General features: G+C 42.8%; 2 protein-coding genes, 1 long non-coding RNA gene and 1 other non-coding gene across 4 annotated transcripts; 3 read left to right on the top strand and 1 right to left on the bottom strand.

The window, feature by feature from the left end:
• Positions 1 to 15857: 15857 nt before the first annotated feature.
• On the bottom strand, positions 15858 to 23147 carry GLRX5 (glutaredoxin 5). The gene is made up of 2 exons (XM_050897294.1): positions 22838 to 23147; positions 15858 to 17262 (listed from the first exon to the last, which is right to left on the bottom strand). Exons 1-2 carry the CDS (start codon positions 23145 to 23147, stop codon positions 17084 to 17086), a joined length of 489 nt encoding a protein of 162 aa, XP_050753251.1. The 3' UTR covers positions 15858 to 17083.
• Positions 23148 to 24015: 868 nt separating this feature from the next.
• On the top strand, positions 24016 to 28889 carry LOC127017334 (uncharacterized). Its single transcript, XR_007766568.1, has 2 exons — positions 24016 to 24647; positions 26367 to 28889. It is a non-coding gene; the product is annotated as an uncharacterized LOC127017334 (long non-coding RNA).
• Positions 25779 to 26051, top strand: LOC127017466 (small Cajal body-specific RNA 13). Its single transcript, XR_007766600.1, has one exon. It is a non-coding gene; the product is annotated as a small Cajal body-specific RNA 13 (non-coding RNA).
• A 10641-nt stretch (positions 28890 to 39530) lies between the features above and the next one.
• SYNE3 (spectrin repeat containing nuclear envelope family member 3) lies at positions 39531 to 98314 on the top strand. Its single transcript, XM_050897573.1, has 18 exons — positions 39531 to 39584; positions 62979 to 63136; positions 66079 to 66251; positions 66694 to 67003; positions 72079 to 72240; positions 72989 to 73333; positions 74504 to 74640; positions 76595 to 76742; positions 77516 to 77698; positions 77962 to 78105; positions 79094 to 79228; positions 80185 to 80346; positions 81085 to 81248; positions 82824 to 82947; positions 83122 to 83277; positions 83955 to 84104; positions 85460 to 85498; positions 98104 to 98314. Exons 2-18 carry the CDS (start codon positions 62993 to 62995, stop codon positions 98299 to 98301), a joined length of 2874 nt encoding a protein of 957 aa, XP_050753530.1. The 5' UTR covers positions 39531 to 39584; positions 62979 to 62992; the 3' UTR covers positions 98302 to 98314.
• Positions 98315 to 121896: the final 23582 nt, after the last annotated feature.

Here is a 121896-nt window from a genome sequence, read left to right as displayed (position 1 = left end):
TATCATTACTGGGTCTCCCATATGGCCTTTCCTGCGGGTAACTGAAGAAAGCTCTTTCTGGGTCAGTGGAGTTAAAAGGATTACATCTGAACTAAAAGTGGGATGCTTCTCACTTTCTTAACCTCAAAGTTAAACAACTAATATGCCTAGTGTCTCTCTGTAGTCAGTTTGATGAAAGGCACTTTCAGAGGGCAATTCATTTCATCCTATAATAGGTATCAAAATTAGGCTGAATATATTGCCCTCTCTAGCTGCTTACCTAGATATTTAACTCTAAATGTCTCCAGGAGCCAGACCTAGATCTTTAGCCATAAGGGACTGGATTCAGTTGGAGGTGAAGATGCCTCCATTCAGGTGTCTACATGCGAGTAATGTGTCCAGGTTGCAATCGCTAGGAGATTTTGCCAATACAGTAAGCAGATCCTTGAGAGCAATTCAGCCTACCCTGAAGCAGAAAGCTAGGTCTGATTGTGTAAATTGACAGCTGGAGGTGTCTGGTGTGGCCTGCAGCTGCCACTCCAGAACAGCAAAAGTCCTATGCCAAATCTTCAACTCTCCGTGGATGTCCCACTTTCTCCGGAGCATCTCAAATGGCACCAGACACCTAAGTTTAAGCAACAGAACTGAGCCCCTGGTGCTTGCACACCTCTCTGGACCCCTCTGGCAGTACTAATTGACCGTCATTGACTATGATCAGAGCACAGACATCCGTTTCACATGTAGACACCTCCATGCAGATGCCAATGTTTGCCTAACTCTCATGTTAATACCTACCCAGGTTTTACACACCAGCTGTGACACAGCAGCACCACAGCAAAGTGCTTTTTAGCCTGTATATCCCACCACATACAGCCCATTTTCCCGAGGAGGACACAGAGACAGCACAAACAAACCTAGCATCACTGGTCACTTGTCACTGGCGCTACAGAAACAGGCTCCAGGACAAACCCTACTCAGTGGGTTAATCAGTGTTAGTTCATTGATTAAAAAAATTAGGTCAAGTCATTGATGTAACGGGAAACAGAACGTGAGCCCTGAAGGAAGCATCTCCAGCAGAGTCAGTAACGAAGCCTAGAAAGTCTTACGATTCCTGCTCTGGCGTCATGACCACGGCCCCCGTACAAACTGCTGTAAGAGGTTAGGGTCTCCTCCTGAACTGTTTGCTCTGCCTAATTACAAGCAGAAGAGAACACAAGTGCCTCTCTGAATTTCATCAGAAAGCGTACAGGCTTGTATTATCACGGTAATAAAAGTAATACACATTTGTTGAGCTCCTGTGAGGCATATCAACAAAAGCAGCAGTATGTTTTGAAAACAGTAAATCACTTTCTTAACAGCTACACCAAACTTTGGATGCTTTCAGCTACACTTCAATGTGGTAAAGAAAATAGGTACTTTGGGTTCAAACTTATTATCATTCAACTGCCTGTTTATAAAGGAATGGCAGGAGACGTCTAAAATATGAGTACAAGTAAGGGCTCTTCAATCTCATGAGCCAATCTAAAGTTAAGTGAGTGAATCGCTCATCTGCAGTCAACTAATAGGAGGAGAAAATCAACTCTGAGAAACCAATTATAGTTCTATACCTCCATCCTCCAGGATGTGATCTCAAAGTCAAGTAAGTAAGTCCCCAGAAACCAGTCTCCAGGACTCGCTGGGAATGTTCTGCATGCCAGAATAGGGTAAACTTGTTTTCAGAAGATCTAAATGGAGACTTCTAGACTGAAAAAGCAAGATGGCAACATAGCATGGTCAACTGGAAGCAGAAGTATAAAAACCAGAAGGTAAAATTACAGTGATCAGATTGGCTTCAGCATTTGAAATTCCAATCAAAGCAGGACAGTGAACAGAATGAAGTATTAACCCTACTACTGATACAGTGAAACAAGGATTTGCCTACCTAATAAAATTCAAGCTGATAGGTTCCTGTCATCCTCAGGACACCAGTTCCCAGTACTCTTTAGAGGAGATGTTGTAGAGCTCCATCATGCACTCTTTATGATCTCCACAAGAAAAATGAAGTGTCAAATAATAATCTAGAGGGGGCTCAGATGCAGTGTCCTATTTGGGGCTGCATCATTTTGTGCTGAACTTGGGGACTGCACTTCCTGGTGGAATTCAGCTTACCTCAAAGTGGAAAGGACTTTAAACAGCAAGGTTTCAGTACTTATAATCCCTGAAGTCCTCTGAAAGGAGGAGCCTCTATTTCATCCTCAGTGTCAGAATTACTACATAAACCATCATGGCCCTTTGGCTGGATTTGGAAACCCTGGGCATGATTATCAAAGCAACCAAGCACCTAAAGTTCCAGCTGAACTCAGCAGTTCTGGAAAACAAACTCACAATAACTGACCAAACAAAATAATACATCTCCTCTGAGAAAAATTGGCTTTTTCTTTTAACTTTGGCTTCTTCAAGTAGAAAACTATATAGCAATTTCTCCTAGACACAGGATCTGAAGTTTCATTCTCCCACTCCATTTTTTTCGGAGGTAAAAAACAACTTTTCCACCAACTCAAAGACCCTACCTTAAGCCATGGGGAGGGGGGGGGGAGTGGGGAGAGGTGGAGAAAAAAGTCACAAACTACATAGTTACAATTTGCCTTATTCTGGCAGAATGATCAGAAAACATATCTATATTTTTCTGCTAGCTGGAGCCCAGCCAAACATTCACAACTTGGACATCTTAGAAGAGTTCACAAGATGTTATTGATAATTAACACAAAGCTTTTCCCCAAGACTGCGCCTATAATCTCTATTTCCCACTCCATAGTCCTGCTACTGAGGAGGAAAATTTTCTTTGTCTTAATGATGAATAAAATGGTTTTGAGAATTGCTCTAGGCAACCATCACAAACATCTTATTGTGTTATCCAGCCTAAAGTAGTTTTGGGTATGGGAAGAGATGTCAGAGCTGTCTGCTATTCTGCTGGTGTAGAAGTAACAAGATCACTGCGTGTTAGTCTGAGACTCAGACATGGAAACCAGTTCTAAAGAAACATTTAATGATGGCATTGATGTACAAGTGGTTCAGGTTTTTTTTGTAGGGTCTTAGTTCTCTTGAGCTTTGACAGTTATGGATGTTTTCCTAAATGGAAAGGAAGGACCCAAACCTACTGACCCTGAAGTGTTAGCGATTCAACTCTACTGTGGATCTTGCCTCTGGAAAAGCCCACAAGCCTGCATATCATCAAACTGTCACGTCAAGCAGCTGAATTACTGTGTGATGACATGAGCCACAGCATCCCATGGCATTAGAGAGGGGAGACTTTTCTTGTAGAAAAGAGCACTGAAAAAGCTGAGCAGTAGGACCCTCGGGACTGTTGGGGAGCTGAGTGAATCAGCCATGCTGCTCTGCTCCATGCTGCCATGGCTAAACTGATTTCGCATCTAAATTAGCTAATTTAAAAGTGTCCTGGGCACCTCTGCACCATCCTTTCCTCTCTTCTGTGACAGCATAGACAATTTAAAGGAAAAGGTGAAACACAGTCTTTCTAAAATCTACAGTCTAGTTTATCACCCATAAATATAGTGCTTCTCCAGGCATCTTGTGGCTGATGCTGTTTCCTACCAAATACCCAGTGAAACACTAGAAGTGCTGTATACTGGAGCTTACTAATATGAAAATAATTGCACAGAACAGAGCAGAGAGAAAACCAGCAGGGTTATTTCAGAAGCCTTTAAATATTTTTTTTTCTTTAGTTTGTATCATTTAATATTACTATAAATCAGTATTTCCTAATCAGCAGAACACACTGTGATGTTGAGATGGACAGATCTCAAGAGTGAGGCACAGCATCCTATGCCTTCTAATTAGCTTTGCTGGCATAATTGACTCTGGCTGGGCACCAGAGTCAGTACAGTTGTGAGCTGACAACGCTATGAGGAGGCAGGAACAGGTATACAGGAAGATGAGCAACAGCAACATCACACACCTGGAAGAGCGAGGCAAGGAAGGGGAGATCCTAGGAACGAGGGAAAAATACATGGAAGCAGAGATCAGAAGAAATGGAGGAGAAGGACTGACAAGCAAAAACAAAAGATAACAGAGAAGTGGAAACAAGGAGGTAGTAGTTCTGTTGTCGATCTAAAAGAGCAAAGAACCACTGGTTGAAGTTGATGAAAACTGCTAATTTCTACTAACAAAGGGTCTGGGCATGAAATATTTGTTAAAGGTTTTTTTGTTTGTTTGTTTGTTTTTAAACTGTTCCACAGAGTCCTACTGAGATTTTTTTTTCCAGATAACATGGGCAGTTTGTCAGCCTTCGCTGGCAGCATGGAAGCAGGTGGGTACCTTTGAAGCAGCACGTGGGAACAAAGAACACAATGAGGCAAAAATAATCCCAATTTGCGTAAAATTAAGATGAAAGAAACCCACATTGTTAAGGGTAAAGGTATGGATTCTGATGACATTTTCCTCTCAGCTCATCCAGAGTATTCACTATAAACACACAGGGAAGTTGTTAAATGATGTTGACATTGAAATTGTACCTAATTAATTCATGCATGGCACTGGGGGGAGGGGAATTAATACATTCCCTCCTTTTTCTTATTCTGAAGTTAGATTCTTTGCCATGTTCATTTTCCATTTCCCTAGTACCAAATTCCTCCTGTTACATAGCTAATTCATGATATCTTTTTCAAAAAAATAGTACTATATATACTCTAGTAAGTGACACTGACAGTGGTAAAGAGGATTCAGCCAGCCAGCCCCTGGCTTTACCTAATAAGTTAGAGAGTCTTAACATTTTTGTTAATATTTTCTTTCCCCGTGTATGCATCCACCACAAAGCTGCTATCTTGGTGCTACCTGCAGGAAGAGCTCCCCACCACAGCTGCCACTGATGCTCCTCAACTCCTAGTTTCTGCCCTCCTGCAGTTCCCCAGAATAGCCTTTACATCCTCTGTAGGACTTTTAAAATTGAAAAGCAGTGCGTCACCTTTCTCAACAATATTCACCTTTTCAGACTTGTAAGCCTAACAGACACACACAAACCACTTGTGGCTAACCTCTCTCAGAGGCTGGAAACAGATCACTCGTCCTCTTTCTTGGTTTCTTACCTGCCAGGGCAGCTGAAAGCAGGGCTTGGTGTCACGTAGGTGGGATAACACCGTCACAGAGCAGGAACAAATCATGAGACTGATGCAGCATGGAGATGCCAAGGATGGTCAGGGCTTTTTGGACATGCAGTCTGGCACGGTCACATCAGCCAAGAGATATGCAGCAAGCTCCCCTCTCTTTGATTCACTGTATCCTGCATAGGCCAAAAGTCCTTTGAGGTTTATCTAAATTACAGTGATTGCTTCTTCTTTGTCCGTGACAAGACTGGCCCAGTTGGAGTTACAACAGATTAATGATGAGACACGATTTTTCTTTGCAGAAACCTTGCTCTTTAGATCCTATCATGACACCATCTTCCCTTTTTTTTTTGAGGGGGGGGGGGGGGGATGTTCCTACTTTATGTTCTGTTTTCAACCAGTTTATAGAACAGAAATGTATGTCTGGGTAAAGAGAGCGTGTGCTTCCTCAAATTATCTCAGTCCTGTTTTTGACTTTGGGTATAATTGTTACCCTCCACTTCTCCAATGAAATAGCTGTTTTTAATTAGGGAAGGCATACTTTTGCTGCAGATGAGCTATTTCATGCTAAGCTCCTTCAGAACTTTTCAATGTACCATCTGGAGCTGATGATTTGCTGCTTTTTAAATTATCGATTTGTTCCAGCTCTTCTTCTGACACATCTTGATTACCAGAAAAGAGCAAGTCCCAGTAGGTATTGCTCTGATATTCTCTGTGCTGAAGAGTGATGCAAAGAAATAATTTAGATTCTCAGCAATGCCTTTATCTTCTTTAATTTCTGCTTTTAATCTTCAGTGATCCAGTATCTGAACTACTAATTAATTATTCCTACTCTTCTGACTGACAAACCTGAAGCATTCTTGTTTTATACCTTTAGCTGTTTGCAGTCCACCATATTTCCTTTTAATTTCCCTTTCATCTAGACTTTACGCTAATTAATAAACCAATGTATTGGAAAGCTAAGGTTAGATTTTCAAATTTAGAAGGATTCTCATTTGACTCAAAAAACTCTCCAGTCCTGCCATTCAGTTGTACTAGTTTCCTCTTTACTTGCCTAGTATTACTTTTGTTAGCAACATACATGCCCTCCAGACTCTATTATTGTTCTTAAGTGGAATTCATGGCATCCTTAAGGGCTTTTCTTTCTGTACTCTTCCCTCGGGAGCTTTCCTGACTAGCCCTCTCAACGTAACCAAAATCCAGATGTTCTGAAGTTCAAATTTCAGTCGCTTTTCTGTACTTTATTTCCAACTAAGCTACTGGACCATATTACATTAATATGTCTGTTAGCAGCTTCTGATGCAATCTTGTCTTGAATTCCTTCCCGCATATTGCTTAAGATTAAGAACTAAAAATCAGGATTTAGGCACCTAAAAAAGTGGGAATTTTGATCTGAAATTCCATACCTACTTATGGCTCTGGCCCATGCTGAAAAAAAAGACACCTACCTTCTGTTTTACACCTGCCAAAGGCAGAACCTAGACAGTAGTTGGCAAACCTGGAGTGTGTAATCCATATCAGTAACAACCTGGTGGTGGAAGCTGCTTTTCTGCAACAGCGTAATGATTATAGTACTTGCTTCTGGACGTGGAAAGCCTGCACGCGAGGGAGATCAACCCAGCATTGCCCATCTCAAATGAAGCACCCAGCCACAAGGCAGGGCACCAGGCACCAGGAGAGAAGAGAGCACACGCTCTCCCACTTGTCGGGGCAGAGTTCCTGGCTCAGAAAGAACCGCAAAGCTTCTGGGGTGAAAGGAAGCCTGACATTACAGCTTGGTGGTTTGGGGTTTCAGAGGAGAGAGGTCTCCTAAGTTTGAGTCATTGTGCTGATCCTTAGCACTTTATTTTATCCAAGAGTTCAGTGCAAAATGGTCCCTAAAACAAAATATGTAACTTACTGTCTGGTGCCTGCTGAGACTCCCCTTTCATACAGAGGAAGAGCTTATCTTTCCGAAACAGAGATGTGCAGGACCACGTTGATCAACTTAAAGTTGTGGCCTGAGCCCTAAACCATCTCTTGCTCACAGCACTCACTCCTGAGGCCTGGGCTTTAGCAACATCCAGCCCCAGCCCTAAAACTTGACAGTTCTTCAGCAGAGTGAGCTGAACTGTACCTCAAGTTCACATGAAAAGCAAAGGTATTTGAACAGGCTTGCTTCGGGCTACTTTATTTATGTTATCCTCCTTCCTAAATTGTTAGGAGCTTCTTCAGTATTTTCTTCTGGTTTCCTGCTGCTGACACACCTAATTACCACTGTACAACAGAGTTCCTCAACCCCTTCCCTACCCAGCTCCCTTCTCATGCACTGCCAAATGATTACTCATGCAGTAAAAGCCCCCACAAAGTGTCAGCTGAAGTTTAAATCATTTATTGTTTGCAAGTAGTTGGGGGAAAAAAAAAAATTTAAAAAAATCACCCTACCTCTGGCCATTGAATTGCTGTTAATGATTTAGGAAGAGAGGAGATTAAATGCAGCACAACAGACATAATCCTCAAATCCTTATACCACTGGCCTCTCTGGTGGGTCCACACCACGTGTGGGTTGGCCATCCTCCCCGCGGATGGCTCTCTCCTCACCGACCACTTTGCCGCTGCCGGCTACGCTCTCTTCGACCACAGAGCACTGCGTGCAACAAATTCAAAATGGCTTCATAGCAGAACAGTGGCTGCACTTGGCGAGGCCTTGTAAACCATCCAAATACCTGCAGTAGGCTTGCTTTCTGCCTCTGTGCCTGAATGAAGAAAGACCTAATTTTGGTGATACCCACTCAGATAGATAGAAAACAGCTCAGACAGAAGACTTGGGGAATTAGAGCTGCTGATTTATATCACATATAAACCCCGGTCACTGTCTGGTTACGCATGCAGAAACACTCGGAGACATAAGCGCTCCTGCAACTGGGGAAAAGGCCTTTACTGAACTCTTCCACTAAATGTTCTGCAAATATCCAGTCTGGTGACTTCGTGCTGCTACAGCCACTGCCAGGGCATCTGCTGACCTGTTCCAGCTCCTGCCGTTCTTTTCTGGCCAGATTTGAAGCCTCTGAACCCAGCCAGAGGATGCTAATAAAACAGCAAATCAAGAGGAAACGTCACCACAACCATCTGATCTCTTGCTCTGCTGAGACACTCTGGACTGAAAGAAACCCAAATTCCCCCTTGTCACCTCAAATTTTCCCGTCCTGAAACAGCTGCAGACCCACTTGATTGCTGTGGCCCACCAGCACAGGTGGGAGTTGGGTGCCTCATGCCCCGAGACACGGGGTGAGGGTGCCCCGGAGCTGCACACCCCATCGGGTGCCTGCGGCACCTCTGCTCTGCACATCCCGCACCCGCTGTACACCAGAGGCGAAATGGCATTGCACCCCGCGCTCGGCCCCGCTCGAGTCCTCGCCGTGGAGCAACAGAGCCGCCCTTGCACTTACCTCTCCCAGACACGTGTACGCGGGGACAGGCCGCCTCAGGATGGCGGAGAGAAGTTGGCAGGCGGTGGGTCCCCGACGAGCCCCTGCGGGCGGGCGCGCTGCTCCCCACCCCTCGCAGCGACGCAGCGGGCACCCGGCAAACGCTTGGCTTTGGCACGGTGCTTCTCAGGCGGTTGCTCCGATGAGGGCAATGAGCTGTGAAGCTGCTCCCTGCCTCGGCGTTACCATCTCACCAGCCACGCAGTCCAAGGAAAAAACATCGCCTTCAAGCACTAGCGTCATCTCCATCGGGGGCATAGGGTTGTCTGTCTGGGAACGGCATTACATACCAGACCGGGATATGCTCCGGGTTCAACACTGACACCTTCTTCTCCCAAAAGAAAACGAGGACCCCAAAGAATAACATGCAACACAGATGGAAAACAGGGAGGACCGCATTGAAAGATGCTTCTGGGTCAGGGCTGTGCCGCTTCCCCGGTTCAACAGCACCATCTCCTGGGTGGCCTCGGCCATGCCGCCCGGCTGCCGGCAGCTCACAGCCCCCCCCCCGCCCCGAGAGCATCTCCCCAGGGAGACCCTCCGCAACCTTCCTCTGGAGCCACCTAACTTTTTTTATTTATTTATTTGTTTTTATTTGCTTTCCTTTCAGGCAGTATCAGTCTTCTTGCACCTGTTTCCTTTCACATATTATTGCTTGTCTCTCATGGAGCATCACAGACAGATGAGTAAATACATGAAATACTGAAGAATCCTAGATTCTGTATATTTTTAAAATCAGCAGTAGCAGACATTCTTGAATAGCAGCCCTAAAACTGATCTCTTCCGAGCTGGGAAGGTTTGAATATGTACCCAGTCTGCATGGAGCACATCCTCTTTGAAGTAATCAAAAAGCACTGCTTCTCAGAGAATACCTAAATTTTCTTTAAGCAAAAAAACCCCAAACGAAAACAAAACCCCAAACCAAAACTAAAAAAAAAAACCCCAACCTAAATCTACTTGAAGAGCTGTTTAGATTTTAGACAAGAAATGGTGGATAAGGACAGAAACATTAGGTTTCATAGTATTACCATTCAATGGGGAAATCTTGTTTGACAAATAGTATTTCAAAGATACTCATTGTAGGGTGTATTAGAAAGCTCTAAAATGCTTGTTGAGATACCCCTGTAAAAGCGTGTGTTTTTCACTCGCTACATCATAGGTTTAAGACTAAAGGCTCCAAAACTTTATACTCTCTATAGCTGTTATAGTACAAGTAGCAAATAATTTCTCTGTATTTCAGTTTATATTAGTCTGAAAAATGAAGATTTGAGTGCCCTACTTCACTATTTTGAGGCTAAATTGTACCTAAAATCCTTCAGGCTTTGAAGAATGTGCTTATATAACAAGCGAAAAAAGTGTAATTCAATTTTTTTTTTTCTAATTCAACACTTCTCCAAAGCCCCTTTTGACTCAATTCACTGTTAAATGCCAAGTAAAATTTCACAGAAGCTCATCTTTAAAAGATGCTAAGTAAGCCCCCTGTGCAAGCTTTATGTTAGAAGGGACAACATATAACTACAAAAACACAGACACACATGCCAGCATCTCAGTGTATGTGTAGGAGCAGTCTCATGGCTTTTATGTAGAACAGCTACAACAATTTAAAAAAAAAAAAAAAAATCATTATCCCTCTGTTGTTTGTTAGAACTAACTTCTTTAATTGGCAAAGCTGTTTGAAAATTAATATTGAACTTGGCCCTTGGATTCTTCTTAGGTCCTTACAAACCATCACCACCTGCACATATTTAAGGTAAACAAGGTACTTTGGAAATTACAGCATGTATTTCAACAGCTAGAGAAAAGTTTCTAGTGATTCCTTCCATCTTTAAGGAAGTCTAGTTTGTTTATTTACTCTGATTCAAAAGGTCTTAAAACATTAAAATAATTTGAGAATAAAAGTCACCCTTAAAAGGTTTTCTTTCTTCTTGAGAAGAGAGCACAAGCCAGCAGCCTGCTGTCTTGCAAGTGTTTCTGCTGTCTGATTAAGAAGTGATCTTCGAACTGTGAAGATATGTATGCTTGTTGATTATATACAGCACTGTACATTCCTCTCAGCCACACCCTACGACTACCATGAATTTTATATGGTACAAGGGTCTTTCTAACTAAAACCGCCTTTGCTCCTGGCCTACTGCCTTACTTCCAGGGAAACAAGGCATGTGCAAGAAGCTGGATGACAAATTTATAAATCAGAATCTCTTCCCTCACTCCTAAATCAATCAGGATATATAAGATTATAATTCTGCTTTTGATACTTTTAGTACAAGAACACAGAGAAGCTTCTCAAGAAGAACCATTAAAGAAAAAAAAAAAAGCAGCTACACATGACCTGGAAACTACTCTGGTTTTCCCCTATCTGTGAAACAGCACAAATTCTGTGCCAACAATACTGAGGTTCTTGTTTTTGCTTTAGATTAAATCAGTTAAAGCCTGAACATAAAATAGGAGTTTGGGCATATACCTTTAAAAAAAAAAAAAATTGTTGAAAATAAAACCTGAATCCACTTAGCTACTTCAGTAGTATTTTCTGTGTAACTAAAACCTGTTTTCCCTAAGAGATCTGTCAGGATAGGCCTCAACTAGTTAAATCAGTCAGGAGTTTCTATAGCCATGATCAGGCCACGTAAGAGACAGCAGTGCTTTAAGACTGAACTATTCAACGAAACAAGCAGTATCCCAACAAAAAAGTCAAAACCAAATAATGAACAACAGCCTCCTCCAGAGCAGTGTTTTCATCTCAACCCTTTCAGCCAAAAAGCAAGCTCAACCCACCACCCAGCGCAATTAAGAACCCAAAACCTTCCAACTCTCTTTACCTTTCCTCATTGTCTTTCCACTTTTGCTCACAGAGACTCTCTAACAGGTAATGCATATCTTGTAACTAAGGGGCATTTTTTTCTTACACAATCGTGTAGTACGGATGTTGAAAAACCCCGTGTAAGAAGATCTGGTTTCTGCAAAAGGGACATGCAAACCAGATTAGACAGGGATTTATTGCTCAGGCTGCCAGCTCTGCTTTTTAATATTGCCCTTCTCAGATGCAGGAACTGACAGGGCCTTGATGGGATTCTTGGTGCCAGCTCAGGAGAGATTTTCCTTGGTACTATTCTTCAATTTCACATTCCCACACTTGATTGTTTTCTGTGCACTTTGTTAGCATTGACAGACTCCTGGAAAAATACTGCCAAAGATTTCTAGCCCACTTTTTAAAGAGAATCACAGAACTCAGTCAGAACATGAAAATAAGCCTCCATGTCATCAGACCCAAATAAAGGCACTTCAAATATTTCAGGGCATTTACACTGTTTAAACTTCTTTTTTCAAAGTAGACAAGCAATGGAGAATATGGATGTATGGGGTTTGTGTGGCAAGGTTTTGGTAGCGGGGGGGGCTATAGGGGTGGCTTCTGTGAGAAGCTGCTAGAAGCTTCCCCTATGTCCGATAAAGTTAATGCTAGCAAGTTCCAAGACGGACCCGCCGCTGGCCAAGGCCGAGCCCATCAGCAACAGTGGTAGCGCCTCTGGGATAACATATTTAAGAAAAGCAAAAGAAGTTACAGGGGAGTGGCAGTTGCAGCCAGAGAGAGCGGAGTGAGAAGATGTGAGAGAAACAACTCTGCAGACACCAAGGTCAGTGGAGAAGGGGGGGGAGGAGGTGCTCCAGGCGCCAGAGCAGAGAGATTCCCCTGCAGCCTGTGGTGAAGACCATGGTGAGGCAGGCTGTCCCCCTGCAGCCCATGGAGGTCCATGGTGGAGCAGATATCCACCTGCAGCCCGTGGAGGACCCCACGCCGGAGCAGGCGGATGCCCAAAGGAGGCTGTGACCCCGTGGGAAGCCCACGCTGGAGCAGGCTCCTGGCAGGACCTGTGGACCCGTGGCCCTGTGGAGGGAGGAGCCCACACTGGAGCAGGTTTGCTGGCAGGACTTGTGACCCCACAGGGGACCCACGCCAGAGCAGTCTGTTCCTGAAGGACTGCACCCCATGGAAGGGACCCATGCTGGAGCAGTTTGTGAAGAACTGTAGCCCATGGGAAGGACTCACGTTGGAGAAGTTCGTGAAGGACTGTCTCCCGTGGAGGGACCCCACGCTGGAGCAGGGGAAGAGTGTGAGGAGTCCTCCCCCTGAGGAGGAAGGAGCGGCAGAAACAACGTGTGATGAACTGACCCAAACCCCCATTCCCCGTCCCCCTGCGCCGCTCGGGGTGGGAGGAGGTAGAGAAAATAAGGAGTAAAGTTAAGCCCGGGAAGAAGGGAGGGGTGGGGGGAAGGTGTTTTAAGATTTGGTTTTATTTCTCATTATCCTGCTCTAATTTGACTAGCAATAAATTAAACTAATTTTTCCCCAAGTCGAGTCTGTTTTGCCCGTGACGGTAATTGGTGAGTGATCTCCCTGTCCTTATCTCGACCCACGAGCCTTTCATTTTATTTTCTCCCCCTGTCCAGTTGAGGAGGGGGAGTGATAGAGCGGCTTTGGTGGGCACCTGGCATTTAGCCAGGGTCAACCCACTACAATGGACCACATCCAAACATTTGCTAGCAACATTAAGGCAAGGAAAAGGTCATTAGGGCTGAGAAACACACTTACCACGTAACCCACTAGTATGTCCTGAGCTGTTAACAGCTCATTTTCTCAGGGAAACAACTTCTGGTTTAACTGAGTTGAGTTCTCCCAAATCAAAACTAGCAGCACAGTAACAAGTGTTTGTAACCTGCTTCCTTCTGCTCCCCACCAGGACCAGTTCAAGAAGAGCAAAGAAACCCTACCTCCTCTTTGGTGAAGGTTTAGGACAGCAGATTGGTTCTGGACAATGAACAATCTCATTTGCTTAAATCAAACCACTTTGCTTTATATGTGAGAGGCGGGAAGTGTAAGATGCAAAGGATTAGCTTATGATCTGGTGAATATGTTGGTCTGCTCAGCTCAGCCTTTTACCACAGCAGCAGCACCAAGGGCATCCTCAGAATAAAATGTAAATAATTATGATAATGGTTTCCAGTTTGGCAAGCATTCGTACTACAATCCTATAACAGAGTAACAATCATAGATAATAGTTTACATGCGTTCATCTCATTGTAAGCCCTCAGCAGTGAAATACAGCTAAAATGAGTCCAGAAGCATCTCACCAGAGGAGCAGCCAGCCAGAACGCCTGCCCAGTACAACACACTAAGACACAAATAGCAGGAATGGGACCATGCGGTATTTTGGAGCTGGCAGCTCCATATACAACCAACCTTGATCTGTAGAAGCCCTGCAGGTGGCAATGCTCATGCACAGCCCTGATGCCTGCCTTATGCTTACCTCAGCAGACCAAACTCAAGACCAGGCAGCTTTGCTTCTTTCTTCACCAAAGATGGCAAGGGCAGCCCTCCTTTGCTTTTGGCTGTCCTTCTCAGCAACTTCAGCCAGCTTTCTGAAGCCACGTTCCTGAGCACTATTACCTCTTCGGTCTCCATTTTATTGCAGAGTAATCGCAGAAGAACAAGCAGCAATGCCAGTGTTTTTTCTCCATCATTCCCCTCACCTCCTGTGACAAGCCGCTCCTCCTGGGGGGAAAAAAGTCACCCTTTCCTCTGCAGAACCCTTTGCATCCTTCCGACCAGGGACTCCTCATGGATTTCCAGCTAGCACCAGCCCCCCAGTATTAGCTCAGCACATCCACTGATTGTCACCCCAGACTCCAATGCTATCAGTTGCCTTCTCTCATGGCCAAAGAGCACGAGAAAAGCAGGTGCAAATCTCTCATCGATGAGAGGCATGATTTTTTCTCAAAAAAATCAGCTCATTTGCAGTGGCATCCTTTTTGGATTGGAAGCACGTGCTCCCTTGTGCCTCTAGTTTGAGGGACTGCAAAAGTTGATGAGCAGAGCGCAGAATAGTGCCCATCTTCTAAGATGATCAACATGAGAACTAGTTTCTTGGGGAAAATACTCTCAGTCAACTCCCAAAATAAGCCTCTTTGTGAGCATCTGAAGTTTTATAGTTTAAGTAGATGGTGATCTTTTTATTGCAGTTGGATTAACATGAGCATGTATATAGACATAATATGTAAAACAACTGCTCACGCACACATAGCCTGGAAAGATATGGCTTGTACGGGAACGCAGGCAGAAGTCGCATTTTATATTCCCACTCTTGTGGCTTTGTCACACACAACTTTATGGTCACTGTTGCTTTTACTTGCTCAATCACAACACATTCCAATCAGGCAAAGGATTGATATAAACACTACTATATATGTTATGCAAAATTTTAACCAAATAATTAAAAACTAAAAAGTCTAAGGGGAAGTAAGTAGAGAAAGTAGAAAAACTTCCATAGTTTCAGTAAAAGCAGGAACTCATGCTGGGAGAAAAAATTTGCTGCTTAGAGGAGAAAGACGACCTGACAATGTTAAAGTTACCTTTATGTTAAGCTACTTAGCAGATAGTACTGAAAAATATTCAACTTTCGCAGAAGAATAAAGAATAGAGCTCTGTGAAACAGCAGATTTGGGGTTTTGGGTTTTTAATAGATTTATTTAGTAGCCAGACTAAGAGTTAACCATTGAAGCAGAAAATTAAATTATTTTCTTCATTACCTTATTCTTTGTTTACTGTGTACATCCATTTCAATAGGTCTTTTGACATGAATAACCAAAGACTTTCGAAATTCACTTATTTTTCTAAACTTTGTTTTACATTCAGAATGGCAAAAACTATTTGTGAAAGATTAGCCATAAGAAAGCTTATTTAATTTGAATTCAAAGAGAGGTAATGCTGAAATGCTCAGAACTAACCTTCACCTATACCTAAAGCTTTGCATTTCATGAATGTGAAGTGGTATATGAACAAAAAAATCTTGCTCTCATATCTCCATGCCTAACAGCCACAAGTGACTGCCTCCAAGTGTAACTGATTCATACTCAGTGGTCATTCAGTCACCTCTACCAGTACTGGGCAGCTGTCATGAACAAGTGAATACATAGAGAACATACACATTGTATTTAATCCTGGTGATACTGATTGCATTAAAACTATACAGTAAGCTTACTGTAACTACTTTGGCAAATTCTGTGAAGAACGTACCAGTATAGTTTCTCCATTGAAAAGCTTGCTCAAGTGGACAGGAGATTTAGAACTGGAACTTGCATCAAATCTCTCTTGTCTACAAGTTCCAGTCCTGACTTCCTCTTCCACTGACCAGTCATAATTTTTCCTTTCTCTAAAACACATTTTCTATCCTATGCAGTGGAAAACGTTTTAGGTTTCAAATCAAAAGTAGCATCAGTTTCCTTAGTCATTTAAAATAAAGAGGAACTATTGTAGACAATCAACATAAAATACAGTTTATTTCCAATCATTTGCCTAATTCACATGCAAACTGTTTTTTATTAATAAAAGTAAACTGCATTTAGAAAACCTTAGCAGTATTGTTGTACAGCTGAAGTTACACTGGTTAATATAATTTGTTTTCACTTAGGGAAACGTGGTTAGATAGGTATTGAAGACCTCAGAGACTTTCCACAAAGAAATATTTATCTATTCAGTAGCCTCTCTGCTACACTCATCTTATCTACATGAAACATTTCATCTGTTAATCTCATATTTGATGACCATATTCGACGACCATATTCTTCAGAGCACAGCAGTCAGGAGAAAATACTTGGAAATACAACAAATACAAAAAGATAACTTAGTAACTAGCAAATAATACAAGATTACAGTAGTAAGAGAAGTATTCTCCCGTACTATGTCAAGCTAGAATACTGAAGCCTTAAACAATTCCCACATTTTAGCACTGACACAGAACTGCAATACACAAAGTACATAAGCAGGGGGAAAAGCTGCTTTGCAAGAGGTAGAAAAGGTTTTATAAAATCTTTAGGCACAATTCTTAGCAATCTGTTAAAAGCCATCAGAAAGTTACAAAGTAATAACGACCACTATACATGTACTTGTACAAGTCTGTTTATTTTTACCCTTTGGAATAAAAGTATATTTCATGCACTCTCATATAATCTTTTTCTCCTATATTGTTTGAAGACTATTTTTCTCCTATATCATATGTGATTACAGAAGTTTTACAGGCTCTCAGGAAGTCTTATCACCAGAGTTATACAGCAAAACTGATGCACTATTACTTAATGCTTTTTCAAGAGGAGAAAGGGAATGCAAATGCTGTTTGTGTAGGTTCACGTATCAAAGAACAGAGAAACAGACACTCAAAATTCATAAAAATATTGTTAGTTCTTTTGGTTTACTCCCACCTCAATCAAGAAGAGAATGCTTTTAGAAGTGAACTTTTTCTTTTTTTAAACACAAATTTCCACAAATGTATGCTTTACAGTGCAGTGGTTATACTCAAATTTTCACAATATCCATAAATCAAAATACCAAAATCACTACATTTACCATGAGCTAACAGACATTCACAGATACATCTTAGTGTCAGTTCAAAAAGATGCCTTCTTTGAGCTAAAGTATGTAAGGCTTTACTGGTAACAAGTTCTTATCGAAGATCTGCTTTATTCCTGTCACAGCATCTTTTTTTGCTCATTTTACTTTTTGTCTTGGTCTTTCTCTGCATCCAGAAGCGCTGAACGGATTCCTAGCTTCTTCAGCTCTTCTACGAGATCTCCATTCTGATGCATCTGGAGGAGTATATCACAGCCACCAACAAATTCACCATTGAGGTATACTTGTGGGATGGTAGGCCAGTTGGAGTAGTTTTTTATTCCTGCATAAGAAAAAAAAAATAAAACTATTAAAGGTTTTCCCCCTCCTCCAAATAGAATGGTATTTTAAACAGAATACATTGCTTCCACCTGACAGTACTACTGGTATTTTCCATTTCTTTCCCATTGAGGCAAAAATTTCTCTACATAACAGGAGCACTATCAGAAAAACTAGTTAAAGTTAGGTTTGGTTCTCACTCCAACTCAAATATGTGGGTTGAAAGATATGGAGTCAGCTCCTACACTGACTTCAAACAGGAGCTGGGAAAATGTAGCATCTCTTTCCCCCCCAGGAAACAAGCAAATATGATTTTCCAATCAATTAAAGAAATAAGAAATATTGAAAAATATTGAGAACTGTTTACATTCGGTTATCCTTTATATTTCCCAAAGGGATGTTAAAATATTTTATGTTCTTACTGAATTCATACAGTTATACTTACTACTGCAATTTCAACTGCAAGATACATTCGCCCCTCTAGAAGCCTTATGAATTTCAAATTGCTTTATCTTTCATTGCCAGACCTTACAGCCCATGGGAGGGGCACAAAGGCTGAAGTCTCTTTAAAAGTACTCATTGAACAAAAAGCTTGAGTCACAATTATGAAGTACAGAATTAAAGTTTAAAACTATACTTCATAGAAGACAAATGTAAGACCATCCAAAAATATTAACTGATCAGCTGGTATAAATTGAATCCCAACTTGCACTTAAAGACATCCCACAAAAAATTATACAGAAGTATCTTTATATCTAATTTGCCACTTCTTAAATGACCCTTCACACAAAGCCATTATTTCTGTAGCAGAGGAAATATTTAAATTCTACATCTGCATGCTCCTATACCAAGTCCACCAGCACTTGCTTAGATACCAAGTTTTGAATTCAACATTTTTATACATTTGCAATATGCAATGCCTGAATTTTTCTACCAAAGGCACAAAAGCCCATATAGCAAATTTAAGCCTACAGACAATAGAGGTGCCTTTTCAGATCATCAGAGCCCATTCACCTTGTAAGTCAACCCTCTAAAGAGGCACGTGTATGCTTTAGCATACGCTGTCAAAGTACTAACAGCAAATATTAGACCTGTATAGCAGAAAACACAAGGAAATTTGCTTTCCCCTTAGAAAACATTTTAACCTCTATAAAGACTGTAAAGGTAAAACTCAAAATATTTGAGGTAAAAAAATAACCATACAAGCAAATTATGCTTACTTTATTGGAACTTAAAACTTTTTCTTTTTTAATAAATATGCATAAGTATACAATGGGATTATGATTTTAATGCATAAAAGATGAAATAGAGCTAATAATTCCCCTTAGTCAAATACCAGTGTGTTTGAAAAAAATCCACTAAAATAATGGTAATCTAGAAAAAAAAATTGTTGTGACATCAGCTAGATTTTATTTTGACTTCCAATTTTGTCCATGGACAACCAGTGCTTCAAAAGTCCAAAACAGCAAATTTAGCATATAAATCAAGGCCAAAGGGAACCCATAACCATCTAACCTAATCTCCAGCACAACCACCTGTAACTTCTTCCTTAGTATTTCATTATAACCTCTCTCAGTTGTTTAGATACAGTTTGCAGAAATTATAAGCTTTGATGTCAACTTGTGTTTCACAGTACTTTTCTTAAACGCTCCTTGGCCTTTGAGCACTCAGAACAGCTCAAACTGTCCTAAAAATCTTTTAACTCATAATAGTTGCAATGAAAAACTGAGTCCCAATGCTAAGGCACGCTTAAGGATAACCCTACTCAAAGGAGCCACTGCAGATACGAAATAGGGTTTGTTATTGTTAAGATATTGTAATGCTAAACATGAATTGAGAACGAAGGGCTCTGCATAATAAACCTACTGCTAATAAGCATTCCAGGGTAATATTTACACCAATTATTCTTTCACAGAAATATTTTCTTCAAGGACCCAACTGCACATACATACAAGCGCTGATAGTACTTTCAAGGATCTATCCAGCTTCAGATAAAAATATGAATGCAATCGAGCTTAGTTGCTCTCTATGCTGCATTTCATGTATTGGACAAGCTGCTTTAAATGCCTTCGTGCCAGGGCTCAACTAGATTACAAACTGAAGACCTCCTGAACTGGCTAACCAACTCCTAGCTTAGTAGAGCAGTTACTGATACTATTTCAGCAGTGTTAAAGCAAGTTAGCCTGGTCTACGCTTGCTGCACTGGGGACATGCTTTTGTGATGGACCCTTCGGCAGCACACACACCCCAAGGGATTTCCTTCCTGCTCCCTGCAGGTTAACACTTCCTGCTGCGCTTCAGAAGCTGCAGCTTCTGCTTTGAAGCACTGTTTGCTTTGTAAAACCACACTCCACAGATCAGGTTTACAGTCTGACAGCTGACCTAGCACACTTTAAGGTGACTGTGAAACCAGAATCGGTGCAAACTGCTACTGAAAGGGGTACGTAGCACACTCCCACCCCATTTCCCCAACTCCAGTTACCAGTTCTCAGCCTCTCTCTTGCCAGCATTAGCACTAATGAATGATGGGCCACATCAAAGAACTGACTCAAACAACCACTCTCACTCTTACCACACTTTCTCCAGAAAAGCAACACGTTTTCATGGAGATCATTAGTACTACTGCAAGCATGATTGAGGGAAGGCTAGCCCAAGGGTGGGAGGAAGGATCAAGACCACCCTTTTGGCAGCATCCCATGCTTAGGTAACCTAAAGCAACAATGAAAACAATCCGAGGGTGAGCTACTGTAACAATTCCAACCAGTTTAAACCACCACTTTTCCAGTATGTAATTCCAAGCTTCTCTGCCACCTTAGTGACCTGAACCAGCCTAATGCTGTCCATCAGCTGAGAGCAGGATCACTTCTGGAAGAGCCAACTTAGAGAAACTTGAATTGCCATGGAGTCCAAGAAAGTGCCAAGGTCTCTTAAACCAGCTTTCGTAAGGAAGGACATGTGTCAGGGAAGCGTATCCTCAGCTCAAGTTCAGATAAATCACATGAAGTACCAATAACTATTTAGTTTCACAGATCTGAGTGTGCTTTTAGGTGCAGAGGCAAGTAGGGGAGTTGTTCTGGTTTTACAGCTTGCCATATTTTAGCACAGGGCAAGTTTCAGCAATCAAACTATAACAACCTGAAAATAAGGTGTTTCAATAGATACAGGAAAGAAACCAACCAGCACTTCAAACATGCCTGAATCACCATCTCTCCAACAACTTGCTCTTACTGCCAATGTATAAGCATACATATATGCAAACATTTAAGTTACGTTCAGGTGAATACAAAGCTGGTGACCAGGTCACATACAGTAATCTCCTTGCAGATCAATCTTTAGTTGATGTATTTGATATTTTCACAGCTAAAGGTTCAGCATCCCCTCATTAACCCCACATGCATGCAGTGCAGATTATGTTCACAGAGAGGGCTTAGGAAAGTGTCACATGTTGCATATTAACTTTTCAGCACCCGAGCCCAGCTCCAGGAGGAGACTAAGCAGGCCTTCAGGCAGTCACTGCTGAATCACATGTGGCAACTCACAGAGCTGCAGCTTCCAGCAGCCCTGCCCTCTCCTCTGTCAGAGACTGCCATCCACAGAAGCAGGCACATACTGGCTTTTTAGGGTGCAGTAGGTAATACAGTTGAAGCAATATGACAGCCTGCTGGCCTTGCAAACAGCAGTGTTGTTCCCCAACTCTTCACTTCAAGGCTCCATCCCTGGTGCTGGCTCTGGCACTCACCTCACAGTACAACAAGCTAGTTCAACTCACACGCCCAGCGATCCAGTTAATAAATCGAGCTGGCTCTCCGTGCAGTCGGACAAGTGCTAAAGCTGGTGCATGGAAGGGAACAGAACAACTTCTTTAAGCACCTGAGAACCAGTAGGATACTGTGCAAGTGTATGCTCTGTTACCGTATTCAGCGCAGCCTAGCCAAACAGTCCGGATCAAACCATTAATTTCAATTTAAAGCTCAGGTAGCCAGGAGGGCAATAACCTCTTGGATCACGAAGCACAAGCCAGAGTTCATGTGGAGGAAACATTTGCTGTGCTCAGAAGGGAGATGTTCCTGTTACATAGGAAGAAAATACTATATATTGACATGGTCAAGTCCCCAGAGATTATAACCAACAAACACATTGCCTGTTCACAGGCTCACAAAAGCCCTCTCAACGAAAAGTGAAATGCTGATGGTTTGATTTCAAGGCTTTGTTTCCTCCTTTTTAGTTTATGAGTTTGTTCTAGTAAACCATAAGTTTAATAAATTGATATGTATAAACTACCATGACTTGCTCACCTGCCAAAGGCAGAAGATTTACTTGAACAAAACCAACATTCATTAACAAAAAATGTCATCACACCCAAATTCCAGTATTTAAGTTTTTATACCGTACCCACTATTATACCTGTGAACTGAAAAGCAAGCAAGGATTGGGAAAATCAGCCTTTCGGCTACAAGCTAATGAAAAACTGAATTAGTCAGATGATACCAAAAACACAGGAGAAGGAAGTCATCTGATACATGCCAGCATGTGGATTTAAAGCACATTTTAGTGTATTCTGGACAAGAACTGTTTATGCCATGCACCTGCAAGACTAATTACTACGTGTTTTTATCTTTTTTGCTGTTTTAAAACTTTCTCAAATAACCACATAAAACCTCAACAGTCAGCTATGCACATTGAAGAGGGAAAGAAGGAAGAAAAGCATTACAAGAACAGAGCACCAGCCTTCTACAATTAGCAAAAAACCTTATATAGAATAGCTCCTACCACTCCAGCAGTAATGGTGAAACTATTACTAAATATTTTTTGTGCAAATGATTAGCATAATTTTGTAGTTTATCAAAAGAACCCTGGCAGGCAGTGCCAGCAGGGAATACTGGTACAAGCCCACGCCATTAATGAAGTTTCACCACACTGTTCACAACGAACAAAGAAATCTGACTAGATAATGAAGTATTTTAGGGGTCTTTTTATGGAGCTTTGTATCTCTTAACTAGGCAAGGGAGCGTGGCATGAAAAGCCTGATCTCCAAGCGTTACCCCGTAAGCATAACTGCATTCTGCAGATAACTAAGACACTGTCATACATAACACAGTATGAGTTACAGAAACCAAATGGGGACGTCCAGGCAAAGCAACCTCAACAGCACATCTCTGTGATACGCTTCAAATTCCACAAACCCCCAGCCCCCGGGACGTAGCCCTGCTTATAAAACAACAAAACCCCCAAGAAAGTGAGCAAAAGCAAGTCACATCTGTGAAAAGCAAGCAGAGGCTGCCACACGGAGCTCGGCGGGGTGCTCCAACAACCCACCGGCGGGCAGAGGCGTTCAGGCAACCCCGACCCCCCAGCAGGGTTACACACGCCGGAGCCTCCCGGGGCCCCTGCGACAGGGAAAGCGGTGCTTCGGGGTTCTGGCTCTGCCCCGTAACAGCGGCGTTGCACAAAAGGAAGCCCGGGACCGGCTCGGGCTGTGTGCAAGCCCCGGCAGCGGGGGAGGCGGCGCCCAAAGGTGACCCCCGGCAGCCGCCGCGCCCGGCCCCGGCCCCGGCCGCCTGCCCCGGCCCGCCGCTGACCTTGGCGGAGGTCGGGGTCCTGTAGAACGTCGTGGGCGCGGTAGTCCTCCACGCCGTGCAGGCGCAGGATCTGCACGACGGCGTTGCTGAAGCCGCAGAGCGGCTGCGCCGGGCTGCCCTTCATGAACACCACCACCGGGTGCGCCCGCACCAGCCGCTCCACCGCCTCCCGCGACCCCGATCCGCCGCCACCCTCGGCCCCGCCGCCCTCGGCGCCCCCGGCAGCCGCCTGGCTCAGCGGCCGCCCGGCCCGGCCCCGCGCGGCGGCGGCGGCACCCAACCGCCAGGCCGCGCGCACCAGCCCGCTCATGCTGCCCCGACCGCCCACCCGCGCTCACTGCCGGCCCCCGCCGCGCTGCGCCAGCCCCGAACCAGCGCCGACCGCCTATTGGCGGAGAGCGGGCAAGGTCACGGGGGAAGCTTCTCCTTCACACAGGCCTAGTCACCCGCTAATCAGCGCCGACAGCCAGTAGCATGACGAGGCAGCGAGCCTTATCCCACCCAGCAACCCTGAGGCTACCTTGCTTTTCTATTTGTGGAGGGAACTGCGCCGCTGCAGTTGCATTGGGAGGAGTGCCTGTCAATCTAATGTGATTTGGTTAATCCCGCCCGCTCCGCGGACGCGATTGGTCAGGCTGCCTCAGTGCGGTGTTTTGCTCGGGAAGCCCCGGAGGTGCGTGATTACCGTGTAGCTCCTTCCGCTTCCGGGTGACGGCCGCCCTCGTGCCGGCGGGGCCCGGCGCGCCTCAGCCGCCTTCTGCCTGGCCGGCGGCGGGGGGATGGATGCGGTGCTCTTCCCCGCTCCGCCCCGACCCCCCTGTACCCACCGCCGGCTCCGCGGGGCGGCCGGGGCGCAGGCCGAGCGACGCGGCGGGGAAGGGAGGGCAGCACGGCAGGGAGGCCCGCTCCCTTCGGGCCTGGCGTGCGAGCAGGGCCTGGGGGCTTCGCGGAGCCGTGAGGGCGGTGCGCTGGGGGTCTGTGGTGGAGCCGGGGGATGTGCCGATGCCGGCTGCCGCCGGGGTGGGATTTGGGTTTTATCCCGGCGGCCCTTTGGCGGTGCACGCTGTGGCAGAGCTCCCGGGGGCTGGGGGGCGGGCTGGGAGTCAGAGCAGTGTTAACGGCTGAATGAAATGCGGGGAGAACGGGGCCGTGGAGGGGCAGGCTGCTCTGGTGTGTCGGCTGCCTGTGCTGAGTGAAACTCTTCGGTGGTGAAGCGTGTTCAGATGTGCGAGTTGCAGCGGTGGAAGTGTGTCCTCAAAAGAGCAGCGCGGTTGAGTCGGCACCTTTTGTCACCGTCGGCAGGCAGAGGAGGCAGCGGAGGCGTTATGTGGGCAGCTGACAAAGTGCTGGATGGGTCTCTTTCCTTGGTAGTTTTGGCTGTGTCTAGTGACCTATTTGCATTCACTTGCTCGTTTTAATTGATTTTTAATGGGATGAACAAGGTGGTTTATATCACTGAGAAACTAGCAGTTCTTTGCATGCTTTGCTTTAGTGCTAGGGGAGGAGACCCGAGTAACCGGTAGCTTTGCACAACTTGGTCTGTCACTGGAACGGCTGGTGGGGGTGGCAGCAAGATGGAGAGATGAGAGCAAGATTGAGCTGGTTGGCTGCGTGTGCAAAAGGGTTGGTTCAGTAGGCACTGGAAGATGCAGAGAACTGCCCAGCATCAGCCAGAGAAGCGCTGAATTTGGAACATGTCCTGCAAACAGCCATGTGTGCAGATGACTTTGAGCTCCTGGGCAGATGCCAGATTCTTTCCAAGAACTTGGAGCAGAGTGTGGCGGTCCTCTACAGCAGCCGAGTCCATCTGGTAAGTAGAACAAAATGTTGAAAAGTTTTCCTCTGTACTAAACCACAGTCTCTCACAGATAACAAATCAAGGTGTATTTCCGAGTGTTAATTTACATTTTAGCTCTAGCATCTGGACTTTTGGTATATTAATGGCCATTTGTATTACTTGCATTTGTAAGGAAAAGAATTTTTTTCCACCCAGTTCCGCTCATGTGACAGCTTTACAAACAAGACCAGCGTGTCTTCAGCATTCAGATGACTGTTTGCTAATTCTTGGTTTTTGTGGAATCCAGCTGATGCTTGAGTGACAACTCGTTTTTCATTTTCTATGAAGCCACCTTCAGGCATCACTTCTGTTGCTTTTTATTTAAATTTAATTAGAACACATTCCAAAGGGAATTGTGGCAGACTTGTCATCCCATGTCAATAGCTTATGAATAAAAAAAGTGTTTCTGCAGTATTTGAAAGTATATTTATGAAGAAATACTTCCTATTATGACTCTAAAGGCAAAGTTCACGTATTGTTGATGAACGTTGTGCATTCTGTGTGTCAGTACGTTTTGTTTTCAGCAGAACATCAGAAGCCAGGCACAGTCATGCTGATCAAGACACAGAAAAGTTATTGCTTTCTGTGGTTTGTATGTTGTGATTAGCATGGTGCAAGGTTGTGCAGCATGGGGGCAGGGGGGAAGGAAGGTAGTGTCCAGTTCACGCTAGATAAAACTTCAGTAAATTCTGCAAAGCAAACATATGTTTTTCTATTTGTTGAACTGGTACAACATACGGAGACAGAGGCTTAACCAGTGTTAAGTGTAACAGGCCAAGTGGTCTACTTTGTTGTTTTAATCTAGCAGAAAGACTCCTGCCACTTTAAGATCCTGGGGAGTCAGAGGGGAATTAAATGAAAACTGAGTAAAAAGAAAGAGATCTTTCTATTCTTAAAGGCAACTAAATGTCTTCTTTCAAGAAAATGTTGGGCTATGAACGGAACTTCATAGCGTTTGCCTTCCTGAACTTCATTCTAGCTATTTCTACAAGGAGATGGTTCATTAGAAATTATAAGTGAAATAAGGACATGAAACTGAAGTGTAATAAACCCTTGTGGGGATATGCTCCTTCCGGAATAACATAACCACGGTTGTAGTTTAATCCTCTGTAGTCCAAGAGATGCCCTTGGTTGTTAGTACTCTGGGCATACCAGGCTTGCAGAGAGAGCACCTGTGTGAGGAAGCCGAGGCATGCCTGTAAGAGTCGCAGCAGCAACATGCGCAATATTCCTCTAACAGTTACGATTCTGTTGGCACGGAGATAATGACTTATCCCATGTCATTATTGATCTATCAACAGTAAGAGCAATTTTGCAGTCTGATATTGTTTAGCAAATAGAGTAACATCTGCTGAACACTGAAAAACTGCTATAAATGTTAGAAAGCTTCTCTGAAGTCTGTGTACTGGATTAAATAAAAGTACTTGAATTTGTAGTTACTCACTGAAGTTTTATCAGATTGGCCTGTGAGATAATATTAAGCTTAACAGAATGCTTTTTAATAAAATATTTAGTATGGTCAAATGCTTTTGGATTATGCAATATGCAGCACTCTATTAGTGGGCAAACACTTTTCCCTACTGATAAGACTTAGAAGAATTATCCCATGTACACTCTAGAAACAAAGAGATAATTATTTGTTACGTGGTCCAGTCTTCTATCAGTCTAAGTGAAACTTCTTGTATTTTCCAGATAATGATTTAAATCATCTGTTCAGAAGAAATATTAATGGGACTCCCATAAGACTCCTGATATTTTGCTGATGTTCCTGTTAGAAGACCTATCACCTCATTTTGAAAACAGTAATAAAAGCACCAGTATTCAAACTGCAGGGCTTAAATGCTCACAATCACATATTAGGCTACTTCCAGGCATTCTGCTGCTGAACAGAATTACTAGTTATGAATTGGTGGTTTGAGGTGCTTATGCAGTGCACAAGAAGGTAGACATCTAAGAATGATACTGTCAGCAGGAAGTTTTTTGTTTGTTTTGTTTTTAAAAAGAGGAGGGCTAAATTAGCTGGTGAGAAACATCAGAAGAAAAGTCTGATTTCAGCTTATCGGAACAGGACACCTCTTCGTGTCCAAGTCGGATACCTGTGTGTCTTTCTGACTTGTGATAGTGCCTGGAAATGAAGTCCCTTATTGTGCCTTAACAATTGAGCTCTACTTAGGCGGTTTTATTGTCTCTTGAAGCTTTTTAGTGGGATGGCTTGAGCTCCAGCTGTTCTGCGTGCCAGGTAAATAATTTCAGCATACCATCAAGGCAACATCTGGCAGCACCAACATATCCTCGGTTTTGAGAGCATTAAGAATGCCTAAAATGTACCTACAGTTCTGGACTGCACAGTTAAAATTTGTGTGGGATGCCTAAATTGTGAACGCTGACGAAACGTCTGTGAAAAGTTCCTGGTTATTTTGAAGATGTGCTAGTTTGAAAAAGTTGTGCAACAAGCAGCAGAAATGTAGAAGTGCTATGGGGGTTTTACTGGCATAGAAACTCAGGTCCCATGGGAAATTGACATTTTGGAATCTGAACTGTATCTAACTTCCTGTTTTGGATCTAACCTGGAGACCTATAACCAAGTTTGTTTCTGAACTAGATGGGTAATTAAATAATATTTATTCCCACGGGGGTGTTTGTGTTAGCTTTAAAATACAACAGTCCATTTCATAAATGACAGAGGTGAAGAATATGTACAAAATGACCTAAGTCAGTTTAACTGATGGGTGATCTACAGGATCTAAGGTAGTTTTTTGACTTAGATCATGTAAGGATGCCTTTGGCAGAGAGGGGTCATGCTCATAATCGAAGGAAAAATGTCTGAGCCCCACATTTAACAAACAGAATGAAAGATCATGTTCAAGCTTGAATGTGGACCTTTAAACGAGACACTCTTTAGACTTCAAGCTTGCTTCTTAATGACACTGATCTCAATACATGCCTCTCTGTAGTAACACTCTGCTTTGTGAATTGTGAAGCCGTCCTGGAACAAGGACATGTAGTATGACCTTTGTAATAGAGGAGTAGAATTATTCTTTGGGATAAGCAAGCTTCTTGCAACTATTCTGCCTGACCAGAGTCTGTTAGACCCTTGTTCCCTATTTGCAGATGGTAGTGGTGCTTGAGTCATTCAGTATTACAGAGGAAGCATAATTTTATATACATCCAACTTAGATGCAGAGCTGAGAAATGTTACCTCTAATGAGAACACCTCTTCCCTTTTTTTCGTCCAGGAGTTGAGTGCCAAAATCTTTCATGGGACTGAAAAAAGACTGGGGAAACTCAAGAAAGTAGAATTGATCTGCTAAATACAAAGATACAATAACATATTGGATCGAGTCTTGAGCCATAGGAAGCTAGGGACTGGCATTATAACTATATGCATGTCCTGTTCTTTGCTTCCTGTGCATTCACTTCTGACCAGTGTTGCAGGAACAGGGTCCTGGGCTCTCAGTTTCTGATTTAACTTGGTATGGTAATTTGTACAAATTGTAATTCACTTAAAATGCTGGAAATGTCTTCTGGTCTTTCATAACTGTGGGAAAACCCCAGGGCACTCTCTGCCTGTAAGACATTTTCTTGTGCCCCAGTTAAGTTCTACTAGCATACTCTGGGTATAGCTACAATGACAGGAGTGCTTTTGTTGGCTTAGCTTGTTTTAAGAACGTGCAGTTGCAGTGAGGCAAGAAAAGCTCCGATTAGCGTGTATTTTGTGTCCACGAGGGGGCTGTGGCAGCTCCGGTCTGGGGGCTGGTGATCCCCCAGTTACGCACTTCACTAAAATGGCAGGCCGTAACTGAATGCTTGGTGCCTTTGAGAGTGATTACATCTGTTCTTGTTCAACACCTTTGAATTCCCTTATCTCTTCTATATAAAGTTTTAAAAAAAAAAATTACAGTAAAGTATTTTTCTGTGTCATTTTGAGAAATGCATCTCATGGTACAAAAACTTGCCTCAACTTTAATAAACAGAACTGGCCATTTGATCTCCTCTCTGGCAGAAGACAGATAGTACCAAGCATGTGTCATCACACATGAGTTTCAACTGTATGAGATATTTCTCCAAGTAAAAATTCAAGAGTTTTGCACACATCAATGTATTTGTAAAGTAGATGCAATTGTTATGGAGAATCCTAGGGTTTTTTTTTTAAATCTTGGTATTTTAAACTTGGTACTACAATATTTCAATAAAGATTTTATTTTTTTCATCATGCACTCTTTAGTCTGTCAGTTTTTTCTAGGAATGTGTGTACATGTTTTAACACATTTTTAAGTTCTCATAACGTTCCTGTGAAAAGGAACTATAGTCTAGCCAATGCTGTGACCCTAAATCACATGAATTGCTGTTGCTTAATCTTTGCTTGACAAATCTGTATTAAAGTAATTCTGGGGAGCCTGGAAGCTTTTTGTTAAAACATTAGTCTTCAGTTGCTAGTGTTATCAATGTAATTTTATATTAGATGTAATATAAATAAGCTGTCATTACTGTAAAAATGTTGAGGGTAATTCTCAGCTTTATAGCGCATGCTTGTGGAAGTGCAGAAGTGATATTTTAAAGCAGGGATGAAGAAGAGCTTAAGCGAGTAGATAAACTAAAATTAGTCATTGCAATCAATGATATTTGTCGTAAAAACATGTTCCTAGTCCCACTATTCTATAAAGTGTTGTGCAGAATAAAGTGACCCTCATCTCGCTTGCTTACATCTTTTTGTATGGATTGAAGCTTTCAAGTTTTTGTGCCAATTGGAGTTGTTTTGACTAAAATTTCCCACAAGAGTTGCGCAATGGTTTATGCTCTGCTACAGAGAACTTGAATTTGGCTGAGGCAGATGTAAAGTGTGATGCCTCTCAGAAGACAGCTGTGGTGTGCAATTTGAGGGCTTGAAACTTTACTGAGAACTGATCTTTGACAGGAATGTGCATGGAAATCTGCCCGTGTTTGGCTGTGGTATGAGGTTCTGCAAACTCTTATTTGTATATGTACAAACTAAATTGAGCTAAAAATCTGTTGGTTTTTTTCCCCCACTGTGTGTGATACTGTCCCTGTATTTCTGAAGTTTTGTGGGCTGGGCTAGAGTCTGTTTCCTAGTAATGAATGTAAGGAGAGGGTGTGCAAAGGTGTGGGAAGCTGGGACTTGGGCAGAGGGGATCTGTACTTCTCATCTGATGCAGGTAGCTGCGCTGATTGCTCCAAGAGATGGATGGGACAGTGTCTTCTTTCCAAGCCTATTCCAGTCATTGTCTCTGTCCCTTCAGAGCAGGGAGATTCTCAGACCAGATGCGTAACCTAACAAGGGACACTGAGACAGGGAGTATGGAGGGGAGAGGGAATCGGACTGACTAGGAACCTGGGTAAGGCTGTAGCAACTAGGTCTGATGGCACAGACAGCAGAAACAGCCTCAGCAGTGCTGGACAAAATTAGGAATAGAAGAGTTTTGGGTAAAAAAAAAAAAAAAAAAAAAAAAAGTCTCTGCCACAAAAAAGATGGAGGGGATAGAACTGAAAGGGCTAAAGTTGAGTGGCGCATGCGAAATAGGCTTTCCCAAGAGCATGGAAATGAAACCTCAAAGCTTTTAGGTGAGAATCTAGTGGCAGCATGTCTCAGCCTTCTGTGCCACTGGTCGCCTTAGTGACCACCATATGGTGATGAGCAACCAGCTTGTGATCTTTCAGTCACTCCCTGTACAAATTACCAGAGTCGCATTCTGATCCAAGGTGATTTGTGCAAGGATCAATGTGAATTTGCATTGTGAAGTTTTTTGTTGATTGACTTCTAAGGAAACAAGCGTGGATGCAGGTTGTGAAGGAATGCTCTTACAGTTGCAAAGTAGGACACTCAAGAAATGTTAGGTTTAGTCTGAACAACTTTCAAAACTATGTGCACAGGAGGTCAAACCAAAGTTTTCATTATGACATGACATCTTTTTCCCCAGAAACCCTACATGTTCAATGCATAGGCATTGATTTTCTTGGTGTGCCCTGAGGTTCGAACAAAGGAAGGCTGCTTGCAGGAGGACAGTATCAGAGCCTTTAATATGCCCTCCTTAGATGGACGTTATTTCAATCTCTACTATGGAAGGAAACCTGGAAAATTGTTTAAAGTACAGTCCTCAACAGTGCTCGCTGCTGGTGTTTCTCTTTGAGTGTTCATGCTGATACAGTTTGAAGGCTGACTTGGAAAAGTTCTTGGCCCTTGCAATTGTAATTAGAATCAATGAAGCAGAGTATGTGAAGTTGGAAAATACGAAGTACTGCAAAAACTATTGTGAAAAGTTGGGTGTCTTAAACTGGGTTTCTGAAATCAATGGGTGCTTTGACTTGCTGTTTTAAATCCCTGCGGGCTAACCACAGATACCGATGTTGCAGGTAAATTGTGAGCTCCTGTATGTTAAGCTCTCTGAAAAAGTGTCCATGAGTACGGTAGGAATATTTTGGATCACTTGGTTTTCGGAGGAGTTGTTATCTGATGTGAAGAAAATTAGACCCAAAGACCTAACAAAAACTTAAAATGAGAGAGGAGGAGTGGATGTGTTGGCATACTTGAGTTTGTAATGTATGGACTAAAAGATCAAGAACAGAGTCAAAGTATCTCTTGTTGGGAGGTGAAAATACAAATTCTTAAAGGGGAGGCCAGAAACTTGAATTTTTAGATCGCTACACTTACTTAAAAACTTGTAAAAACAGAAATATCAATATAAAGACGAGGGAAGTTTGGGGTTTTTTTATATTCTAAAGTGTTTTTTCTCTCCTTTTTTGAAGTATGAAAACTGTATCTCTTGAAAATCTGACTGTTCTAAGAACAGGCAAACTAATTGAGAGAGCACTGCCAAATGCCCCATATAGATATTGTGATTTTCTTGATCCTGACTGTGCACACGCAGTGGTTTTAATGCTCAGAACTGCATGACACAAACATAGAGGTTTGTTTGGTGATGGTTACTAACCATGCACTTTTAGGGGGCAAGCAGTTCTTTCACAGAATAGGCAGCTTCTCCACAAATACAAGCATATGCACCTTTCCTAAATTTGCATTAAAATAATTGCATGGAAGCTCTCTAATTTTAATGCTTACCTTTAAGTTAATTTCTTGCAATTCAGTGATTGAATTTTCAATGCTGCAGTGCGCTAAGCTCTTCCTCTGAAGTTCATAGTAGCCTTCCTCCCTTGCTGATGTCCATGGCAGCTGAGATTGCTCAGCAGCCTCCTTGGACATAGCTAGCAACTCGCAGGATGAAGAACTTGTACTGGAAAGTTGTGTGCCATTTAATTGTAGCACTTGTTGGGCTTGTACAAAGGCCTGTTTTATAATCAGCTTGACTTCATTTAAAAAAAAAAAAAAAAAAAAGCATTTGTACCCTGTGAACAAAAGCCTGGGAAAAAGCTCTGAGTTTTAGAATAAGCACTTTTCTTGTGACAGTGGGGCGCAGATCACTCTGAATCATCCTTAGACTCCCTTCCCCATCAGTAGCCCTTTCGCTCTTTGTCCAGAGATTTGTTTGGATACTAGTTTTCAATCGTTGCCAGTCTTGGGAAACATGAGGAGACAAAGGTACATCCTAGCAGCTGCTTTCTATCACTGTACTTTAGTTTGAGACACTCAATCAGAGGAAGTTGGTCTGTGCTCTGTTGTAGTTTCATGCTAAACTACTGTGGTGAATGATTTAAAGTGCATGTGCCATGGAAGGAGGAAAGTAAAACTAAAGACTTCTCCTAGAACTATAGTCTTTTAAACACTGGCATACAAGAGTTGTTCTGTGTAGCATGTGTTTCCCATCCCTTAGAAGACTAGATGCAAACAAATAAATTGTTTCACAAAGCTGGCATATCTAGAAACAGGGAGACTAGTACAGATGAAAGTGTAGCTCCAGACTACTGAGTCTCAGGGAAATCAAAATAGCAAAACTGCATTTGTGGTGTGAAGGGAAGCAAGGAGAGCCACATGTAATCATGTGTGATTAATTTTTAATAGTAGGAAGTCTATGGAATGTTATATTTCAACAGTTGTCTTCCTATTCATCCAGAAGAGTCCAGAGAATATTTTTTAAACCAGCTTCTGGCATCTCCTTCTGTGAGTTTTTAAAAAAAAAAAAAAAAAAAAAGTATGTGGAGAAGAGCGAGGGAAAAAACCCGATCCACTGGAGTTGGACACAGATTTCACTTCAGATCCTGATTTTCAATGGGCCTTGGCTTTCCCTGGCTTGTCTCCTGCTGAGTGTCAACGGAGGCATTGCTGTTAGTTGCAAAAGTTAGCACTGCATACTCCTAAACATAAAACCTTCCATTTTGTTGCTGCTTCCTTCACACTTTCAAAGCAGAAGTCAACATAACGCTTCCCTCATCTGCTTTCTGGCATGGCTAGATTGTTGCTTCTCCAGAACATCTAGTCTTTGTTTCTAGGCTCATTCAGACTCCCTAGCAAACTGTGTGTCTGCCTGCAGCTGGAGGTCTCTGGGTGCTACTGTAATACAGTCAGTAAACCTTTTTTGGTCCACAGAGAGTTCACAGCATAAATCAATAATTGCATAAAATCTGAGTCTTCTTCAGCTGCTATCTTAAAAAAGATTAAAATGCTGCTTATATGTAGGATTATTCATAAACCTAATTAATTTTCATGCAGTTATTTAAAAAAAAAAAGTGGATTTTTTTTCCTGTTTAAATAGACTATAAACCACATGCAAAACAGAGAGTATCTTTCATTTCAAAATGTGGGGAGACATTTGGACTTGTCTTTATTCCTATACCAGTTTACCATGCATGTCAGGTCTATGTTTTTTAATTTACTTTAATATTAAATTAATCAAATTCTCATAGATTAGTAACATGAAGATTTACAGGTAAGAAATGGTTTCTGGTTTTAATATACCAGCTATAATTCATTTGGTTTTTAGAATATCTTTCTCGTTGTTTGTAGGCTTGCACAGGATTCACAAGTGGTGTGTGCTCTGTAAGCGCAGTGCTCCAAACCACACAAGCCTCAGTAATCCCACTGTCTTATCTCATCTGTAGGGAGACACATTGTATGAGCAAGCTTCTCTAGTTCTGTTTACAAGTGGAGAAACAATTATCTTCTCCCCCACCCCCCCCTTTTATCAAAGATACTTTTACACTCTCCTCTAGTTTGCAGCCTCCTTCTATTTCCATGTTAACTTATCTTCCTAACTTAAATAGGTCACTGAGGACTGTAAAGACACTAGGGAAGAGAGAGCTATGCAGAATAGTGCACTTTAAAATATATTGTGAAGAAGGTAGCTGAAAGCAGGGGAGATTTCTCAAAGAAACAAAGTAAATTCAATATTTTGTTCTAGTTGCAAAATGTAGACAAGGTAGAAACTGTATTTCCTGCATAGCTGCTAACCTTGCTGATACCTAAATGTTACAGACAACTTGCAGAAAAAAAAGTTCAAGTCACCCCAGGGGATGGGGGCACAGAAAGCAAACAGTGTGGGACTTCATAGCCCACTAGTGAAGATGCTCCTTGGGGCAAGGACAGTCGTGGCTTGGGGTTCTGCTCCTACCTCATCTATGCCTACAACTTGGTCTATGTTCAATTGTTCTGTGGTTGACACTTTTGCTTGAAGAATATTTCTTAAAACAAAATAATTATATTGGTACTCAGATACATAGTCTTAAATTTTTTTTCCACATGGAAGCAGTATAAAAAAGTTTCCTTTTAATAAAGCCAACATAAGGACTTCCACTACTGCAGATGCATCAGGAAAACTGCACCAGTGCCGTTAAGTGTACATGACCTTTTCTATTGTTTTTCTGTTCACCAGCTGTGAAGTGATATTGCCTCCAAAGTTCCAGTCTGATCCCTTTATCAGCTTTTAACACCCCTAGCATACTCTTTTGGGCATTGAGTGTTTCTTCTTATATTTAGGGAGAAAATAAAAGCTTTCTGAGTGCTTTCAGACTGTTAAAAGATGTGTAGGCACCAGACTGAAAACAAGAGCAGAGCCTGCGAGAACCTGCAAAGAAAATGGGTAGAAGAAATAATGATACTGGGGAAAGGGAGTTGCTGCTTTGCTCGAGACAAATATTGTTTGATGTCAACATGGAAGGTGAATGTTATTTATAAATGTTTTGATAGTGCTGGAGGACTCCAGTATCATCTGTGACAACTGTTCCTTTAGAGCGTATGTTCCAAATAATATGGTGTGATTCAAGCAAGTGGTGTTTGCAAGAAGAATCCTGATATGTCTAGTGCGTGTGATGCAAACAGTCTGTTTTGCTCATAAATGGAGCAATGCCTCAGCTGGTTTATACTGGCTTAACTCTCTTTGAATTCAGTGGACTTATGTCAGTTTTTGTCCGCTAACCTTGCTTCCACATTCTTTTCACTGTTAGGCTTGCTTCTATCAATCACAGAAGCTGAAGATATCTGAGGCTTCTTCGGCAGTAGCTTGCCCCCAACAGAAAACTTGAAACAAATTTCCTCTGTTCCTAATTGCATATGCTTACTGCAGTTCTGGGAGTGATATTGGGAGTAGTAAGTCAAGATTTAAATATCCTACGTGCTGAAGGCTCCTATTCTCAGAAGAGTATAATATGGGTGTAAAGGGTTTGGTTTACAACAGTTGATTTAATGGATGTCGTTAACATTTTCTGTATTTAACATTGTGCAAACTCCATTTGACTGCAGTCTTCTGTGATATTTGCTAACTTCCAGTTTGAGATGAAATTCCAAATTTAAAAGCTAATGAATAAGGGGCACCAACTATCACTTTTCTTCTGTTTACATGGAAGCATATTGGCACAAAAAATCCAAAAATCAATTAATTTGGAATCTGTCTTGCAGAATCTGTGCTTAAATTTCAAGTGTCCTTGGAGCGTTAAAATATCCAAGTCTGTCCATGAGTTGGAACTCAGGTGAATAGTAAATGCTTAACTATGGGAGAGTATTTGGGCCAGGGGTGTCAGAACTGATACTGTAGCACAAAGTCCCACTTCCCTGCAGAGGCAGTCAGTCTGCGCCCAGGATGTGGAGCCGAATTAGACAAAAAGTAAATTCCAAAATACGCAGCAGGGAGAATGTGAAATGCCAGGTTAAGTCCGGATGATATCTGCAGGAATAGAGGGCAGGAAGTTAGCCTGGTTCACTGGTGCGATCCTTGCCCTACTGCTCCTGAAGATACGCTGTTTTGACATTAGCATTTAGAGTTTATGGCTCTTCATTAGTCACTGGCTGAGAAGAGAGTTCTTCTGTAGCAAGTCCTACCACCACCCATGGAAGCTTTCTGTCAAACAATGTGCAACTTCTAGTAGCTATAAAACAACACAAAAAAAACCCCTGAGAAGCCCCAGTGTTGAAACCTGTCATGCCAAAGACATATGTCACTGGTATGCTGCACACAAATGTTACCCTGCCAAAAAATGCTGTTCCTCCCACCCCAAGACTGCCATGTGACTCATTATTTGAATAACAATTTTACATCGCTGTACCCAAGCAAACATAAAGGGAAACATCTTAATATCTTGTAATACTTGTTTGTCATCAGTTATGAGCATGAATAAATGGGAGTGTTACGCTAATAAGAGAGAGCAGCTACCCTGCAGCATTGTAAGTGCTTCTCTGTTGCCCTGAAGATGTCTTGCAGGTCCTCCTGTGGAGTAAACCATGCCAACACCATTGTTACTTTTGCAGTATTTGGTGCTTTCCACCCACTCTCTTGGGTATTCTGCACATCACAGGAAATGTCTGAAAATGCTGTGTATTCACTGACAAATACTTGTGGTTTGGTTTAGAGGCTGAGCCAACTGCTTCTAAAAATACATTCCTTTCTTCCAAGGGAAGAGAGCTAGAGCTGCTGTTCTTTCCTTTTCAGAAGCTCCTCCACCCTTCCACACTGCTTGCAGTCGTTCTAACCTCTCCTTTGTTGTTTAGGTGTGGTGTGTGGGCAGCTTTACATTGTTTGGGTAATGCACTGAATGCTCATTTACTTAATGCCTGCTAAACAGGCATTTACTGTATATTAGTTTTTCTAACTCAGCATGTACAAAGCTGTTTGATGTAGTAAAATCAGAGCCATGAAAGCCCCCACATAGGGAAATGCAGAAGAGGAACTTAATGCAAGCAATTTTTGGATACAGCAATGCGTTCTCCAACACCAGCAAGCTTTCTGAATACAAGGGGCTGTTTTTATTTTGGACTTAAAAGGTTGTCCTGGTTTCGGCTGGGATAGAGTTAATTTTCTTCTCAGTAGCTGGTACAGTGCTGTGTTTTGGATTTAGTGTGAGAATGATGTTGATAACACTCTGATGTTTTACTTGTTGCTAAGTAGCGCTTATCCCAAGTTAAGGACTTTTCAGTTTCCCATGCTCTGCCAGCAAGCAGGTGTGCAAGAAGCTGGGAGGGAGCATGGCCGGGGCAGCTGACCTGAACTAGCCAAAGGGATATTCCATACCATGGAATGTCATGCCCAGTATATAAACAGGGGGCAGTTGGCCGGGAGGCATGGATAGCTGCTTGGGCATCAGTCAGCGGGCAGTGAGCAATTGCATTGTGCATCACTTGTCTTTTTTTGGGTGTTATTTCTTTTTTTTTTTTGTTATATTAATTTTCATTACAATTATTATTAGTAGTAGTGTATTTTATTTTACTTTAGTTATTAAACTGTTCATATCTCAACCCGCGAGTTTTACTTTTTTTTTTTTTTTCTTCCTTCCCACCCCACTGGGAGCGGGGAGGGGGAAGCGGCTGCGTGGTGCTTAGTTGCTGGCTGGGGTTAAACCACGACAAAGGTCTAGGTATACAAAGTAATTTCCTAGGGGTCATTTCATAAGGAATTAAGTGCTGCCAGTGAGGGCTGCTCATATACTCACTGTGATGACTGAGCCAGTTTTCCCAATGTAAATTCACAGATAAGATTTTCTATTCTTTATCTCTGCCTATTCTAGACACATTCCTTTGGAGTCCAACCCTTTTGGGTTGCATCCAGTTCCTCACACTATTCCAAAGGTCAGTAAGAGATAATCAGCTCTGAATTACTGTGGGGCAAGAGCAGTTGCATAGGCATAGATTCGATTTTACACACTGGTGATATAAACTTTACTCCAAGTAAATAGTCTGTCAAAACCATGCTAGTGAATAAATCTGATTTTTCAAGTTAGATGGTAGGCTTGTCCAGAAACAGAGGGAGATTACAGCATTCAGTTTCCCTCTCAGTGACAACTTAAAAGGTCATAGTCACCCCAAATTGTGCCACTGCAGGACCCACTGTGGGCATTCAGAGCTTCAAGGTCAGAACCAGCTATAAAAGTGCACTCCTCACCATTAAGTTCTGACAAAATTTCCATTTACCTTTTCCACTGCTGGTGAGGGATGGTGATTCCTGATGGTTTGGGAGCAATTTAAATACAGAGCTATTCCAGTTAAGGCTGTGTTGGCACATGGATGGCAGATCACCTTGAATACCTGGCTGTGGGCAGAACTGAGCCCATGAAGGCTCCCCTGGCTGATGCAGCCAGATAACACTATTGATGTGAGCCAGCCTACCCCGCCCTGCGTTAGAGGGTAGAGACCTGTTGTCCCCTGCCTCTCACACGCTCCAGGAGCTCACCCTCTCTTCACTTCTGAACTACACATCTCGAGGCTCTTGGCTGCAGCACTGTTACGTGTGGTCAGAGACTTTTATCGCAAATAGCCCGTTTTTCTGCTCCTTAGGCAGATGAACCGCAGAAGTTCCCAGCAGCAGAGGGCAACAAAACGTACTCTGCCAAAGAGTACGTTTTTGTGCCTTATGAAATACAAACTTCTTCACGTGTTCATTCAGTTTGTTTACATTATATTATTGTGCAAATATGAAGAAGCTGTTCATTCTTTCCTCCTTCCCTCCCTGTGGCTCAACGCGCTGGCTTTCATGTGATTATAACTTACTGATGCCACAGATGGAGCACAAGATGTTGATGACTCTCTGGCTTCTCTCTCTGGACTACAGAACTGACGCTGTGGCTGCCAACACACCACCACTGCTGCTCCTTTTGTTTCTAACTGATTTTTCCATAATAACCTGAGCATTCACTGTAGACTTTTTGCTTGGATAGGTTACAGAGGGAAGAATTGCCTGAATCAGGCTACAGTGGAAACAGGTTTTGTTGCCTAAGTTCTTGGTTGTTTTTTTTTTTCCCAAAATGTCAGTTACAACACTCCGTGCATCCAAATGAAGTCCTGTTTGTACTAACTGCGATGAGCTGGGGTTGTTTAATTTACGTATAACTGCTGAAATGCAGGCCGCCTTATTGCCTTCTGGGCGTTCAAAAGAAACATTAAGAAACTTGCCCACGTGTTGGCATGGATCGCTGGGACTACCGGCACGCGTAGGGCTCGTCCGTGGTTTGTTGCCCATCTCCTGGTGTCTGGTGACTCTCACGGGTCCAAGTCTCCCAGAACACGATACTGTGAGAAGCTCAGCTTCTTCTCTTCCAGTGCATTTTACTCTGCTAAAAGTAGCGGAGTGTGGCTGCTCACCTGGCGCCTGTGGCCACGGCCACCCGCCTGCCGCCGCGCAAGGACAGCCTGCAGCGCGCCCGGACGCCCCCCCGGCCGGGCCAGCCTGGTCCCGGCCCCCGGGCAGGGACGGGGCCTGCCGGGGCGCCTGCCCGCGCCCCCGCTGCCCTCGCAGGGGCTCCTCTCGCAGGGGCTCCTCTCACGGCGGCTCCCGGCAGGGCGGGACGGCGGCGCCGGCCGCGGCCCGAGTTACATAACGCCGCCCGCCGGGCCGGGCCGCAGCGGCGAGGGCGGGCCCTCCGCGCAGCCCCCGGAGCGGCGGGGCCGGTGCCGGTGCCGGGCGGCCCCGCCGAGGGTGGGTGAGCGCTCGAGCGAGTGAGCGGCGGCAGCGCGGGGGGGAAGAGGCACCGCGGCCCCTTGGGCTGCCCGCGGGGGAAACGGCGGCGGCGGGTGCCGCGGCGGTGAGTGGGGCGCCGGCCCGCGGGAAGGGGCCTGCGGCGCTGCCGGGGGCGCTGCTCGAGGCCTGTTACCGGTGCTCGGGGAGCTGGGGGGGGGGGGGGGGAGGAATAACGGTGAGGCGGCGGCGCCCTGGGACTGCGGCGTCCCGTCCCGTCCCGTCCCGCCGGAGGACGGAGGGCGGCACAGCGCAGGGGACGCTCCGCTCGCCTCGGCTGGGCTCACTGACAGCCCGCCCGGCGCCCAGACCCGCCTCCTGTTGCTCGGCGCTGCCCCCCAGCCCCGGCCCGCGCCCCTCCGTCTCCGGGATCGGCGAGGCGGGGTGCAACGCCGCCAAAGCAGCGGGCGCCCGGCCCCCGCTCGGCCCCGCCACCGCCCGCCCGGCCGCCGCCGCGCCTTGGCTCGTCCCCCGCGCTGGCCGCCCCGGTGCCGTCCCCCGCCGCGCAGGTTTGTGGTGCCGCCGCACGGTATAACGGTTGCAACGGGTGCAGCCGGAGCCGCCAAGCAGGAGCGGAGGCAGGGCTTATCCTTGCCGAGGTAGCTCCCTGGGTAGTACGAGAGCTGCCTATGTACTACTAATATAACGTAGCTGCAGTAATTGCAGCATACCTCCCTAAATAATATAAGCTAAACGGGTAAAACCTTTTATTTAAGTTCTTTTTAAAAATCGCATCTGTGAATGAGTACCAGCCTGCTGGAAGCGTTCAACTGCATTCTGCAACTTTCCTTCCCAGATGTCAGGCTCTTGCCAAAGCCGGTTGCTCAGCGTTACTGTCAAATTTCTTCATCTATCGGTCCCCACTGCCAGGACTCTGCTGCAGTTTGCAAGCTCCTTGTTTCTGTTCTCCTTCCCCAGCCTCTCTCCCCTTCCAATCTATTAAATATATCCTAGCTCGGCTCTGATTCCCCTTAAGCAGGTCTGACCTTGTCTCCCTTTTTCTTACTAAACAGTTAGAAAGGTTCCCAGTTTTTCTATGATAAGAGCCGCTACCCTTGTTGCTAGATTCTGTACAACTTCTGTATGTAAACACCTCCACCCCAATGTGTAGTAAGGCTTTGGTTTCTCATATGCTTGTTTCTGCTATCTCTTCTATTCCCAAATCCTTATTGGTTTGACCTGCGTGAATTTAGGTCTTTGTCCAGGAAAACTTTATTCCTAGAAATAGCTCTACTCAAATAGGTTAACAGACTGAAATCTGCAGGATTTATGGATGTATATGATGATTAGTTGTGAAAATGATGGTTGCAAGACACTGCTTTCTTTTGCAAGTTCATCAGAGTGGGATGCCTGCCGCCTTTGCCTCAAATCTAAGCCTGGCCATCTTAAATCATTAATGAAGAAGACTATCACCATGCTACTCTTACCAGCTCCTTGCTGCTACTTTTAAGCCCTTGGCATGCTGCATGCCATTTGAAAATCTTTGTACACAGTGGTTGTTTTCTGGGGAAAGAATTTAAAAAATGCACCAAGAGTTTAAAAGCTGATTGGTGGCCTTCAAGTGTTTTCCTTCTTTTTCTAAAAGTGTCTCAAATCTGTGGGTTGTTGACATGCACATCAGTTTGGCACAGCCTCCATGGTTGCCAAGTGTGTGAGCCAGTTGGATGTAACTTGCTGCAGTCAGTCCCGTGGCGACTTTTATTTCAACAAGAAGCAAACATCTTTTGGTGACTCACGCGGCATTGTTCCCTACAAACTGGCTGTCAGGAAGTGGAGTCTGACAAAGCTGATGGGCTCTCTATAAAAACAGTTTTCCCCTGCACCAAGTGCTGTTTTCACGTTCTTTGTGAATCATCGGATCCGGAGTCCTCTCAAATTCCCAACGAAGGCAGAATTAGCTACCATTCAGGGTGCAGTGCTGTGGTGCTTGCCTCTCTTCTTGTATTCTTTCTAATGATAGTTCCCGTTCTTTCCTTCAGCCATGTATTCACTGCTCCTCCTTTCTCCCCCATCCTGGTCAAGACTTTTACTGTGCTTCCAAGTCTGTTCCTGGTGCGTATGTCCTCTGTGTGGCCTTCATGCACTGACCTCATTGAAAAGAGTGTCTAGCTTTTCCTCTTGTGTAAGCCATTTTTCTGTGCCCCTCCAGTTATCTGTGGCTCCCAAATCATCCTGAAAACCTCTGTGTATACTTGTGGGTGCTCGGCTTCTGGATGTGGCTGTACCTGCATCCACATGACTTTGAAGAGCAATGCCACTGCCTGTGGGGATGCTCCAAACCTAGCACCTGCATTGCAGCTTCAAAAAGATAACTAGCCTTCATCTTTTAGCATAGCTTCTGTTGGAAACAAGGTTTATGCCATCCCTGAATATGTGTATGCACATGCATCTCAGTATTTGTCCCTTAAATAGTATTTTATTGCCATTTCCCAGTTTCAACTGAGTGTGACATAAGGAGAACAGCTCCAAGGTAATTAAGTTCTTGCAAATTTTGTAGAAACAGACCAACAGGGAAAAGCGAGCCTAGAGTCAGACGCTTGCCAATTTTCTCCAGTTTTTAGCTTAGTGATTGAGTGATACATTCATATGTGACTGCCTCCATTTGGCAATAAGATATTTGGTGTAAATGAAGTTGTAAAGAGCAAAGGAGAAGGATTTTCTGGGTGAATGCCCCTGAACTGGCATCTCCCTCAAAACTTCAAAGAGGATAAATAACTCTGACTTAATACGTTGCATTTTGAACATAGAAACAGAAAATCTTAGTACAGTTCAGTGTAAACATTTAATCAAGCCAGGAGCACAGTTCTGTGGGAGATCTGATTTCCTGAGTTGTGCTGGTCACAAAGCGCTTTGTTTTTACGTCTCTGCATCTCCAGGGCACAGCTCCTGTCTTTGTTCTGCCAGGCACACATTTGCGCAAGTACATCAAGTACAAAAGGGCTGTGATTTCAGCTAGTGTCTTTAGATCTATTTTATTTTGACAAAATTGGCCAACAGTTTCAAGACTTATTGAATGTCATCATATAAGCATAATTCACTTCAAACCAAGCAAAAGTGATGATCACTCATCCTGACTCAGAATAATGTATTCCTTGATGCGGCTGGTAGGGCAGATCCCAGATCATTTGTAGCAATGACAAGATACTGGATTTTTGTTTTGTTTTGTTTTGTTTTAACTGTTAGTCCATGTCAACTGTAGATGGGGTTTTGTGGCACAGCTTGGACCTGTCCTGGAAGACTTGTTCAACGATATATACGGGTGCGATGATGTCCTTAGAAAGGGTCCCTTTACAACTGCATTGTACGTGTCCACTTAAGGATTGTGGGCTAAGTGTGAATCCTGGCAGTTCAGGCATGTGAAAGGAAAAAGCCACATGGTAACAGGAAAAATTCTTGAGCTCCAGGGATGTTAACAGAGGGTGTAACTGGCAAGGGAGTTTTTTACTTGGCACAGTTATATGAAGACAAAGGTATTCAGGCACCTGAGATCAACAGGAATAAATACCAGGTTCCTAAATACCTCTTTGAGACTGGCTAAAAACCTCTCTGCTGTCTTTGGAGTGTAGGCAGTGGAATACTTTTATTCTTCAAGGAAAATATCTTTTAAGGTAGTGCTTACTGATGGTCAGTAATGTCTCAGCTTTCTCAGGCTTCATTTGACTGCAATTCTGTGAAATTAAAAAATGCAAAGCAGGTGTTCAGGGTCTTTTTTGATCATGCGGGTCCACTCTGCAAACAACTGAATGGTAGGATTTCTGCCTTTAGTTAATATTGATTAAATAGAAGTACTCTGAAATGACACAAGAAAAACTGAAAAGTGTTTAAAACTCAGTGTTTAAACTTCAAAACTCAGCCTGATACTGATTAGTGATAGGCCCCAAACTACACATCCTTGAATTTAGCTAAAGTTTTGGTCTGAAACGTAATTCCATTGCCTGTAGCTGATATTGGCATATGCATTTAGGAAGGCAGAATTTTCTTACAACAATTCTGTGACTAGCTGCAGTATTGTCAGCATCAACTTAAATACAATTTTGTTATTTTGTTTGAAAATTCACTTTTCTTGTTTGTTCTCTCGTGTTTGACTGTTTGGGACATAACAGTCAGAGTTTTAAAGAAACAGAGTCTTTTGAAATGAAAGTGGAGATCCTTACAGAAGGATCTCTCCTTACACACTCTTCTCCAGAGCTGGAGCTTCAAGTCGGTCCTTGCCTTCCATGAGAATTGATGACTCTGCAACATCCTGACTTGCGACTGGATGAAGGCAGGGCAAGCAGTAAACATGCTGTCTGTTAGACATTGCTGTTGGATTCACTGCTTTGTAGAATCAAAGTAGCGTGAACTGTTGCTTATCATGATATGTCCCTGTATTGCTAATAAATTGAATCACAGGATGGTACTGCCTGTTACAAAAAAAGGACTCATGGAGTTGTGAGCCCTGGGGTACTTAACTTCAGCTATCTGAAGTGGCCCCACCTCAGTGTTGAGATAAAGATGGTAGATGTGACAGGGAGGGGCATTCTCATTGACACCACATGTCAGGTTCATAAGCAATCTTTGATGTCTCTGTCTGTGCACACAGCTTAATTGTATTCCAAGGAAAAATGGATTGATTTTAAAGATGATGTGGACTCATTTGTTTCCCTTTGGCAGAACTGACTTTTCATGTCTCTGTCGGTACAAGCGTCCTTCCTATGTTATGCTTAAACAGAAGACATGGGCTTGATATGAAGTCCTTCATATCCAGGGATTTCAAAGGAATTTCTGCTTTAACTGTAATAGGCTGAGGATTAAGTGCCAGTCTCAGCCTTGGGATCTCACTGAACAGATGCATGAAATAATGTACTGGAAGAAATGGAAGGAGATAGATAGCAAGAAACAAGGAGAACCATGAGATTGTTAATTTGCTTGGAGTTCAGATATCAAACTGTGGCTTGCTTGTTTTGTTCTTGATTAGTGTTTGTTTAGTGGTATTAAAAGGTGAAATAACTGTAGTTACAGTTGTGCTATTCAGAAAGCCTTTTCAGAAATGTGACAGTAATGCTGGGGAGCACAAGATGAACGAGAGGCCCATGTGGGATAGCTTGTGCAGAGGGACTTACTGTTATACTTAGTAGATATGGTGCCTGTCACCAGGGAATCCTAGAAACACTTTACATAAGGCTACATGCTGCTCCACTTGCAGTTGATGATGATGATAATAATAATAATAGAATAGAATATTTGAGTTGGAAGGGACCTACAATGATCATCTAGTCCAACTGCCTGACCACTTCAGGGCTGACCAAAAGTTAGAGCATGTTATTAAGGGCATTGTCCAAATGCCTCTTAAACACTGACAGGCTTGGGGCGTTGACCACCTCTCTAGGAAGCCTGTTGCAGTGTTTGACCACCCTCTCGGTAAAGAAATGCTTCCTAATGTCCACTCTAAACCTCCCCTGGCGCAGCTTTGAACCATTCCCATGCGTCCTGTTGCTGGATCCCAGGAAGATCAGCACCTCCCTCTCCACTTCCCCTCCTCAGGAAGCTGTAGAGAGCAACGAGGTCACCCCTCAGCCTCCTTTTCTCCAAACTAGACAAACCCACAGTCCTCAGCTGCTCCTCATAGGACATTCCTGCCAGCCCTGTCACCAGCTTTGTTGCCCTCCTCTGGACGCATTTGAGTACCTTAACATCCTTCTCAAATTGTGGGGCCCAGAACTGCACACAATACTCAAGGTGAGGCTGCACCAATGCTAAATACAGTGGGATAATAAAAAAAAAGCTAAATACAGTGGGATGATAAAAAACCCCTATTGGCTTTAGTAGCAGAGCAATCAGACCCACAAAAACCTTTGGGTTCCTTTGAGGCAGGTGGATATTACTGTATCTGTGGGATAGCTGAGCAAAGTGAGGCACGTGATACTGTGGCCTTTGCCCAGGTGATGCAGGAATTCATTGGCAGTGTCAGAACCAGCGACAGAAGTCTGACCGGTAGCCCAATTTGCAGGCTTCCTCTAGAGTAACAGCACCTTGTAACCTCTTTCAGTGTTGTGCCTTGTGGGACTAAATAACAGAATATTCAGGAAGTTGTTATCTTTGATGGAGTGAGAGATGTTCTTCAAGGCTCCTTGAAAATACTTGATTTTCAAGAACGAGTGTGCCTGTAAGTATTGTTTTGATCCAGGCTGGCGTATACAACCAGAGTTCTCATTAATTCTCCTGAAACTGTTTGTTTGCATAGTTCTGCTGAGTAAACAGCATAGTCATCAAGGCCTTAATCCACGACTCCCAAACAACATACAAGCTGAGCACATATTGTTGAGCACATGGTCATCCTTCTCTTCATGCATTGGACTGATTCAGAAGAGCTGTGTTTTCTGCCACAGATTTGCTCTATGATGTTGTGTTGAAGGAGCATGTACAATCAGAGGTTTAAAATGGGACCAGTGATGTTGGGTGCTTCATGTGTTGCTGAGTCTGGCACCATCTGTCAGAGGCTTCGTTTGAAAGATAGATGCTGCTGAGAACATCAGTGTCTCCATCTGTGAAATGGGGACACTAACATCTCATCTCATGGGGTACACTTGATGTGTATGGCAACTGTGTTGTAGGTACTAGGTTGGAGGGTGTCACGGGTGAGACAAAGTAAACCACCCATACTGGATCTGGATACTTGGGTTTATTTAAAAACCAACTAGATTGGAGCTTTTACCCTACAAGATTATCTCACACACTGACTCACCTACTCACTCAGCTGGACTGACAAAACAGCAATAAAAAAATTAAGCTGTGAAAAAAGTGTAGAGGTTACTTTTGGCTGTGTTTTCTCTCCACCTTACATAGAAGTGTTATGTGATTTAAAGCACTGCATGCTTGTCTCTTGTTTTCCTGCCATTATAGTGAGGCAATCCTAGCAGAAAAACACGTGTTGCCTCTGACTGAGGAGTAGTTTAAGAGATGTAACAGCTGGTCTTTATCCAGGCTTTGTACCCTGTTGTCGGTACAGCCTGAAGTAGTTCAGGGAAGCTGAAGGTGGAAAGTGTACAGGCGCTGATGCACCCACTGCATTTTCAAGTTGGTTAGATGGAAAGGCAGAGTCATGTGAGGAAATATGCCCCTGCCTTAAAGATTCTGTGAGTAAATAAAAGAAACCAATCTTTGGAGCTGTCAGTTCTTCCCCAGGCTGTGCATTTCCTTTAACTTAGATGACTGATTTTTCTTAACGCAAAAGCCTCTTTGCATGAGTGCTCTTGAGTTTCTGTGGGTAGTGATTATATGAATGGCAGATGACAGCGGTTGACAAATGTAGGTGATGTTTCTTATGTAAGTCAGCAGAAATGGTCTATAGCTGCAGCGGGTTAAGCACAGGCTTTGTGTGAAGTACATAGCTAATAACACTAGCTCAGTAAACACCAGAAAAGCACTGGGGTTAATTTAGATCTCCAGATAAAGAGAGCACCCAAGGAAAAATTTTTCTTGTTACCTTGTCTTTTAAGTCCACAGGAGTCAGGGTAGAAATCTTGGTTCTGTGACAATATTGCCCTGGGCATCACCGGAGCCTGAGATTTTCCCTTGTATTCTCAGATTATAGACCTGCCAACTCCATTAGTTGTTCTGTCAGTGGGTGCATGCTGCTGGTGTGAGATACCAATCTACAGAAAATGTCTTCAATCTAAAAGAAAGGAAAAAATTTCAAGCTTCTCTGTTTTGGGTGGGTTTTTTTTTAATATACAAGCTTCAAATTTCTGTCATGTAGAACTTTTCCCCCGCTCCTCGCATCCTTGTTCCCTAGTTACTACTTAATTTTTTTAAGACACTTTCAGTGTAGAATGAATTTCTTTACTCTCATTTTCTCAAATCTAACCCCAGGTTTGACTGCTTCTCCTCTGAAGCACTTCAGTTGGAAGGCAATGCCATTGGCACCGAGCTCTTGGTCCAGAACTAAAGGTCCTTGTCAGAAAAATGGCCCCGTTGTGGAGATCCCCAAAATGATTGTTCCCTGCCCTGAGAGAAGCTCACGGATAAGTGTCGAATCAATAAATTAATAATTTGGGAGACAAAGAAGAAGGAAGAAAGAGAATGATGGTAAAGCAGTGAGAGGAAGTTACGACAAGGAGGTGAGGGAGCGGGAGCGTGTCCCTGGCATTGCCTGGCAACACAACAGCTGGTTGTGTGAGGCAGTCATAGCTGTGCCACCTCCAGCTGCCCACAGTATGGCTAGCTTTCATCACCGCCCATCAGCCTAGATCTCGCTGCCCATATCCCTGTTTTGCCTGCAATACCATGTACCTTCTCCAGTGCTGCAGAAGACAGGTAGGACATCTTCTGTCCATTTGCAAAATACCCCTTCTTCAGACACTCCCTTAGAGGCATCCCTTGACGTGATGCTTGTACACCATAACCATGTGATGGCAGTTATCTAGGGGGTGTTTGGGACGGGGCTACTAGCAACCCTAACGATATTCTTGCCTTCAGCATTACTTTATTTTTCCCCTCAGCTGTTTGCTTGTCCAGGTGTTGTTGTGTATTGTGAGAATATGTAATGATGGAGGGGGCTGGTACTGTCATTCTGGTCTGCAGAGCGAAGTAGCATTTGCTGTCTGATGAAAGAGCTGAAGGTGTTTAAAAAAAACATTTGTGTAAGTAAGTACATGAACACATTTAATCCCAGTATGTCACAGCCTTTTTTTTTTTTTTTTTTTTGGTAAAGCCCTGCTAGTGTTGAATAGTTGTAGTTAGTCAGTGCTGAGGAATTTACCTGGATGTTAACAGGCTGCTTCAGTGCTCCACATGTAATTGTTTTCTATAGTGCACCCTTCCCATGTTGTCTGTCACTCTGGTATTTGTGAAGCGCTTTTAGGTTATTGCTACTAGCAGGTTACACCTTAGTTTGGGGATTTGCAAATATAGATGTTTTTTTCAGTCAAGCAACTACCAGCAGCTAACCCACATCTTGGTTCTTTTAGTCTTGCTCAGATCAGGTCTGACATTTTTCTGGGTTTGGTTTTGTGTGTGGGTTGGGTTTTTTTGTTTGTTTTTTTAATGCTAACTGGTAAAGTCAAAATACTTTTTTCCTTCTTGAATGGGACAGAGCATAATGACTACCTCAGCCTGATCTTTCAGATGCTCAGCTTGCAGGTGGGACACACATTAGGCTGTGCCTAATGATTAGGTTCTGCGTAATGATTCATTATTTACACAGAGTGAAATTGTACCAGAGAGATCAAGAACTTGACGCCTGTCTGTGCCACCCCTGCCAGTACCTCCAAGCCCAGTACTTAGGACAACCTGAATGCTTGATGTGGGTGTTCCTTCTGAAAAGTCCTCTCACAGCAATTCCAAACCAGATTCTTTGGGGAGTAGCAATTGCATGGACAGTCCCTTTATACCAATGTTATTCTAATTCAGAAATAAAATATAGTTAGAAATACAGTCTTTCCCAGAAGATGGAAATTTTGATTCCCATACATCCCCAAGCTGCATTTCATTTGTTACTGAGAGAGCAGCTTCCGCCTCTGGCCAGCCTATGATACCAACCTCTGCTGACACTTGGTAGACTTTCACCTGAGCACTTTCATGCTTTTTCTCCCAGTCTTGTCCTCACATGTAATTCTTCCCAAATCCAGGTCATGACCATCTCTCAGATTCCTCCTTAAAACTCTTTTGCTGCAATGTCTATGGAGATTTGACTGTGGTTAGGCAGCTGCTGCTCTGCCTGTGGCTTTTCATGCTGACTAATACTGCCTCATTACTCCTGTGTGTGTCCCCTCTGTCTGTATCCATATTCTGCCTCTTCTCTTCTGCCTCAGCAGTAACCTCAGCAAATTGGGGATGCCACCGCTGCTCTACACATGCTACCTGCAGCACAGTGGAGTGCTGGTTCACAGTCAGGACCTGAGCCTCTGCAGGGTAGTAAGAATATATAACACAGTTGTAATGGTCTTAGAAGAAATTTTTTTATACTGCCGCTCTGTTTCCTACCTGAGGGGTTTCATAGCTCTTTGTCAGAGCTCAGACAACGCTTTATAATTTATAATCTTTGTAACCCTACTGGGGTGACAGCTTCTGTCTCCTAAACAGTTAGTGGTCTGGTACATCACTGGCTGTTCAAAGATGCAGCCGGTTAGTGGGCAATGAGGCCAGTCTGTCCAGAGTATCACTTAAGTACAGTAGGTTAATCGGTGGGGCAGTGTAGTCATTTAATTCCATGGGCTGCACTGGGTTTGCAGAAATATGTTCCCTTTGCAGTGCCTACAGACTGTCAGGTAATCTAAGATCATCCAACTGGTTTTCTTACAGATGTAATTGAATCCATATTTGAACATAGAGATGTCAGGCTAAAGAAGAGGCCATTCAAATGCTTTCCACTACCACAACAGAATGATAGTTGGCCTGAAGAGTGGGAAAAACACTGTTCCATCCTTCAGTTCCATCGCTGAAACTGAAAATAGTGGTTTTTGTATGGGAAGGAAGGGAATGGCAGGTCAGATGTTGTGGGAACATCTGGAATATTTTGCTGAAACTGCAGTTTCCTTTTAAAATATGGAAAAATGTAAAATCAAATTTGGTCTAAAGGGAATTATGCTCAAGTGGTAATCTAGGATTTATATATTTAAAATATGTTGTGAAACTAACATACTGAAAGTTTTATGGGGAATGCTGCATTTCTGACTGTTAGTTTGATACTTTCATTGCTGCCTCTAGGTTGTGGCTGTCTGTACTCACCAGGGTAGCAGCTGGGCTCCTTTGCTTTCTAGGTTAGTCATCCAAAGAGACCACTTCTTACCGTGTTTTACAAGCTGCTGTGTATAGCTGCTTCCTCAGTACTAGTAGTTTCAGTCCTTCTTTTTTTTAACAGGACTATGGCAAATTTACAGTGACTATGGGATTTACCACAGGAGAGAGAGAACAGGGAAAAAAGTGTGTGAAGGGGTTCATTTATAGGCATTTTAAACTCCACCATTCAAACAGCAACACAATCCTAAAACAACCCTGATTTGACTTTCAGATAAATGGACCGCTCTCCAGTTTGCGTTCCCCCAGGCATCATATATTTTAGTCTGCAGGCTGATGTGTTTTGAGATGTTCTTATCATTTCTAAGGATTATTCATGTTAGCAAAAGGCTAACAAGACAGTTGGAAAATAGCTGGTATGTCAGTTCTCTCTCTAGAGGTACTGACAGTGTTGCTAATTCCTAAGATGTTCCTCCTCTTCCGTCCCTTGGTTTTTTTCACCTTTGTTGGCAAAATGCTGTGTTCGGTTGGCTGCATTGGGGTCACCATTGCACATGGGGGTCACAGCCTAGCTAAGGCTACTGGTCTTCAGTTAATCCTCTGTATTAGCAACTTCACAGGGTTAACTTGATCAACAGTTTCTATTCCATTGCTGTTCTTCCACCTAGATTTTCATCCCATCTTTGTTCCTCTCTTCAGTTTTTCCCCATGCTGTTTACTTGTGCTGCCTGATTCTGAAATAGGTGGAGAGGTTCATAGTTTTATCCCTGTTTGTATCTAACTTCTAATTTGGAAGTAGAATTTGAACCAACTTTTTTCCCCACATTTTGTTTTCACTGATTTCTCCACCTTTCTTCCTTACTTCTCTTGTAATCCTAGATATGCTGCTCAGTGTAGTACAAATTATGATACACAGCAACTGTAAAACTGGAGAGATTGTTGGCCATATGGACTTGCTTTCGATTTACACTAGCTTGAGTGTAAGTGGGATCTGATTTGGTCCTGGCATATATTAACTAGATTTACACTATTAGGATGATGCAAATAGCAGTGGGTGGGTAGACCAAACCAGTGGGTTTCGTTGAATGTCTAACAGCAAACGTACCCAGCAGGATCATAATTAATTGAGGGAGAATGCTGCTTTATATTTTCCAATAGTTTTGGGGAATCAGGAATGGAGAATTCATCATGTGCTCCATCACGAGAGACAGCTAACGCCTACAAAGTGTATTCCATTCAGCCAAATTGTGCAGCAGTATTGCCCGAAAATATCAGCTAACCTCTTTTTCGCATTGCACGGTTGTAACTGAGAGCAGAATCTGGATTAGTGTGTCAGTCTGTGAAGGGAATCTCCTGCTACGGAGCTGAGAGTAAAAAAGAAGTGGAAGATAAAGTGGGTAGAAAGGAAAATTATAATTATGTTAGAAGCTGAGCTAATGATTTCTAAAAATCTCAGCTCTAACATGTACCTGTCTGCACTTTGACTTCTTGCTGGTTTTCATGATGAGTATTCTGGACTAATTCCTGTTCAGCAAACATCTGTCAGGCATAATAATTTCAAGCATTAATCCTTACAGGAATTAACCAGCTTGTTAGTTGATGACCTGAACTAGATAGTTTCTGGGGATTATTGCTATTTAAATCTTACCTACCTTTCAAACAGTGGCAGCATGCCATGCTGGTTTTCTTCTCTTTTTTTTTTTTTTTCCTGGGCTGATACGTCTTTAGATTATCATCCCCTCTTTCACTCCTACCACACAGTAGGAGGCAGAGAGGAAATCCTGTGCTGCCTCCGACATGAGTAAGGAGGAAGCCGCCGGTTTCTCTTCGTGCCAGACTTGCTCGTGCTGCCAGCCGTGCCGAACCGCTGTTGTAACGCCCAGTGGAGGCCAGACTGGATTGCACTTGCTGTGCTGGAAACCCATTGGGGAACTTTGATGAAATCACCACAGACTTTTACCTGCCCTTTTTCCCAGAATTCCCAGGATTTTGGTAAGGTTTTTGTAAGGTTTGTTACTTTTATTTCATAACGAAGTGAGATGGTCGTGACCATGCAGCGTGTCTGTATCTTTTGCCTCCTAATAACTTTTGAACTCATTTTCCGCTTTCCATTAAATTTGCCAGAGAGATAGAAGCGTCTCTACCTCTAGAGACAGAGTTCCTTGAAATATGAAGTTCCTTGAAATTTCAAGGATTTGAATTCTAATGAAAAGGAGATAGAAATTAGTGGCCTGCTGGGGGAGAGCAATGACTGAGGGCTCCGGCAGCACCCGGCTGGTGACGTGCACAAAGACCAGCCCATTCGCGCGCTTGTCTCCAGAGAAAGCCCACACCTCGCCTCCTGCTTGGTGCCAGCACTGCAGGGCGCTGGCGGAGAGGGTGGGAGGATCCGAGGGTGAGGGCCCTGCGCGACAAAATGAGGCCCGATAAACTGTTTTGTGAGCAGCAGGCCAGGATGGGGGACTCCTTCATGTAAGGCAGGAAAAAGGAAGCGAAAATATCCCTACCATGGTGCTCACCACAAGGGCTGGAGATAAGGGGCAGCCAGTGAAGTTAACAGAGAGAGTGTCTGTTGGAAGTTGGGAGTGTTGCTGGCACTCAAGACATGATATCAGCTTTTACAGCCCCAGAATGTTCACCAGATTGGGACTGCTGAGATCCCTTCCCTGAAGTTTGTTAAATAGTGTGGGTTTAAGGTCCCATATATGACTGTTGAAACATGAACTGGGTGTATGCAGTAAGGTAAAAAGAGATTAAAGAAATTAAATATTTTTTTTTTAAGTAGGCAGTATAGTTTGCACAAGCGTTGTCGCTTGTGTTGTGCTCATTGAGCCCAAACATGGTCATTGGAGGCTCTGTTGTGCTGTGGTTTAGCAGTGGTCCCCTATCACAGAGTCAGATGCATTTTCCTCCAGGAAGGTGATAACCTGCTTCTGTTTTCTGAATCAACCTTTAGCAAGGTACCTGCTGAGCCCTGACCTATGAATTCAAAGGGCAAGTAGCAGGGGAAAATTCCAGTGATGTGAAATGCCTTCAAAATATAACAAGTGTTTGTGGTATCTTTAAAAGATGGCTTTGGAGACTACTGAGGAAAGATTATTATTTCTTTTAGATCAAAGTTAAGTTTGTGCCATGATGTATATTACTCCTTGTAGAAGAATTATATATTACTTGGGTTATAAGAATCTATATCTTTACACTTTTTCCTTCTTTCAAGGGTTTGAGAATTGTTAGGGCTGTGACACATCTGTCAGGAGATGTCAAATATGCCAGCGTGTGCGTGCAAATCCTCAGCTGATATAAACCCCTGTTGCTCTAAATGTATCTCTGTGTTAGCTCTCTGGCAGGCAGCAGCCCCAGAGATCCGTCCCATAATGTTTAGGGTGGGATTTTCAAAGTTGCTGAGAAGAAGTAGGCCCTGAGGTCCCACTGGGGTGTAAATAGAGCTGAGCTGCCTGATCTTTTCAGATGTTCACAGGAAAAAAAGAGCTTTGGTTTCTTATAGTATTCCATTTCTAAAAGGTAATTAAAAGTGGATGATGTAAGAGTGAGAAGAATAAGCTTTAGCTTTACTCTCGCTGCTCAGCGCAGTAATTAATCTGTGATCACAGCTTTAAATAACTCTCTGGTCCTCCTTACTGGAGGTGGACTGCTGACAAGCGCGGCTTACTGCTGGGTCCTGCTGCCACTTTACTCTTTGTTTTAGTTTTGATTAATCTCAGTAGGAGGAGGCTCAAATCCCCTTTAGGTTTGTAAACTATAGGACTTCAGTCCTCAGTCGGGCTAAAAAGACTACTAAAAAGGCAGTGCTGCTTAATTTCGGAGGCGTTCTTCATCCCGGTTGTGAACTTCTGGGCTATCAGAGCGCTGGAGTTGTGGCGATGCTGGTCTCTTTACAGAACCGAAAGCCTGCTCGCGCTCCAGCGGCTGCTAGGAGGGGTCTTTGCAACTGAAAGCAGAGATGCAATCTTGCTCTTTAACCCACAGTGCCTGGCGAGCATGCACAGTGGGCGGATGACTAAGACATGAAAACTGCAATAGTTCAGGCAGAAATGAGTCACGAGAAAGCAGCCTGTTTTATTCAATTCCAGAAATGTTCTCAGCCACTCAAAATTAATTTATATCCACCATTTTGCAGTGGTCTACTTTGTTTCTGAGCTTAGGGATGAGGTTGCTGGCAGTTCCAACAGTGTGTTTTGTTTGGGACACAGGCAGGCCTTGTTCACGTATGGGTTTGTCTGAACGCAGTCCAGTGCCATTTTGCAATATAAAGCCTGGCATTATCAGCTTAATGCAAATATTACTTTAAGTTATGTCCAGAGTGCTGGCTGTTTAGGTCTAGCTTTACTTACCCTGCTGTATGTTTTTGAGAGCATTTCAAGTGTTTAGCTCTTGCAATGGTCATTTTTCTCTTTCTTTATATAAACAGATCTTCCTTTTCCGTACAAATTACAATCTGCTAATTTTTTCATAATCATGTGCTTTGATCCCATGAAAATAACTCTTATTTTAATCAACAACTTCAGTATTTAAAATTAGTATTGTCCTACTTGCTAACTACTTTTTTTTTAATTCCATTGAGTCTCACTTTCACCAGATAAATATCTCATTAGCATCATCCTAGTGATAATGTTTTGAAAGATATATCTGAGAAATCTTATGTTTTGGGGAGTTAGTCCTTCAGCTGTTCTAAAGGGGACAAAAGATACTGTGCCCTTAGGGTATACTCATTAGGTACTTGCAAGTGACTTTATTTCTAACAAATATTTCTAGTAAATACTTGACTTAAAAGGTTTATTAGTTTAAAAGCTGTGCACTTAGTGCTCCCAGGTTGCACACATTTGCTCACTCAGAGGCAGAGGCATTTGACTGATGGTCAAGTAAGATTTTAACACTGATTTTGTAAAGGGAAAAAAAATCGTATGCACAAAAAACCCCTGGATCCAAATGTGGAAACAGTGATGTGGCAGAGGAAATGATGCAGACTTGGGGACAGATTGACATCCTGCAGCCCTGAGCACCCACATTACAATTGTAGGCCTCTTCAGGACATGGAATTCCTGCAGAAGGCAGGTTGTCCCACCTCTGGCATGGATCCTTGCTTGGAAGTGCCCCTCTCTCACACTGACTCCCCAGGGAGTCGCAGGGCTCATAGCTCAAGGTGTCCCACCGACAGCCTGAGGTTCAGTGCAATGAATCCTCTCTCCTGGTGTGAGACACGCTTCTGAGTCCCAGCATGTTTGCAGACCCCATGCTGAGGCCACGTGCTCTAGCAGGGCTTGAGGATCTCTTCCTGAGTATCTCTGGCTGCAAGGGGTGGGCGGATGACGTGCGTGGTGGAACCACCACAGCTTGCACAAAGCACTGGAAATGCAGCTGCAGTCTCTAACGGCCCTTTCTTCTGTCCACCACTCTGTGTCCCTAAGTACACACTGATGCCTTGCTTTCATTGCTGAACCCCTTCCAACATGTCGTCTGTAATCTCTTTGGGACAGACGTATTATCCTTTTAACTGTAGGGCACTTCTGCTCACCACAGAGTGCTGTGAAAGCACGCTCTTCGTACGCAGATTAACACATTGGGGACCTGATTATGAAAATGGCCCTCGGGAGTTACCGTGTGACAAACTGCACACGAACGAGAAGAGGCGCTGCCAGCCAGCCAGGGAAGACGGACAAGTTCTTACTAGGGTTGTGATGCCAAACCAAAATTAAGCAGCGCAGCTGGGATATTAAGAATCGCAAGGAAGAATTACTTGGGAATGATCTACAGAGCAAAACTAATTTACAGAATATATTTGGCAAATAGGAATAACCACACCTTTGAGAAAATGAGATTGTCCGTACACAATATATGACCAGCAAAAGACGAACAATTTATCAGATGTGTTATTCATTCTGAATTGTTCACTGATCTCTAGCCAAGAGGCAGATACCACAGAGCTTTATTGGTCAGTATATCAGTGCTGTGACTGGCACCCAGTACTGAGGGATTGTACAGTCTGTGAGGACAAGTGGGAGATAATTAAATACATAAATTCTAGCCTCCAGAGACCGTGAGACTAATGCTATTGGCTTGCAGTGCTTTTTTGTTGGCTGACTGATGGTAAAACTCTTAGGGAGCTGAGCAAAGCTGAAACCTAGCCTACTTCAGCAGCTGGGGACAAGTTCACAAGATGTAGATTGCTGGTAAGCCTGCAGGTACCTTTCAGGGGCAATTTCCAAAACAGATTCCCTGGATCTGAAAAATCTCTGCTAAGTTGTAGAGCAGAGGTTTTTAACCTGTGATTTCCCAGACTAAAGACTCTGTGAATGGTCTGAATGAATAAATGCTCTAAAGTTTGTTTAATACCTCAATAATATGGGGATAGAAGATCAAAATCTAAACCAGACAGATATCTAATACAGATACTCTGTCTCCTTGGTGGTAAAAAGGAATTCTAGACCAGTACTAAAATCTGCATTTTACTTATCTAATTGAATCATGGTAGACCAGCCTGTCTCCTAGAGTGACCTGGAAATGCAGAAGTGTGTGTGTGGAGTCTATGGAGTGGGGAGAGATTTGTAATTATGAGTCCTCACCTATAATTTTTACTTCCAAATGAATTGAAGATTGAAATATAAAAAATAAAAATGCTGTGGTCAGATCTACTGATTGTCATTCCTGATACTAAAAGGGAAGATAGCCCCAGGACCGAACTCTGCCTTATTTGCATATGATGATTCCATTCAGATATAGAACTATTTTAAAATTTCAATCCCTTTTTTTAGGAAATGACTTTTTAGACCTGGGGATTATATGTTTTCCACAGCAGTCTTAGAAAGCAAAAAGATATCCCATTTGCACTGGCTGTCACCAAAGTCTGAAATTAATCTTTAAACAAATGGTTGAAAAAAATCAGGCTTTTTTGAGAGTTAGCCTGTGCAGAACATGTCTCTGCTTTTCAGTTTTTTCTATCAAATAGATAGAAAATTATCAGGTGTGATCATGTTGTGGCAAAATGTCTTGCATTAGCCTAGGCTAGCCTAGCCTAGCATAGGCTTCCTATGGATTTTTTTGTAAGGGAAAGGAAATGATTATGATATGCATGAGTGCCGTATGTACTCATGATGTTAGCGTTCCTTGGTTGAAGGGGATGCTTGTAACTAGGATATGGATGTGTTTATTCTAAAAAACTATTTATTCTCTAGCTCATTAATTAGGGCAAACAATCGCTGACTGTCATAAGCATTTACTGCAAATAACACAGGCTGTGTTGGAAGATGGCCAAGGTGATAGGCTTAATGCTTTGAGCCTCTAAAATATTATGCTGGAAATAACTACACCTTTTATTTGAAACCTTGAGGGCTTCTGCACCTACTCAGGCAGTTTAACTCAGCTCTACGTGGGTGCGGCTACCCCGGAGGCTTTCAGTCCCTCGGATGGTAAAGCATCAGCTATTAGTAAAGTGATTCAAAACAGCTCCTCCTGGAGTAGACCAAGAATATTCAGCTTTGGAAAGACAACGGTCAGTGCTTCGCCTCTCTGTGATCTGTGCCAACGACTGACCCTCTGCTCTAGTCTGAAGCAGATGGGTCAGAGCTCCCAGCTCTGCTCCTTCTCAGAGTTCTCTTTACAGTATCCAGGGAAGCTGCAAAGTTATTAAATTATCCCAGATACAATTCCCAGAACCAAAATTGCTTCAACACTCATGCATTTGTATAAAATTTGACACAGTCCAGTGGGGTTTTTTTAATCTTTTTTTCCACGTTCAATCCCAGAACCAAATGAGTTTGAAGTATTTCAATAATTGGAAAACGGTCTCCCTAATGGTGAGTGATTTGAATTTCCTGGAGCATTTTTGTACTTTTATTTTTGTAAGAACTGGGTTCTGGAAACTAGTCAAGTAGTACATGAATATAGGAATCCAAGACATAATGAAACCATTTAAAAGCCTGTGTTCTATAAATGTAGGGTTTAAAAGAATGCGTAAAATGGGAGCGGTTGTGAGAAACATTTTAAGAAGTTTTTTTTTTTTTTTTAAAAAAGGCAGCATGACTTGGCAGAGGGAAAATAGTACGTTAGGAAACATTGCAAAATAACAGTATAATCTTAACAAAAAGACACTGCACTTGCAAAATAATTTTAAAAGCTCTCAGTAGTGCATTACAAATATTAAATAAGTAAATCTCGCAATACCCTAGTGAGAGTTATTAGATACAGCTGCTTCAGCAATCTTTCCAGTGCACTTCTGGAAGAAGTGCTCAGAGAAATTTGGCCCTGCGTGTGCTGGGTGGATCACGTGGAGGATGACCTGTGCCTTTCACTGTGTCAGGGTCTGCTGTGGAGACCCAGGCATCTCCACATCCCTCAGTGGCACTGCTACCATATAGTGGCTCCAAGAGCTATAATGCAGAGCAGTGAGCTAATTAATTTATCCGCTCTTTCAGCGAGATGGCTCCAAGACCACAGTTGATACAAAGCTGCCTCTGTATCTCTTCTCTTCAGCCCAGCCCAATGCAAACGGGGCACAGCTCAGGAGCTGAGCAGATTTTATAAGCAAAACTCAGCTTGCTGTTGCTTTGGATCTCATTAATTCATGTTGGGGTATTCAGCCTGTGGGCATGCTAGGGGGACAGCGCGTGTGCCCCCAGTGCCCTGCCAGCTGCCCCTTCTCCTCAGGGAGTTTAGGAACAGGCGGTGGGTTACAGTCCTCTGACTTCCCTCCTTGCTAAATGGTCTTGTGCCTGGATGAGAGAGGGGGAGAGGAGTGATGCTGACTTGAGACAGGTGTGTGTTGCCACAGGAGTTCATCTTTCCCTCTTCCAAAGGTGCAGATATCCCGTGCGTGGTAACTGAGTGGCAGGCAGCCCAGGACAAGCCCTGCCTGTGCTGCGGGTGTGCAGTGGGTCTGGCAGAGTAACTGGGCAAGGGCTGAGGCATCATGCCCTCTGTGGCACTGAAACACGTGTGCCTACCCAGACACTGCCAACCCGTGTTTTGGTGGCCATGGAGGGTGATTCAGAGAAGGCAGGAAGACTAGTGTTGTGGGAGAGGTTCAGCTAAAGGAGTCTGAAGCTAATCTGTGTCTTACATTATCCTGTTCCTGAAACGTGCTTTTTATAACGTCTGGACATGCTACAGGAGCTGTCCTGGGTCAGTTATGTTCAGCACCCTGAAATACGCTTCTTCCTTACCTCTGCTAAGTTACTGTATTATTGCATTTGGACAAATAAAACTTGGTTTTGCTCAGCATCTCATTATCTATGCCAGAATTTCTTATGCATAGTTATTACCCTTGTTTAGTAACATATGTATAGAGATGCTAAACGCTTTCTGCAGTATAAATACGCCTTCCACGGTATGAATTAATACACTGATTCAAGTGGCATTAAAATGAAAAGCTGTTTTGAACAGCTACATGCATTTGAAAATGAGTATGATAAAAATAATTTTGTACAAATTGCTCAGAGGCTCGCATCTGTGATTAACGGGAGGCTTTCCCTGGCACAGTGGGTCCTGAGCCTGTGGCCTGGGACAGGGGCTGTCACACCACGGTACAGGTGGCCCTAATGGTCTGCTGCTGTTGCAGGTTGGTCTGTGAATGCTGGCTTTGCACAGCTGAACAGCTCAGGTCTGTTCCAGGAGCTGCTATGTCTCCTTTGTATTTCTTGTAGTGATCAGAGCCCTGTATTTCAAGTCCAGAAGTATTGCTCAATCATTTAGTCCCAATGATGCAGCAGAAATGGGGTAAATACTGTTGATTCATTAGCACTTATCCAATAATCATTTATCCCAGCTTTAGGTGCGTTTGCAAAGAAATTACAGATATTGCCAAATTTCAGATAGTCAACAGCTGTTCTGAGCGGATTCCAGAACAAAAGACTCTGGGACACTGTAGCTGATATTGCTTCAGCCAGGGTCTGGCTGCCCGGAGTGGAGGAAGGAGGGAGCACAGGACACAGTCGGTCTCAAGAGGCAGTCCAAATCCATGTCAGGTATTGCAGGTCATAGCTACCATGAAATCTGCCTGGGCATTGGGTCAGAGTCTGTGCTAAATTTAATCATCTTTATGGTGCTAGGTGTAGGCATTACTTGGTCAAAATCAGTCAACGGTGTTATGCAGGTGGTTGGAGTAGCAAAGTGTTTCTCTTCCTTTGCAAACTGGTCATCTTAATATTGAAATAACAGTTTTCATGGCTTCCTGTGTTGGCTGCTTACATGTAACGCCTGTGTGTGGGATGGGGGTCTGTGTATCTGTGGTTTTTGGACAGAAAATCCTTGTGCTCAGAGGAGAGCAGCAGGAGGGCAGAGAGTGAGTGGGGTTTTCTTCATGTTAGATGACAGTAGGTTTTTCACTGCTTCTTAACCATGTTTGATTGGCCTCTACTTTTTATAAGAAATAGGACTAGGATAACGTAATGTTCTGTATTGGCTGCTCCATGACTGGAGTCCTGAAGCCAATTTTAAATATGATATGGATGTTACCAGGAATAGAAACCTCTCCTAGGAAATTAATTCCACTCCTCATCAGAGTCTATCCAGCAAATGTACTGTGAGTTTTTGTTTCACAATAGCATAACTGGAATCGCCACAGCTTACACTTGCACGTTCAGAAACTATTTGCCTAGAAATGTATGTATGTAACAAGGAAAGTTTTAGGGGACAGTCCCTCTACAGCTGCCAGATAAAATGAGAAATGTTAATGTGAAAATGAGTTGATGAGTCAGCTACAAAGATGTGTGCTCTTTTCTGAGAGTTGGATTATTATAGTTCAGAAACGTCAGTTCTGGACCAGTCATAGTTGGAGAAGGACACAGCTATCTAGCAATCCACTGAGAATAACATTACTCCTTTAGCTGGCTTCATCCTTAGGACTCTTGTGATGGAAGTCAATGATTTTAGCTTTAATTATATATCCTGTCATTTTTTTTTTTTTATATTTGAGAGAGGGAGTAGCTGCCCTGTGCCACACCACCCTCACTAAATCCAGTCCATCCTGTTCTATTCTTTAATCTTTTCAAGGTGAGGTCACACTTTTTAAAACTGCCCTCTAGCTCTGAGAGTTACAGCTTTGGATTCTGCCCCATCTGGCATCTCTCACTTAGGGAGGAATTCCTTCTTCCATGCAAATGCAGCTCCGCTTGTCTGTGCATGGAGGTCTGACCCGTCCTCTGCTCCAGTAATCCCTGCAGGTAGTGCAGTAGCTGCTCTGTAGGTGCAGTTCTCTCGCTCTATTCTGGGACCAGTTGAGCATAAAGCCTGCTGAAGGCTGGGAAGCAACAATTTAGACTGTTTCTGTTGCCAGACATGAGTGTTGTGAACACTAACATCTTGTTTCCTCTGGTCTAATGTGGAAGAAAATGCACTGAGAGCTACAGGGGAGGACATCTAATATTGCATTAATCCTTTTGCCTCATGACCAGGAACATTGGCAGGATGGTGGGAAGCTTTCTGCCAGTGGGCAGAAGAAGGATGGCTCTCCCTTGTAGAAACTAAGCTGCTGAGACTTAAAGTGGTTACAAAACACCACTGGTCCAGCTTCGCCAAGAACCATGCTCTGCCTATTGCACTGAGCACTTTCTTCCACATGAATCATTTCATGGAAACTGAGGGGGCTGCTGTGGAACTGAATTCTGTGCAACAAACTTGGGTTCAGTAATTAAGCCTCAAACTTTGTGCTGCAAAAATATTTCAGTGATGAATAACAAAGAGGAAGAATATTTTAATTTACAAGAGACACTGACTGCTTGGCTGGCAGTAGTTGTAGGATGTGATCCAAAACCATTTAATGTCAATGGCTATCTTTCTGTTCACTTCAGCGGAGCTGACCTACAGAGGGCTTTGTTATGATTCATCCTTATTAGTCAAGTTTAGTACGGCAGTGCCTAAGGGTGAATGTAGGATGGCTCTCCTCTATTGTACAGGCACAAAGGAGGCCATCTGGGCAGCAGAGAGCTTATGCTTTAAACAGGGAAGACAAGAGCACATCAACAGAGCAACCAACCATCATACCCTCCCGCTGATGGGGAAGGAGCAACAAGAGAGAGGGAGAGGAAAATTAAAAGCTTGGAGCCTGGTGTGGAATAAGAGAGGTGGGAAAAGAAGAAATCCATCAATGTTGATATTCCCATGTGATGGCTTGTGAGTGGTTTGTCCTGGCAGTTGCTGGCCAATTCCCGTTGTCTGTGTATCCCAGACTCACTGCACGTGCATTCAGATAACCTCTCCATGGTCTCAGCAGAACAAGTTAACTGAGGGCCTAAGCATCTGATCCTGATCTCACCAGCTGTAAAGGGTTTATATACCTCTAAGTTAATCATGTGCTGAAGTGCTGTGCTAGTCTGGTGTCAGGTGCTCAGTACATGAGCCTGGAAGGGCATAGGGAGAGTTTTGTACTGACTAGGCTCTGGAAAGAAACAGAAAGTGTTTGTGATTGGTGTAGCCAGTCTGGAATACTCCACAAACACCAGATTAATCTCATTTGAAAGCTTTGAATTAAATCTGTTTACTGTAATGGAGCCTCCCACAGCTCCCCACCTTCTTTTTGTTTCCTGGTATATTTTCATTTGGGAAAGCTGCAGTGTGAATGTGTTCTCTGTGCTCAACTGAATCGCGATACTGCTACATTTTCTGGTATTATCATTAAAAAGGAAAGCCACAACATCGTTAGCTTTTCTCCCTTGCTCCTTTAGATTGCCCTGAATGCATTCCTGTTTAGGTCTTAACCAAAAGCCACTTACTTCCCTGTTTCTTCTCCTTTCAGCTTCTTCGAATGCAATGACTCAGCAGCTACAGGATGAATTTGACAGTAGCGTGGAGAATGCAGAAGCTTGGATGAAGGCCATCCAGGAGAGACTGAGGATCAATGACAACACCAAGGGACCTCGATCTGCCCTAGAAGCCAGACTGAGAGAGACAGAGGTAAGGGAAGAGTGATGTAGTGGTTCAGAGGTGGCTGTCACTGCTGCCATTGTTACAGCAGCTATGGCTGTGAGCTCTGGAGTTTTCCATTAGAAAACTGTCAGCTGCCTCTGCTTGCTGGAATATTGGTGCTGTGTGGATGGGTTTACATCAGTATTCTTTCTAATTTTTCCATCTGCAAAACGTTTACAGACGTTGTAGAAAAAGAGGATGGCAATTTGATATCACAGGCTTCCAAGCTTTTCAGATTGATTTGGAAGACTGGCAGCAGGTTTGGCAGTTTTAAATGTTTACAGTCTCCTATGAGCATGCTCAAACCTGAAACAATTGAGTCGCTGCTTGCAATTACCAGATAGTGATTTGCAGAACTCATATAGTCATATAGTATGAGAGAATCAGATCACGTTAGTGTTCCATCTCCTCCAGGACTCTGGCACTGATAGAGAAAGATTGCAGTGTCCTAGTAATGGGCTGTTCTAAAGTAATGCCCTTGTCCTTTTCTATAAACCCTGATGATAAGAGGGTTTACAGCTCCCCTTTATAATCTGTCTAATGAAAAGGTAAATGTTTTCATTTTTTTCTGGTCTTACTTAATCTCTTGTATAACTCTTCTCACAGAGATCATGTTGCAGATTGTGCCTGCTCTCTTACTGTGATTTCACATTCATTAACTTCAGTTTCATTAGATGTTATCTTGTTCTTGTAATCTCAGAGAATGAAACAGCTGTTTGTCCCATCTCTACCATTCATGATTAGAGCGAGTGGTGGTATTTCTATGATTAACACTGAAACTATTTTTATATTTGTATTACCTTTAATTCCAACTAGTCTGTTCTTTAAATTAAATGGCCAAATCTTTCCCATCATTATTTACCCAAAAGTCTTTCTTTTTGTGTGTCTACTCATGTTTGGACTGCCTCTTCTGAAGTTTAACAACTCCAAAAAACCATTGCAGGCTTACATGGAGGACAAGGTAGTTACCACGATGGTACAGCAATGTCTTCAGCCTTTTTCCTTAACTGGCTCATTGGAGGCTGGATCTTGCCTCTGGCATAATATAGAGACTGTTCATGGAGTGATGGATGATGGCTAGACTTGCATGACGGTCATGAAAATCTGAAGTATTTCCTCTTGGTCTATAGATTTATTTCTGCCCTTAAATTATTTTCACCTTTTCCTTTTGTCTGGGAAACTATGATATGTACAGTCTCAAAAAACATGCAAGAAACACAGGAACTTGAGTAGGGAGAGTGGTAGTTTGGCAAAGGGGGTGCATTCATGGCAGTTATAACAAGATGTAAGGTTCAGAAGTTTGTGGTGATTTAACATGGCCTGAACTGAAGCCTGTTGACTTCTGTGGGCTTTGGAGGAGGTCTATAACATGCAAAAAATCACATTAGAAGATTTTTTCAATTCAGACTTTGGAAATTCATCATTCTAAAGAATAACAAGTGTCTGTTCTCTCTTCCTGTGTGTACCTTATCCACCTCCTGCTCCTTCATCCTGCCTCCTTTCTGGGCCTGGCTGCCCTGTCCGGCTCATGTGTCCTTGTGATATGCTTGCTGCCTTACCTATTGGCTGTTTTCAAATCCAGTGATCATTTTTCAGTTCCTTGTTTGCGTCTGGCTTGCCTTTTTTTTCATGCTTCCTTCCTGTGGTTTATTTTCTGTTAATTTGTTAATGAAAATGCCAGCCAAAGATAGCAATCATTTAAAAAACAGCTTTGAAAAAGAAAAATGCCTGTATAGCCACTTCTTTCTCTCCGGCTGTTGTTTGCTTTCACTTGCTGGAAAAATGTCAGGCTTAGAATACAGCTTTACTCTTAAATTTTTCCTGTCGGGTGATAGCTATGGCTTTTATTTTCTTTCGGTGCCCTAGCCTTTGCCCTGCTTTCCTGGATTCTTTTAATCACACTTTTCATAGTAGCTCATCCAAACACCTGTTTGTACGTCGCTTGCAGATGTGCTGTGTACATGCCAAAAGAACAGTCTTTTCCCAGAATGTGAGACTGGAAATCCAAAGGCCTGTGATTTGGTCTCACCTTTGCAATAACTGACATGATTTTTTTTGAACAAATCCCATAGGCCTAATCTTTCCAAAAGTAGTTGCTGATTTTGAACCTCTCAGTGTTTTCATTATAGAAGCCTTTTCCTTGAAACTTGAAAGCCTGCAGTTTGCCAGGAGTCCATGGAAGAACAGCAAGAAAAGCTGATCTGATGGTATCAGAAGTTTGGATAAAGTGATGCTGAAAGCTGACATCCAAATTGGGACATAATTTATCTGTTACAGATTGTTGTACAGAACTTGTGCTGATTTTCCATCTCTGGGTAGAGGATGAGAGTCCGGTTAAAATTAGATGGCTTAACTTTCAGTTCCTGGCATTCCAATTTGTGTAACATACACGTTTTCACCAATTCATAACTTAGCAATTTAGGGTCAAAGCAAAATTTGGTAGCAGGCAGAAAATTCCACTAGTTAATTTCTCTTGGCTTGTTTTCTGAGCCAACTTTTATTTGCAGTAGGAAGCCTTTTTAATATGCTTCATGATTTCTTATAGTAGAGCTTAAAATTGAGATGGTGCAGTGTACCCTGTGGAGATTGCCTCTACGCTCTTTGGCAGGTGGGAGAGAACAACTGGCCTGTGACAACATAGTGCTATAACTTTATAACAGCAATGGAAGCACAGCCACAGATATTTGATAGAAGATGATCTGGTTTTTGTAGCTAACATAAATGTTTTTCAACTGCTACGTGGTTTTCAATTAAATTCAGTCCTTTAGGATGTTTAAGAATAAACAAGTCTGAAGGAAAGTTCATATTTTCCTTTCAGGAGAAGCTTTGCAGCATGGACTTCATGATTCCTGGGTAAAAACAAAGTTTAAATTTCATCAATTATACTTGCTTTCTTTTCATGCTTTCAGTCTCGTTTGTTTTTCTCATAGAAAATACGTGCGCTGGAACCAGAAGGCAGCTTGAAAATGGACTTGATTCTTGTGAAGGCAGATGCTGCTCTTCGCAGCATTGGTGAGGATAAGAAGCATGAGGTACTATCTAAACTGAAAGACATCAAAGCCTTGTGGGAGGAGACAGCCATATACATTACTCACTGTCACAGGTAAGACAAACGTACTTTTTGCACGAGACGGCTATTTGATGTGTTGAGGCAGTTGTCTCATCCAGTGCTTTCATAAAGTGCTTCCTGCCTCTCTCTGCTGCCTGGATTGTAGATAGCAATCACTGGTAATCCCAGTCCCGTGAGCATGTCAGGGACTGTGTGGGGAGAGGGGGTCAGCGGGACCTCAATGCTCTCTGCCTTCACAGCTCAGCCCACGTCATGATCTGGAATGATGAGTTTGGCCAGGCACAGGGACCTTGTACAGAATATTTCCTCCCCAGAGCAGGGAGGACCTGGGAAGTGAATCTGGACCCCCTGAAGTCAGAGCAGCTTAAAATTGCTGAGAACCTTGTCCTTTGCTTTGAAGGCCTTTTGAGCTTGCCAGTCTCCACTGCTCCCGTCATAATTTCATCTAACTCATCTCTCTTGCTCTCTCCAACAGCCGTATTGAGTGGGTCTGGCTGCACTGGAGTGAGTACCTGAAAGCCCAAGATGAGTTTTACGCATGGATTCACAACATGAGGGTGACCTTGGATCCTGACATTGAGTTGCAGCTTGGCTTAAAGGAGAAGCAGTGGCAGCTGAGCCATGCTCAGGTTCTGCTGAATGATGTCTTAAATCAGTCAGTCCTGCTGGAAAGGCTGCTAGAGGAGGCTGCTTCCTTGTTCAGCAGGATAGGTGACCCCAGCGTTGATGAGGATGTTCAGAAGAAAATGAGGGTGGAATATGAAGGAATCAGGGAAGAAGCTCAGGTACACCTATAAAGAGTGAGAGGTGTTCAGATTTCACCAATATGCAGTATTGTTTGCTATCTGCTTCTTCAGTGATGCGGCTTACCTGGTAGGACTGCAAAAAGAAACAGAGCTGAGGACCCCTGTTCTTTCAGTCAGTGGACTGTTTGCAACAGTCGTCATGTCCCAAGATAAGCTGTTAATTGGGAAGCTCTTACACTGTGCTTCATAGTGTGTTGTAAAATAACTGCAAGGTGCTTGCTGTCACCTAGTGAATATTGGTTTAGGTCATCTCTGTATAAAGTCTGAACTGTTCCTCATCTTTCAGCACATTAGTGATCCTTGTATAACCAGATGCAAAGTACCCATTCCCAGAGCCAGGAATGCATGCATGCACCCTTGTTGGAGGAAGTAGCATTAGTCCAGATCCAGAGTTGCACTCCCTGCCTGCAGAACTGGGAAACACGCAGGTGGAAGTCAGCTGTGGCCCAACACTGAGCTCAACTAGCCAGTTCCAATATCTGAAAGATTTTCACTGCAGACAGATACTAATTCTTGCCTGATGCTAATCCTCCAGCTTGAACAGTTGTTAGGTAGGCTAGTGTAAGACAGCCTAGTTCATTTTTCAGTGCCAGTGATTTCCTTTGACCCTATTCCTCAGTAAAGATTTCAGATAAGGCTCATACTTTTAACTTCTAAAACTCAGGTAAAGACAGGATTGGACCATGTGGCATGGCTGAGGGGCAGAAGAATTCAGTTTCTTACTAGCCTATATCAATAGAAATACTCAAAGGGATATTTGAAATATATATAGACACATCTATCCCGAGCATATAGAGATTAAAATCTAGTCTTTGTCTCGCAGTGGCTTCCAGGAGTTCCATAGGCTGGAATTACCTGGTGCAAATACAAATAATTTTCATTACGTTGGTTCTGCTATCTGCGTCTGTCATAATGTTGCCTTCTATTTGTTCTCACACCTACACCCCAGTCCAGAACTGGAGCCTGACAGGGATGTATGCTCTCCCTCCCTGGGTGCTGTCGTACAAAGTTAACTTCAGATCACACTAGAACAACAACAACATTGGGATGCTCATGCCATTGCTCTGCTTGCTCTACAGATACTTTTTCTGTTTTAAAAAAAACCGCCCTGAACCCCAAAACAACAAAAAAACACCCAAGCTGGCACCTTTCATGAGCATGAAATTCAGATATTTTTTAGCCATAAAGATAAAAACTACTGCTAGTAAGTCTCTCCAAAAAACAGAGTATATTTGGCAATTCTGTAACTGCAGCTGCCACAGAGAGGCTGTAAAGCCACGAGCAGACTTGAGCCTCAACGTTGATTATTTATTTTTAAAGGTAGATCTCTTCATTACAAGGCAACTGGATTTATGAATAAGAAGGTTCCTGGGAATTCAGGTGTTGTCTATCTAGATTGCAACTTAAAATTCTCATTCACTCCCTTCTAACCAAGATTTGTCTTTGGTTTTTGAAGCAGGAGACAGTCATTAGCTATTTTAATAAGGCAGTTCTTTCAAACAAGTCATTTGCATACTCAAAGCCAGAATGAGACCTCTCTGAGACTGGTTTTACATAGTGTAATTTCTCTAACTGACTTGGATACATGCTGGTGTAAATGAGATCAGGAAGTGGCTCATAGTACTTAGACAAAATATGTCTTTATGTCTCCAGCCAACTGAGATGCTAGAAAAAGCTTTTCTTTGGCATTGGTTACAAATACCACATTTCATAGACGGATGGAGTGAGAGATTCCAGCTAAGAAATCCCTCTTTCAGGAGGTATGGAACAAAGAAGGGAGTTGGGAAGCCTTGGATTTTGCAACTGAAGTAAATGCAGAGTCCATTAGCTAATGCCAAGGTTACAAGCACCTTGGGAATCGTGTTGGAAAGTATACTACTAGTTAGAGAAACTCTGCCACCTCTTCCAACAGGAGGGAGGAATGAATGAAAGAGACGCAGGAGTTGTAAGGGGATTGCTCTGGCCCCTCACATGATGAGAGGCCAGGCTAAATGTGACTTGCAGATGCCAGCTGAATGCCTGAGCTGCCTCCCAGAGGAGGCTCGCTGGTGTTTGCAGATTACACTTGTGTTTGAAGAGCATTTTTAGATCCTGTGCAGTTGTCCAGCTCTATCAGAAGGCAAGATCTTGGACAGTGTTTCTTAAATGCTTTGCCTGTGACATTGCTTCTCTGGTATGAGCAAATGGAGTTTTTTTTCTTTTAGTGCTAACATGTCCTTATCATTCCCAAATTTTAAAAGCACATAATTTTCTTTTAATTACATTGACAGGAATATTTTTAAATGTGGCAGCCACTTTCTATGTGCTTTCCCTTGCCTAGTAAAATAACAATATGCAGAGGTAGATGGTTGTGGGTTTTAGCATAAATGATGACTGAAGATGGTAAGAAAAGTTATGATATACAGTATGTTTAGTCAAATATATCAAATACGTCTGAGCACATCAAATGAATTTCAGTCCATGTTGTCTCTGTTAACTAAAACCTAGATATTTATAATGCTAACCCTCACATACCCTAGAGCTAGGACTAAAAGCACCATAAAGGGCTACAGGAGCTTTCTGTACTCTACTTGAGACTTCATAGAGGGATTTAAAGCAGGAACTTCCTTTGTGTGCTCTAGATTGCCTTCCAGAGGAGGCTCGATTGCCTGTGCTGACTGTAAGGGGAGCTTAGGGGAGAGGATTTCCTATGCCTCTCTCCACCCTCCTTGAGTACCCAGGGCTGGGCATATCCTGCCCAGACATATCTCCTCCTCTGCAGCCCATGGCAAACCCGTTCTTTTCCTGTCAGTGCTCTCACTCTTTCCAGGGCCATGTCCTTGATTAATGTCTCCTCACATTAACCAAGTGCATGTGGAGATTGAGTTTAACACTGTCCTGCTGCCTGAACAGCTAACCTAACAGAAGCAAGTGATACCATATTTTCCATCATTAGAAAGTTTCCCTGCCTAACCTCTTGGGGGGCGGGGGGGCTTAGCCAGCTCTTTGTAAGCCTTTTGTTTGACAGCTAGCACAGTCTGTCCAGATCCATGGCATCTCTTCCTTGACCTCACAGACCAGCAGGAGTATCCAAACTGTGCGCTCCTTTGTTTTGGTTGAATAGCCTGGCCAGGGGTGGGTCATTTCGACTTCCTTTTTAACCGTCTATATATTAGCCTAAGACTTTCGAGTTTAATAATAGCTCCGCTTTGTTATTCTGACTTGCTCCCTTTGGAGCTTCTGTCAGTGCAATAAATTAGCCTAATTCCCTGGCATCGATAAGCTTGGGCTGACTTGTTTCACTTCGATGTTTGGCCCATTTACAGTGCTATAAGATTGCATTCTTCAAGTCCCTAACTTGAGGTCAAGGTGAGAATCGTTTAACCTGTATGCATCTCTGCAGATTTGAGAATCAAGGCAAGGGGATTTAGCAAATAAGTGAGGTGTTCAGCTGGACACATCTTGGTCACAGAAGTCTGCAGTCATAATTCTGCTTTTTTGTCTCATCCAAACCCATGTTTGCAGAGGTGGTGCTATTAAAGGTCCTGCCCTAATAAGTGGGCAGCATTTCATCCTCCATGGGAAGCAGTTGTCCCTTAGCTGTCCCAAAGCAAGTCAACTAACTTTAGGGGATTTGCACAAGTCAGCAGAGATTGCAGTGGCAGTGTGGAAAACAGACTGGTGTGGTGCCACCCGGAGAGTGGTGGCTTTGTACTGCACTGTGGGCATAACCTGTCCCAAAGGTGAAGGGTAAAGTCCCAGAGGGACCACCACCCCGCAGCACATGGGAGATCCCATGGTGACTGATGCTCATGCCACCCTTCTGCTGGCCTGGCTGGAGAAAGGCTGACAGGACGGCGATGGCCCAAGGCCACCTCAGGCAGGTTGACGGGTGTGGGGACATGCCCAGAGTCTCACAGAGACAAGGGAAACACAGAGGGGACTTTGAAACTCTGCCCACCATTGCAGCTATCACCTTACTCTCTGTGGAGGGCAGCTGGGATGAAGCTCTGCTCAGAGGCATGGGATGTGTCCCATGTTACGCAAAATGAAACCGAGGTCGTTGTCTGTGATAGCAAAGCCTTTCAAGGGTGCTGCAAACGCTAAATGGATTGCACAAGGAACAGTTTTTTTCTAATGTAGCCATAATGTACCTCAATTGCTCTCCATGCCAACTGGTGAAGGGCAAGAAAAAATCAGTCTGATTTTGTAGGAAATAATACTTAGGTTGGATATTATACTAGTGAAACAATAGAGCAGGATTCCTCCTGATTTGTGTAAAATTTCTTTCAGCAAGGCCTAAACTTCAGCTGACAAGCAAGGATAGTCTGAGCAAATGTGACTCTGCCTTGTTGTGAGGGGTGCCAGACTGGATCCGCGGGGAGCAACTCATGATGTGCAGGCCCCTGTAAGTTCAGGGATTGTTGGTTATAGGGTGCACACACAGTAACTCAGAAAATGAAGCCTGCTTCCCATAGGCTTAAATTTGTTTCCAGGGTCTGTGATACCACCACAGGATAGTTTGTGATCTGCTAATTGAGTAAGTGTGGAAGTTCCTGGGCTACATGATTGAAAGTGATGGTCACTTTCTGTACAGCCTGCTTAAATAGTGAACGCTTTAAAACAATTTGCATGACCCTAGCACAGTCGCTCTTATGGTCATTTTGAGAGATAGGCAAAGTCAATCTGTTATGTGCTCATCTTTATTTTTAACCAGCACAGGGAACATAACTGCTGGTCTCCCAAAGTAAAAACCAGACAGAGACTTCTGTCTCTTTTTATAATGAGAGAATAGGAAGTTTTAGAAAGGAGAGGCTAGAAATTCACCTGAGAGGACCTGCAGTTTTTCTCCTCCAAGACTAGCCACTGAGAGCCTGCAGCACAACCCAGATGGGGACAAGCCTTTATGTACTTTTGTGTTCTGTTTCTTGCGGTGAACTGTGAATTCCTGTGGAGGCCAAGTGCTATCAGGGCTTGTGGAAAGGGACTCTTGTTTGTAAATTCTGGGTTACAGTGTAAAGGAAAAAGAGCCAGATAGGCACTTCCCTCACGGCTTCTGATGTCTCTTGTTACAGAGCAGAGTGAAACTGCTTGAAAAGATAACCAAGGAACACGAGCGGTACAGCGCTAACGTCAACCAGTTTCAATCGTGGCTGAATGGTGTGACAGAAAGATTAAACTGCTGCATTGGAGAAGCAACCAATTCTTCGGCAGAGAACAAGTTAAAGACACTGAAGGTCCTTAAATGATATAATTCTAACAAGGAGCTAGGATTGTGTGTTCTTCATGCCTGTATATGTTTCTCAAACCACACAAGGGTGTACTTAAGAAAAGAATTACACAAACAAAATAAGGTGGTGATTGTAACATGGGCTAGGGGAGAACAGTTGTGTCAGGTCCTAAAACTGTTAGTACATATGGTTCTCCCAACTGTAGCATCAGTCACAGACTGGTCTGTTTTGTTTTTCTTAAAGCCTGATCTCCTACAGTTATGTGATTCTTTGAGAATCTTGCCCTTTAAACTTGTTTAAATGAATGATATTTGGTAAACATTATCCAAATAGAGCCTAGAGGCTCACAGGTTTTGAGAGTTTAGAGCTGGTGATAAAAATACCAGTTTTGAGAACAGTATCAAATATTTCGGTGCCACTGCTTAAACTGTTTAGCTTTAAATCTCTCAGAGATCTGACTATTAGTATTTCTTAGTGCCTGCAGCTCCTGTTTTCTTTGTCAGGGACCTCAGGTGACAAGCATTTATGAAAATCCAGCCAATATTTTAAGAATCATGGCAGTTGGTAGTACTCAGAAGGCAGTCAAATGACGAACCCTGGCTTCTGGTCACTTGAAAAAAGACATACTTTGAAATAAGAAGTGAAGAACAAAATATGTACAACCAAGAGAGGTGGTCTTTTTTTCCTACTGCTTTCAGCTTTTTCCCCAACTTCCCATTCCTGCAGCTAATCTTTATTTAACTTCTTTCCGCAGGAAATCGCCAAAAACATTAGGAGTGGTGGAAAGAAATGGAAGCACCTTGAAAATCAGTGTGCAGAGGTGATTCAGAATACCTCCCCACTCGGAGCTGAGAGAATGAAGGATGAACTTGAAGAGCTAAGAAAAGCCTTGCAGAAGTTGAAACTGCTGAGTAGTGAGGAGGAGGAGAGATTGCTCAAGATCCAACAGTCAGAAAGTGCCTATGAGTCCCAAGCCAGACAATTAGAAGCAGACGTCCAGGAGTTGAGAAAAGATCTACAGAGACTAGAAAATGACCTAGAACCTGGGGAAGGGGAAAAGACTGAAGATGAGTTTGTAATTCTGTGGAGAAAATGCAATGTAAGTCGTTACCCTTTGTATTCCTAAAACCAGCAGGATCAAGTGCAGTCATAGATTGAACACGCATAGTCACATCCAGCAGGTGCCTGTCCCATTGGTTAAAGGTGATAAGGAAAGAGTATGAGTGTGTATGAAACAGACTGAGAAAAAGGTGAATAGCAACAATGGAATCAACTATTCTAACCTTTATCTCACTCTGCACAGAGGGAGTGGGGTTGGAGGATGTGTTGGAGTTTGTGTCTTGAGTTCAAAGGGACCATATGCAAAAAGAGCACAATACAGAGCAAACAACACAATTTGCTCTACTTAAAAAGAAGCAGGAAAATAATGCCTCACTGTATATATAAATACATACATACACACGCACACACAAATACACGTATTTGTGGGGTATTTGGTAAGACCATTTCTATATTATATCTGTCCTTCATCTGCGTAAGGTGGGTACCTGTATTCCTTTACCAGCAGAGACATCTTCATTCCTAAGAAGTCCCAAGTTTGTAGCAATCCAGTATTTACACCAAAATCAATCTGTTGCAAAAATGAGTGCAAAAGGTTTGTCACACATAAAGTAGATAAGAATCTTTACCACTCATTTCCTCTTGAGGGCTGTTTTTGCATTTATTATCCCTTCTCAAAATGCCTTTCATTGCTATTTGTGTGTCTAGAACTCAGCAGGACTAGCTGGGAAAAGTATATGCAAAAAAGATCCACAAAATAGACTGGTTCAATCCAGCTACATTTGCATGGTTTTTTTGTTGGTTTTGTTTCCCTACGTCACCCTAGAATTAACATTCTGTATATGTGAGTCTTTGAGAAAGATCTGTTCATGCAAACAGATGCAGTTAAGACTGCTCCAAAAACGCATCTCAGGTTATATACTGCAATCAGTGAACTGAAACTGGGCCTGTTTGTGATTCACTCTGTTCAAACAGTGAACCCTGCAGATCAGATGCAGAGGCTAGGCAGTGTGAGGAGGGGAGAGAGCCTGCAGGAACAACACTGTTCCTGAGAATGTTTTCTGCCTTAGGAAAGTCCATATTCCTTACAACCAGGAAAAAAGGCAGCAGAAAGGGGACTTGTGAATACCCTGAGAGACAGCCTTATGTCTTCGTTTCACGTGCCAGACACTACATAAGGTGTGATCTGTTCATTATTTTTATGATTAAGGCAACAAGAGCAGCTCTGGCTGCAGAAGAGTCCAAGGTTGAGAGGCTGAAGGCTCAGCTTAAGGAACTGCTACGGTTTTCCCAAGATGTGCAGCCACACGCTGAGAGTGTTGTCTCTGCAATACAGCAGTATCAAAGGTAGTGGGAAATCTGATTATGCCCAGGGGGGGTGGGGGGAATCTTAACACAGACATTGAAGGGATTGACAAGGGCCTAAGAAGAAAGTGATATGCCATCCGATTGTAGGTGATGGGTAGAAAAGAAAGGCTTTTGCTGATTACATCCGCCTCCACGTTTCAGTAAACCTGTAATTTTAGCCATTTGCTAGGAGCTGTAGGCTGCTGGCCATTTTCAAGCAACGATCTTGCATCATTAATGTTGTGTATGGTTTGAAGAAAATTCGATTGTTGGCAGCTAATTTGATCTTCTTAGCATTTTATAATAGTAATTTATGTATTTTGCTTGCCTTTCATGACAGCGACGAGAAAATCAGGACAGGAGCTATAGTAGTAAACAGTTCAGAAGAATTATGGCCCTCCCTTATTGAGTTTGTTGTGGTGACTCATCAGCCTTAGCAATTATTTGGCAGAGTTTATTCCCCTTCTCCTGACGGCATATATGCATGATTCCTGTTTTCAACTTGCCTTGGGTTGGAAACTCTGAAAGTTTAGCCTCTCCCCAGACTTCAGTGTTTCCGTTTCCAGGCTGCCTGGAATCAGGAAGTAAAGAAGCTGCAGCAAATTTTGCAAACTAGAAGAAAGGATCTTTTTTTTAAGGAAAAAGAAAGGTCAGTTTTTTTACTGTATCCAAGCTTATTTTCCTCTGTCCAGTGCACAGTATGCTGCCCTGCTGGAAGGGTTATAGGTCATTATGGGAAAGGAATTCAGTTTAAAAACTAACAAGTAAACGTTGTTGAAAAAGAAGCAGAGAAGGCAGGGGACTTGCCTCTGAGTAGAAAATGGCAGCTGCTCTTTTGCCAGCTTCTCTCCAAAGCTTCTTTGTGAAGTCTGGCAGCTTCACGCTGAGCCTGGCAGGGGCAGCAGAGCAAATGGCAAAGGACATGTAATGTCAGAACTTTCTATTTGTGGAGATTTTGGCCTCTGCAAGCTTGCCTTTGCTTAGCTCCGTAACGTCCCAGTGACACAGGTAAGATTATTGTTTCTGGTTTTATAGAAAGGCAGTATTAATCTTGATTGGCATTGCTCTTGCCTGCCTGTCTTGTGAATTTGCAGGATACTGTTCCCGTATGAACGTATAGTTTGGGCTGCATTCTGCCATATCAAATAGGATTCTGTGAACTGGGAGGTCAGGAAAGCTGAGAAAAACAGGAGGCAGCTGCATGGGGTGTGTCCCTGCTAGGCCTTGTTACTCAGCTGTATTTTGGATAAGCCTTTATAAGAGAAGCCTGGATATTTAATGAATGTGCGCCGGTTTTATTTTTTTTTCTATACATATATACACACATATATGTAGCTGTGCATGTATGTGTATACATATATATAAATACAAAGCTTTTATCAGAATCACCTATATATTAATATAAATACAAGTGGTTCTGTAAAATTTTAAAAATTTATATCTGAAAAAAATATGTATTTTCCTCTTTTTATAGGTAACATAGGGTGATCAAAGATTTCTTAATGTAATTTTTAAAGGAACAAAGACTTGGTAATATGTAAAACAATACAGGGAACTGCAGTTAAATTCTAGACACTCTTGGCTTGTTCCTCCCATCAGTCAGTGAGACTGCTCCAATAATATGAGTTATTAAATCGTGCTGGTGATAGCAGCCAAGAAAGATCACATACAAGGGGAGACTGCTCGCTGCTAGAAAGGCAAAGTAATTCCTGATACACAGTTGCACAAGAGACAAATGTCTTACGGCATCTAAATAAAGTTTTGTCGGATGTCTCTGACTGACAGAGCAGCTGTCAGTACGCAACACCAGGCTCAGACAGTAAAAAAGACTGAGGCTTTTGTGTTGGATACAGTTTACAGACGAGTATTGTGTTAATTCATGCCTTGATGAATAGGGTGTTTGGACTTGGATTTCTTCGTAATCCTTCTCTCGGCTGTCACTTTATCCTTGCAGTGTTAGAGGCAAGACATCTAAAATGAGCACTGATACAGAAACCCAACTGAGAAGACTCTTCCAAAATCCCCTGCAAGATTTTGAACAGTGGAAGCCATCGATCCGGATGCTCCTGGAGACCCCGGAGCCAGCGCTGGCTCACATTGAGGTAGCAAACCTGTTACTAAGTTCAGAAACTGATACTTCGTTTGTGTTTGTCCAAGCTATGCCAGCAGCTGCCTGCATACAGCTGCCAGTCAGCAGCAGCTGGAAGGGCCTTTCCAGTATGGCAGGAAACCCCACAGTATGGACGTCAATACTTAGCTCTAGCTGTAGCAGAATGTCTTACTTTCTGCCCTCCATTTGGTTAACTGGAGTTGTCAACTGAATAGGCTGAATTAAAGTGCTAGATATCTTTAACAGTGATGATAATATTGTTTAGCATTAGCCCCGGTCTCCCTGGATGTGAAGTCTGTGGACTCTGTTAAGAAGTGTGTAGTAATATAGTTGTGGGATTATAATGCATGATTTCTGCATGTGCCCAGCAAGGTGTGTTTGTTACTTTGTCATCCCTGTGATCTCCAGCGTAAATGTGTCTGTGAACAGGGATGGAGTTTATCCTCGGGATGAGCATTCAAGCTGTCCTTTCTGTTGGTTGTTTAGGCCTGTCCTCTGCACAGACAACTCTTTCCATAGTACAGCTTTCCTCTATTTCTGTTCACAAAATGGATGCAGCCCTGGTGCTTCTAACATTATCAGGAAGACTTTTCCTTTAACTGGGCACTGTCCAGGTACCTTCTGTTACCCCTTGTCAGCCCAGCATGCTGTTTTTACCTGACTTTGTCATACTGCTTTGGTTGTGTGACTTGTGCGAGAATAATATGGCTTTATGATTTTTATTTTTTTTAATATGATTTCACTGGAAGAATTTTTCTCCTTTAGGCTGCTTTAGCTGAAAGCTCCCAGTTCAAAAAGAAGTTGATGACATTACAGCTGAAGAAAGATTTGCTAAACAATGTCCTTGGCGAGGAAAAAGCAAAGGTTTTCCTGCAAGAAGTAGCTGAAGCTTCAAAGGAGAGAGAAATTCTACACAAAAGTCTGCTGCAAAGCAAGAGCAAACTCCAGGTAAGCTTCAAAGCCCATATATAGTCTTTGCCTGTGACAATGATCAGTCTTTTACTAAGCCAGTTTTATAGATATAAATTTAGTACTAACCAGCTGTGCCCAATCTCTTTTTCTAGGTTGATCAAATATTCAAATAAATTTGTGGTCTGTTGCATAGTGTAGCTTGGTGTTTGTTCTGAGTATGAAATGGACGTTGACAAAAAATAATGCCAAGGGATATATGTTGAATGCTGGATCTTTTTTCTTCTTCTTTCTCCATCCAGAATTTGATATCACAACATAAGGACTTTGATGCTGGTTTTGCACCTTTGCAGAAGAAATTATCTGCCATCAAAGCCAAATTAGATCTGGAGAAGGAACCACGGCTTGACCTCTTGGGTAAAAAGACACAACTCCAGAGACTCCAGGTACATTACAGTAATGTTTGACCGTGATATCCTCAGTTAATTGCGGTCCTGTTCATATTTTATTAGCAGTAGGAATTCAGTACCTTGCCCCCTCAATTGATTGTGTGTTAGATAATTTCATTTGATCCAGTTTGTGGCATGGAGTAGATGAAATTGAAGCAATGCAGCGGAAGAACTGGCAAACCGGGCTTGAGGGAAGGAACAAGCAGCTGGAGGCTGTTAGTGCCACACCTTCTTGGGCTGGTTTTATTGCTAAAGAAAATGTATCCTGATACTTCCCACTAGGAGTGAAACTGCACAAGATAACCTGAACCAAGCTAACTCCCTCCAAAAGCAGGGAGTTCCCATTGTCCCACCTCCTTCTGCATCCCCCTCTTCCTGCTCTTTATCTTGTCACAGCTTTGACACGTACTGGATTTACTCCATGGGCTAATTCAGCTGGCCAAGATAAGAACAAAATAATCAACAGAAAAATGGTCATTTTCCACTTGGTTAGTGTTTTGAACTGGTTCAGCAAAGAGTCCAATGTGCAATAGAGCCTGCTCAAGGCATGCAGTGGGACTACATAGCTGGGAGAGGGGAGAGAAGAGCAGGAGGGGAAGAGAGAGGGGATGTGACTCTTCCTTTTCACCACGGTGAGCTACAGTGATTCAGCTATACAGTGCCACTTCACCCTTGGTGACCACAGGGGTGTTATCACCACAGTTCTTTGCAGTACTTAGCTAATTATACTATGTCTCCTCTGGCAGCTTCTCAGCAACTTGTCTTCTTTGTTATCAACTGGTAACATATAAGAATGTCCAACCATTTCTTTCAGAAACATTTACTTCTAGACATGAAAAAAATTAATTTTCTTAATGACAGTGATTGTTCCTTTTTTTTTTTTCCCCTCATACTGTCAAATGGAACTACTTTTAGTGTATGTTTTATGGAGGTCCATGCCACATCTAGCACATTACCTGTATGGAATCTGTCTTTTCCTCTGCAGTTGATCCAAGATGACTTGTCAGAGCTTGCGATTCAAATGGAGGAGGTAGAGAAGCTTATTCAGTCAAATACCACACACAGGCATGAAATGAACCAACTTTCATCTGACTTTCAAGCCCTAAAGAGATCATTGGAGGTAACAGAAGGAAGAGTTTTTAGTTGCCTAAGGAGTTGTCAGTTGCCACTATTTAAAACTATAAAAAAAATCTTTGAGCATATGAGATTATATGCTTTGAGTGACAGATATTTTCAGGGGAAGAAGGCACTGAATTCTTACGACTTTGATAACTCTTCCAGGATTCTCTGATTATCTGTAATGTGATTTCCTTTTGGGATAGGATACCATCAACACAGATTTTATATCTATATAAATTATTTCTGGAGTGGGCCTGAGATTGCTGACCAAAAGAGCTCATAGTTGTATTATCATGGAGGTGCTTGGACTTCTTCGCAGATGCCTGGATAGTGTTTTTGTATCCAACTGTTTGGGTTTTTATAGCTTTGTGACCTAAAAGTTAATGAGAGAAAAGTGTTACAATTGCATAATTACTTGTTTTGACCTGAGGCATTTTGTAGCTTGTCAACATAGCTATAAAAGGACCTCCCAAAGCAGTCTCAGAAGAAGAGCTTATAAAATTACTTGTTATGCAGGTCACCATAAAAATACATATGATAAAGTGTTACCCTAATATGCACTGTGGAATTCTAGTTTCAGTCTCAATAATCCCATTTATCACTGAACTGGACTTTTGCCAAAAAAGTCTGTACAGTCATTTCTGATTCAGGGAGTATAAGATGTATTTGATATTGACTGGGGTATAAAAAAACCAACTATATTCTTTATTCTGTTTCAGCTGAAAAGGAATGGAGCTATTCTAGTGCTTAATGCCTCCCCATGTGGTTGAATTTAGGCCTGCAGGAGCTTGTAGGTGTTTTCCATGCCCCTGATGCTAAAGTTTTTTGTGTCTCATTAACAGCTGTTTTTTTCCTTTTTGCCCATGAGATTTTGTGCCAGTAGTCACAGTGTTAGATCCAGTAATGAAACTGCTTTTTGTCTGTGTTTAGTTGCTGACATATTTTTATCATTTGTAGATGATGATACAGCAGAGTGAAGAGCACGTTCAGAAGCATTGGGCATATAATGACAAACTCTCTGACCTCCAGCAGTGGATCACAGCAACCACGGAGAGGATTGACTCCTACCAGGGTGCTGATGGAGAGCAGAACACTGAGGGCAGGATGGCAGACCTTGAGGTGAGAAAAAGCATCTTAGTGTAAAAGATGTTAATTATTCACTTTGCAGCATTCAGGCATTAAGGGCGGGGGTTTTCTAGTGAAGTTTTCCTGGTTGGGGAGAGTAATGATGGTTTGTTCCTCCTGCGATAACTGTTGGTTGCTGCTGCCTCCCTGCTTTGCCCTGTGCTGTGGGATGTGGAGCTAGGTTAAAGAAAAGAACAGTGAGAAACAGCTAAGAACTGTTGAGATGGATACAGTATTTTCAAAGGATAGGTGATTTTAAAAAGAGCTCTTCCTGCCAGGGTGATCTCTCTGGACCATACCTACCTTTGCCTGTATGCACTCATCAATACATTGAACATTATTACCCGGTTAGCTAACCTTATACTGTGTTGAACTGAGCTGTTCCACAGCTGTCAGCTTTTCCCTGTGTAGCAGTATTTTGCATGCTAGATTCACTCTGGTAGGTTACTTCAATGGGCAGCTTTTACCTTCATATGGGAAATCAAGATATCTCATGGGAAGGCTACGGAAGGGGTGCATTGACAGCTTGCGCCCTTTAAGTTTTGCCATCAGCTCTTTGACCTATGTTGGCTCTTTGCAAGAATCCACAGCATATTTTTTTTCCCGCTAGGTATGTTCTAGCTAGTGCCAACAGAACCAGCATAGTCCTGGACTGAACATGGCCTTCAGTCTGACATAGCCTCTGCTTTACCCAGGATACCTAGAAGTAACTGTAAGGGCTGTACGTTTCAGAGATGGCTAGCTGAGTTTCCAGATAAGGAGATCCAGCTGCACCTTGTGGAAGCTCATGGCCAGCTGGTCATGGAGAATTCTTCCCCAGAGGAGACTGCCCATGTCCAGGCAGAGTTGGATCAGCTGAAGGAGTCATGGAGATCACTGAAGGAGATGGCAACTGGGTAAGTGTTCGTGTACGTCTTCCTCATGTCTCTTCAAGGGGGTGCTCTTTACTGCTATATGACCAGACACACTTGATGCTTTATGCTCTGTGCTGTGAAAGTGAACAGCTATGTTACAATGCTAGGAGCAAGATGAGATTTTATTTAATTATTTGTAAACTGGAAATCATTACTTTCAAGAAAACCATTCTAGAGAATCCGAGGACCGGAGCGGTCTATGAAGCTGCCTTTACCTCGTGCTTGGAGTAGGCAGTGTCTCCTTAGGACCTGGCTCACCCTTGTACTGCCAGTCCGTATCAGAGGAAATAGGACATAGACTGGGTGACTTCTGCTGTTCTGCCTCACCTTCCTATTCTCCTCGTTGTCTGATCTGGAGATATCTCCAAGGAGGCTATATCTGCACTGGGATTTGCACCTTTTGCAAACCTGCAAGAGTATAAACAGAGCTAAAATCCTCTCTTAGCTGGCAAATGTGGACTTAATTTATTTTGTCCTCACTATGCAGTGTCAAACTGCTGCTCATATTTGCTAGTGTCCTGGTTTTGGCTGGGACAGAGTTAACTCTCTTCTTAGTAGCTGGTACAGTGCTGTGTTTTGGATTTAGTGTGAGAATGATGTTGATAACACCCTGATGTTTTAGTTGTTGCTAAGTAGCGCTTATCCCAAGTTAAGGACTTTTCAGTTTCCCATGCTCTGCCAGCAAGCAGGTGTGCAAGAAGCTGCAAGGGAGCACAGCCAGGGCAGCTGACCTGAACTAGCCAAAGGGGTATTCCCTACCATGGAACATCATGCTCAGTATATAAATAGGGGGGAGTTGGCCGGGAGGGGCGGATCGCGGCTCTGGCATCGGTCAGTGGGTGGTGAGCAATTGCATTGTGCATCACTGTTTTCTTTCCTTTACCCCCCTCCTTTTTTTTGTTATATTCCTTTTCATTACTATTATTATTATTATTATATTTCATTATTACTATTGTTAGTATTATATTTTACTTTAGTTATTAAACTCTTCTTATCTCAACCCACGAGTTTTACTTTTTTTTCCTTTCCTCCTCCTCACCCCACTGGGAGTGGGGAGGGGGAAGTGGCTGCATGGTGCTTAGTTGCTGGCTGGGGTTAAACCATGACAGCTAGTCTGTATTAAAATTTAATACTGTGCTACACGTGTGAGTATATTCATACATAGTGTCAGAATAGGCATAAAAATGGAATGACTAAATTGAAGAAGTCTTGATTGTACTGCCTGCTGTTACCAGACTGGAGGGTATATTGTCAAGGTAGTATTTTTTTTTTGGTCCCTCACTCCCCTGAATAAAAGAAAACAAAACACTTGGAAATGTTAGAACTAGAGGACTGGTGCTGTTTTGAGACACTCCTGTCTTGATCTTAGTTTGTTAAAAAGATGTTGGAAATAATAGTAATAGTGCTATTAATAGTAATAATAGTATAGTAGTAATGGTGCTATTTCACCAGAGGTGTCCCCCATAGCCCTGGTGTCCCCCATAGCCCTGGTCAAATGTGAATGTCTCATCATTAGATGTTTCACTGCACTGATGTCTCTGGTTTTGTGTTTTCAAGTCTTCTCAAAAAGTGGCAGGTAAATAGACCAGTGGCTGGTAAGAAGAAAATAGCATTTGTGGACAACAGATGGATGTCTGGACCCGCCTTCCATCTTTTAGATGTAGATCCCAACCATAAGCAGGTGAGAGGGGGACTCTGTATCTGCCTTCTATCAGCTTCACAAGAACAATTTTATTGCCTTCATGTGATATTATGGGTTACAAAGTTGGAGGTTAAGATCTTGCAATCAGTCCTTCAGAGGAAACATCTGACATAACAGTAAGGGCTTTTTTGTTCCTGTTGTTCTGTAACCTAGGAAAGGATGGGAGAAGGGCAAAATACGAGCAGCCACTTGAAGCTCCTACATGACTTTGAAGAGTGGTTACAAGGAGAAAACACCAAACTGACCAAAATTCTTGCTGTGACTTCATCTTCCACAGAGGAAATGAAGGCACGCCAGAGCAAACTGGAGGTTAGTTTTCAGGGGATGGAGACAGAGATAAAGATTGCAATAAGTGCAAATTCTTTCAGAATTAAAAAACAAACAAACAAACAAAACCACACACCCCTGCAACCAACCAACAACAACAAAAAAAAAACAACCAACAAAACCCCACAAAACAAACCAAAAAAAACCCCAAAACCAAGAAAAACCCTTCAAACACTACACTTTCTGCTTTAGGAGACTCTAGAGTAGATGAAGCTCAGGAATTTAGGACAAGTATTTCACCCCTTCTACTAAGAAAGGTCTGCCAGAGCTGGAGTGGTAGAAGGGAAGGAAGCAGCCTGTCATCTAGCTGTTGGACTGGACATTTGCAGTGTGGTATGGCAAAGGTGTTCATTAAAAGAAGCTGATTAAAACCAGTGTCTGGTATTTGGCCTCACTCTTTCTGTTGAATGTAGCCAGATGCAATAACAATGGATGCTGTAAGAAATTAAACAAACAGAAATATCCGAAGCTACAGGAGTCCTGCAGATGAGTGGACCCTTTTATATCGTTTCAGGCCAAAAAAGCGATAACAAAAATAAATGCACTATTCCAGAGTACCCAGTAGTTTGATTTAATACCACTGTTCTTTCGAATGCTAGATTTAAAAAGTGGGGCCTTCTTGAATTCTGAGTTGCTGCTGACCTTGTCTTTGCCTGCAGGAGCTGCAGTCTCATGTGCCTGATGGTCAGCGTCTCTTTGAGGACCTTCTTCATCTTCATCCTGTCATTGGAAACTCTGAAGATCTGGAGGACCTGCGTTACCGGTGGATGCTCTACAAATCTAAACTGAAAGACTCCATGAGTTCACTGGTAGGAGACAGCACTCAATTCACAGTTGCTGACCTCTGCCATTGCTCTTTTGGGTTGCTTCACATTGCTAGTCATAATTCAACAGTACATGTGTGTGTCTGCTTCATTAAAACCTCTCTTAGTAAATGCCATGAAAGACAGAACAAACATAGCCATATATTTATAAATATAATCACAAATATTCTTGTTTTAAAATGAGTTGTGCGCTATCTTTTTCCCTTTGTAAGCAATGCTCAGAATATTTCTTAAAATGGAAGGTTCAAAATAGAACGACAATTGGCTGTTGCCAAAGATACATGCAGTTGAAGACTGTGAGATGTTTGTGTGTGTGAATATTTTGGGTATACACCTAGTTCTGGGCACATGGATTTCTAGTTTTTTGCCCTTTCTCCACACAACATTTTCCATTGAATTATTTTTTTAACAGTTCCTGCAGTAAGAATATATTTACTGTTCATTATTTGTGTCTCCTGCTGTGAGACAGAGTGATCAGAATAGCCGCTGACTGAACAGACTCAGAAAGTAAGTGTGCACAGAAGGACCTAGTCCTTTTTGAAACTGTCTTTACGGGCTAAGGATTTGGAATGAAATAAAGAGGAGATTTTTTAATGCAAGAACCAAATGATTAAAGAAGTTACCGAGTTCTTATATATAGGACATGCTAAGGATGGCAGAATTCATGCCCATATATAAGATATTCCAAGGCGTGCTAAAGATATTCCTGTGTTCTTAGTGTAAACATACATAATTAAGATTTTTTCTGGCTTAACTACTTACATTGTGTTCAGTTTCAAGATACCTTAATTGGAGGATTAGACTTGCATGCATCGGTGTGCATTTGGTACTTTCTGTGTGCAAGTGCTTTGAAAGGTATCTGAATTCGAACACCTAAAATTTGAGGCACCTGAAAATCTTCTGCTTTGGGAAACCTTGTCTTCAAATCCAAAGCTTACTTAGAATACAAATCCTCTAAAGTGCATGGAAGGTAAGCATGACCTCTGTTAATAAAGAGCATATTTCTAAGAATTGTTTGCCATTGATTGTAATGAATTATGCTTTGTTGACCAAAACCTTGTGTAAGCATAAATATAGTCAGTAGGTGTCAGTAACGTCAAAGCTATTGCTGGGAGAACTGCTCATCTGATTCAAATGGTCAAGAACATGAAAACATTTCTGCTTTCTGCCTAACGTGTGTTAAAAAGCTCATTAAAAAAAATCTCCTGCTGGTTCACTCTATCCAGGTGACCATGAATTTGAAAGAAACATCCCCTGTGAGGTGAATACTCATTTATAGGCTCCACTCTCCACTGGGATCTTAAGTTCATGCTTCTTTTTTTTTTTTTTCTTTTAAACAGAGTCCTGGATCTTCGGAAGAACCAGACAGATTCAGAAAGGTATGACAGTTTCCTATCATTAAGCTAAAAAATGCTTGATCAGACATTTTGCAGATAATTATTTTAAATTAAACTTTTCTAAAGATACTTGAGATTAATTTGCTTATTAAGAGCCTCTCTTAAAGAAGTTTATTTTCTCCAGATTTTAAAAGGAAAGATATTACAGAGTTTTTACTCTTGAGCAATGCTTACTGTATCTCTAGAAGCTAAATGTCCATCTCCTGGGAGAGTAGGGGAACTCAGGTTTTATACATCTACATGCTCCATGAACTTAATTCATTTTTCAAAAGAGGCTAAGGAAGAGACCAAATCTCTCTCTAAAGGATTTAGGGGCCAAGTGCCTAAAATAATTTTGAAAATGAGACTTCTAATTCTTTAGACACTTCTGAAAAAATTGCTTTGGATCATTCAGCCCACCTTCTTTCTAATGCAGAAAAACAGAGAGATTTGTCTAATGTTATTAGACTAATCCTTATTCTAAGCAGCAGAATTCCTCCTGTGAAGGATTTTCTTTTGAAAGTGATGACATAAGAAACAGAAGCAGTACAGGAGATGATAAGGAGAAGCTTAAAGAAAACAAAATGCTGCCAGTTTCTTATTAAACCCAAGCAGCATTTCTGATCCCATTTTCATAAAGTCAGCGAGTTTTTCTGTTGACCTGAGCAGTGTTGAACTGAGTCTTTTCTCTCTCTCACAATTTGCTTTGTTTATAGACGCTGTTAGATTCTAGTTTGTACTGTCATCTCACTTTCCCTTTGTTTTCAGAAGGAATAGAATTAGGCTTTATTTGCCCAACACAAAGTAGATTGGATGAATAACATGTTGCAGGAACATAATCACATAATCATCTTAAGCTAAATCAAACCCTTGATTTCTTCTGTTGCAACATCTCTTTAGAAGAGACCAATATTTAAAGGGTGCAGTACAGTGTGCTTCTAATAGGGCCAGAAGTCAAGACTCCTCTTTCTGATGAGATATTCCTCTGGTACTCAAATGTGGAGTAGCATCTCCAATATTTTTCCCCAATGAAATACTGACCAATTTAAGGTAGTTTTCAGACATCCCTTGAATAGTTTTGGCCACAGTTCAGCCTTCCTGAAGAACCCCCAAAGAGTTTCTGTTCTTGCCTGTCTGGTTTAGCATTAATTGTTTGGTACTGTTGGTCATCCAGTAAGGTCACCAGAATTTTTCAGGCTGGAAAAACAATATGACATTTTAAAGCTTGGTGTAGAGGCAGCCAAACATTTAGTAGTGCTGCTTTTCCCTAGAAGAGGCCTAAAGGGATATTCCAGAAGACCGACCAAGGAATTCTCTGCTTTTGGGTCAAGTTGTTTGTAGGAGAAAACAAAACAAAACAAAAGCTTTAGGCATAAGCACATCTTCACTGCACAATTAGATATCATTTTTAAATTCATCTGTCCCAGCTGCCTTGGGGTAGGTGGTATTTATTCCTCCTTAACTTCTCTGAAGGAGACTAAAGTCTTCAGTTAATTTTCAAGGATATTGGAATAGCATAATGGCAGGCAGCAAACATTTGTCAATTAGGCCTACAGCAAGAGCACAAAAAAAGCATTCTATGAGTTTTTAATAGCTACCAAACACAAACAAAGAGAAACAGCTTGGGGTCGGAAGGAATGAAGAACTGAAATACCTCATAAGCACAAAGGAAATGGCTCCCATTGCACCAACAAGTGATTTGCAGTTTCCCTTCAGCTAGTACAAATGTTGCAGTAACTTACACCTTGCTCACTTCAGTGTGATTTTGCTGACTTCAGAGCATTCATTCTGTATTTAAACAGTGCCACTACAATGAGAATCCAAGTGGTGTAGGCAGAAGTGTCTTTTTTTCATTCAGGCTAAGGCTTTTATCAGAATGTGAGCCTGTGTTGCCATAAGATTGTTGAGCACCACTTAAGAGAACCAGAAAATAATGTTGATCCCTTCTGGGTGCATCGCTGTTCAGGCTGAGAGAAGAGGAAAAGCAAACCAACTGCAGAATTTGTGGCTTTGCAGTTTATTTTAAATTCAGATTTAACACCTAAAGTGTGGCTAGAAATGAAAGAAAGATTAGGCAAAATATTTTTGTATGTTTTGAATATCCTTTCAAAACCATGGTGAAGGAAACCAACTACCCTGAGAGAATGGCTGATCTTGGGAGTTAATATCTGCAGAAAGCACACATGGTTGGGGGCTGCATCACTGTACTCGCAACATCCAGTGAGTCTGCATGCAATGGGATCAGGTTATCTCTAATTTCTCAGCTCCCTCATGCTTTTGGGTCACACAAAATCAGCAGCGGTGGCAGAATTTCGGCTATTTTTGGACTGATCTCTGCTTTCTGCAACACAAGGTCCGCAGTGACTGTGCTTGTCTCTCCTGTTTGAGCTGTGAATATTTTGCAGCAGCAGTAGATCAGCCTGGAGAAGGGGAAGACCCAGCTGTGGCCAACACTGCCTTCTGTTTTTATTCCATTTCTAGGCTGCATGGCCAAACGTTGGGCAGAATAGAGCCTCTGCCATGTATATTAATGTGCTTTTTTTCTGATCATTCATCCTTTGCTGAGAACATGCCCCTAGCCACTGGTGCCCTTAGGAACAGTACGGGCTAATGATTGCGATGTGAGCGACTTCTTGTTGATTAACAAAAAACAGTTGCAGGAAATTGCACTGGCTGCAGTGAATTTTTAGCAGGTGCCAGTGACAGGGCAATGTAGATGGATATTTCTGCAGGGCACCTAGCACACCCAAGGACATAAACAAGCAAATGCTCAATAATAACTATGATAAATGTTACTTTCAAAGATTTGCTCCCAGCTACCTGAAAATATTTCATGAGCATTCTTAGCATAAATAGGAAGTCAAAGGCTCATTATTTGCAGGTCTAGGTAGCACTGTTTGATTTATTTTCTCGAGTGCTCAGAGTAATTACACTTCCTTGCTAAACAAATGATTCTGGCTTTATTGTTTGTACAAACAAAATAATTAGGATTCATTACGTCAGTGGTCAGCTAATTGCTTCCTTTGAGATTCTGCTAAGAGTAATCTCCTATAGCACACAGACAGAAGGAACGTGTAATTTAATCTTATTTAGAGACACCATTGATCTGGAGTCAATGAAATTAATGCAGTCATTCAGGAAACTGTGCAAAGCAAGAGCTGCCACAGCTTGCCAGGAAGAAAACAGTAATGCGCTCTGCTCTGCCCAAGTGCAGGTATGACAGGAATTCTTCATGGCAGAAAGCCACATTACAGAAATGCACAGCATCATGTGTACATGCCTGTGTTAGTGGTGCCTCTCTATTGAAAGTACACGGCCCATTTGTTTTCCTGAAGTCCTGCTGTGTGTTAGCCACTTGAAATCTTCTGTACAATTACATCCCTAGTAAAATGGAAAAGACTCATTCAGAGGTATCTTTCCCTCAGGTTTTAATATCTCTTTTATAGATATAGAGAATGTCTCTCCATGTTTTTTTCATCACTGTGCCTATAAGCCTGTGCCTACCTGCTTTAGGAATTATACCATGGCCCAAACACAGGAAGAAGGGCATTTTACCATTCAAAAGTAGCAGACAGACTTATTTTCCCTCAGCAGTGATGTTTGCTCAGAAAGGAAACTTAGGCAAAAAAAAAAAAAAGCTGAAAAATCCTGGCTGCCTCTTCCTAACTCTGACCCACTGTTAAGTATGCTGTGCCAGACAGCATCATCCCTTTCCTTCTCCAGCAGGCCCACCAGCTTCCTTCACGTTACTACACCTGTGAGACTGCCTGCCTGTCCATGCTTATTTCTGTAGGTTTCATGTTGTTTACCAATCTACATTACAGCTTTCCCAAATGCTAGAAAACAGGGACCCTTTGTTTGTGTTTTATCTGGTTCTGCCACTTCTGTGCCTTGCCGATGCTCTCGCTCTACAGCAGTGCTGGTGCAAGATGGAGAAGACATCTTGCTTCCCAGGACACCTGGTTCTTACTTTCTGTTAATGTTAACGTGGTATTAGCGAGGTATGTGGTTAGTGGTCCCTGCTTTCTTTGTTGAAAAGATGCGGCCTTTAGTAGCCTACCATGTTGTGAAGTATTTGCAGATTTTCACCAAGGAGATACCTTAGAATGATTTTCTCAGCAGATATAATTTTACCTCCTAACTGAAAGGTAATGAGAGATTTTTTGACCAATAGCAGAATGAAACCAATTTCCAGTATATACTTGAAAAAAATGTTTTTAACACTACTGTAAAAAGCACGGTAGGAAAAAATCATGTAATCAGTACCTCAAATTGTATACGTATTAGTTTTTTAAAAGTAAGCCATCACATTTTTAAATTATTTAAATAAAATGCAAATAATATTCAAATTATGTATGGTGACTGCTGAAGTTTAAGAAAAGTTTCACCTTGACTTGAGAGAAGTCACTGGTAAAGCAGCTGGAAACATACATTCTTCACGTGAAGCTTTTGATGTCAGTAGTTTCTTCTACAGGTTCCAGAACATGTTGTCTTTATTCCAGTTTTTATTCTTTTTGTGCCCAATTTAATTAGTTTATTTCAAATTGCAAGGCTGAGTGGAAGTTGGAAATTGGGAGAAGTTGTTTTACTTCTTTGCCTTCCTGAATAAATGTAGAACACTGATGTCTCCTACTAAATTTCAGATACACTGACTGAAAAGTCATCCAGCTACTAGCTGCCGATAACTCTCATTCTAAAAGTAGTACAGCATTGCTCTTAAGTACAAAATATATTTATTGGGATAAATTGTATTGCTTATGAGTGTATTTAAAACTGGTGGAGTATGCCTGTGTTTTTAATGGAATTCAATTAAATTCAATGAGCAGCTCAGCCCCTCACAGCTGCTCACTCACTCCCCCTGCAGTGGGATGTGGGGGAGAATTGGAAGGGTAAAAGTGAGAAAACTTTTGGGTTGAGATAAAGACAGTTTAATAAGTAAAAGAAGGAAACAAAGAAAAACAAAACCAAGGAAAGCAAGTGATACAAAAACCCCTAGTGGTTCACCACCAGCAAACCAATGCCCAACCAGTCCGCAAGCAACGGCATCCCTGGTAAAACTCCCCCCCCCCAGCCCTAGTTTTTATTGCCGAGCATGACGTCATATGGTATGGAATATCCCTTTGGTCAGTTGGGGTCAGCTGTCCCAGCTGTGTCCCCTCCCGACTTCTTGTGCACCCCCAGCCTGCTCGCTGGTGGGGCGGTGTGAGAAGCAGAAAAGGCCTTGATGCTGTGTAAGCACTGCTCAGCAAGAACTAAAACATGGGTGTGTTATCAACACTGTTTTCATCACAAATCCAAAACATAGCCCCATACAAGCTACTCTGAAGAAAATTAACTCTGTCCCAGCCAAAACTAGTACAACTGTAAAAACCTTTTACCCTGTTCTGAACCTTTTGCAAATACTTCACTTGTGATACTTAAGAAACTTAAGTGTAACTCACTGCCGGCTGTTGGATTTGAAAACATGCTTCCAAATTACCGTACTAAAAGTTTGACCTTCCATATTCTTTTAACGTGGAACTAAGATATTTTTAGCGACCCATCCTACCTACCACTTTACTGATCTTCCACGGTGCTTCCTAACTTTTATCGTGTCAAACACTTTCCAAATAAAAAGAAAGTAGTTTCTACTGCTTATGTGCTGAAGATGGGACCAAACCAGGGACTTTTTCTGCTTGCCTAGGCCTGGAGAATTACAGTGCTACTTTAACAGATCAGGCTGTAGCCCTTGTCCTGTGGCATGCATCTCCTAAAAGCATATCATGTTGTATATGCACACAGAAGCTAACCTTTATAAATCCGTTTGTGTCACAGTAGCATGTGGCACAGTACTTAGTTCTAAGCAACTTTGCAGCAGAAATTTTGAAATATCTGCCATATGTAACTGCTGAAACCTCAGATACAAACTGCTGGCTTTTCCTTGTTTTCTGTTTCTTTTAAATGAAGCCTTCATCAAAGATTCTAGCTTATCATCCAGCTGTGTTGAGGTACTCCAGAATGTCCCCTAAGAGAGAAAACAAAGCCTGTAATTTGCCTGTATACTTACTTTTTTACATACATACACTTATGCTTTTCAGAATTGAAAGAACGTTAAGGTTGCAAAGTCAACCAATCTGAAGATTGAAATTGTCAGAGCTAAAATTGCTTGTGTGACCTCAGTTAACCTCCCTTCAGCACATTCATTCTGGTAGCTCTTTATGAGATGGAGAATGATAAGCACAGGACTCAAAGGGGTCCCAGCCATCCTTACTCATTCCTCACTGCCAGTTGCCTAACCTGGGCAGTGTTTGCATTTAGGAAAGTAGAGTTCTGAACCCAGTGGCTCACTGTCCTTTTGCAGAGCCACATAACCTCTGATCGACAGTATCCAACTCTTCATTCCTGCTGTGGTGTATGGGAATGAGCCACAGCTTTGCCCAGGAGCATGTTGAACACTCAGTTCTATGGTGACAGCAGCATCCAACTCCCCCAAATTATTTCCCTCTTGAAAAGACCAGCTGTGATTTGCAATATGCTGCTTATCTTAGAGAGGGATACTCATGGCGTTCTGAGAACTGATGAGGAGCCCAGCTCCAAACTATCTCACATTGAGGTAAAAGTCCAGTTTGCTTTGGTTTGAGAGAGCAGCCTGTGCTCCCCCTGGAACTGATCTCTTCTTGTAGGCAATAATCTGCCTCTGTGAGTGGCAACTGAATTAATACCCAATGGGATCTCAAGTGGCAGAAACTCAGGGCCTCTCAGAGGCAAAATATCACTGATAAGGCAACTGCTTTACCAAAAAAAGTGATGGTGCACGATGATGGCATGCTCCTATTCAGAATGAAAGGGACGTATGGTAAGCTGCTGTTACGGCCTTCCTGGCAGCTCTGCTTATTCTCAGAGGAATACTGAAGTGGTAGAATTCATACCTATGATGTAGGTGATCCTTTCCAAGGCCTATCCTTCCTATTAAGATGTACTTCCTCTGTATCTATTGCTAAAGTTTAAGCCCGTTATGTTGTGATCTGCCCACTGTGGAGGTAGGCCTGGATTCATCCTGTCTAAGCATTTAAATCAGGGTTTTACAAAATCATGCATGGTGCAGAGAGTGTAGAGGGGGGTTGACTCTCCGTCTCTTCCGCAAGAAAGAACTAGGAACCAGGTTCAAAGTTAACACAAGGGGTTTATTCTTCATGCCAGGTGGCTGACCTGTGGAACTCCTTGCTAAAGGATATTGAGGACTTTTAAAGTTTGTATAGGTTGAAGGGGGAACTGGGAGTGTCTGGAAGAAAGATTCACTGAGTGTTAACTAGATGGACAAGCTACATCAGGCTCAGGAAAGTGCCTGAGCTGAAAGCAATTGGAGGCTGAGAATATTAAGGAGAGATTATTTATGCTTGCCTTAGTATCTACGCATCTGCACCAATTGCTGTAGAATATAGGATACCTAAGCTGGGTGCAGCACTGGCATGAAGCAGCATGGCTGTTGGTGTCTTTGTCTGTATAGTGTCTGTAGGACACTAGGGCGTTGGTTCCTTTATCCATGGGGAGTGCAAGAGTTTTCAGACAGCAGTGCATTTTCCAGGATAGTCTCTCAGTGAAATGCTCTAAGGGAAAAGGAATGAATCCAGACTAAATCTTTTTTCTCTGCTGGATCACTGATTCAGTGGGGCAGGTATGATTTTTGTCAGGCATGCTGGTGACATACAAGCAGCAGCAAAAACCCACTAATGAGCATGGTATAAGATGCTATATTCCTCTGCTCCCTCGAATAGCTAGATTAACTGTGTGTTTTCATATATCCTGGAATGTGGTCAATAGCAAACCAGGGAGTACACTGATTTTTAGCAAAACACTTCAGCAACTTAGACAGGAATATTATGTAGCAAGTTCTAAAGTGCTTTTCTGCTGTTTCCCATCCAAGTGATTTTTCACGGTGCATTTGGTAAGGAGTTATTAACTGCAAACAGATTTAAGTGCTGAGGACTCCCTAGATCTAAACCGATGCTTGTCATTCAAACGCCCCAACATGAATCAACTACAAATGTGAATGTTCACAGCCAGTGCAGTTCATTTGGTAACAAGCATGCATTTAGCATTACACAAAACACAGCCATCTACCCCTTGACAGTCCTTGTTTGTCCTCGTATTTTGAGGGAGAAGGGGGAGGACATTCATCCTTGATGGTGAACTTTAAAAGTATATTTTCTTTTTAAATGTCAACCTATTCCTTTTCCATGTGTGTTTCAAAAATGTCTCTGACACTTTGGCTGAATACCCAGGTATTCCAGCTGTTATTCTAAGATGGTGGAAATTAAAGTTCTGTTGACTTCACTGGAGCTTTGCCAGTTTTCCTCGGAGGAAGATTTGGTTTCAGAATATTTTGTGGAACCTACATCTGACACACGCATTGCAGGCACTGTGGGCGCTGGGTAGTAGCTGTACTGATGCCAGTAGCTGGAGTGATGAGGGAAGGGGAATTCCACTGCATAGCAAGGGTTGTGGTTCCCGTCTTTGATCTCATATGGAAATGAAATGTTCAAACTGTCTTTTGCAAAGGTGGAACTGTGTCAGACTGTCCTTTTCTAACCCAGAATGATGTGCTAAAGGGTTGGGAGTGTGGTCCTGACTCCAAGTAGACTCGTACAGCCCTGATCACTCTGAGCCCAGCAGAGTGGAGGTTTGAACCTTGGCCTCCTGAATTCCCTGTTGGTGCCATAGTCTCAGGTCACCACAGCCTGAAAGCATCTCTCTCTCACAGCACAGACCTAAAAAAATACCTTGACTTAGTCTTAGTAAAATTGAAGTGCTGCTTTTTTCACACTCAGAGAGGGAGTCAGTGCCCAAAACCCTCCCTGCTTTTTCCAACTCTATCATCTCTCCTATTAAAAGTTACAGTGTCTCCTTCAAAATTTCCTATCCTTTAACACCTCTAGTAGTACTACCACAAGAAAAAAAAAAAAAATCATATCACCAATTGTTCCAGCAAGCACAAAGCAACAGAACTAATGTAGGTTTCATGTGCACAAGAACCTGGGCATACAAGTAATGAATCCATTTGTAAGGGTATCTGCTGAAGTCCATGAATAAGTAGTTCCCAATCCTGACTTTATTTAGTTGTCTCTGTGCATAATCCTGCTGCAGACGCTGAAGTTAATGGTAAATCTCCCATGCATTTCAGTGTGTGCAGGTTGGGGCCCTCATATATTAAGGGCTTATCATTGCAAATTTGCTGAAAGCACCAAACCCTCACAGCTCCTCTGTGCCTCACCTTCAGTCCTGCAGAGACATCACAATACCATGTTTGTGATAGCAGAGTCATTCCCATGGCAACAAATGGAGTCAGAAATACAAGATTCTGACCTTGCTGTGTGATCAAACAAAACAGAGAAGCTGGGCAGCAAAGACAAAAGTTCATCAAACACAAATGCCTCTAAACCCAGCAAGCAGGTGGGAGAGAAGCAGCAGATAAAGACAAAATATTTCTCCTCTGAAGTTCTGCCCCCAGGCAAATGTCCCTCCAAAGATTTTTCTAATGCTAGGATCTGCTATGGTTAGCCTGAGTATCTTACCCTGCAGAAAGCTCCAAGGAGAGCAAACGATAGCTTGTTAATAAAACCATTTCACATTCATTCTTTCTAGAGAATGAGCTTTGAAAAGTAATACTATTTTACAGCTCCTTCCAGTAGATCTAAAACCAAGGCACTTAATAAATAACATTTCAATCTCATCCCATTTCTTAGATATTCTTAGCATAAATAGTCTTTGCTTTAGAGATCAGGGCAGAGTCAGTGACCTGCTCTGAATCAAATGCTGGATCAGTAAAAGAATTGGGGTAGGAACAGGATGAGTGGCTAATTGGCAGTGTGGTCATGATAGGAAGCGAACTACAAACCTGAGCGACCATAAGACACCTGCCCCCTGGCTGTGGCAGGAACGGAGATGAGGCACAACTGGAAAAGCCCACTATTTCCCACCAGTTCATAGGCAGAAGGAGATAACTGGGAAGACAAGTGTTGCAGCTGGTCTGGCAATGAAAGAATAGTTTCAGGTTGAAGTAGCTTTCAAAACCAATGCTAAAGGATTGACAGCTGTGAAGCAAAAGTTTTAGGTGCTGCTAGGAAGACGGGCAGTCCTTCTCATAACTATGTCAGTGAGAAGTGGACTTCTAATTCCCAGTTTGAGTTTGTGAGAACATTTTTGAGACTTCCAGCCATAATGAACTATTGAACAGTCAGTCACAGGATCCTACCCTTTAACAACATCAGCATTAAGTCTTATTACGTCTTAGTGGTAGAAGAAAGAGCATGGTTTGAATTGTCCCAAGGCAGAGGTAACTCTAATCTGATCTTCCACCAACAGAACTACACGTTAATACATACAAACAAACTTGTCCATGGCTTCTGGAATCTGGAAAGGGCTTTTTTCCTTATAGATGGGACACTATAATAAATGTATTTGTCGTATTGCTGCATATTATGGATGCAATGGAGAATTAAGAACGAGAAATTGTCAATGAAAACAGAAGCTGTCAGTGACAGTCCATTGGTTTATACTGATTACACCAAGGAGTGGCTGTTTCATGGCATTACAGAGACAAGCCCAGGAAGCTCTGACCAAGCGTTGTGGCTGCTGCCCTTATGCATAGCGGTTTTAGCATTGACTATAAGCACAGAAGCCCTGCAGGTTTTGTTCAGCCCATAGGTTGATGAAATCCAGGGGAGATGAAGGATTTCAGGTCTGGACTCCAGGACTAGAGAAGGGAAAGTCCCATTAGTACAGCTGCTTACGCCTGGTACTTTGGCTAGTGTTTGAGAACAGGTCACAGTAGGCGCATATGACTCCTGTGATGCAGCCAGGTTGGTGAAGCTTTGATTTTGTGGGTAAATGCTAGCTGTACCCAGGCAAGTTGCCCAACAGTGCTTAAAATCAGAGTCCCACTTACACCCTGACATGTACTCATTGCCCACTAACTACTGACAGTTCCAGTGTCCAGGGACTTGAGTTTTCATTGGCCTCAGTGAGCAAGTTACAACTCAGATCCTGCGGGCCAGAAATGATAGAGCAAGCAGCTGTTGCTCTGCTGCCTCTACATCTGCCTGACACGATAATTAAATCTCATCAACCATTCGATATAATGGAAGCAAACCAACTACAACAGAAGAAGGATTTCACAGCACAACTGTCTCCTGATCTGTAACTGCAGCTATATATTTGCCTTCATAATTAATTCTGTAAGCATTTATATAGAGCTACAAGAGACTGAGAAATTTAGAAAGCAGTGGAAGAGATCCTTAAAAAATAGCGAAGGGTGTAATTACTTTCCTGTACCATCATTCTGCTCCTTATCTTCTCTGCGGATGTTTCCCACGGACTATTCATGGCGGTTCTGTAGTGGGACAAAGGCATTGCCTGTTAAGTCAAGCATCCAGTAGAGGCCAGAAGCCCTAACTTTGCTGCAGCACTAACATCGCCTGTGGCTTGAACACAACAAATTAACTTCCTCTTGTGGAAAACGTGGGTCCCACTTTAGTGGATGTTCTGCGTTGATATTTGTGATGTAGGTTGGTACCTAATGTTGTAGCCACATTAAGCGTTATGTCTATGTTCTGAGTATAAATCCATGTTTGATGAAATTAATGAATTATTGAGCCCTCTTTTTCAGGACTCCCTTACAGATAGTTGACTTGGCCTTTTTTTTGTGAAGCACACATAGTTCAGCTCATTGGCAGGAGAGATCCAGGAATCTTGCCAGTGGAAATCTCACTTCTTAATTAATCTTTTCTGAATTCTGTAGCTCCAAATATGTTCTTTCCTGGTCATGCTAATCCAGATTAAATTCATGAGGTTAACTGAGCTACTCTAGACTTGCACCAGCATAAAGGAAAGTGTAATGGGGCTTCTTTGTGTGTCCCTCCTGTGGCTGCTCAGCAATAAATGTGACTTTAATGTCTTCTTCACTGTCAGTGTTGGGTTCTCTCTCATTCTCTTGCATCGTATAACATTTTAAGATGGGCCTGGTAAGGTATAAGAGGTATTGAGGCAGGCTGCACTGCAGGACCTTTTTTCTGACCTCCGGCCTCATGGACCCCAAAGTCAGGATCCAAAGAGCACATTGCAGCTGGGAGATGACTGTGAGCTGGATGAGCTGCAAACAAAGCTCCTTTCTGCTGATGGAGAGCAGAAGGCTGGCTCCTCTCTTCCAGGCAACAGCACTCTCATTTTACTGACAGGAGAGTTACTAACGCAGACCTTCTGTGCCGTAGGCTGGCTGAGGAGGCCAGTCGGCAGCTTTGGTGTGAGCATTTATTACCACCACTTTGTAATTGGAAAATGGACTCAGAGGTGATTGTTTTCTTTTGCTAGGAAGTTAGCAGTGTTTTCCTGCTAGAAGACAACAGTTTGCAGCAGGGAATTCTTTAAAAGAGTGAAATATTCTCCGAAAAGAAATGGTTTAAGCACCAGCTTCAGTCAGCTGCAGCATACCAAGCACTCAGGCTGGATCCCAGGGCACGTTGTGCTCTGGACAAGTTGGGTTGTTCTGCCCAAACCTGGCAGTTTGATGTATTTGAAATGCACCTCCGCAGGTCTTTATTTTTCTCAGTTGCTCTTCACTTTGTGTCTTTCAGAAGCGCTGTGGAGGCATTTGCTCATTCCTGCATCGAGTGTGCTGGGCAGCGCTACCATTGCAACTGCTCCTCTTGCTCCTCCTGCTCCTGGCCTTCCTCCTGCCCCTGGCAGAGGAGACCCACAGCTGCACGCTGGCCAACAACTTTGCTCGGTCCTTCAACCTGATGCTGAGATACGAGGGCCCACCTCCAACCTAACTTCTTGGCATGGCACGAGGTGACTCTCAGAAATATAGACTTTTTTTTTTTTAACAATTGCAAGTATTGTAGATTTTAGGGCTTCTAACAAGGCCACCATATCAACTGGATAGGTCACATAAATGCAACGTAAGATTAGTCCACTTTAATCAGGTATTTGAGCAAATTTAATATTTTTACAATATTTTATTATATTTATAATGTGTATATAGAGATTGTGTATGTGTATGTATGTACATATATATAAAAAAATTAGTATCTGTGGTCAAACTAACATCCACCATCCACTCATCCACTGTTCGGAGATAGTCCTGCAATGTTTCTGTTTCTACCATCTTTCAGCAAGGAATACTGAATGATGGTTTTGTTGTGGGCGTTTTGGGTGATTTTTAAAATCAGATTCTTATTGTTTACAACCAAAGTCAGAGCAAGTATGAGAAGATGTGGGCATGCAGCAGAGTGCAAATTGGAGAGCAGGTAGAGTAGAATCGTGTTTGAATACAGTGGTTGACATTCAGCCCAAGGAAAATTGGGACTATTCTATTTGAAATCGAGCTGTTTTTTTTCAGTATCTGGATGCAGGGATTGCAGAAGGTAATGGAAATGTTTCCACTGACTTCAGTAGGAGTAGCGGTGGGCCTCCGCATGTTCTCATTTTTTACCAGATTTCTTTTCCAATTACTGTGTTCTCCAGCCCACCTGAATCAGGAGAGGCAGAATACAGTAGGAAGAAAGCTGGGAAAAGAGAGTATCTGGTTTTTTAACATCTCTATAGCAGGAGAACTGTTAAAATCAGGTCATAATTTTCTGAACAAGTTTGTGAGCACTGAACAAAACCTTGTATCAGTGGTCTTGTCTTTAAAAAGCAGTGGGGGTTTTTTGTTTGTGTTTTTTTGTGGTTTTGTTTTTTTTACTTTATAAATCATAAAGGATTAAAGGATAAATCATAAAGGATAAAGCCTGAACAGTGGGATGCAGGCTGGCTCAGTGTCAGCAAAGCAAAAGTTGGAAGTACTTTAATAATACCACCATGGAAACAAGATTCCTTCCTAGGATGTTTTTATATTAATGGTTTGTTAAACTGATGTAAACTGATTGTATCAAAGACAGTCAAGCATAGATTTCTATATTGTCTAAACTCTAAGATGATGACAACTTGTCATTTATTTAGCTAACCTTATGCCTGATTTATCAAATTTTTGAATGTACATTTTAACATTGCCTTTTAATGTAAAAGCAATTCTCACTTTACTGTGATGAAACCATTCTTAGTGGTGTTTTACCTAGTTGACTCCTGAGAGAAAAGGTAATTTCTAAAATTTTGTGCCATTTCTGAGAGCTATCCCTTATTGTCTCATGTTTTTAGCCACAGTAGTAATCATGCAAAAAAAAATTTAACAGAAGAAACAGTTAACTTTTCCCATCCTGGCTATGTTGCAGGAGGAATTTGTCTTCTGAGTATCAATATGGTGTATTCAGTGTTGTTTTCCAAATAAGTTCCAAAATAATATTAAATCTGTTGTGCAGGTAAATTATGTAGTAGCTGAGAGACGGAAGGAGGAAGTCATACTTCTTTAACAAAACCATGAAAGTTTTGCTAAAGAAGCAAACTTGGGTAGAATAGGAAGGCGTAGCAGCAAGGAGCTCATTATAGGCACAGAACGAGGGAGAACAGGCAGATGTGAAAGAGGGCTAGCTAAAGACAGAGAAGAGAGGTGTCCAACAATTTATAAAGCCTAAGAAAAGGAGTCATGGTGAACACAGAGGACAAGAATACAGGCTATATGGAGGAATAATCTCTGAATCTTTTTGGTTCCCTCTCCCTGCTACAGTATTGGTACTATTGTATATTAAACCACTTTTTTCTTCAGGAAGGTTTAAAATGGGGCAAGTAACAGGGACTCTACCAGTGTTCTGAGGAGACTCTTCCACCACCAGGACTCTGTCACTGTGTTCCTTATAATGCTTCCAACTACACTGGATTTACTAGAGCTGGATAAAAATGCCAAAATTCTGCTAAAAGTGAAAAGGAGAGTGGAAATTAGAGGAGAGAGAGCAGGGATGGTGAAGGTACTCAGGTAGAGTGCAAGGGGAGCGTCAGGAGGAGCTGAACTGATGTGGATTAAAACCTGACTGTCAGGAGGTAGCAGAAGAGCTTTAGAGAGCAGGCAGAGGGGGGCTGAAAGCAGAAAGGTGAGGAGAGAGGATGTACGCTGAGCGATACAACATTCACATCTAAACGGGAAGCGAAGGAAGGCCTGTGATCTCTTTCATGAAGGAGTCAGATGAGAGGAGCTATAATTCATCAGAGAATGGGGCAAGTTAATTCCTTCTTTGCAACGGTTCTTTCTGGTGGCAGAGGGCATAACTCCTTCTCTCCTGATTAGCTGTGCAAGAGCCATGCACATTCCCACAATGTTCCTCTAAAAATTGCTGCCAGCCCTGAGGGAAGAAATCCCTGTGGCTGCGCAGCAAGGAGCTAATCATCACACACATCTCCATTTCAAATTAAGTGCTCCAGTAGAAAAGAAGTGTGGGGGAAGAGGGGCAGTAACAAAACCTGCTGTGTGTGGTTGTGGATATGTGTACTCGTGCACACGCTTTTCTGTGACGGAGCTACATTGCAGTTCTCTGGGTTTTGCTGAGCTGTTCCAGGTGATGAAAGTAAAATGCCAGCGAGAAAGTAAAAATAATGAGGAATAATACAGCTGCAAGTGAAAATCAGTAGGGAGATAGACAAGTTTTTTTCTATGAAAGCACAAAATCTCACGTCAGATTTCTTTCTGCCCAGGCTTTCTGATCTGGATGATTTTTATGGGTTCACAAATTCATTTGACACCACAGGAGTATGCAACTGGGGGAAAAAAATTTCTACACAGAGGACCATAACAGAACAACTGCATCATCACCTTGATGTTTCAGTATTGTGGCAGGTTTTAAAAAAAACAACACAAACCCCCCACTAAATTAGAAACACACTTTTGCTGCTGGGTTTGCATTCAATTTATTCTATAAGTCCCCTGTCTGTAATCTTGGAATTTTTTGCTTTAAATCTCAGCAAATCCATTCTCATTAATTTAAGTAATCTAAATCTCTCACATAAGTGATGAATCTTTCTACTTCTTTGCAATGGAAACTATCCAAAGCACAGGACTTTGATGTTCATCTCACTCAGAACAATTTCACTCTTCCATAATGTCATTGACCTCACCTGTCTAACACAGGTGTGAGATTTTTCTAAGAAAGAAAGAATTTTTTAAAAGTCACAGAAGTAAGCTTGAAATGTAAATCCAAAACTTACTTTCTTTTTTATTCTCTTGTTTTTCTTCTGAAAAGTTTGTGATACTGATTCCTGGAAGTGTGTGTAAATATTAATCAAGCCAGTAACTGGAATAATGAAAACAAACTGCCCAGTTCAACTTCCAGGAAACTGAACAAAGCTCAGATTCCTCAAAACACAAACTAAATCATACTGTTTCCAAATCAATCCTTAAAATTTGAACACTGTTCTTCATGCCTGAATCTTTGCTCACACATGACTTGGGGGGGTACACTCTCCCTTGTGTGCCTGTAAAATCCCCAGCTCATAGATCTCTGACATTCATATGTAACTGAGATGTGTTACAGCTCAGCTTTGGATTGGGGCTGCTGCCTTAAGACATCCCTTGCCAAAAACCTAGGATGCACAAAACAGATAAGCACCCACAACTGAGGACTTGCACTACTTTACTCTAATCCAGATCCAACCACTGTCAGAGGGTGCTAAAACCCTCTAAAATAGACTGAATATGTTTGAGCTTGTAAATTTTGCATCTGGCTCAGGCCACATAGCCTATACTGCATGCAGATACCCAGCCTGTTCACAGAGCAGAGCTCTTGTGCATGTCTCCAAGCTCTTTTGCCTGCACTATTGGACCCAGTATTTGATTGACCATATTAATGACCCTTCAGTGTTGAAGGCAAAATCCTGCACTCCAGTGCCCGTGCATTAAAGCAAGAATTCTGCACAGCCCCAAAGGCACACTTCAAACCCAGCCTTTGGAGTGAAAGCAAGCCTAATTTATAAATTGTAATTGATTTTGTAGCCAGATGCTTTCAACAGAATTTTTCGTGACTGCAATACAGTGAGGTAGAAAATTGCTATTGTGCCACATGTCTATTAATAGCCCTTTCTCTGATTCCAGCTAGCAATTTAGACTGTATTAAATATTATTTATATATGCCCTCTCCAGAAATCTCTATATGAAAAACATGTTCAGTTCTATGCACACACATTAAAAACGTTGTATTTCCCTGTTAGCACAGAATCCCCAGAGCAATCATCATTTCTACCAAGTACTAGCTTATTTACCCTGACTGAGATACTTACTAAACTCAAATATTTGGGGCTGAAAAGAAAGCTATGAGCCTAACTAAGAAAAACACCTGATGATCACTGAATAATTTGGAGAGCTTTTAGAATGGCTTTCCGCTTCTCCTTAATCCTTTTCGTTGGGGTAGTCGAAGACCTCAGAGAGAACAAATGTCTCCAAAAAATGGCCATCACTAGATAGGCAGATGGTAGTCTCTGCACGTCAGAAGAAATAGCATGTTCTCTTTAGTTGCTCTAGGACCTCAGGAGTTTCCTCCATCTGATCTCTTCTTCAGTATTAAATAGGAAATGTTTTACTTTGATGTGCGTGCATACACATCTCATTAGCACTAAAGAGATGTGAGGAGTGAGTTCATATACAGGAATTCTTTTAAATTGTGTCAACAAGAGAGTACATTGTCTTCTTTCCTCAAGAAAAAATAAAACCGCTGTATGGCAGAGATTCCCAGAGCAAACAAAACCTTTTGGAATAACTGAAGATTACAGACTGAAATTGAACTGGAGAAATAGCTTTGCCCTTCAAGAAATGCTGGTATAAATACCCCAATAAACCTATCTTTGCCAGGCATCATAGATGTCTTTCAGGTCATAGGTTATGTACCCGGCTGGCTGCAAGAACTGCTTTTGGAGACTTTACTCTCTGATGGACAGTATTGGTTGCTAGTCTGCAGCTGAAAACACGTTTGCCCAATGAACTATATCAGCTTCTTCCAGAGTCGCTGGGGGCTGTTGAAGATATTCTTAGTAGTTCTCAGACCACTGACCTCCTCTGAGCCATTACAAGTTTATTGCATTAATCTGTCGGCAGCTGGCAACTCTCAGAAACCAGTTTATTAAAATACTAAAGGTAACATTGTTGGTACAGATATCATGATTAATTCAGAAACTAATCTTATTATTTTTGCCATATTTAAACATAATTATCTATTGGTTATACTGGATTATAAACAGATCAGTTGTAGGTGTTGGATAACTGTGCGGAATGTTTTAGGCACAAGGCTTTTTGACTTGCACATGTATGTTTAAGAACTGTGGGTTCATTTCACACTTGCTCAATGTTAAAACAAAACAAAACAAAGATTCTTGAATGTAGCATTTTCAAAAAAAAAATATAAAGCAGGATGGAATAATCTGTCATACAGTTGATTCTTTTATTATCTCTTGTTTATCCAATTTAAAATATGGATATGTGTCTACTAGAGAGATATCAGTAGATCTGGAAAGAAAAGGAGTATCTATCAGGAATATACTAATTCAAGCAGTAGCCTAAATAGCACCTTTGTTACCTAACCTACTTCAGCAATTGCCAGATTTAGCTCATTGTATCTGTGAGCTAACCACCCTCTTCCTAGTAAACCGTGGGTGAGATGAAACTGCACAGGTGAAGGTATAACATCCCAGTGGAAGCAGCAGGAGACATTAGGTCTTCAAAAGGCAGCCTGATATCCTGATGCAAGAGGTGAACATGTAGGTTTGGCATAATGAGAGCAACCCAGGACTAATAACACAGGAACAAGGGTTTGCCATCCTGCTCTGCCAGACAAAATTTTGACAGTGGCCATCAGCACTGTCCAGTTTCACGTCCCTGACTGTGGAAGGAGGCTCCCCTCAGGGTACTTCACTCTAGCTGAGATTTGAGTCTTGGGAGTGCTTTTTTCTTTTCATTAAATACAGAAGAAACTGCTAAATCAAACCCCTCAGTGACAGATTAATGGTAGGTGGTAGGCGCTGATGCTCCAGGAAAAGGTGCAGGAAATGCTACTGTAGATAGAAAGATAGTCATGAGGGTCTCTGTTCAATCCTTAGGAATTAGAGATTCATTATAGAACTGAAGTAGGAGGCTTTTTGTTCCTTGGCAAGTAAATGCCAGCTGTTGCCTTTAGTCTTCTGGATTTTGGGGGCGAGCCTGTTCAGTGCCTTACTGAATACTAGTGGCTTTCTGGCTTCAGAGCCATTCACAGCAGTGAGTTCCACATCCTTCCTACAAGTTACGTGAAAAAGGTATTCCCTGGAATTGGTTTTGAATCAGAAACCTTTTGTTTGGGGGGGGGGTGGTTGTTTGATTTTCCTTCTTTGGCCCCTGTGTGTTGAATCCAAGGAAGCAGAAAGACCAGCACTACCCTCTCCAGACCATGCTTTGTCTTTCCTTCTTTTGTCAGAGCAGAGGAGATTTGGCTTTGTCTCCTTCCTAAAGTAAATTAACCCAGTCTTTTCTGCTTCTTTTCATGTTACAGTTCTTCCATGCCCTTGATCATTCCTGTCACCTTTCTCTTAACTGTTTCCAGTGCCAGTTCTTCCTCCGTACATAGAGCAAAAAATCTGGTCCTGTTTCAATAAATTGAAATTCAATAAATTTTTCCCCCGTTGCAGTTCCTCCTGCAGATGCTCTGCCTGTTTCTGCTGCCCCCTGTGTCAAAACAGCCTTCATCACTGTCTGAGGGGACTCTGGTCCTTGCCAGCCAGCTCTTCCAAGTCTCCTGGCCATGTCCTACCCTCATGTGCCTTGTGTTGGCTCAGGGACTGCCCTTAATCTTCACATCTGCAGATGGGAGTGCGAGGGTGTCACTTAACAAACAATTAGTAATAATGAAAGCCTTGCCATTAGCATTGTTCATAGCCTGCCCAGACCCTTTTCTTTTCTTCTCTCTAAGCAGGTTTTGATGTGTAATCCAATCACCGCATGCAGAAAATTGCCCCTTAATCAGCGAGGAGGGCCAGTGTTTCAGTTTCAGCTCTATTCTCGCGTTGTCACTGCCTGTGTAAGCGCTCCCATGTGCTGCTGGGCCCAGGGCTGGACGCTCCAGGGTGTGTGCCCTTGAGCTGCCAGGAGTGTTTGAATGTCTCTGTTGTACACCCTAATAAGCCAGGACCCTTTTTTTTGAGCTGGAAAAAAAAAGAAAGAAAAAGAAAATGGTCGCTTTTAACAAACTGATTTCACAACTCATTTATCAAGCCCTATAGCAAACCATTTATTTTAGCTCCTTTTTGCTCCGTCAAAAGCTGTATGTTAAAAGGGAGAGGTGAATTTCAAGAGGCTGGGAACTGAAGGCAGGCTGCAGTGCCACCCGCCCACACCAGCGCTTTGCTGGGAGGCCTCCAGCTAGAAATCAGGGGTAGGAGCTGTTATTTTTCCTGAAGTGACTCCCGCCTTCAAAATCAAATTATTTCTTTTGTCAAGTCCAATAAGCATTGAACACCACAGACTTGGTTTCACTACAGATATGAATGAATGCCTCTGTACGGTACTTCCATTGCCACAAAACATATATATATATGCGTGTATATATATATGTGTATATATATGTAATGGGGAGTGTAATTATTGTTCTACTTAAAGAAAGGTGACATTCCACTTCAATGTAACTTTCAAGTGCAGCTTTTAAGAGAAATCATGTCTTAAAGGGAAGCTGGAATAGTTTAGAGGTATGTGTTTTAATGAGCTTTAATGCGCTTTAATAAGCTTTGAGTTAGGGCTTCAGTCTCTAAGGCAAAAAGCACCCAAGATGATTTTCCCATCACCTTCCCAGATCAGACTCTGTAAGAGTTTAACCTGGGAGTCACTGCTTGAGCACTGACTATTCCTGAAGGTATTTGGATGCTGCATGTACTAACTGTGTGTCTGTCCTCAAACGCCAGCCTCCATTTTGCACATGTGCTTGACTGGAAGGCAAAAGACACACCTTTGTCTTGCTCCAAGACCCTGACGGTCATTTTTGTCTCAGCGGATGTATTCCTTTTGATCAGTGTCACTCTTCCCATTTTTTTTTTCCTTTTAATTTGTGCTAATGGAGTTTATCGGGTGATTCAGGAGGGCACACTCCACCTGCCCAGCCTCAGAGCTTCCCCTCCAGCAACATACCTTCTTCTCATTTGTTTACTTGGGTGTACTGGACCACTGTGAAGCAATTACACAAGCAATAATGCGGGTGTTGCATTTTTCTGTCATTGCCTTTTGTAAGACGTAACACTCCATTGACATTGAAAAGTGGTAGGAGACCCAGAAGCTGCATTGTTGTTTACTAGCAATATAACCGATGTACAGTGCTTCTACAGGGGACCTGTCCTCACTCTTTAAAGCAGCTGGCTGTCTCGGGCCCAATTTAATTCACAAGGCTGGATTATAAACAGTCTTGGATCCCTTCACCAACACTCCGTCAATCTTGCTTCCATCAGTTTTTGTGCTTTTGTTTAGTTTCAAGCTAGAAGAAAGTTTAAAGAAATGTGCTAAGACTCCCGTATAGGGTGAGTAAATATCCCATGTATTTCACAAAAATTAAAACAAAATGAAGGGATTTACTCTCACATTGAACAGAATTAATAAAAAGTTCTAATTGGTGTATTAAAAAGTTATTAAGAACATCCTGGAGTGAAGTTTCTGCAATCAAACCGTTCTCTGCTTTTAATTTAAAAAGCAGCAAATACTGAGGTACGTTTTGCTACCTTCGTTTAGAAGTGACCTGGAACTAAAATGTGAATCCTCCCAAATGGGAGGTTTATTGATGCGGATCTAAATTTCACCAGTGTCCCCCATGTTAGATCACCCGCCTCTGGGCAGAGAGGAAACCTAAGGCTGTTCACAGGAGAAGCTTGTATTGTGAATGGTTTTAAAATTCTTCAGAGCTCCTATCCACTTCCAAATGTCGGTAATGGGGAGGATCAGAAACCTTCCCGTGAACCCTGTGCATTTTGCATGTTGAAATCCTGGTTTGAATTCAGGTCTCCACCTCAGCTTCTTGTAAATGTTAATATTCAAGTAGAACAAAAATGTTAGAGGCAATTACAGCATGAACATCTCTTCTTGTTTATGTATAGTAGCTGATAGCAGAGTCTGTAATAATAATCTGTGTTTATACATGTGCTGTTCAATGTAACAGTTGGGTACAAAATACCTTTTAACTGTCACAAGAAAATAACTGGATTGATGTCACTTCGTGCTTGTATGAATATAATTATTTACCTTGCAGGGACCAGTTCCACTTTTGTCATGTTATTTATGATTTTTAAATACATTTGTGATAAATTAGGCTCGTTTCTAAGGTAAACAATACTGGAGCCAAGCAGCTGTCTCTGTACATGTGCATGTTATCACAGCTGATATCAAGTCCAAGTCAGACTCCTTGTCTTGCTTGGACCTTTCCTTAACCTTTCTGGCTTATTCAGGGAAATGCGGACCAGTCTATTTTCTTATTAAAAATACAGCTTTTTGAAAAGCTGAACTTATTTTTTAAATCCTTTCTTTTTACAATTATTGATTCAGAAAGACTGTAACAATCGTATTTTTCTAAACTGCCAGTTGCTTGTGTTGGGAAATGATACATAGATATATATTTTATTCTACAGATTTCCATGTAGTTTTGAAACTCTTCATTTTCATATATATACTCCTATTTGCTAGAATTATCTCAAAAAGCTGTAAGCTTCTGTATACTGACTCTATGAAATTGTATAAAAATGCAGCTGCATAAAAAGACTGACTTTATTTTTTGTTTAAATTGTTAGAGCTAAGTCATCCTTAGTGTTATGCCATGCAAGATGTACGGAAAGAAATCAGGTCATTGTTTCGAAAGTCTGGACAGCGTTACGTGACACTTCCTAAAAAGTCTCGACTGAAAGTCAGGAGAATTTACCCTAGAAATGGTGCCATTTTGGGGCCTGATTCTATAGCTTATTCACACTGTTTAGGACCTTACTTCACAAGTACTCCCATGAAATTTCATGGGAAATATTAAAAATAAGAGCCTATGATGTGTGAATAGCAATGATAGAATAAGGCCCTTTTCTAATGAAGAACGGGGCCTTTTAACTAGTTAAGAGGCTATACTTTGAGTATTTCAGGACAACTTCATGTGTTCTTTTCTGCGCTGTGGACTCCTCCTGCATATTCTGGATTTATTCCATAGCTGAAATGCCAGATTAAATTGATTGAAGCCCCGTGCGCAGAGGAACATAATAGAAAGCTGCAGTGAAATATTGCAGAAAATGGCCTGATTTCATTCTTCAGAACAATAAAGTACCTCACAGCCTTGGCTTCTGTGCACCTGTGAAGCAGAGGCCCTTGCTTTGTAGCTTGGCTGTGGTATAACATGGAAGGATTTCTACTCTCTGCCTGGCAAATACTGTCTATTCCTCAACCTTGTCAGAAGCATAATATTTTCTCAAGTAAAAAAAAAATCTGATTCTGCAAGACTCATTGGGGAGTTAAGGGACAGCTGGGACCTTCTGCGATCAGGCCACATTATTCCAAAAGTTTATCCCTCGATGACAAATAAAATATGATGTGGCTTTGCTGTTTGCAAGTAGGATAAAGAGACTGGAAATTCATCACCCCAAGCCCGAGCCTTGTGACTGTTCTGTGATGCTCCACTGTTACCAATGAACTATGTTGAATTGGATTATAAAATCAGAGTATTTTATTGCATGTGTCCTTTTTTGTAATGAAATTATAGTTGTATTTGATGTTGCAGTTATAATGCAGTAAATAAACACATATGTATTTCTTTTTAAGGCTTTTTAAATTATTCTGGGAGGTGGTTTCACATTTTTGCTGTGCTTATTTCTTACCATCAGAGTATTTGAGGTGACCTAGAAACACCCAGAATAAGTGAAGCAAGGATAAAATTTGCTGCTGCCTGCCTCTCTGCTCATGTACCACTGGAAGAAGGTTGACTGTACCTACTTCACTCTAGCCCTGTAAGACTTAGTAGAAAATGTCAGCTTTTCTGTAAGACTGTGCAGTTGTTTGAATAGAATTCTACCGGACCCAAAGAAATTGTGAGTTTGCTAAATCATATTACGATTCAGTATGATTTCTTACAGCATTGGCCTCTGACACTCTGTGGGGTTCCCCTTAATCCCAAACCTGCTAAGACAAAGGGGAATTTTTTGAGAACCTCAGATTTGAAGTTAACACCAATCACATGTAGTGAGCGAGCAGTGTATTAGTTTAACCACCGCTGATTTCTCTGAAGAGTAATCACTGCAGCATGTATGTGCGCATGCACAGCTCTCATTAGCATCCACGTAATTGCTGGTTTCTTTCCTGAATCTTTATGAGACAGAGTCTGCCAGGATCTCTGACATCAAAGGGCTCCACAGGAAGTTACTTCTGGAGGAGTGGAAAACCACTACGATTTTCTGGTCAACCTGTGGGCTAGGTTCCCTGTTGCTTTTATGAACACACTGAGCTTTATCCAGGTCTTTGACTTCTCTCAGGTATTTGGACCATGTGGTCCTGCGCCCTCCTATGAACTGTCTCCCGCTAAGCCCCCAAAAGTACAAATGCAAACACTTCAGCTGATCACAGCTGTGTCAAGATCAGAGCAGCAGCTCGAATCCAGAAGAGAACAGGGTAAAACAAGTCCAGGGCTGTAGGAAGGGCAGACTATGATGGTGGGACAGTTACATTCCCATAAGGGCTACAATCAGTGCACAAAAGAAATTTCTGTTCTTACTTTTTTTTTTTCCTTTGAAATGCATTTTTTCATCTTGCAGTTTATTTTTTGTGGAGCCAGAAAGTAGGCTTCTTTGTGTATCAGGCCTCTTCTTCTGGAACCAGCAAAGAAACTTGGGACTTGATTTTGTCCCAGACACTGTACATAGACCAGGAAAGACTGTCATCCAGCAGGGAGGAGACGAAAGTGCCTAAGAATAGACAAAACAGCTCACACTTGTACAGTGAATGAATATTTTGTTGACCAGGTTCAGGCTGCAAACAGCTCTACAGCTGATCGGTGGGAGTTGAGACAGTCAACAAGAATTATTATAAACACTTTTAGAGGACAATGAAATACTCTGGGCAGTTATAAATCTCTTAAGTCATATATTAGTAAAGAAACACCTGTTTTAGATAGCAACCCTGCTGCTAGAGGATGGAAGTATCTGTTTAGGTTGTAGCAGCAAAAGGTGGCAAGTTCAATAAATAAAAATAATAGGGTAAGAAAGACCCTCAAGTGGAGTAAATCAGTGTCTCTTCATTGAAGCTGTTGGAACTAAGTCAATTTACAGCAGTAAGAATCTGGCTTGTAGTCAACAGGGATTTTACAGAATGCTTAAAACCTCTCCATTTAGAGAGTTCTCCTCTGCCTTACGCCTGTGCACTAAATCGTATCCGCACAAAAGTCCTTGCCGGTATAATGAGGTCATTTCGGATGTGAGCGTTCATTATATGCTTAGGTAAATTAAGGGAAAAAAAATACGTCATTAGCAAAGTCTTAAATAAAAAAGGATGGAGCAAGGTTACCGAGTGAGAACTATTTAAATAAAATCAATCTCAGCCCTGGAGAGTTAATGGGGTGTGGCTTTCTATGGAAAAGGGCTGATGGTGTGTTGATGCTGCACATAGAAGCTGAGCACTACGGCCATGGGAGATTAAAAGCAGGGACTGAGGTTTTTTCCAGGTTAATATTTCAAGCTTTCTAAATTTCATTCTGTGACATACCATGAATGCAGCCTTGGTTTCCAACTGCAGAAAAACGCTCTGATAAACACATATTGCTGGAGCAAATGAAACTGAAGGCTCATCCGGTTTTACCGTAGCACTCGTGGTATTAAGAGGGATTGTAATATAATCCTCTTCAATGAATAACCCTAACAGATGTTATCAGGGTTGCTCTGTACGAGCCGTGGACCTCTTGCTAGAACTCCCTCTGTGGAAGTCCAGTTCATAAATTGTCCTAATGGGCTGCCTGCCTCGTCGTGCTGCTGCAGCAGCATGAAAGGGAGGTGGTTACCAGCGGCCTTGAAAGCCAACATTATTCCCATCTGGTTTGCATTACAATACTGCTAAATATTTCATGCTTTTTGTTTTACAAACAAATAAGAGCAGAACTAATCTTTTTGTTTAATGTTCCTTGATTGACGTTTGAGTGGGGAAAAAAAGTTTGGGGTTTGTTTTGATTTTTTTTTTCTTTACTTCAGATCTTAATGTGGCTCTGCAAAAGCTTTTAATGGAAGATAGAGCAGATCGCTGTCGACTTTTCTGGTGGGCTTTTTATGGCACCATTGATACAGGAAAAGATATGGGGGAAATCCAGATGATGAATGTGCTGTTCAATCAGCTGGGATTTCTTTGCTTGCGAGGAGATAACTCGATGAAGTGCAAACAGAGACAGGGAGCAGACGTTGACTGCTTGTCAGCTATATACAGAACTATCTCTGGCTGGGGCTGCTGGAAAACACAGCAGCTATTAGTACCCCTCTGCCCTTTCACAGCGCCCTGTCAGAGGGTCCCCAAGCACTGCAGCAAGAACCATCCATTAAACTGCAGAGCAACGAGTCTGTTCAATCACCCCCGCTTTACAGGGAGGGGAACGGCAGCCCTCGGAGGATTCAGCCGGCATTTTAACCTCCCGGTTCCCTAAACTCCTGCTGAGGTGGATGAGCGAAGGCGTTCCCGCGGGCTCTCAGCACCTCCGGCCGCGGGTGCCGCCTCTGCCCCAGCGGGACGCAGGTGACCCACCGCCATGCAGGGACCCTCATCCTCAGGGCAGAGGTTGCGGCAGGGTCAGGAGCCCCCCTGGGATGCGCAGTCTCCCCTCAGGCGCCCGCCTGTGGAAATGCTGAAGGTTTCGGGCAGTTTCCTTCCAATCCAAAGCAAGTCCTGGCACAGAGCGGGGCTTCTCGGACGATACTTCTCCACTCGAACGGCCGCATCGGCTGGTTTAGGTGGCGTTCGGACAATTATCTTCATTGGGGCGCCCATTGGGCTGTGTTAGCTGTGAGGCCTAATCGCAGGGTGGGATGAAAGGTATGACGTGTCACTCAGAAAGGGCTAAAGAAAATGTCGCTGAAAAAAGGTGCCGCGACGGGGTGATGGTGTGTCAGTGCGGATAGTTAAATCACCATACTACGTTTGACCATGTAGTAGTATTTTTTATATCATTGCACAAACAGAAACGGGTTTGTCCAATTCATTCTTGAGATGAATTCTCCACAGTTACTGTGGGATGAATTTTTCCCGATGGCTGATGCATCAATCATCCCATCCCTTCCTCCCATAACCGCTGCCCTGAATTCAGAGGCAAAAGTGAGTCTCGGGGACTGACCCTAATGCTTGCCTGCAAATAGGCTTTATGACTTACGCTAAACAAGACACTCAAGCAGTAAAATTATGTACCGCTTTCTATATTTTGTTTCTTATTTTTCTAGCATTTTCCTCCCAAGGATCTCATGGCCTGCTGCAAGGTTTAACTACTTCTCAACAGTCATCTGTGAATTAAGTTCTTTTTGCTAATTACAGCTGAAGTACTATTGCCAGAGTGGAAGACTGCCATTCTTGAGCATCCCTCTACAATAGCACACGATAGTTTCACTCAGGATTGTAAAAATAAATTGTAACTTCTAACTGCCGCAGTTCCTTGCATTCAATCATTTTCATTGTGGATTTTGACGTTCCACTTAAAAAATTTCAAATCCAGGAATAGTAAATGCCAAGTCATAAAAGCTTAGGAAATGGGTCGAATCCAGAGTGCAAGGCAGCATTACAGTGTCTGATCTGCTGTCTCTGATAATACCCTCACAAGACAAGGGTCTCTTTTTTTTTTCATTCCTGAGCAAATGAATTGCAGCATGTATGAAATCTCCAGAGGCCATCTGTGACTGTAATTCATTTATCCACCATATTATGGAACAGATTTTCCAGTGAGTTCAAAACTCGGGAAAGGGGGGAAGGGAATAGTATGATGAGAAGGATCTGTGATCCATATCTAAAAATAAAAATATTATTCAATTGTCATATTTGATGGATAAAGTGTCTGACGCTCCAGGCGAAGCCATAGCAACTAGATAAATATGTTTAAAACATTTAATTTTGATACATTAAGAACGAGTTGGAGCAGGGGCTTATCGACATTGAAATTAAGCAGACATTTCTAAGTTCCTAAAAGCCTCTGATTTTGTTTAGCTTGGACAAAATTTTGCTGTAGATAACTTGGAAGTGTAAGGGGAAGTTGGACTTGGTGCACAAAGGAGCAGCTCTGACAGGTCAGGACTAGCAATTACCTTTCTTCTTCATCTGTTACTTTCCAAGTGCCAGCAGCCCCTACCTGATTTGCGTTAGACCACACGAGGCCCCTCAGCAAACTTACAGACGCTTGGCTTCTGCTTTTAAGTTGAAATTAGTACGTTCATTTATGACCTTAGCTGCTACAAAAATATTTTTATATATAGGGCGCTCTCAATATTTCTGTAGTGCTGTTAACATTCAGTAATTGTAATTAGTAACACATCCTCATGAACAGCCAATTGGTTATGTGGCTGTAAGCAGCAGATTTCCTCCCTGAGTAATTCCAAGGATGTCACTGAAGTTACATCAGGAATGAATTCAGTCCACGGTGGCTGGCAGGGTTAGTGTTTACACTGCGTGTCATGTTGGCACCCGCTGAAGGGTTTTATGTTCTGCACCAGGTCCTGTGTTTCTTCATAAAGTGATACCATGCAGAAATGGGAAATGGTGCAAACTTCTAAAAATTGTTTTCTGTAGACATCTGACCAAGAGTTATGGCTGAAGGAGGAAAATGTTCACTTCCACACAGTAATTAGGGGGCTGTATCTGAGCAGAGAGGGGTGGAAAGGAAGGCAAGAGAAGGAGCAACACCCAGTAGGAGCAATTTAGCTTGCCGTCAGTCTGAAATCAATGAAAGGTGCTGCACCGAGCCTTTCACCCGCAGCCCCTGGCACTTGTAAGCACCCGTGTCAACTTTTTCCTCCTAACGCATCAGGCCCTGAAATATCTTTCTTCTGAGCCAGTGCGGAAGTGAAGAAGACACATGCAACCACTTTCTTTTCCCTCCTCTTCAAAGGATACTCACGCGGGTGCTGTGGGGCATAAACTGAGAAGGGGCTGGGGAACAGCAGGTACAGCTGAGCGTTAACAGCCCAGCTTCCAGCCTCTGGAGAAGGATTCACAGCTCTTCAGTTGTGCAAAGCAAGCCAAGCGTGCTTGCTTGGGGGCTGAATGTAGCCTAATACTGCTAATACTTCTACATTACTGCTTTCAACATGACCATCACAGCCCATTAAGGGTGAAGTAGGTGCAGATCGTATTTCTTTTTTGCTCATACCTTCACATCTATAGCAGATAAAATACTTTGCAGAGTGCCCATAATGCTGAATGTAGCTTTTTGACTGGAATTATACAATACTGGCAAACCATTCAGTGACAGGACGTGGTTTACACCAGCAAAACTGCATCTTTTAAACAACATTATTTATTTTTCCAGTGGAGAACTAAGACATATTGGCAGCAATATGCTTTCACTGGTACAGCTATATCTATGCACCAGGCTTTTTTTTACATGCCTATATATATATATAACATGATACTCATGATCAGCAACATTTGTAGTGTTGGGCTTGTCTTAGTGAATGCAGACACTAGGCAAGAGGTTAGTAAGTAAGAAAGAGCAGTTTAGGCTCCTCTCTGTCTCACCTCTGCTCGTTATTCTTCAAAAAACTGGGGAAGATGATGAGAACCGTGACCGCTTTGGCATTACCGCTTAATTTACACAGGGTAGCAATTTGGTCCCAGAAAACTAAAATCAAATTCAAAGAATAACAAAAATAATTCAAAACCAAACTGTCCAAGGCAAAACCGAGAAAATGGAAATAAAGGAAAGATGAAGCAGCAAGGTTAAAAAAAAAGAATAATAGCATTTAGGTATGGAAAATAAAAAGGGTAAATGACAAATGAAGTGACAGTTTTGTAGCAAAGGGAAGAGAAAAGCGGGGCGAGCTGCAGATGGAAATGCTGCGCCGGGGGGAAGAGGAGGGACCCGGCAGGGAGCAGGAGTGGGAGCAGGAGCAGGCAGGAAGGAGGAGGCTACACATGATGCCCAGCACAGGGCTGGCCCAGCGGGAGGGTGACACAGAGGTAACAGCTTAATGCCACAACAGGCCTTTTGCGGAGGCACCAGACAGGGCTGAGATCTCTGTTCTGCCTCCGGCTGGGTCACGGGTATCCTCCGGTCACTGGGCGAACCGGGGTGAAATCCTGCTGTCCCTGGGAAATCACTGCCAAAACTCCCCTCGGCTTTCATTGATTTCACAGTGCAATGGCGATTTTGCACTTTGGGAATCGGGCTCACAAGAGTGGAGAGGAACTGGGGGAGGCTCGATGTTTTCCATGATCAGCTGTGAGTACCTGACTTGCAGGAGACCTGCAAGAGGCAGGACTCGGGGTCGGGGCAAAGGCACAGTCTCAGGCACAACCACGTGCCCCACTGGGCATGGGAGCCGCATCCTGCTGCTGCCAGGGGATGCCGGTGCCACCTCCCATCCACCCCGGACAGCTGAGGTGCGGTGAGACCTCCAGGAGCCGATCTGGAAAAAGGGGATAAACAGGGCTCTGCAGTGCTTCCTATGGGTCTGACAAAATTCGGGCCCCAGCTACGTGCCCTGAAGCAGCAGTGGGTTTCCCAAGGGGAGAGGAGGCAGCCGGGTAGCATCCCCGGGGCCTGGGCACAGCTGTCAGCCTGGAGAGGCATGGCCACGCCGGGGATCTGCTGCCCGTGCTTCAGCCTGTTTCCTCAGAGCCGAGCAGAAAAGCAAAATGCTTTCTGCTAAAAGTCATGTCTAGAGATACTTTTTAATAACATCATTACCAATTAGGAGTCACATAGCTCGTGGTAAGAAATTCCAGACTGATCTTCTTCCACGTTGTCGCTGTCTTGCTGTGTTTGGCTCTCCAGCTCTCTTTTGGCAGCTAGCCGGGGGAAGAGTGCTCCTGGCACAGGGGGATGCCCGATCCCCAGCAGAGGAGCCGGAGGCTGCACAGCAGCCAGCCCCAGCCCCGCTCGCCGCTGGCAGGCAGGCTGGCAGGGAACTAGCGAGGCTGGTCTCCATCAGACGTTTGGCAGAACTTACCCATACCCACATGATCCTTATAACCAGCAGTTTTCTAATGGCTCCATTTTCCCTCCAAAACCATCTCAACAGTGTTGTACTGTGAGGCTGAGGCCAACAGAAATCGGCTTCTGAGCATGCCCACTGCCAGACGGCACCCACACGCCGTGTCTTTGCCTCCTGGGCTGTCTCCAGCCTCCTTGGATGGTCCCAGACCTTCCTTCAGCCCCTGCCATGGGGTGCTGGTGAGGGGCAGCGCGGCTGTCTGCCAGCAGCACAGTCCTCTCCAGAGGGCACCTGGCAAAGCTTGAAAAAAGCTAGAGGAAAAGGGTTTTTTGAGAGTAAGATTAAATTTCTGCATGAATGCAAGCAATCTCTGCTAGTGCCTGCCTGCCGTGCTGGAAGGGCAGCTGGTGAGTCTGGGCATCATCTCCTTTCACTTCAGAGCAGTCTTGAAACTTGAGGTTTCATCCCAGGATGAGCAAGCTTCGCCACTCTTGTCTTCCTGGGGCTAAATTTTGAGAAGAGCTGTTCCTGCTCTTGTATGCATTGCCCTTTCTAACAGAGATGAGTAGTTCATATTTGTCCTTGATAGAAGCCTTGCCTTGCCTGAGTTATTTTTATGCTATTTTAACCACTAGTCATCCACCTTGGTTTTGCTGTGGGAAGAGCTAAATGCTGCAATTAGAAAGAACTGGCACAGTGCCACAATATTTTGTGGTGTGTTTGGCGGCTCTGTCCCCGACCCGCCTGACGTGGCAGAGTGCGTTACCCTGTGAGATGGCAGAGGTCATGCAGATGAGAATGGCCAATATGTGCACTTGCACTGCTGGGCGATTCCTCCAGGACAGCAAAAAGGTGTTTAATTTCTTATGACAGAAAACAGGGTCATGAGAAGAAGACTCATGTGAAGCAGGAGGAGGAGAAACGTAAGCATTTCCTTTGGTGCCGCTTTCTTCCCAGCCTCTGAAAATGGAAGTCAACGTCTTGGAGAATTGTGTTGGATCAAGTTGGTAATCCAAGGTAGCACCACACTACTGTGAACGCAGGTTTCAGGCTATCAGTATCTGGAGCTGGATGTCACCTTGCTCTGGTTGTCTTTGCCTAAACTTGGGGAAAAACTTGCGTTCAATAAAAATTGACACTAGCTCTGTTAGGGCACAGGCAGCTCTTGCTTGCATTTGTGCAAATCCATTGATATTGGAGAGAGAAGAAAGCCAGAACATTTCTACTGGCACCTAACAATTATCTAACATCTAACAAAAACCACACTCAGGCGTGCGTGCCGTGCTGCTTACTCTCTGCTCAGATGAGCGCAGGCAGAAGTGCCAGTAGCTGGCAGAAAAAGGACCACTTCTATTTTTAAACCCATTCATGCTAGCATCTTACCTGTGAGGAGCCTGGGTGCCCAGGCGGCAGTGAGAAAAGCTGGGCAGTTTCACAAGCAGAGAAGTCCGCGAGGTCTGCGGGCCATGGCCACCCGGCCGGGAGCCTGGGACCCTCACAGAGAGGCATATTCCCATAGTGCGGGACACTCACTCAGTGGAAAGGTGCCAGATGAGAGCGGCTGGGACTGGACTACGATCTGCAGAATGACAGATTATCTGATCGTTTTTTTTATTTTATTTTTTGGAGGACTTGGCTGATAAGACCCTCCTTGGAGACCCCATGTGCTGACTTTGGATGCAATCAAGTTTATATCTCCAATTTGCACTGTTGCTGTGGGAAGGTTTTTGGGGGCACATGTGTGTGCACACACACACGAGGCTGTGCATGCTTCTCAAGGGAAAGGGGCAGGCTCCACTTCCTCTGCCCCTTTCATACCACGGCCTGAAACATTTGTGTTTAAATTCCATCACATCGTGCAAAACCTCTTCTGTTTCAACTGGCCAAAACCAGCTGCTATTTCTTCTTTTGTTTGAAATAGGGAACCAAAACAGTGTTTACTTTAATTCTTAAGAGTGTCACAGATAATCTGTGGGATGGAGTCCTCATTCTCCATGCACTCCAAAACCACTGAGTGTCACGCACAGCTGTCGGTAGTACAAAAAATGAAATCAAGTTGCCTAGCTCAGACAAAAGCAGATAAAAGTTCTGCATGCGTTTTCCTGTAAGAAAAAAAGGAGGAAGGGATGAGGAGAAGAATCTTAATATAAAAGAAATGTGAGGATTTGAGAGACTCACAGGAGGATAAAAGAATCTGAAATCTGCCAGTAAAGAGGGAACTGTTGCCTTCCTGAAGCATAGGGATCTAATTACTCTTTTTTCCCTCCTTCATTATAAAGCAACTATTGCAGAACATAAATGACCTTGTAGACTCACTAGATATTCCTGCCAAAGAGCGTATCCATTACCAAGTAATACATTTTCTGCTTGTGTACTTCCAGGGTGCTCTTTTGAAAACCAGTAAGTTCTCTTCTGACTCCCATATCATATTTCAGGATGCCTTTAGTCATGGGACTCTGCTTATTCAGTAGTTCATGTCAAATTTACTTCAGTAAGCAAAACTTAGAGTTCTTTGAGAGTTGCTTTCCTGTTTCCCAGTGAGGGAGGTGTTGGGCTTGCTCCTTCTCTCACTAAAATACATTTGAGGTTTGCTATTGATTTCATGGAGGCCACGAAGGCACAAAACAATACTTCTTGAGACCAAGTCTCTCTGCAGCTATGCTAATTCACACCATCTGAAGTGTCTTTTGCAAGAAATCAGGAGTGAAAAGAAAATAAGTGTTTGGGACAAGCACTTCAAAATGTTAGAAACTAATTTTAAAATGCATCATAGTTCAAATTATCCTGGGTGGCTGTATTTCTACACAACTTGTCTATCATGAAACCTGGGTCTCTGATAGGGAATAACTTTAGAGTGAAGTCAGACAACAATAATTCTTGATAAACAAAAAAATCGCAAATACTAGAAGCAATTTGAAATGGGGCAGCTGCATCCCAGTGCCTTCGGGGGACAGTCATGGCCAGCTCTCCCTCCTGAGCTGTTCCCAGCAGCAGCTCAGGACCGTGCTAGTTGGCATTGCCTGCAGCCAGGCCATGGACCATCCCAACAGGTTAACCACATAGATGACGACGCAGTGGGAATGGTCACAGCAAAAAGTAGTACTATAGATGCATTTTAGAGTTCCAAATTCAGGTAAGTACTTTGGCTTCTGATGTCGAAACCTGGATTTGAGTGCTTTGCTTCATGATACATTAAGTGCCACAATAATAAAAGATTATAGTTTTGTTAAGAGTGAAAAAATATCCACCAGTTTTGGCTTAGAGAGTGAGCCTTTTGTTTGCTCAAAATAACTCATAAATGGGAGTTGTGCCCTTAAGAATATAGCTACTTGCTTTCATTTAAGAAAAATTAAAATTGCTATTGTTATTGTGTCCCACATTTTATTCAGTCATAACGGTACTCAGGTTTTTATTGTTATTGTAAAGTATTCAGGCATTTCAGTCCCATGGGGGATGACACACCAACCGTCCATGTGTGATGCATCTCCTATCTGCAGGTTTGCAACAAAAGAAAAGAAAAAAGAAAAAGGGTTTGCAATAAAAGAGTCCCAGAAATGCAGAAAAATGTTCTGCTTTTTTTTAAAGATGTTTCTTGTTTAGGACCTGTCGGTTATGATAGCCTCCCCAGCGTGCTGAAATACTGAGTGTCCCACATTCACACCAGGGTCATTAACGGCAGTCCCATGCACTCCGTGCACCCAGAGGAAGGCATGTTATCTCTGTCATTTTGTGGTTTCTCCGAATTCTGACACAAAGCAAGATGGACTCGCTCTGTTCTGCATGTACCCACATTAGATATTTCAGGCTTTTATTGGCCTAAGAAGTCCAGTGTCATCACCAGACTGAGGTTCATGGCTCTTCCCAACTCCAGTCTCGCCTCCCACCCATCCTCTTGACACATGGAAAGAGGGCAACGTTTGAGCATGCTTTAGTACAATTCCAAGCAGTTGCTCAACAGGCTAGACAAATGAAGCTTGATGTGGACAAATAGTTCACTTCAGCAGCAAATACTTTGTCTTTGGCATGATTAAGGCTGCTCTTAACTTTTCATTGCAGATGGGGCCAGCAAGTTCTTTTGCAGGATCTGGAGTGACCCATACCTAGCTCGCTATGTTCCTGGAAATAATAATGAATACTTGAGAGAAGATCCCCTTCAAGGTTCGTGCCATTGTCCCCACTTACAAAGGGACAAGGAGGGGCCACGGGCTGCCTTGCACAGGGTTACCCGGCAGCATAAGGGCCTCAGGATGACAAGGCTGGTGTGATGGGTCCTTCACAAGAAATCCAGTTTTGGGGGTGGGAGAGCTTTTCCTGAGCCCAGCATCCCTCTTGAGCCAATGTCACCCCAGGGAGCTGTGCAGTTCATGCTCCAGGGAGAGAGATGCCTGGGATGGCGCCTGGATGCCAAATCCTCCTGCCCCCTGTGCTGCACGCAGTCTGCGTCTCCCCAAGCCATGGGCAAAACAAACCTGGTTTCTGGCTCGCTTGAAGGAGTCAGGGGGCAACCCCCATTGCTTCTGCAGGAACGGGGCTTATGGCAAAATGTTCAAGAGCCAGTGATTTATTGGGCCAAGCAGTCTCTAACAGCTCATCACAAAGCTCTCCATGTAGATCTGAATAGAGTGGAAAAAAATTAAGTATTTACAGCTTCTGTTTTCATTTCTGTTGATCAGTTCAAATTTTTCTTCTTGTTTGCAAAATAGGCAATTTTTTTTTGTTTTTTAAATGAGCTTTTTCCCTACTGGTAGTGTCCCAGTAGCTTCATCTGGGTGGATGTGACTCCTGGGATCCTTCCAGTCTCACTGCTGACCTGGGAATGGTTCAGTCAGATCACCTGTAGACTATAGGCAAGTCAGGGCTATCAGTCTCACTGTGCTCTCATTTGTCCTTTCTGAGGCAAATTACAGTGTAGCGTTAGATAGTTCCATCTTTCTCTATCCCTGGAAAACAGCTTCATGCTGAAGGAGAAATGGTCTTCCAGGTAAGGCAGTGGACTCATCTGATATGGACTGTCTTCATTGCTCTGCATCAATTTCTTATGTGATCTGAGACAAATCCCCTGGTCTCAAAATACAACTTTTCCCTCTCATAAATAAGGATATTAATATGTGTGGCACATTAAATGGAAAAAATCTATTGATATTTTTGAGACTACTAGTAAAATAAATGCCATAGAACAGCTTTATAACTAGCTCTAAGCAAATATCCACGTCTATGAGCATCAGAAGCAGCAGATCCTGGTTTCAAGTGAATTTGCATCTTGTAGTTGATTTTTTTTTTTTAACTGGGTTAGGCTAAAGCTGCAGCATGTGTTTGTGAGAGGAGAGAGGACTTTATGAACGCCCTTAGCACCGGAAAAAGCTCAATCAGAATTACCT

The sequence above is a fragment of the Gymnogyps californianus genome, chromosome 5 (genome assembly GCF_018139145.2).
Source record: "Gymnogyps californianus isolate 813 chromosome 5, ASM1813914v2, whole genome shotgun sequence".
Classification (NCBI taxonomy): Eukaryota; Metazoa; Chordata; class Aves; order Accipitriformes; family Cathartidae; genus Gymnogyps; species Gymnogyps californianus.
Note: the sequence above shows the minus strand (reverse complement) of the source record. Positions and strands in the feature narration are given on the sequence as shown.

Bases quoted from the DNA above. Each gene is read 5' to 3' on its own strand.
- GLRX5 (XM_050897294.1), bottom strand. From the start codon at position 23,147: ATGAGCGGGCTGGTGCGCGCGGCCTGGCGGTTGGGTGCCGCCGCCGCC. The intron at 17,263-22,837 runs GTCAGCGGCGGG...TTTCTTATGCAG, and splicing joins GGACCCCGACCTCCGCCAAG to GAATAAAAAACTACTCCAAC.
- SYNE3 (XM_050897573.1), top strand. From the start codon at position 62,993: ATGACTCAGCAGCTACAGGATGAATTTGACAGTAGCGTGGAGAATGCA. The intron at 63,137-66,078 runs GTAAGGGAAGAG...TTTTTCTCATAG, and splicing joins CCAGACTGAGAGAGACAGAG to AAAATACGTGCGCTGGAACC. The intron at 85,499-98,103 runs GTATGACAGTTT...TGTGTCTTTCAG, and splicing joins AACCAGACAGATTCAGAAAG to AAGCGCTGTGGAGGCATTTG.